We start from the raw sequence: 117,272 nt of genomic DNA, 5'->3' as shown, positions 1-117,272 counted from the left end.
ACAGACGCTAGGAAAAAACAATGGATGACGAGCCACCATAAAGCCACTAAGAAACTAATTAGCAACCAAAGACAGCGCCACCAATCCTAGAAAGTAATGAGGAGGCATAGCCAAATGGTGACTCTGTTGAATCATAAAATGCCTAACATGAATTGAATGTCCTCAGTTTGAATATTAACTTCACTAAGAATGGTCATTACAATATTGTCTTACTTATGCTTTACAACTTAACGGTAACAGTCGTTATTGTCTAGTACTGTTCATATATGCCATATTATCTCTACTTATTTTCCTCATACCTCACTTTCATTTCTTGCTGACCAATAAAGCTTATTTTTATCCAGTTACTATGTTTATTGTGTATAAATTTAATATGCCGCTCTTTATTGTATGGTTCCATTTACATGTGTGGTTTGTTGTTTACTTCCATACATATCAATTCATTTTCATTATCTGCTAACCAATAAAGCTATTTACACTTCAAAATTTGCCATTCATGGCTAGTATTACTGTTTACAAATATGGTTTGCTGTTTACGATTACACAATCATGCGTGATTTTCAAAACATTTTACCCTAGTTCATTGTTCAACAAAAAACATGCACTCCACCAAGTGCTTAGTCTGCGATTACTTCACTACATGTTGCCTTATTATGTCCAATTGAGTGGCATCAACTACAGTGTATTTCACGCACATGCTCCGCTTGTGCCTCGAACGACCAGGCCTTTTCTTTGAGATAGGCAGTCGAATACGAAGCTGGTGAGAGTCATCCAACGGTTTGTCGTGATTTGGTATAGGGAATATTGATTCTTTGTATGTTAACTTGTAGGATTTGATAGTGTAGTATGGCTCAATGAAGCGATGGACATTTGTATCAGTTTGTATAATCGCTGCGCAAGCATGCTTACATGGTATTCTGTACACCTGCCAACGGAGACAAGAGCATGTTCAATTACACAAATTAATAGAATTACTCTAGTAGTCAACAACCTTGAACTGTTCTCCATCTGAACAACCTATAATTAAACACCTACTTTCTTTGACTTTCGCTTCAATCTTCTTGTGTATCACAGGGCAAAGATGAGATTCCCATTTCAAGCAACACTTACGTCGGTTGTACATCATGTTTATCATCTTGAACCTACAATCATGAAGTGAGGTTGTATCAATTGCACGTGGAGCATGCCATTACGTTGGTAAAATATAAAATATAATAGGATTTAGAGGTAATAGTGCAAGTGCAAACTGTAGAACGTATTACCTAATTTCTAAACACCAAGTACCAATACTAAACAAGAACGTGATAAACAAAAGGGAAATATAAAATACAAAACACAAACATATAATACTAAATAGATTAAGTGATATAAGAATAGGAAAGAACAATATTAAAATAAAATGGTTGGAAAGAAATATGAATACAGGAAAGTAAGTAACAAGTTTGCATTCTCTTTGAAGATGTCTGAAATAAATTAAGAGGTTGAATATGGGTACCACCTTATTGCATCTACCATCTTACACACAGGAAGGTGTAGTGCTTGTCTTATCCATGCATTAAAAGATTCTGCGATGTTGGAGTACATTTCACCCCACCGATAGCCTCTAAACAAGTAATTACACCAATGTGACATGTCCGATTTCTGGAACATCTAATAGTGTGATTGTCCTGATGTGGCCAATAGGGAGCCTATAGCTTCATCATATTCGAAAAACGTACTAGCATATGCAATCTTTATAATCAAACTCCAGCACTCATTCTTTAATGACTCTCCTAGTTGGCCATTTGATTTAAGAAAATTTCCATGTAGATATCACAAGCAATAAGCATACAGGGAGGAAGGAAAAACCATCACAATAGCATTCACAAGTCCTTTTGACCGATCGGAGATGAATGTGATGATGTTGGTGTAGTCGTCATAACCGTATATTGCATCACCCAAAGTTTATGTAAACCATGTCCAATTGTTGTCGGTTTCATTATCCACGATAGCAAACGCTAAATGAAAAAAATCCTTCATTGCCATCTTTGACTGTTGCACCTAAAAGGATACCGCCATGTTTACCCAACAAGTGGGTTCCATCTAGAAAAAGCATAGGCCTACAACCCCACTTGAAACCATCAAGAGAAGCACGAAAATAGAAAAACCTACGCTTAAAACGTTCTCCATCAGTGTCGATAATCATGATGCTACCTTGGTTAGTTTCAGAAACTTTGGATGCATACCATATCAACAGATCATAACTTGCTATATCACTACCATGAAGAATTTCCCTTGCCAACTCTTTGCCCATCCAGGCTTGTTTGTACGGCAGACAAACACCGTGGTCACGTAATATATCTCGTTGTATATTCACTGCTTGGTATAGAGGCCGATCCTGTAATTTCATTATTACCTTTCTGCTGACCTATTTCTTTGATGCTCTAGGGTGAAATGGTGTGTTAATACCCCACCGCATGTGTGTTCATGTTGTGATGTTTTGATCCTAAATGTAGGGAGGTTTCCATCTCTTGAGGCATGAACACGCTATTGACAATCTTCAGCAGCAAATGTCACAGTTAGTCTATCTCTATCATTTTTTATGAACCGAAAGTTAAAATTGCATTTGACAGCTAAGTCACACAATGCATCCTTGAAGTCTTTCGCATTTTCAAAATGATGACCAATCATAGTAAACTCAGTTTCTATTACGTATTGTTAAAGGTTCTCCATGTAACACTGGCACTAGCATTGACAATGTTTCCCTGGTATAATGAAAAAAGTAAACTGTTAATTCAATAAATAAATAGAAACGTTTTAAAATTGAATACTTGCTACCAAAATCTTAACAAGAAGCAAAATTCTAATCTGCAAAACTGATAACTAACTACAATCTAAAGTGAATAAATACAAAAACATTTTAATGAGCAAAAAACCAACAGAACGATCACCGTATCACATGCGTACACCATTAACATCAAATAGAAGGACAACAGCTATCGAGTAAGCAAAGATATAAAAAATGAAAAAATAAAAGATATATGATATTTATGATGGTCTTGATGACCTAGAGTTGTCTTTTGTGTTACTATTCATAGTCTCTAACAACATATCAACCACGTTTATTTTGAATAAGCGGTGAATGTTGCACATTGTTTGGAAGTCATCTTCGTAACTAATGGAGGCCATTGTCTTCTGCTCATCTGGAATTATATACTTAACTCTGACCGAAGAAGCTTCAAGATGCCAATATGTACATATTTCTTCCAATAATGATTCGCAGCCAGTCAAGGTAGTTAAATCTAACACACAACCCTCTCCCTTATATTTCACAACAGTATAAAACATGTCCATTAGGGCCCTACAACAACAAAAAAAAAAAAACCTTTAGTCATAAATGGATAACTTGTGAGCATGGTGGTTCATAAAAATAAGATAATATGAACAAAATCTCTAGACGATATCGTTGAAGTACGGTTTGCTCAAGATGAGATTTTTGCAACTGGTGTAACATTGCACTGGAGAGCTTTTTTGGACCGGGGAGACGAAGACAAGGAACGAAGAGAGAAATGGTTCTTCACATACTATGGCAAAGAGGATCAAGAATGGAAATAATATGAAAAAGAACACCAGCTTCTCCACCAAGACACAAGTTAAAAAAGAATGAAACTTCCAAAAGAAGTTTGCAGTACAATTAATGCCCATACCATGATGTGACTTGGCGCCATTATTCTCTCCAAACTTATTCAAGGGTAGTTTTGAGATTAAAAAAAAATATAAAGGAAGGACTTGGCAAGGAGTTTAAAAAATTCCAAGGATTTAAAAATAATTTTTCCAATTTTTAATAATGTTTGAAATATTCTTTGCCCCCAAATGGTCAAGCGTAACATTTATTTCTCACACAAGTGGGAGTAGCGGATTTAATTATGTCTGCTTAATTCCTTCATAACATTAAAGAGAATATTAATTTGACAAATTAATATTCCATCTTAGAAAATTTTCCAACTATTAAACAATAAAATAAATAGCTAATTTTATAATCAATTCGGCGGTTTGTTTTTAGCTATATTAAATCATAAAAATAAAGTATTTTGTAAAAGTGCTATTATAAATACAAGATTTTATATAGATGCCATTAGTAGTATATATATATATAAAGTCCAAGAAAATTTGTAAAGTATGAAATCATAATTTATTTATTTTTTCCAAAATAATCATTTTTATTTATAAATATGTCATTGTACTATCAACAACAATATCATTCAAACATACACATTCATTGAATACACAATGCATAAAGTATCTATGAATATTCATTAACATATTTTTTATATTTTATCATTTTGTTTCCTCACATTGATTGGTCAATTACATTCTTTTAGCAAATTAATCATTAATTATACATACATATATATATATATATATATATGAAAAAAAAATTAAATCTATGGAATTTCACTAGCATATTTATATATTTTTATTATTAGATTTCCTCTCATTTGCTTGGTCAATTATATTCATTTGACATAACATTTATTATTATTTTATATTCCTGACAAATGGTCCTTAGCATTTACGGCCCGTTTGGATACAAGGATTAATCCCCAAAGATTGGGGATCAATCCTTGTGGCATGTGCATGCCCATGTTTGCGCATGCACCAAAGAACATGGGAAGGGATTGAGGGGGGATTGTATGCCTCTCAACCCCTTCATGCTCATCCCCTCATTTTGGGGGGATTGAGAATGGTTGGGTAAGCTAATGACATTTGTACCTTCTGCAAATTACAAAATGACATGCTATATATTTATGAATTCCTCTCTATCACTGACCTTGCTTCTGAACCCTAACTCCACTATATCGTCTTCACCTTATTGCTGCCACTGCCGCCACAATCTCTATCGCTACAGCTGCTGCCACGATCTCTACTACTGTCGCCACAGTCACCAGAGGATCAAGTCGGCTAAATTTTTTTTTTTTTAATTATTTTTTAAGAATTGTGGAGATCTAAAAGGGATAATCACTAGGTTGGATCCTTGGTCAAGAGGATTTTTTCTCAACGATTTAGTTTTATTACTTATTTTGGATAATTGAGAATTATGTTTATTATCTTTTTTTAACATAAAATTCGGTGAAATTCTTTAAAGATATGAATTTTTTTTTACTATTTTATATGCATTCTTTTTAATTTCTTATGAATTGTAGTTATCATTGTTGTAGTCTTAGGACATAAATTTTTGTGAAATTCTTTAAAGATCCTTGACTCAAGCTTTTACATATTTCTATTTTTTTATGAGCACTTAAATCAAATTTTAAATCAAACTTTTTTTTGTATCATTTTTTTAATCCATTCTGTTATATGACTTGTGTGAATTTTAATACACCTTTTTTACTATCACGGGATGATTAAAAGAATGTATTATAATTATGTTTAATAAAATGGCCATTATGCTCAAGGATGAATGACAAACTTTACCTAGCCTTAAAAATGAGGATTCTCAGTTAACAAATAAAAATTATGTTTTAATTTAATTTAAATTCTTATGAAGATTCTCCTGATTAATAGTAATTCAAACATACACACACATATTCTTCAATCTAGTTATATACTTATATTAGGTCTAGTAAATAGTCTAATTAATTTAGTGGTAATCTTTTTTAATAAATTATAAAAATTATATGAAATTAAAAAATATTCATATTTAAAAGTTTCCATAATACTAGTGAAAGTTGGATAATTTAGAATAATTTGCGACACCTCAAACTTATCCAATGTTATCCCCATAGAAGAATAATGCAAACTTTAGGTAAAATGACCAATATATATGAGGTACAAAGAACAAGAAATAACCACAGAACCAAACATCAATCATGCAAAGTTGAACAACTCTATGATTTCCTCCCATTTATTCTGTAATCCTCCAAACAAATACAAATATATGGGAAGTAAATTGGAGTAATTGGATGTAAAATAAAAAATAAGGAAAGAAAATCAATGACTTCTGTAATGGGCTAAAACAATGAGATACTTCTTGCCAGTAAGAGGCAAGTTGTTTCTCATGGATGTAAAATAATATGTATCTTTTGATTTTGATCATGCCTTTAGATCTCATTGTTCATTCTTCAGGACTGTGTAAAATTTAATGCATTGTTTATTCTTGTTTTTCCTATATCATGAATTAGTCATGCTTTTACACAATGTTTATTCTTGCCCAATTTAATGCAATGTATGCACGTGCAATGAAATGGACATCAATGAAATGGACAAGTTGGAAGAGCTTCAACTATATGCAATGTATATGTGCTACTTTTTTGTAGTGAGCGTTATAATCATGGCATGTGCGATAAGGCACCGTGCTATTATAAATGATGTGATTGAACATGCGATTGACTCAACATCTACTAGGCGACATAAACAACTTGACTATCTCCAATGTGTAATTTATGAAAGTGATGTAAAATGCATTGATAAACTACGCATGAATTAATGTTGTTTTCATTGATTATGTCAACTACTAAGTACGACTGGTGGACTACGAGGCACGAAAAATGTCATGGTGGAAGAAATGGTTGCGATGTTTCTGAACATTCTAGCACACCATGTAAAAAAATAGGATAATCAATTTGATTTCATCAAATCTGGTGAGACAGTTAGCAGACATTTTCATGACGTCTTGAAGTCAACCATACTCGGCCATAGTGTCTTGTTAAAAAAACCAGAACCCATCCTAGAAAATTCAACTGATCATACATGGAAATGGTATAAGGTATTTATTGAAGTCCATTATTTTTTAAATAAATAATTATTATTTTTTTAGATGATAACATTTTATTTTTTATTTAATACAGAATTACCTTGGAGCATTGGATGGAACTCATATTAGAGTGAATGTGCCAAAATCCGATCGAGCAAGATATCGATCTAGAAAATCTAAAATAACTACTAATGTACTTGGTGTCTGTAGTCAAGATATGCAATTTATATATGTCTTATCTGGTTGGGAGGGTTCAGCTCATGATGGCCGAGTTCTTAGGGATGCGATAACAAAGAACAATGGATTAAAGGTTCCAAATGGTAAATAAATTATAATTACACTGTTCTTTAGATGCTAATAGTTAGTCCTTAAAACAAATTTCTGATAATAATTATTTGTTTATTAGGATTTTACTATTTGGTGGATTTTGGATATGCAAATTGGCCTGGATTTCTTGCGCTTTTTCAAGGACAATGGTATCATTTGAGTTCTTGGGATGATGGACGGCAGCCACGCACACCTCTTGAGTTCTTTAATATGAAACATGCAAGTGCTAGGAATGTAATTGAGAGGACCTTCGGTCTCTCAAAATTCGCTGGAAAATTCTATCGAGCCCAAGTTTTTATAATATAGCAACCCAGCGACGTATCATTAATGCATGTTGCTTATTGCATAACTTTATTAGAAAAGAGATGACTGAAGATCCTGCAGAAAATGAACTTGAGCTTCTACATTCGGCGGAGGACATGCAAGATGATACTGATAATATTACAGTTGTTGATCCAACAGATGAGTGGACCCAATTTAGAGTTGACATGGCTACAAATATGTTTAATAGTTAGAGATCAAACTAATTAATTAATAGTTTGTTAGGCGTGTGAGTGTTTCTATAACCAAACATTTTAATGTTGGTGTTGTAAACATGTGTTTATCTCAGTTTGTTTTTTGTGGTCCTATTTGAAGGATGATATGTGGAAGCACTTTTCTTATCATATTATGATGTGTGGTGTGTTATTTGATTGCCCTTATGTATATCTGTGTTATTTAAATTTCTGGTGTTATGTGAATTCTCAAAAGTATGTTATATGAATTCTAAATACTAGTTTTGCATCTAAAGTTTATATGTGCTTGCATCCAAAGTTTATATTTTGAAGCTTCTATTGATGTCTAAATGCTATTTTTAGTGATATGATTTTTCTCAAAGAATGTAATCCTTTTGAAATGGTTGCTTTTCTATGTCTTCATTTAAACTTGACTGATGGTTATTTATTTATTTATTTTTTATTTAGTATGGATTCAGATTCACAAGTAAGCCGTATAGTACAAAGCAAACAATATTGGACAACAGATGAAGATAAGGCACTTATTGATACCTCAGTGGAGTGATCAACAAATCCAATGTGGCGGGCAGAGAATGGATTTCACAATGGCTACCTCGTTCAATTAGAAAGAATGATAAAAGAAAAACTTCCACAAAGCATGATAAAAGCTTCACCTAATATCGAGTCTAGGGAGAAGCTATTAAGGAAACAGACTACTGCAATAAGTGATATCTTACAAATTAGTGGGTTCATTTGGAACTATGAAATGTGCACTATTGAGTGTGAGAAAAGCTCATATGATGAATAGGTTAAGGTACGTATCTCTACATTTCGTGGTTAATTGATAATTTAATGGATATATTTTACTTATATCACTCATTTTCTTATTTGATGCAATGTAGAACCATAAAGAAGCAGCTGGTTTTTACAGGAAGTGTTTTTCATTTTTCAATGATCTTGCTCCAGTGTTCACAAAAGACAAATCACAGAGATGATGCAGAACAATATGCTCAGGGAAACATTAGTTTGGATGAGGATATGGGTTTCTCTCAGTTACCAACTGATGAGTTTTTCACGCCTATGCAAGAACCTACATCACATCAATCACTTGTGGCTTCAGAAGGTACTAGTACCTCCATATCCCTCCGAAAACGAAAAAGTATTGGTCAGGACCCTTCCATGGACACACTGAATGAAAATTTCCACAACTTTGTGGAAACAGTTGGACCGGGATTTAGGTCAGTGGCCGATGCAACTGCTAAAAAGGATGCTAATCGTGAAGAGCATGAAGAAAGGAGAAAATTGCTACCTCAAATACTTCCATTTGTTGAAGGTCATTCTATTCATGAAGTGATGTTTATCTTGCAGGTTTTGCCAAAACATGAAGATGAACACAAAACATTTATTGAGTTACCAGGCAACATGAAACTACCATTTTGTCATGTACTTCTAGCAAGATTGGGATATATACCACCTAGTCTATGAATTATGCATAATAATGGTGTTATGTTCCTTGTTTTAATGCTTTATAAATTATATGTAATGGTATTATGTTTCTTGTTTTAATGCTTGGCTATGTAATAGATCCATCATATTATGTCAAACTCAAACTTTGAACTTTCATGTAATATGTCTACTTTCATGTGGATTTTATGTTTTTCTTAATTGGGAGCATTCCTATAATGTGTTTTTTTATTGGTTCATAATATCTCAAAATTTGTTAGGAATGTTCTTGTGATTTTTAAAATGAGGAGAAGCCATGTTGATTTTTTTATTTTATTTTTGAATAATGTTTTGGATGGAAATTAAAAATCTCGTTATGGTTTGTATTTATTTTTGAAATATTAGATTTATTAAAATTTTGGTGAATTAAAAATAATTAAATTTGGACATTTGTTTATTTTAATTAAAAATAATTAAATTATATTTGTCAATTAAAATGCATAAATTTAAAATTTTATTTTAAAAAATAAATACATCAATAACTCATTTAAATATTATTTATAGAAATTAGAGTCATTTAATAATTATTTTTTTTACAATTAAAATACATTATTTAATTAAAATATTCAAGGGTACAAAAGTAATTTCACTAAAATTTTCTCCTATACCCTCTCATATTTCTATCCCCATTCCCTTCAACCAAACATTACTTTATTTCCACCTCCAATCCCCTTTCCCTATTCCCATCCCCATCCCCATCCCCATCCCCATCCCCATATTTTCATTCCACCTAACCATTAATACAAGGAGAATTTAAAATGACTTAGTATATAAATACAAATGTTTTATTAATGTCTTCATTGGATCAACTAATTAGTCAAAAAGAGAAATATATTACAACCTAAGCAGTGTTTTTTGAATTTTCATTTACGTCTCTATTTTGACTTGGAAACCAAACCAAGTCCACTAGTATTAATTGCATGTTGCCATGTTCCACATTAACTTAAGTGAATTAATTGTGAAAATAAGTAAAAATTGCCAATATTTTAAATTATGTGACTTATTTATAAATAATAATTTTTTGTCCCCTTGTTTTGCTATGCAAATTATTTTATTTGAGCATCACTCCCTAACTTTTTTTTATTATACTTTCATAGCTATGGTTTTACTTTTTGTATTTATATTTGTATTTTTTTAATACATTTTCATGATTTATCTATTTTTTTTTTTAAAAGAAATTCATTCTCTTTTGTCATGCATGGCATTTGTTTCTCATACTAGTGGAGGTGGGCATTTAATGATGTTTGATTCATGTATAAAAGTATATAAACATTAGAATTTGATAAATCATATCAACCTAAGTAAATTTCCAACTTCTAAGTAATAAATTACAGAGAAATTGTTTATATCATCCTTAATTTTTTTTTATTTAATTAAAAAATCTTTGGATTATTTTATATCCTCAAATTTTTTTTTTGACACCATCTAATAACTTATTTTTCAGTACTTTGGTCAGAAATACCCCTCAGTGATTTTAAATGGAAACATAAAATAGTAAACAAAAAACTAAAATATTAAAAATCAAAAATTAATTTTAAACAAAAACATTATATTTTAAATGAAACTTATGTAGTTACACGTAAACACACAATGTTAAATAAAAAATATACTTAAAAAACGTGATGTACATTTCATAAGTGGGGCAAAATTTGATTTTTAAATAAAATAAACTGATGCAGAGACTGAAAAATAAATAAACTGAAAAAAGAAGGACTACATAGAAAATTGAATTGTGAGAGAGACTGTAGGAGATATTTGTAAAATTGCAAGGACTAATAAATAATTTTTCTTAAAATAAATAGCTTAATCAATTTGATTGTTTAGGTTTTAATTAGTGCATATCCAAGAATAAAGTGGCTGATGAAAAATTCTATCCCTAATGCCTAATGGTGTGATGATATCAATGATGTTAGCATGCACAGAAGCATCAGGGTGGACTAGGACTACCTTTGGAAATTCCAACTTATATGCATTATTTGAGCAAAATATCTTAGTGGGTGAGGGTGACATGGTGGTTAGACTTCTTATCAACCTAAAAAAAGCAAATTGACTGTAAGGTCTTCTAAGCATTTTAGAAGTCTATAGGGAGAATTACCTAGTGTAGTTGTTACTTTTCAACAATCGTTATAAACTTCTCATCAACCTAAAAAAAAAATATTGACCATAAGGTCTTCTAAGCGCTCTAGAACTTTAGAAAAAAAAAATCTTAGAGGCTTTGGTCAAACTTTCATTCTACATGGAGAATTACCTACTGTAGTTGGTGCTTTTCAACAGCCGTAATTTAATGTAGTAAAATTTTATAAAGATAATGAATGATATATCTAAAATCAAATCTTTGGCTCAATAGTATTATTATATTACTAAATATATACTGTAAAATATTCTGAAAAATACTATAGCAGCACTGCTTATTCAGTGTTTATAGATCTCTTGTAAAATGATGTTGTTTCCCTTCTTTCCAAGTTGCATGGCAAAAGGGATTTATTAACGTAGTTTGGTTTCTAAATATCATTTGGGCATGCATATGGTATCTAATCGTGCCATGTAACATATAATCAAGTTAATAAATTTCTAGAAGGTCGTTAAGCCGCTATAACTAATACACCACTGTACCTGTCTATCTTTGAGACCCTTTGTGAAATGGCACTCGTCATCTTTATTAAAAAAAAAAAAATATTGGGGCTCTTTTTATAGCTTCCTACTTCAAGAAATTAAACTTAATTGTCATGAGAGATTTGTTTTCTTAATTTAGGATGGTATCTTTATGTAAGAAAATTATTTATATCTAAAGTGAATATAAGAACATTAGAATATTTTTCACTATATTAAAAGTAAAATATTAGGTAAAAAAAATATTAATCCTAGAATATTATTAGAGATGAGGCCATATTCAAAGGCGTGAAGGAGAATTTTTTTCCCATCTCCATCATGATCTTATCTTAATTCCACCATTTCATCCTACCACCCCATTGGTTATAACCTAAAAACTGAGTTGATTAAGAACTCCTTGAGGTCTTAGAGGAATTGTATAGGTCAAGATAGTGTCCGTGTAAACGCGCGTAAACCCAAACGCTACGGCAAGCTAATATTCAAGTTTGTGTCCACATCATAATCAAACCTAAAGATTTCAATGTTCTAACTCAATACATCAGAACAGCATCAATTTAGTTGTAACCATCAGTCAAAAAACAAGAGTTAGACCAAATTATATAAACACTTACTCATTGAAAATAGAGAAAATATTTATTGGAACACTTTTCTCTTAAGTCATAATATAAGATTCCGTAGATATTTTTATGAGTTTCATGATAAAAAGTTACATATATTCAAATAACATGAGTGTTTAGAGTAAAATTTATTTAACAAATTAACAAGCTTAGTTGCAAACATCTATCAACTGCAAGAGTTAGTCTTGTTATACAAAGAAAAAAAAAACTTTTCTCATAAATCATAAATATGAGATTTCGTGTATATATATTTTTTTTTTTTTGAGATAAATGTATATATATTTCTACAATTTTTATAGTAGACAATTGCACAAAATTAGATAATATGAGTACAAAGTAAATTTGTTAAATAAATTGATAGGTTTAATTGCAATCATCTAATTTTAGTTGCAACCAATCTATTAAGAGGAAGAGCTAATTCAAATTATTCAATTTACACACTCAATAAGAATAAAAAAAATAATTTTCCCCCCTCTGCGAATATTTTTTTTACTTGTTAGAAATATGAAATTGCTTGCAAAACATATCAATAAGACCTACATGGATTAAAATTTATTCATTTCTTAATGAGTACTGAGAAATTAACTTATCAATACATGTGTAAACTCTTTTTTCCCTTCTAAATTTAATATTAACAAAAATTTACATAAATATTGGTATCATAAATAAAAATCTTCCAAACAAAAAAATATAAGACAATCCACAAAGTTTTATAATAATCTCTATAGGTTTGAAGCACAAAAAAGATTTAAAAGCCAAACAAACGTGGAATTGTCAAATATAAATTAATTTTCATCAACAACAAATGGTGAGTTTAGCTCACTTAACTTAAAAAATTGCAATTTAATTATGTATATATATATATCAAACTAATAAAATTCACAAAGAAGCATAAGTAAAAGGTTGATTTAGTCAATATCAATATAAAATTAATAAAATAAAATCTTAATATAATTAATCACCATATAAAATTAATCTTAACATATAACAAGTCAGCAATTATTTTATTTTTTAATTTTGTATGCTTATCATCTCTTATAATTTTCAAATTGGCTAAGAAACTTTCTAAAGAAAAAATTAATAATTTCTTCCGAGTATAAATTTGCTTTAAGAAGCATAAGTAAAATGAATATTATTTGATTTTTTTATTAATAATTATTTTTTAAATACCAATTAATAACTATATTTATTTTCAATTATTTTATTTGAAATAGTTATTGCTATTATTTCTAAAAAGTAAAATAATCATCCTGATATCACATTCACAAAGAATAAGAATTTTTTTTTTAAAAAAAGAAAAACTATTACTGTTTGTTTTATTTTATGAAATATATAATCCACCAAATCAATTGTTAAACTAATTCATTAATGTTCTTCTAATCAAATAAGCGCAGCTAAGAACCGTTGATTTCTTCAATAAAACACAACCTTAAATTCAATCCTGATGGTTACTTAAATTATATTTTATCATAAACAATATACTTCTCCACCTGATCACATTCAATAAATTAAAGAAAAAAATTATACCTTACTTAATTACAATGACCATTTCTCATAAACATAAATAATACATAAAAATCATTATCAGGCAATACATGGTAAATTTACAATTATATCCTCTTGGTAGTACGGACTAATTGAGCCTATAAAACTTGGCCAATATTGCCTCCTTTCTCTTCACATTCAAAGCAAAGCTATCTCTAATCAACATGGCTTTATCATCATCTTCTTCTTCTTCTTCTTCTCCTCCTTCTTCAAAGTTTCCTAAATGGTCTCCGAGTGGAATGCCGGCGGCACAACGAGAAGCCGGAGAAGAAGAAGAACAACAACAAGAAGAAATAGAAATGCAAAAGATCGGTTCGAGCCACAGATCAAAGTGGAGTCAGCTTCCAGCCTTTCCTTTTAGTAGATCTTTAGTAGGTTCCATAAGGTTGTTCTCATCAGAGAAGGTAGAGGAGATGATGAATACAACAAAGATAGAAATGACGTCGGAGATGATCGAAGTAGAAGGTGGTGCATTGCTCACTTGGAAAGATCTATGGGTGTTTGCTACTGATGGTAAGGGAAAGCAGCTTACTATTCTTGGTGGAGTATCAGGCTATGCTTTGCCAGGAGAAGTTCTTGCTATTATGGGACCATCTGGTTGTGGCAAATCTACACTTCTTGATACCTTAGCAGGTAATTAATTTTTAATTTTAATTTTTACTTATATTCTTGTTTCACTCTTATATATAACACAGTACAAAATCTTGAAATCAAGGAGGTTTAATTAGGATGTGTTGGGTTTTGTAATTATTAGAGTATCAGAGTTTGGTTAATTGATTTATATTAATTAGTTTGTAGAATAGTATAAAGTTTTGATTAGATGAAGTCAATCATGATGATATATAGATGGATGGACTTAAATAAATAAAATTCCTGGGATTGATGGATTAATACTGGTTTTATACTTATTATAAATATATATTCAAATTAAAACATATGAACTATGTATGACGAGCAGGAAGATTACAATCAAATGCAAAGCAGAAAGGCAACATATTAGTCAATGGCCGAAGACAAACCCTTTCATTTGGAACTTCGGTAAGTGAATTTCCTTCTCTAGTCTACCAAATGAATTTAGTTTATATTCATTCTCTTGAATTTCGGTCGATTACAGGCATATGTAACTCAAGATGACACACTCATGACGACGCTCAGTCGCTCACAGTCAGAGAAGCCATACACTACTCAGCACAACTACAATTACCGAACACGATGACGATCACGCAAAAGAAAGAGAGAGCCGAAACAACAATAAAAGAAATGGGATTAAAAGATGCAGCAGACACAAGAATTGGAGGGTGGATGTCTAAGGGAATCAGTGGAGGGCAGAAAAGGAGAGTGAGCATTTGCATGGAAATCTTGACAAGGCCAAAACTTTTGTTTCTTGATGAGCCAACAAGTGGGCTTGATAGTGCAGCTTCATTTCATGTTATGAGTAGGATTGCAGGTCTGGCTCAACGTGAAGGGATCACTGTGCTCACTGCCATTCATCAACCGAGTAGTGAAGTGTTTGCCCTGTTTCATAACCTTTGCCTTCTTTCTGGTGGCAAAACAGTCTATTTCGGCCCCGCCTACATGACTAATGAGGTATCATATTATTCGTTTTTGTATATGTGTTATGTATTTTGGTCTTTTGATTTTTTTTTCATATAGGGGGAGTGTCATATTTGTAGGTGAATTAAATATTTTGGATTAGTTGAATTCATTAAAAAAAAAAATAGTAAAAAATAAGCTATTATGTGACCTTTAATTCTCTTCAAGGGGTAAATCATTTATTTTTTACAGTTTTTTAGGATTACTGTGGTGTCGATTTTTTTTTATTTTTGCATATTATTTGTATTGAATTTTTTCTTGTTTTCAAAGTGAAGGTGATATTAATCATTGAACTAAGTATTTTGGGAGAATTATTGATCCAAAAGAAAGTTAATACTTAAAAAAAAAAATATAAAATGAGCTATAATTTTATTAATTCATGCATTATTTTTTAATAGTTCTTCTATTTATATACTTCTACGAATAATTGTTATTTATTTATATACGGTTGTGAGTAGAATCAACTATAAAAGATTTTTCAAGAGACCAAACTACCATTTTTCTTCTGTTCATTAAGTGGAAAAGTCATCACAATGAAATGGGTAAATGTGTAATTTTATGATCTCTAAATTTATTAGAGTACATCATCCACTTAATTTTATACATGTTTGCTAAATTTTTTAATGATCTTCTTTTGATTTGTAGTTCTTCGAAAGGAGTGGCTTCCCATGCCCATCACAAAGGAACCCTTCTGATCATTTCCTCAGAACAATCAACAAGGACTTTGATGAGGTATATTAATTATTTACTGTTTTAAATAACAAAAAAAAAACCTCTTTACATTTGATAACATCTAATCAATGAATCAATCAGGAAATTCAAGAAGTCCAAGATGATGAAATAACTCAAACAACAACAACAAGTGCTGCCAAAGCAACTGAAATCCTAGTGAAATCATACAACTCATCAAATACATTTCAAGAAGTCACACAAAGGATTGCTCTCATAAATGAGAAGGGAAATGGTGAGCTAATAAAGAGGAGATCACAAGCAAGCTTCTTAACACAATCCTTTGTCTTGATAAGAAGATCATTTGTCAATATGTACCGAGATTTAGGTTATTATTGGTTGCGGTTTGCCATTTATATTGCTCTTTGCCTCTGCGTTGGTACTATTTATCATGATATAGGTCATGATTATGGTTCTATTCAAGCTAGAGGTTCTATGCTCATGTTTGTTGCTGCATTCCTCACCTTCATGGCCATTGGTGGTTTCCCATCCTTTGTTGAAGACATGAAAGTAAGTATTTAGTTTGAATAAAATTTAGTTTTCTCCAAATTGAATTATAGAATTCTTGTTAATGCTTTATATCAAATAAATAGGCATATTAAAGTTAGAGTATTCTATACAATGATATTTTAATTTAAATGATCACACTACTTAGATTTATAACTCACGGAATTATAACTCACGGAAATAAATGTTGAAACTTATTTTTCTAAAGTATTTTTACCATATTATCTTTTTGTACTTCTAAAAAAAGCGTTAGTATGCAGGAATTTGTCATTTATATTTCGCATAATCACTCTTTAAAAATACCTTTTTAATCTTTTTTATACCAAAAAATCTTATATAAAAAATAAAATTATTTATTTTGATAAAATAAACATTTTTGAAAGAAATAAGCATATATATATATATATATATATATGGTGTTTTGTTTAAACAATTTATTTCACAAATTAAACATTCATAGGGAAAAACAAGAACTCTTTCATTTATAAAATAAACATATTTTAATAAAACTTATTTAAAATTTTTTTTACTTAATTATTTATTTTTAAATTAAGTATATTAAACTTTTTTTGGGAAAAAAAAAGGATAAACCACTATTGATACTATTCACCACATGGGAAAGGATTCGAACTCCCGACCTCCAACATATATAGGACTCCCATTGGCTTAATTTTCATTCATATTTTTTAATAAAATAAATTTACATTTTTTCATTGATTTTCTTTTCTGAACAAAAAAATATAATTACTAAATCTGCATTAAGTTTTTTTTTGAATTCTCTTTTTATCTCATAATTCTCTAAACACAGATATTTGGACGAGAAAGACTAAATGGGCACTATGGAGTACTGACCTTTGTCATCGGCAATACAATCTCATCAATCCCATACTTAGCCATAATCTCCATAATTCCGGGACCCATAGCATACTACTTAGTTGGCCTTCAAAATAGCTTTCAACACTTTGCCTACTTTTCCCTAGTCTTATTCACATGCATGATGCTCGTTGAAAGTTTGATGATGATGGTTGCAAGCATAGTTCCGGACTTTTTAATGGGAATAATAACAGGGGCAGGGATTCAAGGTGTAATGATGCTTAATGGAGGCTTCTTCCGTTTGCCTAATGATCTTCCAAAACCCGTTTGGAAATACCCAATGTATTACATTGCATTCCATAAGTATGCAAACCAAGGGTTTTATAAGAATGAGTTCTTGGGGCTTTCTTTCCCAAATGGTAAGGTTGGAGGAGTTATTAGTGGTGATGAGATTTTGAGGGATGTTTGGGAAGTGGAAATGGGGTATTCAAAATGGGTGGATCTTGGGGTGTTGTTTGGGATGGTAGTTCTTTATAGGGTTTTGTTCTTGGCGATTATTAAGTTTGGTGAGAAGGTGAAGCCTAAGGTGAAGATGGTTTTAGCTAGATTTGCTAGTAATTCTACTAGAGTTATTGATCCACCATTATCAAGCTTTTGATCTATTTTACTAATACCCTTAGTTTGAGTTTGAGTTGAGAGAATAATTGAATAAACAACTTGGTGTTGTTTATTTGTTTTATGTGTCTTTGTTTTTATTTGTTTTTGGAGATGTATGTGAATGTAAGTGAACAAATGTGTAAATTTGGAATTGAATGGGTATCTTGTGCTTTATTTAAGGAACACCTTGGTTAAATCAACAATTGGTCCAATATCTCCGCTTTTGTTATAGACACACATCAAACATAGTGTTTATATGATTTTATAGAATTCAGTTATATTTGCATATGAAGAAAAAAAAATTATTATGAAATTTTAATGTGCAATGAAATTAATTAAACAGGGAAAAAAAATATCCAACATACCAAACTATATTATATATTTTAGAGACATCCAATATATATGGCCCAAGTTTTTTTTTCTTTTTTGAAAATGTTGACATACTATTTATATAAAAAGCAAAAGAAGTACAAAATAAATAAAACAACAAAGTACAAGAAAAGAAAGGTCCACTAGCAGTGGAATAGACAAAACAACAAAGACCTTGAAGGACAAAGAATGTTGCTAGGAGTTCCAAGTGCAGAGAACTAGGACTCCCTAAGGATCTCTCATCTGTGGTCAACTAATGCATGCATCTGAGATTGGGTTAGGGAGCTTGCTAGGATCGCTGGGGATATCTAGGCTTCACTTCTCCGAATAATGGTAGTGGCTTCCTCTAGTTTTAGTCTTTCTACTCGGGAATTGCAAACATCCACAGAAGAAATAAATATGCAATTTTGTGAATTATAGAAGTTGGTGGTAGAAATTTAGAGGTGAAAATGAGTGTGTTCCTTTCCAACCAAATGCACAATAAAATAGCCCTAGCAAGAGTATCCCAGATTTTCTTAGTTGGGCCTCTAAGTTGTGAGTGGCAGAGTCGCCATATATCGAGGAGGGAGGTAGGAGCCCGAGTAAGACAAATAGTAGACTAAAATGGGCCTAGATGTGAGAAGTATAAGTGCATTCTATGAACATGTGGTCAACTGTTTTAATAACAGCTATACAAAGAATACAAGGGGTTGCAGCCAATTTGTTGCTATGTCTTGGGCAAGGTTATCCACAGTTAGGATCTTGTTACTCCAGGGTAGCCATGTGAAAGCTTACATTTTTTTGGGACTAAGGTCCTTCCAAATGATAAGGCTCACTTGGCAAAGACTACTGCCATTATTGAGGAATTTGTAAGAGGATTTCACTAATATCTTGCCACTAAGGGTAAGGTTTCATCTCTTGAAGTACTTGGAGGTTGTGTTGTAACTTTTTTGAACTTCTTATTCTCTTCAATTTTAAGGTTGTTCCCGAGGATGAAAGTGATGTGATTTCATTTGTGTTGTTCGTTAGCGACCACATGAAAAAACACATCAAAAAAAAATCTTTTATTGGAATCTCCTTCTTTTAACTTGGTCATGCATGAGCATCACCGCCAATAGCATTTTTTTTATTCAAAGTTTCATTCATAGTCAAATGCAAGTTTGTTCCCTGAGCTAACTCCACAAGAGTGAGACTTTGAGATTCCTTGGAGATATTTAGATTCTCCAATTCGTGGAGGATGGAAAGTTTGTGGAGTTTTAGATAACCAAAGGCAGTTTTATGTCAGTTATTTAAGTTGTCTTTAAGCCATAATACCTTTATGGAAAGGATAAAGGCTTCACAGCATGCTGGAGAGGTATTATTCCACCACTTTCTAATGAGATCACCAAAACCTTCAGCCATACACCAAGAGGTTTCAAATTTGAAAGCACGTGGTTTAGAGGGTGAGACCCAAAGATTAGGCAGATGGAGGCTTGATAAGAGCCAAATCTAAGAAGGAAAGATTGACATACTCTATAGTGAAGAGTTAGCCAGTTCAAATTGACTAGGAAACAATCTAGCCGAACGCATGTAGGGTTACTACGATTGATGGTCCACATAAATTGTCTACCAGAAGTTAGTCGATCTACCTAATTTAAATCTCTGGTGAGCAAATGAGAATTGTAATTGAGCCAAGGAAAGAAGATGGCATTGAAATCTCCACAAATAACCCAGGGAAGTGATCTAGTGCTATCGTTGACACGAATTATCAGACCATAGATTGTATTGTAGAGTCATTTTGAATTGTCATGTGTTGGTTTGGTGGCCAAACTCCGATCCATCCCATTTATTATTAGTAATAAAGACAGGGGGCAAAATGCTAAAGACACCCTAAACATAAACATGTGACTATTGAGAAGACATCAGTAGTGAGAGAAAAAAAAAAAGAAGTGTTGTTTTGTTCTTTGCGTCCATTGGAAGGAGGAAGGTGAAGAAAGCATCTCTTCTTCTATTGAATCCTATTCAAATTGGTAAATTTGTTTGGAGCAATCTTAAGGGTAATTTCTCTAGTTTTTTTCTTAGTGTTATCATTCAAGAAAAGGGTTTTTTCTAGAGATTATTTGTATTTCTCTATTATTGGTGGTGATCTCAAATGTGTATTTGCTTGAGAATTTTTGTACTTGTTGATTTTGATAGTGGATTTGATTCGGAGTTTGGCCCGTGGTTTTTTCCCTCTGAACAGGAGGATTTCCCACGTAAATTTGATGTCTGTTTGATTGATTTTATTTATTGTTCAATTTAGTACCCAAAATTATTTTATTTATATCAAAAAGAATTTGGTGTGATAAACTCAACATCATGAACATATGAGAATTCTATTGCAAGGCAAAAACACACACGTATGAATTAAGCTGCCTTTGAGAATGATACTGTTCCAACCAATAATTAAATCCTAGAGAAACCTTGGGATGGGGAGAAACAGAAAGAGTCTAGACGAGATCCACTTATAGATCTCCAAATTACTTGACCAATATCAAGAAGTTTAAATTCCTGAATGCAGCAAACATCAGTTCTATGGAAATCTAAGAGGTCATTGACAAGAAATCTCTTAGTCTACCTAGACCCCTAACGTTCCATGAAATGATGTTCATGATGTGTGTGGGAAAAGACTAAGTGGACCATTAAGTAATCCCCACTGTACCCTTGGGAGGGGTAACACAATTCTGTTCTTAAAATTGAATTTTGTTAAAGCATTCAAATTTATTTTCATGAGAAAGATCATTTGCACATCCTAAACAGTATTTATCAAATTGAATGTTAGACTATTATAAAATTAAGAGATGGAAAATTAATGTAGCTTCTAGGAGCATATTTGAGGTACCTCTCTTCTTGGATGAGTGAGGTGGGAGTGCGAGATATCCAACTTGCTCATTCCATCTTAAGAATAGTTTCTTCTATCTTTCACTCGTTGCTTTCTTCTATCTTTCACTGCAATGTGAAACTGTTGTGGCTCTAATGCTATTGAACTGAAATTAATAGAGTCCACGCCCCAGAAACTCAGATCACACTGAGAATTTCCATTCAATTCAACAACACACAACAGATTCCAACAATCAACAAGAAAAGTAGAAGTTCTAGGGTTCAATTCATCTCAAAATTCTACTCAAGAAAAACACAGCAAATTCATAGAATCTATCTTAAGAACAACAAGATAACTAGGAATTACTTCCCCAAATCCTGTGCTGATACTGAGGAGGTTCGTCGGAAGATCGCAGGAAGATCACCGGAATTCCCACGCTGCTCCTTAGCTCAGTACCATGCCCAAACTATCTAGAAACATCACATACCCCTTTCGCCTCCTCTCCCCCTTTCTTTTATATCTCCTTTTCCAAGCTAGATCCACCGCCTCTTTCTCTACCTTCCTCTTTCTCATTGGTCCACATCACCCTTTTGTAACAAACCCATCAAGGCGCGAACTTCTCTTTTTCTCTCTCTGACCACGACCACCAATCCTCGCTCCGTTAGCCACGTCACTCCAATCAGAATCAAAATAACACCTTGCTGATGTGGTTGGCATCCTCTCTCTCACGTGCTCGCAGTTTGAAACTTCTCCACCTGGCACCAAGCTATCACCCTTCATAACATTTCCCCCTCCATAAACTCTGACCTTGTCCTCAAGGTCTAGAAATTGAGATATGATCCTATCCCATTCTTCCCATGAATCATCCCGCTTGTGCTGTCCTTCCCATTGAATTAAGGCCTGAGAAACAACCTTACCATTGCGTAATAATTCTCTAAATTTCAGAGCAGCAACTGGTTGTAAAATTGGACCTTCATCAATAGATTTTAATGGCAACGGAAGAGTGATGTCTTGTGAATGAGGATCTCCTTCACACTTCTTCAGTAATGACACATGGAACACCGGATGTATGCGAGCAGCCTCTGGCAACAACAATTTATATGCAACTGTACCAATTTGTTGTAGAACTTGGAAGGGACCAAAATACCTCATACTAAGCTTTTGATTTTTTTTCAAAGCTAAAGAATGCTGTCTGTAAGGCTGTAGCTTGACAAATACCCAGTCTCCAACAGCAAATGTAATCTCAGACCTCTTCTTATCAGCAAACTTTTTCATCCGGACCTGAGCCTTTAATAGATTGCTCTTTAATTGCTGTAATATTCTGTCACGTTGTTGCAGCATCAAAGAGACATCAGAGGGATCATTATCATTAGAAGTATAGGAAATCAATACAGGAGGAGTACGACCATAAACAATCTGAAATGGAGTAAATTCAGCACTGCACTGGTATGTTGTATTATACCAATATTGAGCCCAGGGTAGAAAATCAACTCAAACCTTGGGATTTTAAGAAACAAAGCAACGGAGGTATAATTCCAAACATTTATTCAGAGATTCTGTTTGTCCATCAGATTGTGGATGATATGCAGATGTCCTGGACAATGTTGTTCCCATTGATTGAAACAAATGTCTCCAAAAATGACTGAGAAAAGTTCTGTCACGATCACTAATAATACTCTTAGGAACCCCATGCAATTTGACCACATTATTAATGAAAGCCTCAGCGACAGTAACACTAGAAAATGCAGCCTTCAAGGGTATGAAATACCCGAATTTTGAAAGTCTGTCCACAACCACAAAGATGACAGAATACCCTCTAGATACAGGTAAGCCCACTATAAAGTCCATGGACAACTCTTCCCATATTTGTTGGGGAATAGGCAAGGGTTGAAGTAGGCCATTCGGATGTGTATGATTCGATTTTGCTTGCTGACAAATCATACAATTCTTGACAAAGTCCTTAATGTCTCTGCGCATTCCTTGCCAGTAAAATTGCTGAGACATCCTCACAAATGTGCGCAAGGATCCTGTATGTCCACCAATAGGGGTGGAATGGTATTCATACATCAACCGAGATCGCAACTGAGAAACATCAGGTATAACTAGTTTCCCTTTCTTCCAAAGTAATCCTTGTTGCCATGAAAATTCAGAATCACTGCTGGTATTAGACTGAAGTGCCTGTATTTTGTCTAAACACAACTTATCTTGCTGTTGTAGCTGCTGAATTTCAGATTGTAAGGAACACTGAGGTATAGCAAGTTGCATTTGAAAACATCTTGACAAGGCATCAGCTGCCAAATTCTCCCTCCCTGGCCTATATTGAATAGTAAAGTTGTAACCAAGTAACTTGGGAAGCCAACGCTGTTGCTCTGGAGTATGGATATTCTGCTGACATAGATGACGTAAAGCCTCTTGATCTGTCCTGATGATAAACTAATTACCAAACAAGTAATGTCTGAACTTATTCACTGCCTCAGTAACAGCATAAAATTCCCGAACATAGGCTGACTTATTCTGCATCTGAGGGGATAATTTCTTGGAGAAATAGGCGATTGGATGATGTCCCTGACTTAAAACAGCCCCGATGCCAATCCCAGAAGCATCAGTCTCTAAGATAAACGGTGCAGAAAAATCAGGTAATTTTAATACAGGTGCAGCAGAAATAATTTTTTTCAAGTTTTGAAATGCATCTGTAGCTGCAGAATTCCACTGAAAAGAGTCTTTCTTCAACAAATCTGTTAAGACCTTTGCTTGAGTAGCATATCCTTTAATAAATCGCCTATAATATCCACTAATTCCCAAGAATTCCCTTAACTGTTTGAGATTTGTAGGAACTGGCCACTGTAAAATTGTATCAACCTTAGTCTGATCCATTTGCACTCCTGCAGCATATACTATATGACCAAGGTATTCAATTTGAAGTAATCCAAAGCAACATTTTGAATATTTAGCAAACAACTGATTCTCCCGCAATGTGATAAGGACCTGTTCTAGATGAATTAAGTGACTCTCCAAGTCCTTACTATAGACCAATATGTCATCAAAAAATACAAGAACATATCTCCTCATTGCAAAATGGAAAATGCCATTCATCAAAGCTTGGAATGTGGCTGGTGCATTGGATAATCCAAATGGCATCACTAGCCATTGGAAGTGACCATGATGGGTCCGAAATGTCGTTTTATATCTGTCAGCAGGATGAACCAGAACCTAGTGATAGCCCGATCGTAAGTCTGACTTAGAGAAAATCCGTGCACCATTTAGCTCATCTAACAATTCATCAACCGTAGGTATAGGATAAGCATCCTTAACCGTAAGAGCATTCAATGCTCTATAATCCGTACAAAATCGCCAAGTGCCATCCTTTTTCTTGACCAAAATCACTGGTGAAGAAAAAGGACTACTGTTATGTTCAATCAACCCATCCTGCAACATTTGATTGACCATAATCTCAATTTCATTCTTCTGGCTATGAGGGTACCTATAGGGCCTCACCTTAACTGGTTGAGAATTTGGTTGTAGAATAATTCTGTGATCACAATCCCGTTGAGGTGGTAAGGATGTAGGCACTGAGAAAACTTTGTGATACTTTAACAATAATTGTTGCAACTTCTCAGGCATATCTGAAGGAAATTCCAATGTAGCTGTTGTACCTGTAACAGGTGGAACAACTGTCTTCTTCCCCATGGAATCACAATTCACTGATTTAATTGATAATGAATAACATTCTGCAATAGCTCCAGTTCTGCAAATTCTGTACAACTGATGAATGGAAGCCATGTAAGGGCCTGCAGTTTTATCCCCCTGAATAGTCACAAACTTTCCATCAGCATAAAATTGGATTATAAGATCTTTATAATTCATAATATGGGATCCCAAGGTTGCTAGCCAATCAGCTCCCAAAATTATTTCAGCACCTTCAATTGACAACAAATATACAGGAACTTTCAGCACATGACCCTGAACCTGAATTTGAAAATCGGTAACAATACCCTCCACCTGCAGAGCTGAACCATTTCCCACCAACACTTTAAAAGGAGCACAAGGTTGGACATCCAAATGCAAAAATCTTGCTAATCTAGGTTGAATGAAGCTGTCATCACTACCACCATCCAACAGAATCTGAACCTGCTGGCCATTAACACAGCCTGAAAAACGCATAGTACCAGAAATAGGAGCACTGTTCATAGCATTCAAAGAATGCTTAGTAGAAGCTACCTCAGTAGAAGTAGTTGTTGCTGTATTGTGCAAGGTCTGTAGAGAATGCTATATAGGAGTTTCTTCCAAAGTCATGGAATTATCAACTTCCACAGTAAAATCAGTTTGAGGCACTATCTCCTCAGCAACGTTATCCTCATCCCACTGTAGGAGTAACAGTCTCTTATTTGGGCATCTATGAGAAGGAGAAAACTTCTCGTCACAGTTAAAACATAAGCCCTTGGCACGCCTCAATTGCATCTCATTGAAGGTAATTCTCTTAAATGGATGTGCTGATCCTGAAGATCCAGACATTGATGATTGTGTGATACCATGAGGTTGTTGTTGAGGCACCCATGGCTTATATGGTGATATAGAACTTGAAACAGACTTAGATTGGCCTGAAACAGAATGAATGTCCGGAATAAAATCAGCACGTCTAGTGGACCTCCTTGTCACCACAGGACATTTATCAGAATATTTGTCCTCATACAGTCAAGCCAATTGCATTGCTTAAGGTAACGAATCAGGCTTCAAAGGTATAATATCACGCTGAATTTCTTTCTTTAATCCACTAATGAAACAAGTCAGCAAACTTTGTGAGTCCAAGGACATCCGATTCTAAGTTTTCTTGATTTGTGATAGGAACCAAAGACCACTTAAACAATGGTGAAAGATTAGCTAGTGAAGTGATAGAAGCAAACTAAGGCCTGAAAGTGAGCCCAGGTGTTGTAGAAGTTGGTCCTGTGCTACAATATCCTGAGTTGGGCTAATAATGAACCCTGTGTTGGTCTGTAGTGACAACAGTTTGACCAATGGTGGGCCTAGATATTAAAGATCCACTATGGGCTCTAAAAGATGCTTTGGATACAAGGCCTCGTTGTTTGAGAGGCCAGCTCCTTTGTGAGTTGGGGAGAGGGCTTTGGCCCAATAATGAGTTTAGGGAAAAAGACCCGAGGGTTCGTATTTCTTCAAAAAGGGTTCAGAGGAATCACTTGGAGATGGTTGGGTAAACAGATTGACAATCAAATTTAAAGAAATTTATATATAATTAAAATACACACACACCTGTTTTTAAAAATAAATAAATAAATAAATGATACAATTTATACAACATTATACATTTAAAAACATAAAATAAATTACAATATATTTATATATTTTAACCTATAAAAGAAGCAAGACTGACATACTCTGCCAAAACAAAAAAAGCAAGCACAACTAGGAAAACAATTCTAACCCAAAGTTAGAAAAAAATTATTACCACACAGAAAAGTAAAAGTCCACACTTCACTACAAAACATCCACATTTCTGAGTTTTTTCAATCAAAAGAAAAAAAAAAAACATATTACAAGTAGTAAAATCCTAAACATGGAGGATAGAGAGCATCACAGCAAATCACTCGATTAGCAACAACAACCAGGAAAACAATTCTAGCCAAAAGTTACAGAACATATTACCACACAGAAAAGTAAAGTAAAGCCTCCACATTTGAGTTCTTTCAGTCAAAACTACAAGAAAAAAAAAAACAGGGGAAACAAGTAGTAAAATCCTGAACAAGGAGGGACAGAGAGCATAACAGCAAATCACTCAATCTTGACTTGGTAAACATCTTTGCGTTCCTCCTCCTTAACTTTAGGCACCATGATCTTAAGCACACCATTCTTCATCTCAGCTTTGATCTCATCCATTTTGAAAACCTCATCAGGGAGATCAACACGGCTGCTATACCGACGAGGTGGCTCATCCTCCAACTCACTCTCACACTCACCTTTGATGACCAGAGTGCCCTGTTCGGCCGAGACACGGACGTGCTCTTTGTCCAGCCCGGGCATGTCAATGCGCAGGTGCAGTCCGTTCTCGTCCTCGCGCGCGTCCCACCCTCGATACGCTCTGGTGGCTACGCGAGATGAGCCTGGGAATGAGTTGTCTAGCATTTGGTCCATCACGTTCAGCACTTGGCTCAAACTCCGTGTCGTTCCAAACGGGTCAAGTACATCTAATCAATTATAACACATGATCAGGTATATTTCTTTTTTTCTTTCGTAAAATTAAATCAGTGGCTAGACAGCTTAAAAAAAAAACTAAGAACGTGCACAAATCTCAACGCTGAAACCATCGCACATAATCACTAGTCTCGGTAACAAGTAACTTATTGTCACCGCATGTACTTCTATACTCGGATTCAGGAATTTTAGTTTTCTTTTTATCGATCAAAATACATGGTAATTAGTCATATGCTTGAAATTAATCATTTAGATATACTCGAACAAAATTAAAACTCCACAAATTGCAAAACTTAAATTAATTTCGTAATTTATTTAAAACATACTATAAAATTATTTGTTGGAAATAACGTCTGATTAAGAAAAGGTCATTCTATTTTTCCTTTATCAACTATTTTAATTCAAATTGGTAATTGATATTCAATCACTCTTGCATAAATTAAAACCAAATTATCATCCTTTGTTTAGCTAATTCCAAACTAAAATTATTCGTTAATTAACCGAAATAAATGAGGAAAAAATAACAACAATAATAATAAATGTTATCTTAAAAGCATTATAAACCCTGTAATCTCAGACACAAACCAAGCACGAATCTAAAAGCAAGGAACAAGAAGACGGCTACCTGAGAAGAAGGAGGGGAACTCAGCAGGGCCACGGCGGCCAAAGACCCGATCCTCAGCGCGGCGATCGACATCAAGGCTCCGCTCATCAGCGGCAGCATCACGCATCTGAGCATTGGTATTGAAGAATCGGGTAGCAGGAGCAGCGGAGCGAGCGGCGGGGGAACAGAGGAGCTTCTCCATGAGCTTTGCCCTAGATCGCAACAAGAGAGACGCCATTGTTGAGAAGAAGACGGTGTGGATGATGCTTGGAAACGCTCAACGACGATGATTGCTTCGTTGAAGAGTAGAAGAAGGGAGTGAGGGGTTTTTATAGAGGGGAATGAGTTGCTTGGGGAGCAAGCCAGAGTAGTGTAGAAGGTTCTGGAGGAGTACTGTAGAAGGTTCATGGAGATTTTAGAAGGTTCTGGAGGTTTGTGAGCGAATTAAATATTGGTGACTTTTAAATAATTTATTATAAAAAGTTTTTGAATTTTTAGATTTTTGTTTTATTATTTTGATTATTGTAAATATGTGAAATGCAAAGCATAGATCGTAATTGTTATTCAAGATTTTAATTTTTTTATCTATTTTAATATAATATTATAAAATAAAACTTTAATTTTAGATGTAATATGTTGATGTATGCATTCTATTGTGTCCTATAATTTTATGAATATTTTTTTATATGTTTTTTGATTTTTTTTTAATAGTGTCTTTGGATTGAGTATTGAGGGAGAAAGTAAGTAATGAAAAAAGTTTATTTAGATATTTTTTTATTTAATTTAAGAAATAATTAACTATGACTCTAAAACTTCACTTTCTTATTTTATAATGAAAATATAATGGGTAAATCAAACTATTATATATATATATATAATGTTTTTCATTCTTTCTCTAAAAACTTTTATTTTTTCTTTATTAAAATTTAACTATTCAAATAAAAACTCAACTCATCTTTTCCTCCCCTCTCCTTGCCTTTTGCAGTTTAGAATCACTATAAAAGTTTTCAACTTTAAAAAATATTTATTTATTTATTTATTTATTTATTTATTTTGATATAAATTTTAAATTTACATATTTTTATAAAAAAATAAATTAAAAGAAAAGTAAGAAGGTTGAACTGGTTCCAAAAAAACCCATTGAACAGAATCACTCGAGGAAAATACAAGAACATCAAAACTAGAACATATTGATGTTAGAATTTAATGATCTCAATTATTATGACATCAATTATTATTATAATAATATCATAGCAAGTTATAAAAGATGTTATAATAATATCATAGCAAGTTATAAAAGATGACGAGAGACTTGAAATCTACCCCTAAAGAGACCAAATTCTCTCCTATCGAAGCTAGGTTAGGTATTTATAAAAAAATGATCGATCAGGGACCTGGTACCATTCTATATATAATCTTTTCTAGTAAAAGGATAAGTCCACTTAAAAATTTAAATAAATAATTATTGAAAGTACCAATTAGAATGAACATAGAATTTTATGTAATAAACTTATAAACCACTTTATTAAGTTTAAATTAAAATTAAATTATTATCATCACAAAGTTAATTCAAACTAAATTCATACTGTCAAAGCCATTTGGTTCAAATTGTTAGCGGCACTAAAAATAAATCTCTTATATAACGTGTGGAGTGGTGAGGGTTCGAATTCTTTTTGAAAAAATTAACTCACACGCAGAGACAAGCACTTGTCGCCCTTTATATATATATATATAATTCAAACTAACAATTGAAAAATCTAAGACAAAAGAACAGTATGAACTTCTCTTTTTTTTTTATGTGCATTTCCCTAAGAAAAAAAAATGATTCATTATGGCATAAGTAAATTGTTAGTAGTTAAAACTCTCCCATATCCTTGGGTCTCTAGTGGGTTCGCCCCGCTCCTCTTTCCCCCAAAAAAAAAAAAACTCTCCCATATCCTTACAAAAAAATCATAGTTGAATAAGCATATTTGAAGGTAATTTCCCAGTGATGGATAGTCCGAAGGCAGAGATGGGATCCCCGATTGGCCAAGCTCTCATTGCAAGATATCCTTTAACCGGCTGGCAAGAAGCTTGTAATACTTGCTGCTTCTAGCTTGGCCTTAATGATCCCCTTCTTCTACTCGGCATTTTTTTTTTTGTTATTTGTTAAAATAAGCAGTTAAACCGCTAAAAAAAGCATGGGTACACACAATCTTTTTTTTTCTTTTTCTGCCTTGCTTCCATTGCAGTGTCAAGAGTGTAACTAGCCTCTAGATCTTAAGTGCTTTGCTGTATTTTATTGCATATAAAAGAAACAAATCTATAACTAAAAAATTAGGAGAAAGATTCAGAACTAAACAATATTTTGCCATAGTATAAGCCGATTTAAGACACAATAATGAAGGATCATTTTGAAATTTTTTGAATAGATGTTTCTTTTTTGTCATTTCCAACCGTGTGCAATACACAGATTTCATGGTAAGATAGCTTAATTTATTTTTTTTTTGCAACTACTGAAAAAAGTTAGACAATCTAACTTGATTTAGTGGTGAACAGTTGGCCATATAAATGTTAGCACAGTTGTTGGCGTCATCCTCCTTTGAGAGGTTAAAAAACTTTTTTATCTTAAAAAACTCTTCAAACCTTTCATTCTTGCCAAGAACCGGTTTTAGCGTAAATAGGCCTTGGGCAAAATTATGATATATTTTTTAAAATTATTTTTATTAAACAATAAATTATATTATAAAAATAAATATATAATAATTATTAATAATTATAATAAATAAAATATTAATATAAAAAACCTAGAAATTTGACATCCTTCTTTAATCTTTTGTTTAATAAAATACTATGTAATAGTAAATACAATTTTTATATATAATTTTTAAAAAAAAATGAATTGTGCGACTCTTAGGGATGGCAATTATCCCCAAACCCGACTCGGTCTGACCCGACCCGAGTTTGACGGGGATAACCCAACTTGACCATGTTTTGGGTTGGGTTCAGGATAACTCGACTAATATAAAGTGGGGCGGGGGCGGAGACGGGGATGGGGGCGGGGGCGGGTATGATGATCTTGATACCCGAACCGAACCCAAACCTGAACTCGACCCGAAAGTAAAAATATAAGATTTTGTAAATATAAAAATATATGGTTTTGTGCAAAATGAAGAATATAAGGTCACCCATTTCTAATTCGCCATGTTGGAATCACTGAGTGTCGACGTTGCTGCCTCATCAGTCTTCTCCACCCTCGTTAGGGTTCTCACGAAGGTTGCATCGATCATAGGTGAAAGATGATCTATTTGATGGTCACGTGTATCTTTGATGGTTTCTGGAAGAGGAGTGGGGCGAACCCACTAGAGACCCCAGGGACGTGCACAACCCTCTGTGGAACAAGTGGGAACGAGGCCGCGCTCACGTGGGCGCTGGAACCACTTGTACACAACCACTATTCACAACTTCCAGAAATATGCCCTCAGCCGAGAATCGAACTCTCACCACTCGGTGAGAGCTCTAGCGGCGACCCGTGTACCAATAGACCCGTAGGTCGTTGGCATCTTTGATGGTCTCTTTTACATGGTTTGGTTTCTTAGAAGGATGTTCTCTGGGTTTGTTTCCATGATTTTGGTTTCTTCGAAAGAGAAAACATCATGATCACCTTTCTACCTCTATTAGACCTTTATCAACTCATGACAATGAAGTTCTTCATTTTTTCAGTTCCATTTCTATATACATATATATATATATATATATATTTGTGTGTGTGTGTGTGTATATATATATATGTATATATGTATATGCCGATCAACTTGAGTGTATCTTACTGGATATGGTAAATTGTTATGCCAAAATGTATAGGTGTTGATCTCACTGGACTAGCATTCAAATGTGGTGTTCTCAATATAAGGAAGTAATTTTATGCGGATATAGTGATGGAAGAAATCAATTGATCTGTTTGTGTCAAATATCCCTCTAAAGGAGATATATTTCATTTGTTTGCATCTTCTCACTGTTGCATCTAATTAATTTTTTGGTGGTATCTATTTGTCCATCTCAGACAATCAAGGTTTAGTAGGTGCTAAAAGCTTTGGAGAAAGCCCTCAACTTGATCCTGGTTACTAATTCTTCTAGTGGTTTATTGTGAAAGAAGATGTTCTTTTATCACCTTTTAGCAAGCTTTAGTATGATACAAAACTAAGACTGAATTTATTTCATTTTTTTTTTATTTGGACTACTTTTGTTTTGTATTCTTTTTTAGGAAGTAATGAAAGAAAGTTATTTGTGGATCGTCAAGGGTTAATTGATAAATGGTGTGCTTATTGTTGGGATTTCTATTTCTGAAGAATTTACTTGTTGATATTATCATCTTAATTGGATCTTCTGCTAAAGCTAATCGTTCTTTCCATTTGGAGATTAAATAGGTGAGCACAACTATTAGCCACTTGAAAAGTTTATTGCCTTATTAACACTTCCTCAAAAGCACATCTCTATTTTCTGCAAAGGCTGCATCTATCGGATCCTGGACCACCTTGTGTTGAAAGGTGTAACTCATTTTATCTTCTATTGGATCCGTCTCTTGTTCCTATGGTAAGCACATCTCCATTTCTCAATTTCTTCATTTTTCCTTACCTTCTGAATCATGTTTTGTGATTATGATTACTTTTCCTTTGTGCTTTGTGTTTGTCTATTGGTGCTACTGTGTATTTGTTTGCCAACATTGCTCTGAAATTTTTATACTAAGGTTGGCTTCTTGATGCTCTGTTCTTATAAGGGAAAAATTACCTATGGTTGTATTTTCTTGTTTCGCTTCTCGATATGGAGCTTCAACAATTACTATTAGCTACTAATTAGTAAAAATCATTAGTTTTAACTTGTTTATGTAGTTTGGTGTTTGTTACTAGAATCAGTTTTTTGGAGATATTATTGTAATTATTGTAAGCAAAATGTCTTCGTCTTCAAGGCAATATTCCCACACAAATGCTTTTTCCCCCTTCTTATGGTTTAATGTGAATAATAATGTGAGGCTTTTTGCCCAGCAAATTAGCTAATTGATATTGTGTAGTAGTTTATATATTAGCTCAGCTGATTTTTACATTACTGTATTTACTGTGCAGCTAAATTTTACATTAACATTTCCTTTGATTTCATAAATTTGAATTTTTGTAGATGGGTGATGATATTGGTTCTCATCAATCAATATCACATTCAGTTGGGAATTCAACCCAATCAAATAAAATTGAAAGTTATAATCCTAAAGGCTTTTTCCCAAATAAAATTGCTATTGAAGAGGACGCAAAAGATCATACAGAGTCTACTACATAAACCGGAAGGCTAAAAAGTAATGTGTGGAGTCATTTTAAAAAGGCTCAAGTTAATACAGAGGACAAATCTCAATGTAATTATTGTAAGAAATTGCTTAGTGAGAAATCAAAGAATGGAACCAAGCACTTACACCACGAACATGTGGAATCATGTATCCAACAAAAGATTAGCCTAAGAAGGCAGAAACTTATCACATCTAAGATGATGAAAGGCAAACAATAAATGACATCTACAATTTATGATCCAGAATTTGCAAAGAAGGAGCTAGCTCAAGCAATCATTATGCATAAATATCCACTTTCGATAGTGGATCACCTCGGTTTTAAAAAATATTCATTCGCACTTCAACCACTATTCAAAGTTCCTTCTCGAAACACCATGAAGAAATAAATTTAAAAATTTATGATATTGAAAAATCGGTGGCATTGAAATTGATGGACACAATTGAAGGAAGAGTGGCAATTACAACAAATATGTGGATATTAAGTAATCAAAAGAACGGAGTTAAATGGAGTTACAATAGATAGGTGGGCATTAAGCAATCAAGCTCGATCTTTATTTGGAGGAAGACGTTTTACCAAGAACATTAGATTTTGATATTTTGATGTGGTGAAATTTAAATGGAGTTAAATATCCAACACTATAACACATTGTAAAAGATGTGTTAGCCATTCCAATATCTACTGTAGATTCTGAATCTGCATTCAGTACTAGTGGTCAAATAGTAATCCCGTATCATAATCGACTTCATTGGCATACTTTAGAAGCTTTGATGTGTGCTAGAAATTGGTTATGGAGTGAAGAAAATAAAGGTAAAGTAGTTTTCATACATGTTTTTATGTATTAATATTATAATATGTTATGTTTTATTATCAATAACTCATTAAATTTCATCTGGCTTATTTAGGAATGAGTTATAAAGAAATAGAAGCTATACCAATTTACTTGATGAGATAGATTCTGAAGATGAAGGTAAAAATAAGATTTTACAAATTTAATGATATTTGGTGCAAAATATATAAATTTTATTTTTCAAATCTAAATTTTTTTTGTGATGTAGTTGAATTATTAGCAAGTGGAGCTACTCATGGATTGGAAGATGATTGATCATCTAGTGATGAATGGTGATCATCTAATTAACAAATAAAAGCTCATGAATTGAATTGAATTTTTATTTTATGTATTAATATTATAATACTTATGGTTTCATTATCACTAACTCATTAAATTTTATATGGGTTATATAGGAATGAGTTCTTAAGCAATGAAAGACTATGTCAACTTACTTAATAGGAAAGATTTTGAAGGTGAAGGTAAAAAAAAAATTTGCAAATTTAAAGATATTTGATATAAAATATATAGTTTTCATATTTTTTTTAACTCTAAGATTCATTTTGTTTTATGTAAATGAATTATTAGCAAGTGGAGCTACTCATGGATTGGAACATAATTGATCCCTATGAAGATGATGATGATGATGATGATGATGATGATGAATGAATGATGGCCATTTGAACCAAACAAAAAAAAAAATTATGATTTTGGATTAAAATTTTCAATTGCTACTCTAACATTATTTCGTGTGACTTTGAATGTCAACTTTATTGATTAGGATTGAAATTGTTGATGATTGATCTCCATGAAGATGATGATGAATGGTGTTCATTCAAACAAAAAAAAAACCATGGTTTTGGATTCACTTTTTTAATTTCTACTTGATATTGCTTGTTGTGATTTTGAATTGTGATTGAAATTTTCAATTTTTATTTTAATATTATGGGTGTTTTGTCAAAAAAATAATAATAATAAAAATAAAAACCTACTTGTCATATTTTTATAACAAATTATTGCATTAATTAAATATTTTTATATAAGGGTTGCAGCGGGGATGGGGATTCCCCGTCGGGTGCAGGTGTGAGTTCGGGTTTTGAAAATCCGACGAGTTCGGGGGCAGAGGTAGGTATGGGGGTGGGGTGGGCAAAACCTTCCCCTGACCAGACCCGTTGCTATTCCTAGTGGCTCTATTATAAGACCATATTTATTGCATTTGACATTATCATAAATTAAGTTTTATAATTTAAAAAATACTTAAACTTTTTAAAATTATAATTATGTGATAGGATAATAGTAAATAAAATTTTTAAATATAATTTAAAAAATAATTGGTGGGTTTTAGAAAATTATATGGCTCTATTTTAGGGCCAAATTTTATTGGATATTGATATTATTAAATTTTATAATTTAAAAAAATTTAAATTTTAAAGATTATAATTATTTGGTTAACATAATAGTAAATAAAAATTTTAAATATAATTATTTAAAAAAATAAAACTATGGGCCCCAATATATTGTGGGGTGCTTGGCATAAGTCTTGGTTATCTATGCTAAGGGTTAGCCCTAAGTCTAGGGGTGGCAATGCTCTTCGACCCGCTTGTCCAGTTCTATCTGATCCTGGATAAAACACATTTGGACAAAAGATGTGCTAATGCAAACCCGCCAGCCCAGTTCTGTCGGAGAAAACAGGTTTGGACAAAATATGTGCTAATGAGGGTAGGGTCCTCTTAACATGGCTTAATTGTCCCGATTTATCATGACATGGAAATTCGGACAACCCTTTTACCTCTAAAATTTTAAAAGGCCACAATCTTAAGCCCAATCTTCCAAAAACTTCAAACATGTATTGTTTTTATCTATTAATTGGATTGTTTGACATTGTTTTTTTACATTTAATTGGAATTAAATTATTTTTATATAATTTAATATTTGAGTGAATTTAAATGTAGCTTATAGAATTCAGATAAAATTTGGGCATCCAAGCAATCAAGTTTTAAAAAAAAAATGAGTTCGGATAGGTTAGATTTATCAAGATTTAAAATCTGACCGGGTCCAAACAATAAATTTATCTATTTATAGTAATAGTTGTCAAAACCCGATTTTATTCGTACCCAAAGTTTTGCCACCTCTACTTGAGTGTACCATATCCACGGAAATAGGGAGTGCTTACAAAACCAAAAAGTGAGAAAATAAAAAATAAAAAAAAAAATTATGGATGACAATACAAACTAACTTCAACACGCACACACAATCTGAGCACTCTAAGCACCTCCAGGAAGATGTACTAATCATCAAAAGACTAATGGGCAAAAACAACCACCTCCTTAGATATGAATTATGTCAAACACTGAATTTCCACTTTTGCATGGAAGCCAAAATCACAACTTGGGTTAAACTAGTCTACCAAACAGAAAAATAGGAGTTATATACCTCTGTGGAGCAGTCTGCCTGTCACACCCTCCCATGATTTTAAAGACAATAACCATTGAATTTCTGCAAAAAAAAAAAAATAATAAATAAATAAATATATCACAAAGATATTATCAACAAATCAAGTAGATTATAGTGTATCATAAATATATCTGCATAACTGAAGCATCAAACATTGATGAATCATACCTCATCCAGAGCACCTCCCCACTGACTTCTTGTGAGCTCCTCTTGTCATAAAAATCCCTAACTACACCATAAAAATTATGCATCAATTCATGCATATACCAAAGATCATGATAGGACAAACTACTACTGCTAAATATCATCCATATAATAAATATAGATAAATTATGCATAATCAAATGTCCCCAGTAAAGCAATTGAAAAACCATTCGCTCCAACAATACATTAAGCTCCCTCACATTTGAACCACCATCTTCACTATAAGCTCAAAATTCATTAAGTATTTTCATAAAACATAACAGAAACTTCTCTACATTGTGGTTGCTTGTTAGTATTAAAGCTTTTGACTTTCAGCTTCAGCACTACCAGAATCTAATTCACAAACACGTTAAGAAAACTCTTTTCTTAATATCTCTAATACTAATATAATAAACGATGTTTAACTGATGATCAAAGTCAGAAAAGAATTGTCATTGTAAACTGCCTAGGTTTCATACATACAAGAGAACAAGACAAACTAATTGTCTCTACCTCTCAAAGCAAACCATTGAAATTCATAGAATCAGTCAGAAATCATAACAGTTTTTCAGCATAATTATTTAAATTTTAATTACATCACGAGGTATCAATAAATTATATTTTTCCAACAATAAAAGCACTCTCTAATACTAAAATAGCACTCATCGTTTACCAGAGAACAAACACTACAAGAAAAATCTCAAATTGGCACAGAAAAATTGGCACAAAAAAAAAATCGTGACAAATTTGTAACAACATTTGACATGGAATTAACACACTTTGTCAAATATATAGATTTTTAAATTTTTTTAAATTCCGTGCCATGTACCGTGCGAAAATATACAAATTTAATAATTTAACATGATGGTGCCAAATGTAGTGCCAAACATATTTTTCTTAAAAAACAATTTATTAATATCGTTCCAAATACCGTGCCAAATACCCAAATATTATAATATATTAATACCGTGCTAAATATCGTGCCAAAATACAAATATAATAGTATATTAATACGTGCCAAATACCATGCCAAAAAATAAATATAATAGTATATTTATACCGTGCCGAAAATATAAATATAATACTATATTACTTCCGTGCCAAATAACATGCCAATAATATAAATATAATAATATATAAATATCATGCCAAATGCCATGCCAAAAATACAAAAATATTAATGTATTAATACCGTGCTAAATACAGTACCAAAATACAATTATAATAATATATTAATATCGTGCCAAATACCGTGCAAAAATATAAGTATAATATATAATATATTAATACCGTGCCAAATACCGTGCTAAAAATATAAATATACTAATATATTAATACAGTGTCAAACACAGTACCAAAAATATATATAAAATAATTTATTGATTTATACCATAGCAAAGACCGTGCCAAATATACAAATATAATAATTTATTAATATATTGATAAACTCATGATTTAAGATAATTATATATATAATTGTATATATTATATATATAATTATAATTCCATTCTCCCTTCTCTCGATCTCGCTCTCTCCAGACTCCATTCTCCCTTTTCTCTCGCTCTCTCGAAACTCTAGCACAAGCTTCGCTCCAGGCCACCTCCCACCGATTGTGACGCCAACGACCACCTGGCCACCTCCCTCATCTGCTCCTCATTCGCCTGGATCCGATCGACGATCGCTATCGCACCATTCCGGGGATTTCCCACAATCATCACTAACGCCGCCATTCCGGGGATTTCAGGTATGCCAACGACGCATGATTGTCTAGCTTTGAGTTTTTAGGTTTTTTAGTACTTTATGTGTTGTTTTTTTTATCATTTTTGGGGTTGGGTTTTACGGGATTGTGACGAGAAGGCCATTGGTGCTACAATTGGCGACGGAGGCGGAACAACTAGAGTATGCTGAGATCTTGCATTTTCAGAGAAGGAAGTTCACTGCTTTTGGTATGCTTCATAATTGTGATTGCGAATGTTATAGGTATTGATCAGTAGCTAGGGTTGAAGAATTCTTTGCATTGATTTCTTGTGCAATTGTTTATAAGTTTTGAAATTGAACGAGTGTAAGAAGTGATTTTAGTAAACAAGTTAAATAACTTTAGTATTTTTGGGTTTGTGCTTTTCCACATTGTTTTAAGCCCATTGTTTGGTTTTCTTTCGGAATTAATATGTAGATGTTTGAAAAATTCAAGACGCCACTGATCGATTAACTGGGAAGATGAAGCAAATCTCTCATGTGCCTATTGATCTCATCATTTATTCACCGAATGGTATGACATCCTTTGGTTGTGATCTTAAAATCTAAACTGTTTGGCTAAATTGGTTATTAGTGAATCATTTTGTGACTGGACAGTAATACATGAACATTGCTTCTTCGTTTATAGTTTTAAAATGGGTCAATTATCTTTGTGTAACCTCCTAGTATGGTTGATATGTGTGACTTAAAAACATTATATTAACTAAGAGAAATATTGAGGAAGAATGTTGAATGACATTTTTTAAGAATCTGAACTAGAGGAAAATTTTTTTGAAGAAGTATTGAGAAAATATTAGTCTGGGAATGATGACACCATATCGTTGCGGATGATGATGTTCTGGTGATAATTATAGTTCTGAATTGGCTCATCAGCATCGGCAACCAATTCCAATGATGACTTGAGATCATGAGAGCCAGATTCCTCAATGGTACTAGCACTAGTTCCAAGCATCAGTCTTTTCTTCTCGTGTTCTTTCCCTTGCACTTGTTCTCGCTTTCGCCCAGTTCTCCTTAGCAAGAACTGGATTAAACATGGTTTGTTTAGTTTGTTGAACAACTGACCTTTTGATCTTCTATGGTTTGATCACATTCGCTTCATTAGTCATTGTTGTTGCAGTGAACTTATCTTCGCATTCTGAAGTAGAAGACTAACTACCACTACTAAACGTGAATCCTCCTCCGGGGTTCACAACTGCAATAAGATCTCTGATAGCTGACTTTGGCTTGCTAAGCAACCACTGAACATTTTTGCTTGGTTTATCAAACCTAAGCATATCCTGCAAATCAAAAAATCTCCAAGAAACCTCAAGAGAGAGCCTCATTCTCCGCTTTCTCAACCCCTACGCCGTGTATATCTTATTGTGCTGATCCATTCTCACTAGTCTCTTGCGAGAAGTAAGAATTCTCTTATCTTTTTTTCTTTGCTATCTATAGGTTCTTTGTATTTCTGCCAACTAACTCAAATAGTCTCAATGGTGATACTTGATTGAACTCTTCATATATGAAGCCCAACTCGAAAAATGCTACGTTAGCTTGAACTTTAACTTGCTCTTGACATGCCTAATTTCTTTCTTTACTTTGATAATTAAAGTACAGCTTTTGGACTTAAAATTAGCTGTAGGCTCAGAAATAACAATTCAAGGACTCATAGGTGTTTGGCTGATATCTGAAAATGCTCAACTATAACACAAAGGTTGTTTGTGGTTGGCATGTGGTATGTGGGAACTCACATGTGTTTCTTGTGATGCAGAATATGTAGGCCTATCTCTGTCCTACAGCCTACCAAGTTTCAAATGTCTTCAGTTAAGTCCATAATTAAAGGTGAGCGCCCATATATAATTGCTACGATGCACAAAAAAAAAATCAAAGTTTTGTTAGATAGTCATGACATGGTCACTTAGTTTGAATCTTGTGGACACTTGGGCTAGAGATAAAGTGAAAGCATGGCATACTATTGGACTTCCGGAGCTGTTGCTTCATTCTCACATCATCACGCGATATGTTTAGGGTTTAGATTTGAGAGTATTTTTAAAATGTTTTAAGATTAAAAATATCTGTATTTTCAGGATTTTATACATATATCACTCTTCATTAGAATTATATATTGCTATATAAAATGTTCTGAGATTATCTCTTGCTGAAAGTTTATATATATCACCTTTACAGGTTAAGAACCCATGGCTCAATGTTGATATACTTAGTGGACTATCATTGAACCATTTCGGTTTAAGTGAAGATAGGTGAGAGCTAGCTTCTCATCACTAAGTATATGCATGATCATTTCTAAACCTACTGGCTTTATCTCCTAACCTAACCAAAAAATTTGGTCTATTAAGAGGCTAAAGAGTGTGACCTTGGACTGGCTTGAAAACTACTGCAAGAAATCTGCTTATTGTCTGCAAATGTAGTAAATAATATCTGCAGCTCCCTGATTATCATGATGTGATAATTAGGGAGTTGTTGGTAAGTTTTGAAGGGTGCTATGATCGTGATTTTGTGTTGGTTGTTTTGTTTTTGCAGGTTCCTGTTATCATGATGTGATTGAGCATCCAATGGACTTTTGGACAATAAGGAAGAAGCTTGACTTATGTGATGAGATTGAGGAATTGCTTTATAGTCTTGTAGAAAACTCACTGCACGAGTGAGCACTAAAATTATTATTAATTCATTGGATGTTTTGTTATTCTTTTCATTCAACTTCTACCTATCTTGTTGAGTTTTGTCTTAAAGTTGTTAGTAAATTTGTGATTTTAGTAACATTTTTGTTCATTTTGCCAATAAATCAATAAAAAAATATATTTTAATAAAATTAATTTCATATAAATTATGTTTTTCACAAAATAAACAAAAGCGTGCCTAAAGCCGTAACAAAAAAATCTCATTAAAAATTGTGCCAAATACCATGAAAAAACTATAGCATGTAAAATTGTGTTAAAAACTTGCCAAATACCGAACCAATAAAATTGTGTTAAAAACCGTTCCAAATATTGAACCGATAAACTCTGTACCAAAAAATCAGTAGGAATGTTAGGCACAATACTAAAAAAACCGTGCCAAAAACAGTGACAAAGGTTGGCACGGTATTAAAAAACGGTGCCAAAATATAGGCACGGTTATTTTTTGGTGCCAAATACGGTACCAAACTTATTTTGGCACTGTTTTTAAATTCATTTTCGTGCCAATTTTACCATGCCAATTTGAGATTTTTCTTGTAGTGAAAGTCAGACAAGCATTAACCATAAAAGCAACATATACTAATTTTTCCCTTCTCTCCAAATAATCAAACTCCATGACATTCATGCAAGCAGTTAAAGCATTATAGTTACCTACACTACTCCAACAATTAGAATCCATGAAATTAATAAAAAAAATCCCCATGAATTCTGATCCATAGAAAGTTCTCTCGTCAGAAATAAGCACCAAAAAAAAAAGCGTTCAAATATATCATGCTTACAGCTTTTCATTGCCATCGACTTCTCTTGGCACCCCCAGGTGGTGGGGTTAGCAATGTTCAACACCAAAAAGAATAAAAAAAAATGAAGAAAAACCTAGTTGTTATTGTGTATTTATGTACCATGTCTAAAAGTATTTAAAAAATATGCTACAGATTGTTATTGTTTATTTATGTACCATGTTTAACATTATTTAATAGTATTTAACAAAAATTTGTTATTGTTTATTTATGTACCATGTTTAACATTATTTAACAGTATTTAACAATAGTTAACAGTAACTAACAGTGTCTATCCACACTTATAAAACAAAGACCATTAGGTCATAATTTAACAGTTGCTATTAAATATTTTTTTTATTTTTAAAAAACTAAAACTAAGATTATTCACACACACACAAACAAACACACTGGAAGCTCCATACAATGCAAAATGAGGAATAAATCAAATGAATGCATTTAGAGAGCTGAAGTTCATCACCTCTTGAGAGTATGAGATCGAGACTGCCGTGTGTTGAGATATATGGAGATCAGAGACGCAAAAACAACCACTGGTTCTAAAAATAAATAAATAAATCACTTGTATTAAAAAAAATAAAAAATACAAAGAGGTGGAGGTTTTATCTCACTTTGGAAAGAAAAGGCGGAGACTAAATTGGGTTTTAAATATAATATTTTTTCAATTTTGCATCGATACCCCTCAAAAATTAAAATTCTAAATGAATATTCATGAATTTTTTGTGGTTTTTTTTTGCGGGGGTTAGAAAGTAATCATGAGCTTTTACACAGCCAAAAAAACCCTTCATTTTTTTTTTACAATAATTTAGAAAATATGCAATAAGAGTTTGATCTATTTTTTTAATTCCTATGTTGAATTCCATTTATTTTTACTATCGATATCATCAAATGTTGCATGAGATACATATATAAACTTAGGATTTGTTTTAATGTTTTCATAAAATGTGAATAAAGCATATGTTAAAAATGTGTACAAATATGAAATTAATATCTTAACATATTTATTGATGCAGCGGTATACTTGAAACCATTGATTAGAGAACGAATACCGGATAACAAGCATTCCAACACCTATTGATCAAGGATAACCAAGATTGGGAGAAGAGTAAAATCTTATTACTCAAGATAATAATGATCATAAAACTGATTTTCTCTTGCCCGTAGGCTTATAATAAATAGGCGAATGAAAATAACACTAACAAAGGAGATGATTTGAAAATATACCAAAAATGGTAAATTCTCAAATAACAGCAAGAAATAAAAGGCTTAACAAAATAAAAACATTACCACAAATGGCTCACAAATCAGAGATTTCTAGCATAAGATATAACAAAATCAATTATTACTAAAAACGGCAAAATTAGGGTTTTCGAGGCCTAAACGATGGAATTTGGTCATTTTTAGGTATGACACACGAGCTTGTACAACAAGCTCTTGACTTTTGTTTATTGACCCATTTTCCATCAAGTTAGGCCCATAAAACCCAAAAACTCCACGCCTGAAAAAATGACCAAAATACCCCTCCATTAGGTCGCATCCCATTTCTACATAAATGCACCAGCCGTCCGGATGTGGCTCGGGAGCTGAAGTCGATATGAATTGGGATTGATCTTCTTAATGATCTCGCTGAGCCCAATCTTTTTTTGCTTTAAGATTGTTGTACTTCCCAACTGGAAAACGCTCTTTGGACAACACAGCCCATACAAAGTCTTTAACATCAAACTCAACATGGCGGCGTCGCTAGTCGGCATGTTGCTTGTAACGTGTGTTGGAGGCATTCAAGTTATCGAGAACAGTATTGAGAATGCTCTGTAATCTCGTTACAAAGTAAGCCACTTTCCCGTGGACCCGAGTCTTCGTCGGGAGGGGAATCAAGTCGAGGGGTCCATGAGGAATTGCCAAGTACACCACCTGAAATGAACTGAACCCCGTACTTTCTGTTTGCAGCAAGGTTGTGAGCAAATTCTGCCTGACTCAATCGCACATCCCACCCTTTAAGATGATCCCCCATAAGACAACGAAGCAAGTTACCTAGTGAGCAGTTAACAACTTCAGTTTGTCCATCCATCTAAGGGTGATAGGCACTACTAAGGTTGAGTCGTGTGTTCACCATCTTCCACAAACTTCGTCAAAAGTGGCTAAGAAACAGCGTATCTCAATCGGAGACAATTGAGGATGGTAGGCCGTGGAGACGATAGACATCATGGAAGAATAGTTGGGCCACATTGATAGCAACCGTCGTCTTCTTACAGGGAATGAAGTGCACCATCTTGGAAAAACGGTCTATTACCACAAAGATAGAGTCGTTACTACGTTGAGTACACGGTAGGCCAGCACAAAATCTATACTAATGCCCGTCCATGACTGAGAAAGTACTGGCAATGGCATATAGAGGCCAGCATTGGCTGCGCCTCCTTTGGAGATCTGCATATCCGGCATCGTTGAACAAACTTTTCAACATCCTTACGCATGCCCTGTCAGAAATAGGAAGACTGAATCAACTGGAGTGTTCTGTCCCTTCCCACATAGTCTTCACCGTGCAACTCTCTAATAATTTGCACTCATAAACTGCAATCTAGAACACAGTGTTGGTTTCCCCAGAACAAGAAACCATCCTGAAATCTATCCGCTTTGCAGCCTGTACATTTAGGAGGATCTCCGAGAAATATGGGTCAGTCACAAACAAATCACGAAAAAAGTCAAAACCAGGTACCTCGACTTGTAATGTGACTAGAAGGTTGCTTCGCCTACTGAGTGCGTTCGCAACACGGTTAGAGACCCCTGCTTTATGCTTCACAAAAAAGGTAAACTCATCCAGAAAGTTCACCCATCGGCCATGGCGAGATGACACCTTATCTTGTTAATGTATATACTGTAGGGCAGCATGATCTGTGTACAAGATGAACTCCCGATGAATCAAATAACGCTTCCATCGTTTGCCTGCAGCACAGCATAGAATTCAACGTCGTAGGTGTTGTAGTTCAACTGGACCCCGGACAACTTCTCAATGAAAAATGCAACAGGTCTCCCTTAATGGCTTAGAACAGCTCCAATCCCCACCTTAGAGGTGTCGATGTGTAACTCAAACGTGTGGTTGAAGTCAGGCAGTGCCAGGATAGGGGCAGTGGTCAGCCGCTCTTTCATCAGACGGAATGTGGCCTCGACTTCATTGGTCCAAATGAACTTGTTGCCCTTCATGCACTCCGTGAGTGGTGCCATGATACTGATAAGTGTGTAATAAACCTCCTATAGAAAGAAGCGAGGTCGTGGAAGCTTCTCACCTCAGTGATACTTGTGGGAGTCGATTATTGCTGCACTGACATGATCTTCACTTTATCAACCTGTATCCCGTCTCCTGAAATAACATAACCAAGAAATAATACCTTGGGTGTAAAGAAGACACACTTCTTCTTGGCCGCATAGAATTGTTGAGAACGAAGGGCAGCGAGGACGTCTCGAACATGTACAAGGTGTGTCTTTTGGTCCGCGTTATAAATGAGGATGTCGTCAAAGTACACGATTACGGACTTGGCAATGAAGGATTGCAGGAATTGATTCATGACCCGCATAAATGTGCTGGGAGCGTTAGATAACCCGAATGGCATAACCATCCACTCGTACAGCCCTTCGCGGGTTTTGAATGCGGTCTTCCACTCATCTCCTGGTCGTACAAGTATTTGGTGATACCCGCTCTTAAGATCAAGTCGTGTGAACACCATAGCACCACTGATCTGGTCAAGAAAATCATCCAAACGAGGAATAGGAAACTGGTACCTTATGGTAATTTTGTTGATGACTCGACTATCCACGCACATGCGCCAGGCGCTATCCTTCTTTGGTGTCAATAAGACTGGGACCGCACATGGGCTCATGCTCTCATAAATGTGCCCCCTCGCCAATACCTCTTCTACTTGACCCTCAATTCCTTGTATTCACGAGGGCTCATCCTATAGAGGGGTTGGTGTGGTAGGACAGAGCCCGGCTGCAGGTCCACCTGATGCTGGATGTCCCGGAGGGGTGGAAGGCTATTAGGCAAGTCGTCAAGGAAAACATCCCTGAAACTCGTCTAAGAGAGGAAAAACAACTTCTGGAATTTCTGGACCTTCCACGTTCTCGGTGACCTCCTTCCCGAGCAAGACGAACGTGGTTCCCAAATCCAACAACTCCCTGCCGAATGGTGCATAAGACAACAGGTTGATGTTGGCGGGCGGTGCGTTCTCCACCGGCTTGGTAGGCACCAGCACAATCTTCACTCCCCCAAATGCGAAGCTGTAAGAGTTCAAGCTGCTGTCATTAATAACTCTCTGATCGTACTACCAGGGTCTTTCCAATAGCAGGTGACACGCATCCATGGGAACTACATCACACCATACTTCATCTCTATACTTCATGCCGGTCGATAAAGAAACCAATGCGCGCTTGGCAACGGTCAGTTCACCTCCCTGCTTGAGCCAAGCCAATTTGTACGGTGTTGGATGCCGTTCAATGGTAATTTTGAGCTTTTACACGACCTCCTCAGAGATAATGTTTTCATAGCTACCTGCATCAATCACAAATAGGCATACCTTACCTAAGACGGTGCAGGTGGACTGGAAGATGTTAGTTCTCAACCAGTCATCTTCAGTAACCGTGGTGTCAAACAAGATCTGCGTACAACCAGAACATAATTCTCTTGCCCATCTTCTTACAATCCGCTTGATGATGCCCCTTTTCTCCACAACTAAAACACTGGATAGTGCTGTTGGTTCCCCTCACAATTGTGGTATCTACAGGTCGGTCTGTCATAACCCCTCCTCGAGTTACGCCAGCCGAACTGACACTAATCGGTTGATAGCCGCCTTGTGTCGCCCCTAAGTTTGTAGGGGCCGAGCGCCGTTATTGACATTCAATAATCAAGCTTGCTGGTGGGCGGACGAAATAGAGATCGGGTCAAACAAATTAACGGTCTCCTGAATCTGGACTCGCAACCCTCCGATGTATCCCGCCACCAACTGGGCTGTTGAATCTTGAATCTCGTTCTAAGCCAACAACTAACAGAACTCCGTTGTATACTTTTCCAAGGAGCGCGCGCCTTAACGAAGATTGTGCAAATGGCTGAAAATCAAACGCTGGTAGTTGTGGAGCAAGAAATTTGTGCACATGTGCTTCTTCATCTTCTCCCAAGAATTAATCATGCCCTTGTCCAGTCTACTATGGCTCAATTTCAACTGTTGCCACCATGCAGTTACACAACCACGAAGACTTGTTGCTACCAACGGAACCCTCCTGTCCTCAAGAACCACCTTGAACTCCAAAACTTCCTCAACTGTAGTTAGCCAATCAAGGAATTCTTCCGTTTGCAGGCCACCATGAAATTCCGGAATCTCAATCCGCATGCCAAATTCCCACCGTCTGTCTTTATCACAGGGATTTCTAGCACCTTCCCCACAATTTTTCCCCTCGCGTTGCCGTGCTTGCACGATGTCTGCAACGTAACCGTTATCCTCTTCCAATAAGTCTTCACCCCGACTCTCCGAGGTACGACCTAGATTGGTGCTTCCCATCATATGTGTAAACTTTTTGGTCAATTCCTCCATCATCCGCTCCATTCGAAGGTCCAAAAGGCGACCAACCCGACGTTCAAAACGAGCATCATCATCACGTTCGTAGATCTCCTCCATTTGTTGAGTAGGGCATCCTCGTCCACGCGGTGGCATGATCGATTCGGCTCTGGTACCAAACTGATGCAGCGGTATACTTGAAACCGTTGATTCGAGAATGAATACCCGATAACAAGCCTTCCAACACCTGTTGATCAAGGATAACCATGATTGGGAGAAGAATAAAATCTTATTACTCAAGAAAATAATGATCACAAAACTGATTTTCTCTTGCCCGTAGGCTTACAATAAATTGGCGAATGAAAATAACACCAAGAAAGGAGATGATTTGAAAATATACCAAAAATTATAAATTCTCAAATAAAACCAAGAAATGAAAGGCTTAACAAAATAAAGACTATTGCCACAAACGGCTTACAAATTAGAGATTTCTAGCCTAAGATATAACGAAATCAATTATTACAAAAAACGACAAAATTAGGGTTTTCGAGGTCTAAATGATGGAATTTGGTCATTTTTTGGTATGACTCACAAGCTTGTGCAACAAGCTCATGACTTTTGTTTATTGACCCATTTTCCATCAACTTAGGCCCATAAAACCTAAAAACTTCACCCCAAAAAATGACCAAAAAACCCCTCCATTAGGTCGCATCCCATTTCTGTATGAATGCGCAGGCCAGTTCCTCGATACATCCCGCATCATTTATTTACCATCTTGTTTGAGCTGAAATTCAAATACACCTCTATAAGAGAACATGAATAATCTATCCAAAGCGTTAATTGGCAATAAATCAAAAAGTAGTTGACAACTTTAAAATTATTTTATTAATAAAAGTCTATATGTATATATTTATATATAATTCTTCTCATTACTATAACTTCATATTTTATTTAAGCTAAGATTTTGTTTGATTATTAAGTTAGAGTGCATGTCTCTTGAAAATTTGTAATTGATTTAGCATAAAAATAATTATATATGTTTGCCGCTCCTGGGCACTTGATCCATTGAATTTTAAATCACAATATAAATAAACGTACATGCAAGTAAAAAATACTATATTTTAAATTATAATAATCTCATTTGGTTTTATGTAAATAAATATCTCATTTGGTTTTATATAAATAAAATGATGTGTTTAATTTTTTTATATTTATTTGGTTTATTAGAATTTGGGCTGTGAATCACTTATATAAAGTGAGTTTTACAACCCCGTATCCATCGATTCGTTTTTTAAAATTTTAATTAACAAACATTAATTTTGTTTAGAGAAAATCATATCATTTAAAGAATATATTATTTTTCTATCAACTCTAATTCATCTAATTACTTTAATAAAACTAGCTTAATTACCTCTCCAATAAAAGTATAATAATTTATTTCTATTCTAATTAAAAGGTTGAGAATTCAACTCTCTTTTAAGGTGACGGTTAAAATTCGTAGCTGGTTCACATTTATTAAAAAAATTATATAAAAAGATAAATATCAAACAATACACAAAAGAAAAAGAATGGTGTCCATAATTTGACCTAGATTCTAAATAAACCAAAGAAGATGAATATAAATTGCTTTTTTTATTTTTTTTAATTTGTAATATAAATGAGAAGAAGTGGATGAATATTAATTTTTTGACCTATATAAATCTTAGCATATATATATATATATATAGATAACTAAATACTTTTGTAGGATGGATTTAAGGTCAATTTTGCACTAAATTGAAATACAATTAAAAAAAATACTTTGATATGAGTAACATTAAAATGAGTGGAATATTTACAGTAAAATTAAACAATGACAGTCCATTTTTACATGTAAAACTATCTGCATTATGTCAATTTACTCTAAACCAAAAAAAACTCTTAATTAAAATTACTCAAAATTAAATATTTAATTTTTTTTTTAAAACTATACAAAATATTTACTAATATTGTCAATTTTTTTTAAAAAAAAAAAATATGCATACTACAAATCAAGGCTAACTCACCAACCATATAAGTTCTTTTTTTTTCCAAAAAATATATATATATCTAGTATTTCATATACAATTTAATATTTGATAATATTTAAATAACAATATTTCCATCTTTGTAATTCCACAAATCTCACCCACACATATAGCTATCATGACTTTCCCTCCTTAATGGGTATCAATAATGTCAAACAACATATATTAAAAAGAATGTCCATCAATTTGAAGGCAAGGTGCATTGTCTCTGCTGTCAAAACCAATTTTGACTTACTGTTGTTCAATATTGACATAAAACATGTTACAATTTAATGTGATGCAAATTGTTGCAACTTGTAAGTAGCAAGGTCACACATGAAAGGTATAAAATTAGAAAGAAGACAAAAATGGTTTATCTTGGTTGACTATAAATTTATTGAGTTCTAAATTTATGTATAAATGTTCCATCCCGGTTTCCCTTTTTATCTGGTTTTTTATATTATATTAAAAAAAAATTATATGTTTTTTTTTAATTTATTATTTTTTCTATTTTGAACTCTTTTGAGTTGGAATTATAAAAACCTTAAATATAGTGGAAGAGAGATTAAGAGTAATTGTAAAAAGTTATATATATATATATATATATATTGAGCTTTGGAAACAGCTAGTTTTATTAATTTAAGAGCTTTGGTTAGAACGGACTCAAATTCGATTTCGATTCTGAACCAAGCAATTTTTTTTTTAATTTTAAAACCGAAATCAAATCTTGGTCTTAAAATTTCGTTTCTAGTTTTAGTTCCAAGGCGGTTCCATTTCATGTTTGTTTCCGATTTAATTTTAAAATGTTCGGTTTTAGATTCCATTTCAAAATGTTCGATTTTAGTTAATCAAAATATCAAAAGAAATTTTATTATATGACAATCAAAGGATGGTCCAATGGAAGTCACACGAATGATGAGTGAGAAGTAGTACTATACAAAAATACTATATAAATACATCATTGTGGAGTTACGACCCCTAATATATCATATTGGGTACATTTGACAAGCCAACATTATCTTATGTGATACTCTGTCCCGCATGATAAATCTTTAAAGTTATCGTAATTAGTGCATCATCATAAATGTTTGTCCTTTAAATAATCTTTTGTGAAGTGGCGGTTGTAGTTTTTGTAAATTTTTTTTTATCATATTATATATTATATAATTTTTATTTAAAACTTAAAAAGGATTCGTAATGGTTCCATTTGGTTTGGTATTTCAAATCAAACCAAGGTCTAGATTCAATTATTTAAGACATTTGTATAAGAAAGGAGGGAGTAACTAAAGTTAAGTATCTTATTAAATAATAGAGTCTAACATTAATCTGATCATGAGCTACATAATTGCTTAACAGTCTCAAGACAATGTATATCCTGCATAAACATTTAAATTGATTAATTAATATTAAACTTAAAATATTGACTTTAATTAATGAGATTTAAGAAAAAAATTAAACTTTAAATAAGCAAGAAGAAGATTTTAAAATTCATTATTGATGGCAATAATATGAGAAAAATAAGAACAAATAATCAAATTAATATGAATTCAACTAAAAGTGCATGGAAAATATGTTTCACATGAATAACTTGTTCATAAATAAATTTAATTATTTTTTTTTTATTTCTAGTTGTTATTTAATTTTAACCTTTAAATGGCACCTAATTCACCTGCATAATAATAACTCTTGCAACTGGCTTATATAATATAAGTTTAAATGAAACCAGTGTTCTAAGCCCCTGGTTTTATACAAAGTCACACATCAAATAGGATAGCAACATATAACTCCAAAATTATCAATCTGTGTCATTGACTTTGCCACCTGGAATCACAAAATTAATCAAACAAATAATCTTTCCAATCATTCAAAATTAATAGTTTTCAAGAACATTGAACCTTAAAAGTCAACAAAATGCCATTTTGAATTTGCACCCCAAAAAAAGAATGAGACCAAGAAAATAATAATATATAATTTTTATCTCTCTCTAAAAAAAAAGTCAAATACTTTAGAATTATTGTTTTAATAAATATCTTCAAAATTCTTTTAACAACAAATTTATATTTTCTTCTTGCTTTTATACTTTTTAAAAAACTCATACTTGTTTACAGACCATCCTAATATATTACAAATAAAAATCATCTTTAAAAATTCTATAATAAAAAAATTATCCATAATTTTTCCATCCCTCTTCCTATTAAAAAAAATATACATAGATCGCAGGCCAACGACGTCTTAATTTATTAACATAAAATATTGTTGCTTTTGCTAAAAAAAATAAATAAATAAACCTTAATTCACTCTGCATAAAGATATATATATCTTAAATTATTAACTCCACATCTAAGCATGTCTTTGACATGACTTATCCACTTTGTCAAAATAAAAAAATATAGAAGAAAGTACACAATAATTTATGTTTTTAAATTGAATTTAATCAGAAAAGTATAAAAGCCAAATAATAATATTACATGAATATAAGCAAGACACCTAAAAAAACACCCTGAACTAGAAGAAACCCTAATATGAACATGAAAAAGAGAAAACCAGCACTAGAAGCCCACAGTTTTAGGGAAGTCATGTCATGGCATTTATGCAACGTCAACAGTAACAAAAGAGAAATCACGTAGAGAACAAGCTTATCCATGCATGCATGCATGCATTATTAATACATGAAAAAAGAACAGCTAATAATACAAATGCACACACATTAATATGTATATACATATTTGATTCATTATCAGTTCCCGTGAATGATCACGGTGATCCTGAAAGACGCACACCATTCCATAGTATCTCACCTTTTTGATCATTCAATGTAAGAGAGGTAAAAACTAAAAAGGAAGTCTAACAATTTAGATAATATCTATAGATCTGTTATTTATGGCCATGTATATATAAAGGGGTTGGGTGGTGGGGAGGAGATATTCAACTGAAAGTCATTGTTTGATTCAAGTGTTTTTGTGACCATGCCATTCCGTTTCAATAGAGAAGCAGCTGCAGCTTCTCTTCTTCTACTCAAGGTAATAATAATGTCTATGCACTGCTACAAACTTTCATATAATTAGACACTAGCTACTACCTCTTCTTCTTCTTCTCATGGTCCATTGAAGTTGTGACACTAAATGCTTAAACTTGAATCATCTCTCTGTGTCTATCTTCTTCTTCTTCTTCTTCTTCTTCTTCTCCTCTCTGCACATATATATATATATATGGGAAAACTTTCAACTGAAAGTCATTGTTTGATTCAAGTGTTTCATGCTATACATATATATATAATATGTGTGAAACTCTTTATCTGTTTCTCTGTTTGTAATATGTAACATGCATGAAACCCTATCATGCTATGCATATATGATACCATCTTCTTTCTGTATATACATATAAACCTTTTCTTCTTCTTCTTCTTCTTCTTCTTCTTCTTCTTCTTCTACTTCTTCTATATAAGTGTAACATGCGTGAAGACCCAATTCTTCATCTTCTTCTTTAGGCTAAATGCTTGGAATTTGAATCCATTTCTCTTTCTATATATATATATATAAAAACCTTTTCTTCTTCTTCTCTGTGCATATGTAACATGCGGGAAGACCCTACATATGACACCTTATTCTTCTTCTCTTCTTCATCTTATGCTATCCTTTTATCTCTTCTTTTTCTTCTCTCTGTATATATGTGTACAAAATCCTACCCTACCAGCTCTACAAATATTGCACCCTATTCTTCTCTCTATTCTCTCTTTATATAACATAAGAAACCCTAATCTTCTTCTTCTTCCTCTCATTCTTCTCCTCCACTGCCATCTTCCTCTCAGCTATGTGAAACCTAAAGTTCACTGTCTTCTCCCCTCTATCTCAATATTCCATATCAAACCTATATATATATATATAGGTTTAAATATAAATATAAAAGGATAAACTATTGCTTTACCACTTAAAGGAAAAAAAACTATATATCTTGCTGGAGTATATTTTCTAACTAGATGCTAAATACTGTCTTGTTTTCCATACACAGAAGAAGGAACAAGGGCTACAAGGTGACCTCCAGAATGGTTCAACAGAAACCATTGAGATTTCTCAGTGCATGCAACTGCAGCTAAATGAAATACAAACCATAAACTGCGCATGCTGTGGAATCTCAGAGGATTGTACAATAACATACATAATCCTAGTAAGAGAACAACATTGCGGCGAATGGATTTGCGGTCTATGTTCAGAGGCGACAAAAGAACTAAGAAGAAGAAATTCAGGAATATCTATGCAAGAAGCCATGGAATCTCAGAAGTTTATCTGCAATCAGTTTAATAAGAACATTAGACTCAACCCTGAGCTTTCTTTTGCTGGTACAATGAGGGACATTGCAAGGAGGAGCTTTCAGAGAAGAACTTCGGAGGACCATCTTACTTCTTCTAAAGTCAGTAGGAGTGTTAGTTGTGGTGCTAGATTTCATAATTAGGGCATCCTTATGTGTATACATACATATACATAAATATATATGTCTAAATATATAAAGAAAAGAGTCTTGTTTTAAGACTTACATCTAATGAAGTTGAATAATCAAGGTAATTGTTTCTAGAGAGTGGAAAAATATCATGAAGTTAACTGACCTCAAGAATACGGAAAAAGACACAGACAAATTGATGTTAGAAAAAAAGAAATCACACAAACATTCACACAGAAAACACGAGAACTTGCCTACTTTACAGAGTGATAATTAGAATCTTGCTCCAAGGATACGGAAAAAGACACAATAGTGACAAAATGGTAATTAAACACTTGCAGCAGCATAAAGTTGTTCGTAGTACTCCTAAAATCAGACTCCGTGTCTATCACACTACCTCATTTCTGTGATCGCAACATATAAATTATGATTTTATTAAGTTGTCACATCAGACAATATCTATTTAACCTAAATACTTAAGCTAACAATAATGTGAAATTATTAATTATTCTAATCTATCCCTTAACATGTGCTACTTTTTTCGAACCAAATGCATTGTAAACAAACTAATCATACTAGCTCAGGTTTCACATTAAGTGAGCCCCTATTCAAAATAAGAGCGGAAGCTGATTGATAGTAAGAGGGACCTAGGCTTGTATATTTTAAGCCAAACTTACAAAATTAATTACCGTAAAACTAACATCATGAATCAAAAATGTAGGTTTTTGAGAAGTACGGTACATTACTAGTAAGCAACAAACTAATATCACAGCAACTCGTGCAACTATAATTATGATAACGCAATTAATCACACCCTGAAACTTATTGTTGAATTCAATTAAAAATTTTACAAGGGTATATGTGCAAACAAGGAAAACAAAATGAATCCAGTTAGGAAAAAACACACACACAGGGGAATCCATATAGAATAAAATTTATACAATGAAGCAAAACTAAGGAGGTTAACACATCAAGCACTATTAAAAGAGTATGCTAATATAAAAACTCCATAAGTTAGTTGTACTCTTCTGCTTCTATTAACAAAACTTGTTTAATTTTGTGGTATCCTATAATTTGCACCATTCTAAAAAAAACTACAAAAGATTAAGGAAAAACAACATCTTACGAAATTGAATAATTCAAGTAATCAAGCTTCCAAAATTGGATCAGAACAAAAGAGTAAACCGGGGGAGATATCAAGAAAACTACAGGAAACTGTTTAATTTGACAGGAAAGCAAATTAAAGGACCAAAAAAAGCGCTCGTGAAGCACAAGACCATGACAGGAAGCTGTCTCATATGAAATAACTCATAATACCACCTACAAGCTATATGGCTTCATGTAAAACATGGGATGTTGCAATGAATGTCCAGCCACTATGCTACTTAACCAGGGAAAAGATCTATATAATGATTCATGATGGTGATTAGACAAGTATAAATGTAGTCGATTAAAATTATCACCACCATATAAGATATGAACTATTCTCAATCAGAGAGAAATATAATATTGAAAAATCATTGCTAGAACATGCCTTCTTCAGACACACCCTCTTACATAAGCCATAATAGTTTATTGAGTTTCTCAGGCAAAGAAGTTCTGCACTTGGCAGGACAAAATTAACAAAGTGATCAAAATGTAATACTAATTGAAGTTTGGAAATCTAATTTGCGAAATGATCAATGGTACAACTTGTCAGCTTGCTATATGAACCTTAACCTTCAGTTCCTATTCATTGTCTATTCTGCAAAATTTACAAATCTTCTCATCTAAAAGGTGTTGACCACTTAACATGATGGAAAAGAAAATTGTTGACCCAAGTTACTTCCACATAGAATCAAATCTTATGGAAAAATTCGTTGGTACATGACTTTCAACCTACTGAACATCAAAATAATAAATTAATTGACCGCATTTGCTTACAAGATAGGCATATAGGTGTGACTAGATGTATCCTTGCCCCATCCTAATAAGAAAGGCAATTCCTAATGAAAACTAACTGTCTTCATGCATAGTATTTGGCAACAAGCACATGAATAAAATGAAAAATCATTCAGCAAACACTGACTATGGAACATAATGCAACACTATTCAATCTTCCTTCCTTTCACACATGCAGACAGTAAGCATAAACAACAAAGAACCATGTACATTAAAAGAACATATAATTAACTTTTTACTGTCAAGTTTGAAAACCCACACCAAACACCAAGCATCCTTCCACTTGAACTATAGAGACAGTAGACAATAGGGATGTGCTCATGTGCATAAAAAACCATGCAGGAAAAAGAAAACAAACACGCCACAACTTTCTTTACATCATCCTATAGATAAAAGCAATGTTATTGAACCAGTCCAAACAACGACCCATTCAAGGCTCTAGGTCTCGGGTTAAACGGTTCAACCGTCAAGTCAATCGGGGTCAATGTTGGGTTAATAAAATATATTAAATTTTATTTTTAATATATTTAATACTTTTATTTATACTAAATTCAAAGTACTTCTGTTTTTTTTTTCTATAATATGGAAGGTGAAACCGTAGTAGAAAGAAACTAGTCTAGCTGTCTAGGGTTAGGGCTCTTGCTTTTTCTTTGATTTTTAATATGGAAATACCATAATTAGCCCTCATTCTATATTAAAAAGGCACACCAAAATGGGGCTAAATGTTAATTTATTTAAAAAGGCTTTGACCCGCCTGGGTCCATGAAATCCACCCAAGTCAACAAATTAAAACGGTTTTTTAAGCAAGGTTGAGCGACTTTTACTGGGTCAATGTTTTAAACAGTTTAAAGAGTAAACCGGCCCGGTTTAAGTTACGAGTCACTGGATTGAACGGTCAGACCGCTAGGCTGGCTCGGGTTTAATAACTAAGGATCTAAATTAAGATTGTGAGAAGCGAGAAATTGCTCTACCTCATAAATCAAAAATAATTGTTTAAAGAAAACTGGAATACTGGAATACTAAGTCCTGATTCTCCTAAGGTCATCTCCAATCCACAACCCCAAATTTCTACCACAAATCACAAATTTTGTTCTTCTACAATAAATTATGCTCCAACCACAAACCCTAAATTTTATCCTAAAAAAACATATTCGCAAAATATTCTTTCCACATCTTTTTTTATATTATTATTACTATTAAGTTTTCATAAATTTATCATAAATTAATTTAATTAATAATTTTATTATTAATTAAGTAATTAATTTCACACAAATTAATATTGTAAGTATATAATGACTACTTATAATTACATTAATGAATTATTAACTTTATAATTTTAATACAATAATTATAAAAATAAAAATAAAATGATTAAAAAATTAATATTCATGTGGGACCCCAAATTTGGGGTCATCCTATTCCAAACCCAAATTTGGGATCAAATTTGGGCATGTGCTGAAGCAATCCACACCCAAATTTAATCTCAAATTTGGGATTTGGGTCATGCATTGGAGATGACCTAAGGACAAGAAGAAAGCCTAAGCACAATCACCTCATTGCATAACACTTCCTATCACAAACAAACGGTCTGTAGTGCTTTATAAAAGCTCTATGTCAGGAGCCAAACATGAAGCCATCAACTAAAAGCATGTATGTGTAATATGATATGATAAATTTCAATGTGTCTTGTGCTTTAAAAGAGTTTCTCTACTAAAAGCATGGAAAAAGACTTCACAGATTAGTTGACAAATATTAAAACCGAATAATTTACAACCCATCAAGGCCCGTTACTACACAAGAAACTTCACAACCCACAACACAAAGAGTGAACAAGCTCGAGGAAATCTCAACAAAGAAAATGGCATCAAAGATGAAATCCTAGAACTCTATAAGAACTTTAGATTTACTAAAATTATCGAGTCAACATGAAGTCATGAATCATCTCTGACCTATTAATATTATTAACATCAAGAGAAAACATAAAAAATTGGCCAAAATTAGATCAAAACATCAACATAATTTCTAAGCAAGTTCCCTTGGAAAAAAAAAAAATCTCATCATTTTTAAGGTTTTTATCCAGCATAAAACACATCCCATTCCGAAATCTTTAAACAGAAAGTAGAAACCAATCAAACAACACAAAATTGCAGTCCAACAATTAAATTAAGCAAATCTTTTTTGCCAGCATCCAAGTTCATCATCCAACACAAAATGCCAGAACTAAAAACCAAGAACAAAAAAAATACACAAATATATTTGAGAGGAGATTTATCTAAAAACCTCAAACATTTCTAGGGTTTCTGTCCAGCATCAAAACACATCCCATTTACACCAATCCAATCAACAAAACATCATCACATCATTAACCAATACTTGCAAATCCATATATACATTAAAAGCACATACCTTTTTCTCCAAACCCTAGCAAGCTCCCCAAATCAAAGCTCTCTCCATTGAGGACTAGCCAAAGGGCCAGGCGAGGTCGGGAAAAGCCTAGTCGGCGACAACGCAGCCACAGTCCCCGGCGACGGAAAGCACCCAAACGCCAATGGCGACGCAGGAGGCGGGTCCCCACGAAGCCGCCGCATATAAGCAGTGATCGGCGACTCAACCGCCGCATTCACCGCTGGCAACGGCGGCAGAGGTGACATCGGCGGTCGCACTCCCGGAAAAGACGGCGTCTGTGGCCGTTGGCCCAGCTCAGCCAACGGCGGCGGCCGGATCCGATGAAGCCGCGAAACCGTAGGGCGGTGAGGCGCCGGAGGAGGAGGCGGCGGTGGAGGAGGAGGGGGTGGAGATAAAGAAGGAGAGGGTGAGGATATCAAGGAAGGGGCGGTAAGATTAAACGCCGGTGAACCGGTGAGCTTTTGGACGACTTCCCGGAAGTCATTTTTGTTGATATTGTAAACAGGGGGTTGTGGTTGTTGTTGAGGCGGATTAGGGTTGTTGGAAGTGAAGTTACCAGTGGAAGTGGCGGAGGAAGTGAGGGAAGTGGAGGTGGAAGTGGGGATTTGAGGTTTGGGAATGAATTGTTTGGAGATTTTGTGAGAGGATTTGTTGAGGAGTCTTAGGGAGTTGGGAATGGAAGTGGAGGTGGAGGTGGAAGTGGAAGTGGAACTTGAGGAAGTGGAGTTTTCCATTGTTTTTTTCTTGTTTGAATGGAAGTGTAGGTGGAGGTGAGGTTGGATTGGAAAAGAGGGGAAGTGGAAGGGAGATGGATGGAAAGTTGGGGAGTGTTTTGTGTTAAGATGTTCCTTTGTCTTAAATTTGTTCTTAATGCTACTCTCTCTAATCTTTTTATTTATCCATTTTAAATTTAAAAAAAATTTCAAAATTAAATGGTAATATAAAATTTATAAAAAATACATATTAATTTTTAAAAATTATTTTTATTTAAAATATAATTTAATAAAATATATAAATGAATGTAATTTATTAGAAATTATAAAAGTATAGAGAGTAAATTAAAAAAATAATATTGAATACTTCATAAATTTTCTAAATGAACAACCGAAAAAATCCTCTAAAAATAAATAAGTAAAAAAAACTCTTTAGAGCACGTAAAATAAAATTTAATAAAATATATTAAATATAAAAAATAAATTTGAAAAAATAATATTTAATATTTTATAAATTTTCTACTGGATAAATAAATATGACAAAAAAAATCTCTAGATATAACAAGTAAAAAAATCGAAAGAGTATTTTTCAGTTTATATAATTTTAATTTTTTGGTTTATAAATAGATAAATTATCTAAAGTTTCATTTAGTTGGATTTTTCATATTAAATATATTTATTAAATGCTTCTTTTTGGAGTTACTTGTGGGTACACGATAAGATAGGAGAAGGATGAGGGGACATGGAAGAAACAAGGAGGAAAAGGACAAGAGGACAAAGAAAAAAATTGGACTTGGACCGTCAAACAGTCATTTATAATTTAAATTAATTAATGAATATTGAATAAAATTTAATTAAGTGGGAAATTTACATAAATGTGATATATATATAATTAAATAAAAAAGATGCTGTTTGACTTTATAGGCTTCAGTCTTTGACTGGGTTGGTAAGAGGCCATGAGACTCTTATCTCTTTGAGATTAGTGTTTTCATGATGATCTTTAATTCATAGCCATTGGATTTAGGTTAGAGGAAGGAGAGATGCTCTCTTATTAAATCAGAGCCGTTGGTATTTTATAAAGTTAAGTTATTTTTAGGGTAAACCACACAAATAGTCACTAAACTATAGGGTTATTCCTATTTTAGTCACTGACTTTTAAAAAATTCTATTTGGATCACTAAACTTTAATTTTGCTTCCAATCAAGTCACTATAGAGAACGTCGTTAACGGCGTCCTGACGTGGCAAGCCATGTCACATGTTTTTTTGCCATGTCACTAAACTTTAATTTTTTTCAGGTTTTTGTTATAATTGTAGATACAATTTTTTTTTTGTATAGATGTATTTGTATAATGTATACATTCAGTAAATCAACTATTGAATGTTCAAAAATGACATTCACAAAACACAATTATAGAAGAGATGTAAACTATTAATCATGTATTGAAATGACATTCAACAGTACTTTACATCTCTTCCATGATTAGTAGTTTACATCTTTTCTATGATTGTGTTTTGTGAATGTCATTTTTGAACATACAACAGTTGATTTATTGAATATATATATTATTTCATGCATTTACAAATACATCTTTACAAGAAAAATTGCATCTACAATTACAACAAAAACTTGAAAAAAAATTTAGGGTAAGCCACACAAATAGTCACTAAACTATAGAGTTATTCCTATTTTGGTCACTTAACTTTAATAAATGTCTATTTAGGTCATTAAATTTTAGTGACGTGGCAAAAAAAAAAACATGTGACATGGCTTGCCACGTCAGGACACCGTTAACAGCGTTCTCGCTAGTGATTTGATTGGTAGTAAAATTTAAGTTTAGTGACCCAAATAGAATTTTTTAAAGTTCAATAACCAAAACAGGAATAGCCCTATAGTTTAGTGACTATTTGTGTGGTTTACTCTCTGAATTTTGTTAGGGTTTTTACTTATGAACCAATGGATAATAGTAATATTATTATTTTTAATATCCATTTTTGAAAAAAAATTCTTTAGAACCACCACTTTTAATTTTATTTTTCTTATATTCTTTGAGAGATAATTTTTGATGTTTTGACTTGAGTTGCAATTCTGGTAAATATTTTTTTTTTAAATTTATGAAATAGATATTACTACATTAATCTTTGGCTTTAATACAAAGGGGAGTTTTATTTTTATGAAAGTTAATAATAAATATTAATCAATGATAAACTATTTTTTAATTAGCATTAATTAATTTATTTGGGTTTACTTTAAAATTCCATCCCGAATTAAATTCAAGCTTCAAGAAAAGATAAATATATAATATTTTTTTAATTATTTGTTTCTCATGTTTTATTTTAATTTTTAAGAAAGGATTATCATTTAGACCCTTCAGTTTCAACATTGTCAATTAAATTTGTTTGAAATGTACACTTCTTTTTTTTTTTTTTAACTTCATGTCAATAAAATATTGAGAAAATTAGTTAAAATATTTTTTTATTAAGTAAAAAAAGTCACATTACCAACTTATGTATTCTGATTATTTTTTTTATTTTAGAAAACTAATATTTATAAGGATTTCGAAAGGCATTCTCCCCAATAAGACGGAGACTTCTGATCTTACTTGGACGAAACAAAAAATATTGTTCCTCGTTCAATTCTTTCGAAATAATTGGATCCTTTTTCCAGCTCATCAGCATGGAAAAGTTACATAATTTTTTAAAAAAATAAATATTACAAATAAATATTGAAAGAAGTTTAATTTTAATACATTAGTTGAAAAAAATATGGAACCAATTAGATGCTATTTCAAATTAGTAATTTCAAGTTTAAATATTTGTGTTTGCAAAAAAACAAAGATGTCAATTCTTTTGTAGGGTTTTTAATATTTGACGTGAATTAATTTATAATTTATGATTCCGATAAAATTGTAGGCAATGATAAAAAAAAAAGTACTTTTAATATTTATTTAAAAATATTGGGATATCACATCATGGTGTCCTCTTGTTCAGTTTTGGTACCAAATTCTTTTCCTTGAAACAACATCATCATCCTGAATAAGGTTGCTCTACTTTAGAGTTAAGCATCATCAAAAACCCTAATTAATTCATCCATGTAAGCACACATCATTTCTAGTTATCAAATTCTGTTAGCCTACTTAAGCATTGCAATAATTCTTGACATAATTCAAATTTAAGTTCACCCTATTAGCTTTTCAATTTTGTTTATATTTTCATACAGCTCCCTTAAAAGATTTTTTATTTGCCTATTTTTCAAATCAAACGTTTTTTTTTAACAAATATGAGCCGCTTGTTATGGATATATACATACAAAAAATTGAGTTTTATAACATATGTATCCTTCAATTTGCCTAGTTAGGAGTCAAACCTATCTTCTTAGTCGGACAAGTACTTTTTATAATATATATATATTATGAAACCATTTTGTAAAATAACACCAAATACTACGCACCAAAGAAAAAAAGTTCTTTAGCCAATCTTTAAGTACCATTGATTTAAAAAAAATATAAGATTTTAATTTTTTTTTTTTGAAAAACCTATTTGTTTTTAAAATATTATTATTTTTTAAAATGACAAGCATTCTTGTATATATTTTTTAAACCCCATTTGTATTTTAATTTGCTTTTTAAACATTATTTTTTTTAAAAACCTATTAGGGCATATTTTTTAATTTCTCTTCCTTCTCATAACCATATATTAACATTTTAAATTGAACTAATTATTATTATTTATAAATGCAATAAATAAGGTCATTTTATGGATAACTCAGTTTCATAATTATATAAATCTTTGGAATGTTACCATGTGTTCCATTATAAATAAATAAATAATTTTATTTTATTTTAAATATTTTCTTACTAAAATTAAATTGTTTCTATATTTGTAATTTGAGTTGGTATAAGATTTTTTGCATATTAAGAAAGGTGGATTCCAATCTTAATTATTATAGGTGGAAGGCACATGTGTTATAAAAATCAATCTCTCATATATTCATTCCTGACATGTGATTTGTTCATATTTGTAAAAAAAAAAAATAATAGCAAAGATATCAAAGATTAATATGTAAAAAAAAAATTTTATAAAGACCTCCTCAACCCTTAATAATAAACAAAACAAAATTATCATGTATAAAATAAATTTTATCTTGTTTTCTATTATCATCATGTAAATAAACTGTAGTAAAATAAAAAAAATGTGATACGTGTACTATTTTCATAATTTTGTTATAAAAATAAAAAAAATTATAAAAAAAATTTATGCTATTAGAAATATTTCCATAATCATAAACCCTAAATCTTTAATATTTTAGAAAATAAAATAAAAGATTATATATAGGTAACTAATGTTCGGATATCATGAAAGCGTAACTTCCAAACATACTCTTCCAAAACTTGGGACTTTATTTTTAGTTTTTTTTTCTTTTTTTTTAAAACTTTTTTCACATTTAAATCCCAAAAAAGTAAAATCACTTTCAATAAGGGTGTAAAAGCAAAAAAAAAAATTTGAAAGAGGTAAAATAATAATTAAAACATTTTAAAATGGCTTAAATGAAAAAAATACCAAGATATAATTCATAAATATATCACTATCAAGGACTTAAATGCAAAAAATCCCTTCCCAAACATTTCAACGCCTCACTAACTCTGCAATCATCACCGTCCGTTCATCTCATGATCCCAAATCCAACGGCTGAGATTGCATAACAGTCCTCGAGTGCGCCAAAGACTAGATACAAGAGCCCACGAGCACTCAGTTTTTTACTCCAAAAAAAATAAAAAATGACTTCTTGCAAAACCATTCAATTTGGTTTTCCTTCCAATTTTTCCACAAATTCCCAAATTTTTCAATCCAATTCCAAAAATTAAAATCAAAGAAATCCCTTCTCAAGTAACAATTCTTGATCAATTCCTCTTCTTTTTGTTCCCTGTTGAATTTTAATATCATTATTTTTATTTTTGTTTTTTTTTTTCAAATTTTTTTGTTGCTGATTTCCTCCAATTGTTTTGCAGTTAGGGTTTGAATCATCACTGATTTTTGTTGCAAATTGATTTGCTCTGAAAGTCAAAGGTAATGGAAATTTTTTTTTTGTTTGTTTGTTGTTCATTTCCATGAAATCTGTTTGATTGGTTTTGGATTTTGAATTTTTGTTAGAAATGGCCCAGAAAACATCAGTTATAATCCCTAATTTGAGAAGCTCTCCATCAAAATCAAGCAGAGGAAACCCTAATTCACCTGATTCATCTTCTTCTGATTCAAAGTCTACAAAACCTTTTGATAGGAAACCTTCAATCAAATCTTCTTCTGCTTCTTCTTCATCTTTTTCACTTACTGAGGTATTTATGTTGTTATTGTTATTGTTATTGTCATTGTTATTGTTATCATTTCATTTGATTTGATTCTGTCTATTTTGATTTATGGATGTTTGTGTTTTGATGTGTTATTTATTAGAAAAAAGCAGTTAGGGTTTCAGAAATGCAACAGCAATTGAATTTGCTGCAAGATGAGCTGAAGAAGATGAGGGATGAGAAATCCAGGGTTTTGAAAGAGCTTGCGGAGGCGAAAAAGATGGTTTCGGCACAGAATAGTGGAAATGATGGTTTGAAGTTGTATAAGGATAGAATTGAGTTTTTGGAGTTGGAGGTGGAGAAGACGAAGGATTCGGAAAGAAAGATGCTTGAGTCGATGATCTCACAGACCAAACTTCTTGAGCAGACGAAGATTTCGCTTGAAGAAGCCAAGTTGGAGATTAGATCGCTTAAAGAGAGCTTGAAAAACTCGGAGAGTTTGGTTAATGGCAGTGGCACAGAGGAGAAGGATATCATGATGCTTAGGAATGAGCTCAAGTCGGCAATGGCAGCAGAGGAGAAGAGTAAGAAGGCAATGGATGATTTGGCTATTGCGCTAAAGGAAGTCACGACGGAGATGAATCAAGTGAAGGAGAAACTCTTGATCACGGAGACGGAATTGGATAATGCAAGGGTTGATGCTCACCGGAGTAAGAACCAACTGAAGAGTGTCGAAGAGAAGTATCAAGCGGCCGTGGAGGAATCTGAGAGGTTGAGGTTTGAATTAGAGGAAACCGTGGCCGCTTGGAATGCAAAAGAGGACGGGTTTATAGATTGTATGAAGGTGTCCGAGGAGGAGATATCGAAAGGAAGACAAGAGAATGATAAATTGATTGATTCTCAAAGAGTAGTTAGAGACGAGAACGCCAAGTTGCGGGACATATTGAAGCAAGCCGTGAACGAGGCTTCGGTTGTGAAAGAAACCTTGGAGATTGTCCGGAATGAAAATTCACATCTTAAGGACATGATCGCTGAGAAAGAGAACGTTGTGCAAAAGATCAAGCAAGACTATGATAGCCTTAAGGTCAGCGAAGCCGCGGCACTTGGTAGTGTGAATGAGCTGAAGGGTTTGTTAGCTGCAACGGCTTCCACTGGTTCATTTGAGAGCCGATCATTTAGACAGACGCGAGTTGTAGCGAATGATGATAAGATCAACAAGAGCACAACAAAATTTTTGTCTGATCGATGGAAGGGAGATAATCTGAAAATTCAAAATGGGCGAAGGCATTCAATTGGGGAACCAGGAAAGTTCAAAGGACCTGCATTTGATGCAAGAGAGTCACCAGAGTACGAAAGGGATCGAATGTTTGCATCTATCAGTAATATCTCCGATTGGAAAGTTCCTTCTTCGATTGTCACTGATGACACTGGAACTTTGAGTTTAGATGGTTACGATCATTTAGATGCATCGGATAACCTTAAAGTTATGGAGAATGACAGTCTCACTTCAGCTAATCAGAAAAAGAAGAAGACCATGTTTAGGAAATTCGGCGAAATGATAAGGAGAAGAAGCTTCCATAAATGAGATTTTATACTTGTGAGTGATTGATTCAAGCTTGCTTTAAGTTCCTTTTTGCCGGAATCGATAAGACGACGAATACAAGAAAAACACAGAACAGAATCTACAATACATGACTTTGAGTGGAATCAATGTAAACTTAGCTGTGTTTTGGTTCATAATTTTATTTTGGTCTTTTGTTTTTTGGGATGAAGTTCTATAATAATACCAAACTGATGTATAATATCATCTTGTTACCAAGAAATGCAAACAGGGGTTGATTGTTTGTTGGAATTGATGGATGCTTTAATTTAATTTGAAAGATAAAAGAAATTTTGGACTCTGATTGCTTTTGAATTGTTCTGATTTTTTGAAATTTCTGGTCTTTGTAATATACTTTTGAATTGATTTAGTTTCAATGACTTGAAAGACTCGGTCTATGTTATTGTGTTAAGTAATTCAAACATTTATGAGTATATATTATTTGAGTGTTTGAAAGAATCTGAAGACCAAAATTTCAAGTTCTATGAGCATATAACCCTATAAAATCTTGATATTACATTTTACCCCTATACAAAATCATCCTATTTCTGATGATATTTATATTTAACCCTATGTAAAGTATTTATTTCAGCAAGGCCCTTGAGCACTATCCCATGCACCACCAATAAAATACTATTATTTTTTATGGCTAGAATTTCCCCACAGCTTCTTCTATCCCACTGACTTTTGCCCAAGGGTATAAATGTAAAAATAAACCCTAATTTTAAATGTTGATTTCTATAGCCAAAGGTAATTTCTTGGAAAATTCAGATAGGCCATCAGGTTGATGTTTCTTACAGCATCTTGCTTCTAACTTTGATTTTCATTTTTTTTTTCTTTTTCTAATATATATGACAAATATTGATAGAATTCCTCAGTTGAAAAAAATATTGCAAACTGTCTTCTTTGGTTTTTTTTTTTTTTTATATACAAATTAGGGATAACTAAACCATTCATTGATTGAATCTATCTTTGTCTCCTTTATTTTTTCCATTTTTATTTTTATATTTGAGAGAAAAGTCATAATATTTGCATAAGCTTGATTTTTTTTTTTAATTAATAGCAAATAATGTTTGTGAATATGTTACAATCATCAATAAAATTCCGGGATCAATTAGTGGACCAATTCCGGGAAGTGGGTAACTTCAAGATATTGGGGATTGCATTTCTATTCTAAAACATGTTTGTTTAACTCTGGTAAACATTAGCTTCATGTGTAACTCTAGTGGACATACCTTAGTGGATTGTCACTTGATAGTGGCCGTACAAACGTTAAATTGAAACTTTATACTCACCGTCCTATAACAATATTACTTATCTACTATTTTCAGGTTTTACTAAAAAAATGCTATTTAAAATAGGTATAATCACCAAAATAATTCCTGAATTTTTTTTTTTTTTTTGGTCCCTTTACTCGAAAATACTCCTGATTAGTCTCTCTATTTTTAAAAATATGCCCATTTAATTAGAAATGCTCATAACTAGTATCTCTACTATTAAAAATACACCTACTCATTTTTAAAAATAGAGAAACTAGTTGGGAGTATTTCTAATTAAGTTGGTACATTTTCAAAAATAGAGAGACTAATCAGAAATATTTTTAAGTATAGGAACCAAAAGAAATGAGAGAAAAAGTTAAAGTAACTAATGAAAGTATTATACTTTCAAAATAAGTCTCCACTGGGAGTGAGCTTTATTAATTTTAAAAAATCTTATTACCAACGCCCATTTTACAAAATCCCCTTATATAATATAAAAATTATATAATAGTTTTATTGATTTTAAAAAATCTTTATTACAAACCCCATTTCACATCTTAATTTCAAAAAATCTTTATTACAAACCCCATTTCACATCTTAATTTCAAAAAATCTTTATTACCAACGCCCCACTTTAATAAATCCCCTTATATAATATAAAAATTATATAATAATTTTATTGATTTTAAAAAATCTTTATTACCAACCACCATTTTACAAAATCTCCTTATATAATATAAAAATTATATAATAGTTTTATTGATTTTAAAAAATCTTTATTACCAACCATCATTTTACAAAATCCCCTTATATAATATAAAAATTATAAAAGAAATAAAAAACAATTAAAAAAATGCTTATTTATTTATAATAAAAATCTAAATAAAATGAATAAATAATTTAAAATAAATTAGTATTTCTATTTAGATGCTAATTGGTTTATTTTACAAATTAGTATAGAAAATTTAAAAATATTATAAAATATTTATTCAGATAAAATATATTTATAAAATTTTATTATTTAATCTCTTGACATTCAATAAATTAATTATATAGTAATAAAATTATTGTTCCACAACCTAATTTTCTATAAATTAGTATATACATTATTTAAAAAAAATATATTTTTTAAAATATTTATAAAAATATATTATTTTGTCTCCTTCACTTTTTTACTTGTACTCAATAAATTTTTTTTTCATTTTCTTCTAAAAAAAAAATTTGGCCCCCTATAAAATTTTTCTGGCTCCGCCCCTTTTTTCTGTAAAAAAAATTGTATTTCTTTCCTCTAAAATTGCATAGTACAGAGGACTTATTAGCTTAATGTGATTTATACAAATTTTTTTGATGTACACATAGTAAATTTCTATTGTTTCATATAGCGCTTGACAAGTGATGGGTATGCATGTAATAGACATTTATTGTCTGATATGGGGCTTTATCGCCTATTATCCATATATATATATATATATAGAATCCATCATCTAGGGACGTCCCTAGATTTCAAATCTAGGGATGTCCATAAGTAGCTACGTCGGATGAAAAATCGACCACTCTTATCATTATGAACATGAGAAAACCGCGTTCTACGATGTTGTACGATGATACGTGAAACAGTGAAAAAGCGTGTACAAGATGTTTATATAATCAATCAACCATCGGATGATGATCCAACGGTTTAGATTTAAAACGTCCCTAGATTTGAAATCTAGGGACTTACTTAGATGATGTTTTTCCAACGGTTTAAATTTAAAACGTCCCTAGATTTGAAATCTAGGGACTTACTTAGATGATGTTTTTCCATATATATATATATATATATAGAAAAGGTTCTCTGTGGACGTGCATAGACGTCTACAGAGAGCTACAGTAATACTACCCAGTAGCTACAGTGAGAGATAATTTTAGATTAATGAGTTCATTAGTTTTAATTTTGTTTTTACTGTGCATCCCACTTTTTACTGTGCTACTGTTCATAAACACAGTAATACTGTTCATTGAATAGTGTTCGACCGTTGGATCGAAATCCAACGGTCCAAAGCAACGTTCACAGATTAAAAATCTGTGAACGTGCACAGAGGATCGATCCTCATATATATATATATATATATATATATATTAGTAAGTGGCTCACTTCCAAACATTAAGCTTGCACTCCTACCAAAATTAATTGTATGATCTTTGCGTTCCAATTTTTATCGCTTTGGTAACCTTCGTTTACTATTTAATTTTGCTAATTGAAGTAATAACATGTTACTTGTGAAGACAATTATTTAATTATTTTTACTTAAAATTCATATTTTCAAAACCATGCATTGAATTAAAGGATTGGTCTTGCTTACTAATTAACTATTTAAAATTTTACAACTACCTTAACATGTTACTTGTGAAGACAATTATTTAATTATTTTTACTTAAAATTCATATTTTCAAAACCATGCATTGAATTAAAGGATTGGTCTTGCTTACTAATTAACTATTTAAAATTTTACAACTACCTTTTCTATAAAATAAATAAATAAATAAAAATGAATGAACAACACTTGAATGCAAAAGTACAAAAGTTGAAGAGAAAACATAGAAAAATAAGGAAAAAACATGAGTAAAATCCAACCACCAACAAAGAAGGCTCACTCGAAACATGAGGTAATTAAACAATATCACCAACAATGAAGGTTTACTCGAAATCACCACTTATAGCTAAAGCCATCCGATTTAGGTGGTAATCATGATTGTGAAATTTAAACAGTATTTGATTGTATAGTAGCGTATTTTTCTAAATCTGGGACTATAGAGAATAAAAAACCAACCATGCAATTAATATTAATAATGAGTGAGTTTTGATGGAAGATGATTATAAATTATTTACACTGTTCATCCGGGATTCTTATATTATTCTCATACGGTACATACACTGTACATCCATGTTCCAGTACTGTTTATATTCATATAAAAAGGACGCTTGTCGTCTATTATTTAAAAAAAAAAAAAAAATTGATCCATTGTCAAAATTTCATCATCCTAATGCAAGACAAGACCGTTGAAAATTTTAATTTTTTTGAAGACATACATTTCTAGAAACGGTAACCCAATTTTAAAAAAAAAAACATGATATAGGATGTCCATGTCTTGCAAACTCAAGAATAATTAAAAGAGAAAATGAAAAAGTCACAAAATCTTAGAACACATCAAACCGAATATCCCGAGATGCTCTGTCATTGATCCATTGGTCCTTTTAGAATAAAGGCGAAAAGCTAGTAAGATGAACAAGATATCCATCTACAAAAAAGGATTTTCTCTGCAATGAAATATGAGATATATATAGGTCCTAAATGTTGCTTATTTGACAGTACTTTGACCTTGATTTTGTGTGACCAGAACTAGAGCTTATTTTCCACCACCACTTTCAACCGACGAATTGTTAAATTTCTTAATGTTGATGATCCCTCACCTAGAAATTCAATCTCCATGATGACCTAGATAGGTAATTTGAATATTGATATTAAGTAGGATGTGACAGAGGGAATTTTGGATGTCCAAGTAGTGAACATACTAAGAGTATCATGTGTAAATAATGGTGCTATCAAGAACAATTCTGTGGAGAAATTAAGAGTTTGAGCAAAAGAAGTTAATAAATGCATGTCCCTCTTCTCAACCTTGAAATGTCATTAGATACAGCTTAAAGTCTTTCACTTAAAAGAAGTTTATAACTATTGCAGTGCATGAAAACAAAAGAAATATCACTCAAGAGATTTCTCTATATAAACATGGAATTCTGAAAACAAAGATGTTATTTTCTATAACTGTTGAATTTCTGAAAAATATACAGATTTTTCTTTCTGTAACTATGATATATTTAAGAACGGTAAAATCTCAAGAAGTAAATTTATTTACGCACCTGTATTGCAGCTTTAAAAATGAATATAAGGATATCATCCTCTGGCATTCATTCTCCTACCCATTTTTTGAGGAAGAAAAAGCATAAGATTTCTCAGAAAGTCACAAGAGAATTCAATGAGATTCCAAAAATCATATCAACAGTAATGTATTCTAATCTAAGTACTCTGTCACTCTCCTGGTCTCCTTCCAAAACAACAATACCATCTTTGGTTTCTGAATAAAACCATACTTAGATAGTAATTGTCTTGGATACAACTTCCCACATTTCTTTTGAGTTTGAATTCATCTTCTTTCATCACTCCGCGAATCTTAGTAACATCGACCCACATACCGCCTGCGGCATATATGTTAGATAACATCACATAAGCCCCGGAATTTTGAGGATCCAATTGCACAAGCTTCTCTGCAGCTAATTCCTCAAGTTTTACATTTGAATGCATCAAGCAAGCCCCGAGTAGTGCACCCCAAACAGAACATTCTGCTTTAAATGGCATTTCTTTAATGTACTCATAAGCTTTCTCCAACTGCCCTGCTCTGCTTAATGTATCAACAAGACAAGCATAATGTTCAGGTCTTGGTGCAATTTCGTACTTTGAACTCATTAACTCAATCCAGTACAAACTCTCATTTACTTTTCTTGCTTCAATGCTTCCTCACAGTATCCATTCCATTGTGTGCATAACCTGTAGGAGGGGGCAAAAACAAAGCTAAACATGATGAAAACAATACAGATGATCAAATGTTTAGAGGTTCTGCTGTGCATAGACAAGCAAACATGAATCTACTTGTGGTGAATCTTTAACTATCATGGTATATATGCTAAAGAATGCAAATCAACAACAAAATATGCGCATATTTAGCTATTGACAAATTAATAAGAAAATTCCTCTTCAGGGTATTGTTTTAAAACATAATCCCCATTTTACAAAATCCCCTTATATAATATAAAAACTATATAATAGTTTTATTGATTTTAAAAAATCTTTATTACCAAGCACCATTTTACAAAATCTCCTTATATAATATAAAAATTATATAATAGTTTTATTGATTTTAAAAAATCTTTATTACCTACCCCCATTTTACAAAATCCCCTTATATAATATAAAAATTATAAAACAAATAAAAAAACAATTAAAAAAAAAGCTTATTTATTTATAATAAAAATAAAAAACAATGAATAAATAATTTAAAATAAATAAGTATTGCTATTTAGATGCTAATTGGTTTATTTTACAAATTAGTATAGATAATTTAAAAATATTATAAAAATATTTATTTCAGATAAAATATATTTAGAAAATTTTATTATTTAATCTTTTGACATTCAATAAATTAATTATATAGTAATAAAAAATTATTGTTCCACAACTTAATTTTTTAGAGATGGAAAAAGATTACTTCTTTGAGAACTGAGAAAAAACTTGAGCATGGCATGAGCTTCAACCAAAATGGATTGGGATGAAATGCATGCAAACTCAGTCCATGGCATAAAATAAAAAATATTAAAATTAATTAGTTTGTAATATTTGCTTGTATATCTTTGATTACAAAATTTTATGAAATTTTAAAAAAAATTATGAAAAAAAAACATATTACCTTTTTTTCATGGGAAGATGTGATAAGAAATATATATAAACAAATTGAGATGACATTAACAATAAGCATCTTTTTATTTTTTTATTTTTTTATTTTATTTTTTGTGTTTAAGAGACAAGATAAGAAACAACTAGGTTATGTCTTGATTCCTGAGATATTTTTGTTAGTATTTTAATAATTATGATTTTTATAAGAGTAGTTTTAATGGGGTGTTTCATACCCTTTATTGAATGTTTAAATATTAAATGTCTCATAAAAAGCATTTGTGGTCACCAAGCCTTCAAAACAGTAGTCTTCCAATTACTAAAAGAGTATTTTGTACCGATTAATAAAATATAACATAAGCAATTTTTTTTTACTCACAATTTTCCCCTTATTTCATAAAATCAGAGGTTGAGAATATTGTTTTAGATGAACAACATAAAAAATAAGTAGAAAAATGTGAATAGTGAAGTATGATGGTTATAAAATACTTGGAAGTGTATGGTTTACAATTTCAACTGATAGCATTGTAAGCATGATAGGATAATTTGAAAACGAGACATTGAGTATTTTTATTGAAAATAAAAAATCTACTCTAAGAAGAAAACTTACTAGTAGTAAGCAACAGTGGTTTTGGATCTGATAAAGTTAGCTAAAGGAACTTGCTCATACTCTATATTATTAGAATTATAAAAAAAATATTTATTTGACTAACATATTTAGGTGATGTTGAAAGATGATCCAAGATGGAAAGTTTCCTACAGCATAGCCCCGTTCTAGTGTTGGCGAGGATGCTTTCTGGGGCTCTATGATTCTCGCCACCGACAATGTCGTTGAAGCCTCACCAGATTTTGGTTATCCCTCGATTGATCCTCCTTCTAGTTTGTTTTTGAAACCGTAGTTGATGGACTCGGCTTAGCATTTTTCATGATCTTTTTCCATTCCATCCGGGCAAATCTTTAGCATTTAGGGTTTTTGGGATGATTATTTAACCGCATGATCTTGTTTGGTTGTTGATTTTTGTATTAATGTTGCCTTGGTGATTGGATCGTTGTTTATCTTCTTAGTAGGTTTTGATTCTGGATTTTAAACTATTATGTTTAATTATCCATGGAATTTAAGGTGACATTTTTGCTTTTAAGGTGATTGAATGAGCAGTTACTTGATTTTTTTTCATTCATTGTTAAATGTAAATTGTTTTTATAGTGGATAAGCAAATAGAGGAAAAGTTTCTACTAAATTTTGTATTTTTCTCCTTTGTTTTCACCAAATCAAACACTACATTAAGAACGGATTTGACGGAAATTAAGTTTCAACTTGGATCTATTGAAATCAAGTATATTGAATGACATTTAAATAAATAAAATCTATTAACTTAAATAAATAAAATAGATTTTAAATGAAATATTAAAGAAAATTATAAATATAAAAAATTTTGAAAAAAAAAGGTAATCTCACCACTTATTTTACATGGTGATTTTAACTCACAACTTACATCAAACCAAACACTTGAAAAGTAAATGTAGCATTTTCATTTACAGACAACCAAACGACCATGATGTAAGTTAAAATACAATAATTTTAATTACATGTAATTTGACTTACACCGTAATTTGAAATATGGGAAACCAAACAACCCCTTGGTTATTTAAGTTTTTGGTTATTAGTTGACATTTTTGCTTATTATTTTGAGTTGGTATTTAATCATTTCATCTCTAGGGTATCGCTTTATTGGCTTCGACATGGTTAATTGCTAATCAATTATTTTTTTAATATAATAACATACAATAATACGCTAATAACTATTATTATATGTTATGAAATAAATTTGTGCAAATAGATAAAATAAAAAAAAACAACCATCTGAATCCAATTTAAAATAGATAAAGGATCTCACGGACACGGATTCAACTATGTTAACAGAAAAACTAGAGAAAGTTGATGCCAAGATTGATGCTCTGCTCTGATTGATTATGTTGAAAAATTCTAAATTATCTAAATATATAAATAATTTCTAAAATTTTTTAAAATTTATAAAGAACTTAAAAATAAAAAAAATTTAAATTTCACAAACTTTTCAGACATTTTGGAATTTTTTTTATAAATTTTAGAAAAATATTTTATTTTATTTTATTTCTTTACATAATTTAAATTTAAAAATAAAATCTTTTTTTAATTTTTAAATAAAACCTAAAATTTTATTTTAAAAAGCTATATCCCAATTGAAACAATAACAAGTTATATTATATCAATTAACTAGGATTGATGTGAGTAATAAAAATTTGGATTGATTAAACAAATGATTTTTAATTTAAATTTTAATGTGTGCAAAATGCATATGCTCCAAAAGATTCATCCGAGTGGTATGATATGCTACATACCACATATATGCTAATTAGCACTACAGTAAATTATATTCCCACATTGTTAAAAATTTTCAAAATATGAAATTCATGATCATATTGCTATCTCACTGACATCATCAACATGTAAATTTTAAAGAGCAAAATAAACGTTATTTCTAAATTATAAAGACCAAATTTCATTATAATAATTAAAAAAACATGCAAGCCAAAATTATTAGGAACCTAGAAACAATTAAATGCAATTTCCTTGATATAATAAAAAGAAAAAGGCAAAAAATCAATCAGTTATCACAATAATAATAAAAATAAACAAAACATCATTTCCAAGGTCCTTTTCATTTACCGAGCCACAAAATAAAAGCAAGCTTTTAATTTAATACTTTAATTAAATTTTGTTCAATAATTTCCAAAACCCCAAGTCTTCATCATTGCCGATGTGAAAAAGAAGTGCAGGACGTTGGCACGTGTAAAGAACCTCCTCGTTGTTGATCTCTGGATATAAATAGAGCTCTGATTTTGCTTCCATTTTACTCTGGTTCCACTGCTTGTCTTTTCTCCATAGCCTCTGAGTCTCAAACTAGAGAAATCAGTGCTTCATTCTTCTCTCTTAGACCGGAAGGATGGAGAACCAGTGCTTCCTTCTTCTCTCTCAAACGAGAAGGATGGAGGCCAGGGGCAGGGGGCTGCTGGTTGAGGAGGAGCTTGGTTCCGTCATCCTCATGAAGAGATCGCTCGGGCCGAGGGGAGGGGCTGAAGTCCCCGATAGCCCCCCTTGGTTCCGTCCCTGCTTGCATAGATCCCGACATCATAGAAGCCAAGGTCGTGGTGAGCTCTTGTGGGCATGACGGACCATTCGGTGCCACTGATGTCAAGAGACTGAAGAGCATCGGAATGATTGATCCTGTACCTGGGATGAAAGCTCTTGATGTGAACACGGCCAAGGACACCATTGTTAGGCTCACCAGAGAGATCTTTCCTGGTATGTTTGGTTGGGGTCTTGTTGCCATTGCTTTCATATTAAGCATGTTATATTTTGAATCTCTGATGCATGTTCTTGAGCGTTTGGAAAATGAAATAGTTCATACTTGCTATGAGCTCTTCTCAAGTGGAGTAGAACATGGAACATTGTATCGTTATTTGCTCGAGTTTGTGAGGTTATGTCTATAGTATTGACACGAAGGAATCTCGAATAAACCAGAAGAACTTGAGATGCTTAATTTGGATACTTGCCATCAATGTCATACTCTGGTGTCTCTAATGCTTGTAGTTGAGTGTTTGGTGGGTAAAAGAGAAAATGTTAAGTTGCTTTTAAAAAAAAGCAAAAAAATGAAGGGTAAAAAAAGAAAGAACGAAAAATGAAGGAGAGTATAAAAAAAGAGGGAAAAAATGGAAAAAAAACGAAGGGATCGAGAGTAGGAAAAGATAAAAAAAATGAAGGGTGAGTTTAAAAAAAAAGAAGAAAGGAAAAAAAGGAGGAAAAAATGAAGGGAAAAAAAGGGAGAAGATATGAAAATGAATGATGGATGAATTTATTGAGGATATTTTGGTAATTTTCTTTGCAGGGCCTCCTCTAGAAAAATCCTATGAAATTTCTCTCATTCCACATTGAAGTTTTGATTTTTTTTGGGGCAACGAGAAATGTTCATAAATTTCTCTCATTCCACCTTGAAGTCTTGATTTTTTTGGGGTAACGAGAAATTTTTATAAATTTCTCTCATTCCACCTCAAAATTTTGACTTTCTTGGGGTAACGAGAAATTTTCATAAATTTCTCTTATTCCACCTCGAAGTTTTGACTTTTTTGGGGTAACAAAAAATTTTCATAAGTGTCTCTCATTCCACCTCGAAGTCTTGACTTTCTTGGAGTAACGAGAAATTTTCATCAATTTCTCTCATTTCACCTTGGAGTAACGAGAAATTTTCATCAATTTCTCTCATTTCACCTCGAAGTTTTGACTTTCTTGGGGTAACGAGAAATTTTCATCAATTTCTCTCATTTCACCTCGAAGTCTTGACTTTTTTAGGGTAACGAGAAATTTTCATCAATTTCTCTCATTTCACCTCGAAGTCTTGACTTTTTTGGGGTAACGAGAAATTTTCATGAATTTCTCTCATTCCACCTTGAAGTCTTGACTTTGTTGGAGTAAAGAGAAATTCTTATAAACCTCTCAAACTCCCCCTTGAAGTCTTAACACTCTTGGGGGTAAAAAACAATTTTTTTAAAGGAGCACACTAAAATCCTCTCTGAACTCACATTGAGGTCTTTTGACACTCACTGGGGTGAAAATTAATTTTAAAAAAAATCTCTCTTCAAGCTCACTTGTAGGCCTTTTGACACTCGTTGGAGTGAAAAGAGGTGAAATGAAAAGTGAAAAAAAAAAATCATTTCTTGAAATGAAAGGAAGAGTAAAAAAATGAAAAATTTCACATTAAAGAAAAAGAATGAAAATTTTCACAAAAAAGAAAAAAATGTCTCTCGTCAACACTCATTGAAAAAGTTAAGTTGGCAAAAATTTATCCTGAAGCCCATTATGAGGTCTCTTTCAAAAAAAAAAAAAGTTAGATAACTCAATTAGTGATTGAACTAACGGAAATCAAGTTCATAATTACAGCTTGAGATCCATTTTAAAAGTAAGTCAAAATTATCAAGTTAATGACCTAACCATGTTGAAGGTCACAACTTAAAAATCTGATGGTCAAGGCTCAAAAACATTGAAGAGTCAAGACCTAAACGTCTCATGTAAGCGACAAAATGCAACTCTGAAGTTTTAAGGCATCAAGAAGTCAAAGACTTGAGGAGTTTTCACAAGTCTAGGAGCTGGAGATTTTACAAGCACAAAGGGCCAAAGTCTTCAGCGATAAAAGAAGCAAAAATGACCAAGTAGGCAACTCATGAATGTAGAGTGGCCGCAGCTTGAGAACTAAGCGATGTGTCAAGATTCAAACTCACGTACAAAAAGAAGAAGAAGAAGAAATCGAGGAGGGTTACATTCACAGAGCTAAAAAAGGGTCTTCTGTTATAAAGGAGATAAAAGTGTCAGCCAAGCAAAAAAAGAAAGAAAGTTTAAAGAGCATGATAAAAATAGCTCTCTATTTAAAAAAAAAAAAAAAATTTCTTGTTAAATTTTCTTAGAAAATAGCTCACTTAATACTTGTGTATTCTCGCCTATGATCATGTGTTCATATGCATCTTTGAAATTAACAAAAAAAAAATTGTTATGTTTACTCAGTTATTTCTCGTTCACACTTATTTCTTAATCGGAGGTTCTCATAACATTGTCTGGGGTAATTAATATTAGGGGCTTGCCCCTAATAGGAGTCATGAACCCACAATCATCTGAAATATAAAAAAAAAAAAAAAATTTTATTTGTGATCCATGCTTTTTGACTAGTATAACCCTAATCAAATGCCGGGTGAAAAGAAAAGAGCCCACAATACTAAAAATTGCAATTACTCTCTCAAAATCTCTAAAAAACCATTGCCGATCGCATGGATTGGTGAGTTTTTCTCTTTGATCAATTATTTCTAAGTTTATGTTTCATTTTCATTATAAGGATTTATCATTTTTTCTGTTTGTTTTCTATCTAATACAATTTTTTTTTTAATTTTTGTGTGATTATTTGTTGCGTAAAAATACTTATATTTGTTAAATGATTGTTATATATTTGTTAAATATTTTTTAATTATGAAAATTGCTGTGAAAATAATGGTAGATATTTGTTATAATTAATTGTTATGAAAATTTTAATTATTCATTAGATTATTTTTGAATAATTGTTGTATTTAATAATTTAGTTAGATATAAATTTGTTTAAAGTTGTTTTTTAATTATATTATTTATAAATTTAGTGCATAAATCAAAATTTTAAATGGATATATATTTTATAATTTTAAAATATTGATTATTATAATCTCAAGTTTGAATTAATAGAATTGTTTAATATTTATAAATCTTTTAAAATTTAAATTCAGCATTATTTTTTACTTTTTATTTTTTTTTTCTGGTTCAACCCACTTCTCGTTGCCAGTTGAAGATGCATAGGCTAGACTAGACTTCAATTCTTGAATCAAGGCCCCAAACATCAATAGAATTTTCAACTCTACATACAAGATATAATATATAATAATTAAAAGAAAAGACAAATTAGAGAGAAAAAAAAAGGAGAAAGAAGAACCATAACTCGAAACGATCAGCATTCAATACTAATGAAATGAATTAATATATATCATCAATCACTTGAAAACTATCAACAAGGAAAGGAAGATGAATACAAAAGAGACGGGTTAGTCGAGAGTGACGGTAAAGGAGCATGCAAATTGAATGTTTCCATGTGTGCTATCAAGCATCATTACACCAAAAAAAGTGCTTTTGAGACGGTTTACAAGTCTTATAAAGATAGTTTTTTTCACCCACCTCGTAAATTATAACCCCTTTATAGTTACTAAATTTTCATCACTTGTTAATAGTTTTAGAGGTGGTTACTAACTAATAAATTTTCATTACTCTTATATGTTCATACTTTTAGAGGCGGTTATAACCACCTCTAAATTAAATAAAAAACATAAATCTTTCAATACATTCAAAAATATCCTAAATTTAATTCCATTGACTTTTATTGACAAGTTATGAGCTAAAGTGTAATGTATTTTGATTAATTATGTACTTTCATTACAAAATATTTTGTGGGTTAATTACACAAAGTAAAAAGCTTTTGTGTGTCCTCTTCATCTTCAACCCTCTCAATCTTTAACCATGAATTCTTCAAAATCTCCAAAACATATAAAAAAATTCCAACCTTATTCAATCAAAATCCAATCTTTTATATATATATATATATAATTTACAATAAATATCCCATAATAAGCAAGTAAAATTTCCTCTTAAATAAATAACTGCCACTATGACTAATAAGATGTTTGGGGAAAAAAAATTATAAATGAAACAAGTCAGAGACCATGAATGCATGATTAATTGATTTTTCAAGAGCCATTATTACAAATACTCACTGGCAATCTGAATATTCCGAATATTTTTGTTCAATTTCTAAAGAAAAAATAATTTGAAAAGGATATTTGTGAAGTTCATATTAAAAATCACATAAATCTATTGAAGAAACTATTCCATTAACTAATTTAGATTTTATAGATCAATGTTAAGTAAACCTGCAACATAGTAAAAGCTATCAAAATTTTATTTTTACATTATACTTTCATGTGATAATTATGTAAGCACCATTATGAATCATTAAAAGACATAAACAAGATGAAAACTAACCTCCATATCCAGAAACACTTTTTACTTAGAAGAATCTCAATTGTCTGCCAATGCATCAAAGATCCTTGTTAAAACTTGAAAACAAAACAACTGCATAGCCTTTCAAATGAATTGCAAGATGCCAAGCAAATATAAAACAGTCAACATGATTGCTTTGTTTACCTTTTATAATAAAAAAGAATGAACATGGTTCAATAAGACACTAATTTTCCTTAATTCTTATGAATCTTTATAAGAATTAGGAATGAGCTATATTCTACAAATGCAAAAGACAATATTCTACAAATGGATATTAAGGGCAACAAATGAACTATGTTTAAGAATGGCAATATATGAGAAAAATGATTGCATAAACTAGCTAGTTGGATTAAGTAAACTATGTAAATAATAAAATTGAGCGATATATGATCTAGTAATAGTGAAGGAATTAAGTTTATGATCATATGACACCATCTCAATTGAATTTCATGTGAATGTTGAATGCTACTACAAATTGTATTCAGAGAATGTGCTGATCAGAGAACAAAGTCAGATAATTAAGGCACCCAAATAAATACATGAATATAAATAGAAGACAAATATGGCCATATAGGAAATGAAAAGAAAGCAAGTGCTGTAGCCAACCGGTCTGGAACTTTATAAAATAGGCTGAATTTTGTTTTGATTCTCTTAAAAAGACTAATTTATTTCTTGAAGCTGCAAAAAGGCACCCAAATAGATCTATCTAATTATCTCCCAAATCCAATTTGCAAAAGCATTAACATTTTATAATTTATCATAATGCCAATTAAGAACCATGTGGCTTTCAATTATAAATTGTCATATATTTTTTTTTACTTCCCCATCTCTCCTTTTTAATCACATGCATCCTCAAAATGGCAGCTATTAAGAACCTTTGCATACACAGGAAAATGAAGATATGCAGTTAAGTTATCTTAGAAATAAGCAATTCTTAATATGATCAAGTGAGGACCTGTGAATAGAAACAGATAAATGTTTCCGTGGCTGCAAATCCCTGAGTTTTACATTAAAAGCCACCATGTAAAAAGAGACTATCATGGATAAATAGAGGAACATAATTGAAGAAGCGTGGAGCTCTATGACTCTAGTCACCAATTCAGCGTTCGAACCAAAGCCAAAGCTTAAGGATTAAATGTATCCAGAGTCCTTGATGAATGCATGTGTTAAAAAAAAATACAAGGATTGAAAAGAGGCAGCAAATGACAAGCAGAGCAGGTACTAGTAAGAAATCCAAAATACTGCACTTAATGATCTAATTAAAAATATTTATAAAAAAAAAATATAAATTAGACTTTATTGACAAGTGAATCCATGCAACAAATAGATTTATAATTCTATTATTAAAATTGATAGAGTATAGACTTCGAGTGCACAAGTAAAAACAGTAAGATAAATGAAGGCCAATTTCACTCAAGCATTATATCAAGTACCTTGTGAGCATAACATGTGTGACACAAAACTACCCTGCTTCTTGTTCAGTGAACTATGGTGTAGAAATACAACCATTTTCACCATTGAATTACCCATTACACCACTATGACCATGACTTACCTTACTCCCAGGAACAAACCCATGACTTGCATTACTTTTTGAAATAAGTTCATGACTTTAAGAATCCATAACCAACTTTGGCTAACTCTGATATGGACACATAAATAAAATAAAGGATAAGTCATACGTATATTCTATATTAATCTCTAACAGACTCCCGCTCAAATTCAATGCAAAAATCAAATCACTAACAACTAACAATACTGAATACCATAAGAGCTTAGCCTTTGTGGATATCTTAACATTCTTGGTGGCTTCATAGTGAAGTTTGCCTGGCCTTTGTATGAATCTTGTCACACAGTAAACTCCCAATCACACTTCTGTCAATGTGAATATTTGAACTTTTAATTTGTAACCACTAGGGGTGGACATGGGCCGGGCGACCCATGAGCTGGCTCGACCCAGTATAAAAAGTCAGGCGCAGGTTTAGAAAGTTGACCCAAAAAGCAGGGTTGAGGCTCAGAATGTTTTAGCCGATTGAATTTCAGTGAGTTTGGGTCGGATGATTTTTGACCCGACCCAGACCCGACTCGAATAAATAAATAATATATATCATATATTATTTATAATATATATAATTATATATATAATAGTAATAGAACTGAAAAAGAGTAAGCATTTATAATACTCGTGTTGTATTTTTTTAAAAATGTTTGAAAAAAATTTTTAGGGGTTGTAGTAGTAGTTTTTATTTAGTTATTTCAATTATTTCATAAAAAAATTATTTATTTTTTTGGGTCGGGTTACATTTGGGCGCAGCAAACTAATGATCAAATGGGTCGGGGTTTGGATCAAAAGCAATTTGGTCGAACATGCTACTGCCAGATCGAATATATGGGTTGTATTTTTGAGTCTAGCCCAGCCCAGACCCGACCCAGCCCGGCCCATGTCCACCCCTAGTAACCACTAAAGTATTCACTGGATTACAGTTCTTTTTTTCAATTGGAATTTTTTTACTAAGGTTGTTGACATACTTTTTTATTATATGATACAAATACCTTTAATTGGACTTGGACTGCTTCACTTCCAACCCACAAAAAGAAAAAAATATCAACCATTTCTAATTTATTATTTATACATGGGATGGGGATAACTTTAATAGTAAATATCAAATAGAACCATTGAAAGTGTCATGGCATGTGTTTCAAATGGTTTTGATCCTCCTCCAGAAGAATAAATAAGATAAATTTATTTTCAATCTATACTTTTTTTAAATCTATCAATTGAATATTGATATAAAAATTAATAAAATAAACTACCTTCTAAACATTTAAGTTTAGATTCCTTTTTATCTAAATTTACCATCACTAATCTAAATTGAAATTATTTATTGTTCAAAGAGGATAAGTTTCATTAGGATTTTGAAAATTCGATCATAAGTCTCATTAGATATATATATATATATATTTAATGCTCTTATTTATAAGAGATGTAATTAAAAAAATAAAATAAATGTGAATAAAATTATCTCTAGATGATTTTATTAAATTTAATATTAAAGACATAGCAAATTTTTTATTCATTTACATCTAATCCATAAAATGAGTACAATCTTAACCATTGAACAAAACAAATTGGCAATGAATCACAGGTACAGAGAAATTCAGCCAGAGATGGTCCTCCATTTCAGGTGATTGACTACCTTAAAAATCAAAGAAACATGTCTACAAGCACCTTGCGTGCAATACACTAACACATCCAAAAACAATCAAAGAACAATATCTGTTTCCTTGATCCTTAAAACAGTATTCATATTCATGTGATCATCATTCAAATCCAAATTTTTTCATACATCTTGCACGCAATACACACATGCATGCAAAATTGAAACAAAAACACAACAATCAAATTGAATTACATTGCTAACTATCCAATGATTGTGTGATCCACAGATATCTTTAGATGAAAAATAAAAATTCATGGATCAAAGATAAAGAATTGTAGATCAATTGAGAAGAAAGCTCACAATTTGATCTTTTTCTTCTTCTTCTTCTTTGGAGAACTCACATGAGTATCAAACATCTAACGCTCATTATATCCACAAAAGGAAAAATTATATTTTTTGGCATTTCTAAAATAGCTTGTCATAAACTTTGATAGTATCAAACCAATTCATGCTTCCGAGACTGAAAATTTTGAAAAAGATCACACACACACACATATAAATATATATATATATATATATATCAATATATGTATCAATCAAATTTTGAATGGTCTTAAATAAATCATTTCTGAGAACCAACATAGGGTTGTCTTATCCAAGTTATATAAAATTTTTATTAGATTAAAACTTCATCTAGCTAGAAGAGGTTCATGAGAAAAGCTAGAATCATGATGTCTATCTAGAACCTGCAGTACTTTGAAGGTCATCATCATCATCACCAATGTCATTCTGTTGGAGTTGCTCTTGAAGTGGAAGAGAACATGGAACTTGGTTAGAAACCCAAGTCTGAGTTGGTTGTGATGACAATTGCAGTTTTGAGAATTGTGCTTGCAATTCTTCAAATTGTGCTTGTAGATTCAGAATTTGTTGAGCTTGATTGGAAGTTGAAGTCATGAGACCAGAGAACTGAGGTTGCACTGACATTGGATGCAAGGTTGCTGCCATTCTGTTTAAAGCAAATGTGCTATCACCACTTTCAGTAAGGTTCTTGCCATTCTGTTGGAGTTGTTGTTGAAGAGGAAGAGAACATGGAACTTGGTTAGAAGCCGGAGTCTGAGTTGGTTGCGATGACAATTGCAGTTTTGTGAATTGTGCTTGCAGTTCTGCAAACTGTGCTTGTAGATTCAATATCTGTTGAGCTTGATTGGAAGCCGAAGTGATGTTAGATAACTGAGGTGGCATCGGCATATTCGATGTTATTCTGTTTAAAGCAACACCATTTTCAGCAAGGTTCCTACAATTTTGTTGGAGTGTCTGCTCAAGAGAAAGAGAACATGGAGCTTGGTTAAAAGCCGAAGTCTGAGTTGGCACCGGCATTGGAGGTGGTGGTGGTGGTGGAGGTAACCGCGATGACAATTGCAGTTTTGTGAATTGTGCTCGTAAGTTTGCCAATTGTGCTTGTAAATTCAGCAAATGTTGAGCTTGATTAGAAGCTGAAGTGTAGTAAAACAACCGATTTGTCATCGACATTGAAAGTGATGGATAAGGAAGCTGTGATGGCATTTGTGGTGGAGCTTGGTTGGAAGCGGATGATGTCAGGCCGAATCCAGACAATCGAGATGGCATGGACATTGGAGGTGGTGGTGGCAATGGCGGAAGAGGCAATTGCGATGACAATTGTGGTGTCGATTTGCGGTACGCGGTCTGTGCTTGCAAGTATACAAAATTTGCTTGCAAATACGCTGACTGTGCTTTCTTGTATGCAGATTGTACTTCCTCGTATGCTGATTGTGTTTCCATCGATACTGATTGTTGTGCTTGCAAATGTGGAAACTGTGTAGCAGCTGGTAGATTTGGCATCTGTTGTTTTAGACTTTCTTGATTTTCAGAGGAAACCTTCTGCATTGTGGCAAAGCTGGCATTACCACCTGTGTGTGATCAACTAAATTTCATTAAGAAATGAAGAAAAATGGACAGTATAAAAGAGCAGGTGGGATTTAGGAGCTCATATTTACAGTAAAAAGAGCAAGAAAATTAAAATCAGGCATAACAACAAATGAAGACCATAATATATATAGATGAAGGTTTGTTTTTCACTTATGTCACGAATAAGTTAAATAGAAACAAAAATTCCAAATCAAGCATAAAATTAATCAGAAAGCAAACAACAACAATATCTAGAAAATCTGCAATTAATGACGAGCATTTTTTTATTTTTTGCATTTTCTTTGAGTGGCCTCTCAAAAACAAATAAAATAGAAAACCACTAACTGTCTTAGTTTATGAGAATTTGCATATGTTAACAACATACCTAATTAAGCATTTAATTATAATAATCAAACTTCAAGTATAATATCAAAGACAAAACTGACGAGTTAAATCTCACCACCACAAGGGGAGCATGGGTTGATTTATTACAATCAACTTTAAAGGCAAATTAGTTTAAAAAAAAATTTTAACTAACAAATAATCATACCAAAATGCCAAAAGATGAGAACATATTTAGCACTTGATTCATGTTGCTTTTATAATACACTATATATGCCTATAAAATTCCCCTACTTAAAATAAATCATATTTCAAACCATACTAAAGGGAATCATTAAAACAAAAAGTGCACCATGAAAACAATATTCAAATCATACAAATATTACTTAAAAAAAAAAACAACAAACAAGTGTGCGCATTACATAACCCAAAAAACATAATTAAGTATTTTAGGCAAACAAATACTAGAACAATAAGTTATTGCATTCCACAACTTTAAATCAAAATCTAAAATCATAAACTTATAAATTAAAAAATAAAACACCAAACGCGTTGTATTGAATATCTCCAAAATGATTCTTAAGTTAAAAATATTAACAAATCAACCAAGAAATACCTAAACCATAACCTAATATTATATTACTGTATCCATCAATTCTTGATCTCTATAAAAGAAAAAAAGTTGACCCAAACTTTTGAAACTAATAAATGTTAAAAATCAACCAAGAAATCCAAACAATTGCATTACATATTATTCTTGGTCTCTAAAAATTATAAAGTTTAAACAAACTTTTGAAAACTAATAAATATTAAAAATCAAACAAGAAATCCAAACAATTGCATTACATATTACAAAATCAATCTGAATCTAAAAAGCAATATATATATATATATATATATATATATATATAACCATCAATGAGCCAAAAACAAATCATTTTCATATCTCCATCAAACCTAGATCACCAGGAACAAATAATACAACTACTCCAGGGTAAAAAATCCCACAAATTTTACCAAGAAATATTAAAAATAGTCTTATATTAATGGCATAAAATCTTACCTCCCATAGCAAATAAAATATGAAATTGAAATATGCGCCTTGAAGATACCTATTAAGCTCTTCCAATCTATCCGGATGGCACTGGATATACAAGAAAAGGGACCTTATTTATATATAATCTTTTTATTAGCTTTGCTTTAAATTCAAAGTAGATTATTATTATAATCAAAGTATCAATTAACATAAATGATTATAATGATAAAATGATAAAACATATTATTGATTCAAATAAAAAATTAAATTAATATCATCTAAACTTAATTCAAATAAAATTCAAATTAATAAGGAGACCATCCCCTTCCCCTCAAAAACCTAGAACTAGAGACCATCAACATTCAAATACCATGAAATCATCGTCATTAATCACTAGAAAACAATTAAAAAAAAAAAAGAGACCTTGACTTCCTTTCCTCGATCACTCTCTCTCCGTTGCCGAAGTTTCGAATGAAGCACGGAGATTCTTTTGAACGGCCAAGATTTAGTTTTCAAATTGGTTGAAAAGATAGTGTGTGTATATATGATTTTAAAATAGTTGTTAGTTTTCCATATAATAAACTTGATTTATGAGTTACATGTTAATAAATTGATAGTGTAACGCAAAGAAAGAGAAAAAAATTGAAAAAAAAAAAATTAAAAGGGAGAGAAATTAAAATATAAATGAATAAATAAAATGAAAGATGAAAAAAAACCCTGACGGACACCAATTGGGTGTTTTAATTATTATTTTTTAATAGGTTTTTTTTAGTGATTTTTTTCACGTTATAATTTTTTATAATTGATTTTTTTTACCCTCCTATATTTTTATTTGATTTTCTCTCTCTTTTTTTAATTGTTTTTTTTATTTTTTTTAATTCAAAGTCTATATAAACAAGATCTCTAAGGATTTGATTAGAACTTCTAAAAATTCTTTCAATCTTCTTAATTAGGATAGTTTTTTGAATTATTTTATTTCCTTATTTTGATGTTTATTGTTTAGCATTATAGTTGTATATATATATATATATATATACACACATACAATATTATAAAAATATTAATGTGAAGATTACTGAGCAATACACTATTAATTTATTAATTTATAACTCATTAATTAAGTTTATCATACAATAAACTAACAATTATTTTAAAAATTTTATTGAGTCAATTAGATGAATTTCAAAAAATTTATTTTAATTATTTTAATTTTTTTAATAGGTTTTTTGTGATGATTTTTTTTACGTGATAATTTTTTATAATTGAATTTTTTGGCCCTCCTATATGTTTTATTTGATTTTTTCTTTTTTTTAAATTGATTTTCTTAATTTTTTTAATTCAAAGTTTATATAAACAAGATCTTTAAGGATTTGATTAGATCTTTTAATACTTCTTTCAATATTCTAAATTAGGATAGTTATTTGAATTATTTTATTTCCTTATTTTGATGTTTATTGTTTAGCATTATAGTGTTGTATATATATACAAACACATACAATATTATAAAAATATTAATGTGAAGATTATTGAGCAATACAGTACTTAGTGTTTTTTCCAAGAAAAAAAATTAGTTGATATCCATCAAATCGTGTGACTATAACGTGGTATAACTCAAAATACAAAAATCCTCATAAATGTTTTTTTTTTCTTTAAAAACATTATTAAAATACATAAGTCGGTATTGTGACTTTTTTGTTTAATAAAAAAAATTTTAACGAATTTTCTTAATATTTTATTAACATGAACTTCAAAAAAAAATTTAAAAAAATTTAGTGTACATTACAAACAAATTTAATTGACAAAATTGAAAATGAAGGGTCTAAATGATAATAATTTCTTAAAAATTAAAAAATTAAACATGAGAAACAAATAATTAAAATTTATTATATTGTTTATATAGAAATTTTCATTTCTAATCCCATTAGAAACTTGGTCTTGGTGTCCTACTTTGAATTAAAATCAAACAAAAAAAAAAGATAAATAAAAAAAATGATAATGATAAACCATCTTCTCCTATTTCAAATAGGAGCAAAGAAGAAAAAAAAAATAGGCATTATCCTATTCTAAATAAAAATAGGGAGGTAAATGAAAAAATAATAATGATATAAAAAAAAGAGAAGAGAGAATATATATATATATATATATTTTTGAAGATATATATATTGGTTGAAAATGTCGTTTGACATTTCAAAGATATATATATATTGGTTGAAAATGTCGTTTGACATTTAAAATATATATATATATATATAATTAATAAAATATAATAACAAAAAGAAAGAGGGAAATTAATAAAATAATAAAAAATGAAAAATGTTAATGAAAAAATAATAAAAAATATATAAAAATATATTAAAAAAAGGGAGGAGATTATAGATAAGATAGGAAATTTTGAATTCGAAATTTGAAAAAAAATTTCCGGGAGTTAGAGATTCTTCAGGGGTGTTGAGGATTTCGGGGGAACAAAAAAAACAAGTGGATTTGGAAGAGAAAGAATAGAGAGAAAGAATGAGACGGAAAAAAAATAGACGAAAAGCTTTTTCAAAGGAAGGAAGACCGACGACGGAGAGAAGAGGAGGTCGGAAAAAGAAACAATAGGGCGAAGATGAAGAGAGACTGAAACCATTAAAAAAATGGTATTATGTGTCTTAGACTATATATATGTATGCTCATATGTACATTTGATCATGAATCCATGATCTTGTTATCATGTACATTTAAATTGATAAGATGCATTCATGCCTTCATATGCACTGGGCCCAACTTCCTTCCTTATATTTTACATGCATTCTCTTCAAACCCCATGCATGTGAAGAACTCCATTTTCAATGATGAGCATGTGCCTATCGTTAAGATAAGATGCATGCATGATTTTACATGGGTCCCACCAGCCCATGATTTTTCTTCCAAAATTAATGCATACATGTACGTTGATGTTCTTAATAATTTAAATGCACGTACATGCATCCATGATAAAAAATCAGCATGAATTTCCATTCTTTTCTCCCTCTCATGTTCTCTTTTCTACCCGTGCTCTCTCTCTCTCTCTCTCTCTTCCTCATCTATGAGAACCCGAGCTCTCTTTCCTTTCTTTCTCTTGTTGTGAGCTCCGACCCATGCACGTACATGCTTTTCTCTCTCTCTCTTACCAACTCAAGTGAAGAAGAATAGGCATGGCGTTCTATGCGGCGATGGCAGAGATAATCCATGCCGACGGCCTTCCTCACCATCCTGGCTCTCATGTTCAACGCTTACCGCCTCGTCTCTTCGATGTTTGTCTCGGACGAGCCAGAGCCGCAGCTGGTGCAACTGTCATCGCCGCTGCCACCGCTGATGATGGTTTTTGATCAAATCCTCTCCTGAAGGACTTCGAGTTGACGAGTAAATTCGCGCTTTTGCTGCAGCTTCAATGAGTACTGCTTACCAGAAGAAATGTGATGGGAGATTTAGAGATATATTCCTAGAAGTGTATGAAGCTGAGTGGAAAAACCAAGTTTGAAGCTGCTGGAATATGCATGATTTCTTAGCTCAAGGCTTTGGGTCCCTGGGGTTTGATAACATAAATACTGGTTTGCCCTGATGAAAGAAATAAACTATTAAAACTGAAGCTGCACACTGCACTGTCACTCGGCATTACCGCGTTCACCAGAAGGGTGGTGAAACTAGTACAAACAGCATTGCATCAATCTTTGCTCGGTCACAAGGACTTGCGCACATGGCTAATTTGGATGAGAATGCTAGACTGCTTGATTTCACTGAAAAGCTTGAAGCTGCCTGCGTGGAATCTAAAAAAATGACTAAAGATCCTGACCTCCTCATTTATGGATCCAAGGTGACCAGAGACCAATATTTAAATACCTAGGAGTTCATTGATGCTGTTGCTGCAGAACTGAAAGGAAGACTCCAGCGAAATTCAAAGCTGTTTTTCGATCATATGGTGAAGATGATTGGAAAGTGAAAAAAAAAAAAGAATATTTGGAAGGTTGAACCCTTTTATTGATGTTGGTGATTGGGTAATAAAAAGAACATTTTCATTTTAAAAAAATAGAGAAGGAATTTATTAGTGAGGGGTACTTTTGTAAAAAAATGAAGAAAAAATGAAGGGTGAGTAAAAAGATAGAAGGAAAAAAAGAAAAAAAGAGAGGAAAAAATGATGAAAGGTGAGCAAAAAAAGAGAAAAAAAATGAAAAAAAATGAAAAAATGAATAAAGGGTGAGTAAAAAAAAGGAATAAAAGGGAGAAGAAATAAAAAAATGAAAAAAGAAGAAGGAAAAAAAATGAATGAATAAAGGATGAATTTGAGTCGGGGGTATTTCGGTAATTTTCTTGTAGGAACTCCTCTTAAAAAATTTTATAAATTTCTCTAATTCCACCTTGAGTCTTGACTTTCTTGGGGTAACGAGAAATTTTCATAAATTCTCTAATTTCACCTCGAAATCTTGATTTTCTTGGGGTAACGAGAAATTTTCATAAATTCTCTAATTCCACCTCGAAGTCTTAATTTTCTTTGGGTAATCAGAAATTTTCATAAAATTTTCTCTAATTCAACCTTGAGTCTTGACTTTCTTGGGGTAACAAGAAATTTTTATAAAATTTTCTCTAATTCCCCTTGAGTCTTGACTTTATTGGGGCAACGAGAAACTTTTTATAAGTTTCTCTAATTCCACCTTAAAGTCTTGACTTTCTTGGGTAACGAGAAATTTTCATAAAATTTTCTCTAAATCCACCTTGAGTCTTGACTTTCTTGGGATAACGAGAAATTTTTCATAAGTTTCTCTAATTCCACCTTGAAGTCTTGACTTTCTTGAGGTAATGAGAAATTTTTCATAAATTTCTCTAATTCCACCTTGAAGTCTTGACTTTCTTGGGGTAACGAGAAATTTTTTTTATAAATTCTCCAATTCCACCTTGAAGTCTTGACTTTCTTAGGGTAACGAGAAATTCTCATAAATTCTCTAATTCCACCTCGAAGTCTTAACTTTCTTGGGGTAACGAGAAATTCTTATAAAATATCTCAAACCCCACTTGAAGTCTTAACACTCTTGGGGGGTAAAAAGGAATTTTATTTGAACTCACGTTGAAGTCTTTGACACTCACTGGGGTGAAGATTAAAATTGTTTTTAAAAATATCTCTCTTCAGACTCACTTTGAGATCTTTTGACACGTGTTAGAGTGAGAAAAGGTGAAAAAAAATTTTTCTTGAAATGAAAGGAAGAGTAAAAAAAAAAAGAAAAATTTCACAAAGAAAAATGATGATGAATGAAAGGAAAAAAAATGAATAAAAATTTTCACAAAAAAGACGAAAAATGTCTCTCGTCAACACTCATTGAAAAAGTTGAGTTGGCAAAGATTTTCCTAAAGCCCATTATGAGGTCTCTTTCGAAAAAAATGAGTTTGAGATCCATTTTAAAAGCAAGTCAAAATTATTAAGTTAATGACCTAACCATGTTGAAGGTCACGACTTAAAAAATCCAATGGTCAAGGCTCAAAAGCATTGAAGAGTCAAGACCTAGATGCCTCATGTAAGCGACAAATTCAACTCTGAAGTTTCATGGCACCAAGAAGTCAAAGACTTGAGGAGTTTCACAAGTTAAGGAGCTAGAGATTTTACAAGCACAAAGAGCCAAAGTCTTAAGCGGTAAAAGAAGCAAAAATGACTAAGTAGGCAACTTATGAATGTAGAGTGACCACAGCTTGAACTAAGCGATGTGTCAAGACACAAACCCACATAAAAAAAGAAATCGAGGAGGGCCACATTCAGAAAGATAAAAGGGTCTTCCGACATATTTTTAGTAAAGGAGCTAGGAACGCTAGCCAAGCAAAAGGAAAGTTTGAAGAGCACGATAAAATAGCTCTCTTTTTAAAAAAATTCTCTTGTTAAGCTCTCTTAGAAAATAGCTCTTTTAATGTTTGTGTATTCTCGCCTATGATCATGTGTTCATATGCATTTTTGAAATTAATAAAAAAAAATTGTTATGTTTGCTTAGTTATTTCTTGTTCACACTTGTTTTTTAATCGGAGATTCCCATGACATTGTCTGGGGTAATTAATATTAGGGGCTTCCTAATAGGAGTTATGAACCCGCAATCATCTGAAATATGAAAAAAATTAAAGAAATTTATTTGTGATCCATGCTTTTTAACCAGTCAGTCCCAATTAAAGGCAGGGTGAAAAGAAAGAAGCCCACAAAGTCTGGCACGCCCGGTGGGGCACACTTCTCCTCCCATCTTTGAAACAAAGTGTGAATGAGAAATTAAAAAAGAAAGCAGAATCACCTAGTGTCGTTAACGTGGCATTTCCTTTTCAGGTTTTCGCAATGGCACTAACAAACAACACCAACAATGCAGCTACATCATGCACCATTTTCCTTGGAGAGGGCACCCAAGTAAAGCTTCCCTATGCTTCCGTGTACAAAGGCATTGCTGGAGCTGAGATTAAATTTGGGACTGTCTCAGAGTATGTCAACTTTGTACCAAGTCCACCATCATCACCAACTGGAGTCCATGTCCCACCCTTGCCATCAAGGGAACGACGGCCGAATGTTATACCCCTTACTGAGTTCAAAGAGGATGCCATTGTTGTTAAAGCATTTGTTTTCGACCGACTCACCTTCCCAAAAGAAAGTCATGAATATGAAGGGAGGAAAGAATGAAGAAGAGCCTTCATTTATAATTACGCCTGAAGGAGAAAAGAGCGGCATCTTCAAGAAGCCCAAGGCCACCCCAACAAAATCCTTTATGATGGGGTGCCCAAAACTAACCAAGAGGAAGACACCCTCACCTCAGGAGAAGGCAAGTTTTGTCTCATTCCAAGACTCAGGGAATGATTCTACAAATTCATTTACAAATTCTTTCACACCACTGCGAATGGTGAGGGAGAACTCTACAACCAGTGAGCTTCGATCCTAGCAGAATGATTTGAAGAGAGGGGGAAAGCCACCAAAGTTTCATCAGTCAAAGGGAACTTTTGCCAAGAAGATATATAATAGCTACACCTCTTACAGGAAGCTACAAACTGAAAAGATGACACCGAGGGAGTTTTATCTAAGGAAGAAGAACCTAATCTCAGAGTCATGAGCTTCTGTGTTTGATAGACTTGCACTACCAAAGAAGCAAGCTTATAAGAAGACTATGCACTCGCCCCCTCATTCAAAATTCCAATGGATAAGGAAACAAGATGAGGCAATGAAAGACCTTGAAGTACACACCTTAAGGGTAATTACTGAAGGGTCTAAACACCCGCCTGAGCTTGAGCGTCCCTTTACTAGGCTGAGAAAGAAGACAAAAGTTGGTACAAGTGGCATACAACAAGAAGATTTTGATCAAATATTACAAGAAAGGGCACATGAAAGGGCAAAATCCTTCTCCCAAGCAGCTAGGTTTCAAACTCCTCCTAGGAGGAATAATGATTCAAGTGAAGAAGAAGATGACAACCTTATATTTACATTGAACAAAGATCCAGTATTTGCAAGATTAAAGAAGCAATTGGATCAACGAGAGAAAGATCATATATCTATGATGCAGACTATTGCATATTTGACTGGTGTGATCTCTCATTTAAGTGATCAGGTCCAAAACCTACTCCATGATAATTCAAGGTTCATAGGCAAGCACCATCTGTACAAGTTATTCAAGAGGAAGAAGATGATGAAGAAGAAGTGCTTGGGTTACATGAGCAAGCTGGAACATCGGCAGTGCTTGAGCCAACGATTTCTCCAGAAGAAATACAAAAAATAGTTGCTGCACAATTAAAGCAAGCCAAGGGTGCTACACTAAAAAGTGATGGTGATAAGCCCTACTCAAGCTTTCATGATCAAGTGGCTTATCCTAAGGGATACAATGTTTCTAAGTTCAAGAAGTTTAATGGCTTAGGGAACCCTGATCAACATTTAGCCTATTTCATAATAGCATGCGGAGACACAAGCAACAACCCATCTTTGTTGTTAAGACAATTTGCTGCTAGTCTAACTGGTGTGGCTTTCGAGTGGTATGCAAACTTGCAACCTGAATCTATTCAAAGGTGGTAGCAAATGAAAGACTCCTTTAGAGTCCGATTTGGCGGAGTCAGTGATAAAATCACTATAGCTGATTTGGCCAACACACGATAGAACAAGGATGAGAAGGTCATAGATTATGTGATCAGATGCCGTAACTTGAGCATCAAGTGTGAGCAGCCACTCGATCAGGTGCATGTAGTGGGGCTATTGGTGGGGAATATTAATAATTGGATGGCACCATTTCTCAGCTCATCTGACATTCACACCTTCTAAGATTTGATCTCTCAAGTTAAAAAATTGGAAAGAACAAGTCCAAGGGTAGTATCCACAATGCAGCTCACCAAAGTGGATAAAGAAAAACAAAAAAAACCAGAAGGCGTTAAGCATGTGGCCTTTACAACTGATAAAATAAAAGAGAGCACTACATCAACAAATTATGATAAGCCAAAACCACCATCACTTGGGAGTGGAAATGAACCATCCAAGCCTATAAGTTCTCTTCAAGAGAGGATGAGCAAAAAGTATTCTTTTAGAAGAGACAAAGTGATGAAGATATTCAAAGATGCATTGAAGGTGGGTTTACAGCTGCCGGAGAGTAAGCGACCAGAAGAAGCAGACAAGAAAGATTACCCAAATTGTTATCCATATCACAGAATATTGGGTTATTCGATTGAGAATTGCTATGTATTCAAAGATTAGATCGAGCGGCAGTATCAGGAGGGGAAGATCACTTTATCTTAAAATGTATTGCTCGATCAACCAGCAGTGCATACCAATTATGTGTCAGTCACACTTGAAGAAGAAGCTTTATGGAGGCAAAATGCAGGGGGCATATCAAAAGGCATGCAAGCTGAGGGAGGTTTTCAAATTCTCAAGGAGCTTGCTCCTCTTGGAGTTCTAGAAGGCTTATGGGAAATTTTCATCTCAAAAAAGTCAAGAAAGATGTTGAAGAAGTTGGGAGAGCTCCCTGGTATCAAGTGGCGGAGAGCTCAAGAACTAGACGAGGAGCCTAAGCAAAAAACTAAGAAGAATAAAAAGATTAAGAACAAGAAAAAGAAACAGAAGTAGATAAAGCCAGCTAAATTCCATCGTAAGAAGTCAGTTATTGACGAATATATTGACTCCTTGGAAGATTATCAGCAAAAGGAGAGAGCCCTAATTACATTAGGTGATTATTTCCCTGATGAGGTGAAGGAGCTATTCTCAGACTTAGACGAGTCTGAAGATGAAAAGCCCATGGTTGAGACTTGTCGAGTTATTACCATATATGAAGAAGCATGAGATGATGTTGATGATGAAGATGAACTTGAGCTCTACTACCCATATGAGGATGATTCTGTACCTGAGCAATTATATGATCGACATGGGAGACCATATGTGAGTAAAAAACAGAAAAAGAAACAAGCTTTTAAAGAAAGGGTTCGAATGGCGAATGCGAGGTTGCAGGAAACTTCAACACAATCTTACCAAGCAAACCAGCACTATCCAAAAGAGAAACCAAGAAGGGTACCCAAACACAGAATTCTCATAAAGGTGATGCCATGTGAAGAGATTCCATCTTTCATCCAAGAGGTGACATATGATCTCACTCATCGAAAACCACATGTTCCAGATAATGATGATCCTTGGAATGAGTCTGGAATCATAGAACCTGTGAGAGGCTTCTTTCTGCCAAAAGGAAACACCTCCCCAACATAGTGAAGATAGAAGAGCTGACATGGAGGAAGGAGGAGCATTTCAACTTTTAAGTAATGTAAGAGATGGGAGCTTTTCCATAAGAAGAGATAAAATTCAAGAATTATTTCAGAAGATGGTGGAGAAAAGGGTATTGCTTCTAAAGAAGAGAAGGGATGCTACAATAAATATGAAAAATCATCCTGAGTATTGTCATTTTCATCATTTGATAGGGCATACACTGGAAGATTGTAATGGTTTCAAGAGCTGGTTACATAAAGTACTCAAGGCGGATGCCATAAACCTACCTGAGGAGTGTTTTGAGATGTCAGATACATGCTATGCCTTGACAATCAAAGAAAGACATAATAATGGGTGCACTCACCAAGATGAGGAGGAGGAGCCTCGAATGATTAATAATGTATGAAGGCTTCTCGAGCAAGCACGTGGCACTAAAGATAAAGGGAAGGAGAAGGTGATTGACGTAAATGAAGATATTGTGCAACCACACAAGACTTCTACTTTGAAGACACAAGATTATAATATTACTGCCAACTTGAAGAAAATTCTAGCTCAACTAAGTGTTTTTGACGTGTTAATGATGTCACAGGAGCTCAAAGACACATTGATCCATGTCTTGCAAAACCCAGAAGAGTACCAAGCTTATTTTGTTGAAGCTCATATGACAGAAGCTCTCTACGCATTTGGTTCTCTGGCAATTAATTTCTTAGAGAAGGATTTGTTGTTGGGGACAAAGGAGCACAATAGACCTTATATGTTACTGGGTCTTGTGATGGGACAAGAGTCAATCGAATCCTCATTGATCTAAGCTCATCACTAAATCTGATGATACTAAAGACTTTGCATGCCTTGGCTTTGGAGACATATCACCTATCAGTTGAAAAGATTGTTGTCCAAGGCTTTAACCAGCATAGTCAAAAAGCCCTTGGGTCAATTACTCTCCCTTTCAAGATTGGAAGACTAACATCAGAAGTGAAGTTTCATGTTATCAACACTGATGCTTCCTATAGAGCATTGTTGGGAAGATCATGGCTACATGAAAACTATGTGGTTCCTTCCACTTTACATCAATGTTTGAAGTATATGAAGGATGATGAAGTATACCACATAGATGGAGAGATTCAACCATTTGTGTGCATGAAATCAACTATGAGGATGCACGGTATTTTGTAGATACACCAAAAGGGGGCAAGCTTTCTACAGCCAAAGATGATGCCCTCATGAAGGTCACTAAAACTACCAAGCTCACTCGGAAGAAGGTTTCATTTCTACCTTTGAAACCGCACTTTGGAAGTGACACAGAGTCTTTCGAAAAAGAAAAAGATCATGAAGACATACAAATCGCTCACTCAACTGCTTGTCGTCACAAGAGGAGCTGGCATTTTGGAAGTGATGGTTCTGACGGAGAAAAAGCTTCATTCCTACCAATTAAAAAAGAAGAAGGTGATGATGAAGTTCCGGTTAAAAGCACTCTTCATGTTACAAGAATACTGGAGTGCCTTTACAAAGCTCTTGATGAATTACATGTTAACTCGGTAGAACAACCCATCACCTTCTATGTGCCTTCTCACCATCAAGAGGAGAGGGGGATTCTCTTCTATAAGTCTGATCCCAATAAATCTAAGGATGAAGATATTTTGATGAGCAAAGCAATGCAAGATGAAGAACCTTGGCCATTGAGGGTTCCAGATTATTACCCTCCTAAGCTAAGAAAATTAATAAAGCAAGCCGAAATTAGTTTGAAGCATTCAAAAGATAGGTATATTCTCTTTGAGAGACTCTAGCACCCTTTTAAGATTGCTATGCAAGGTCAAGGCTTAAGCAAAAAGGGGCTTGGGTTTCAAGATGAACAAATATATGAATGTCGCATGGTGTCAGCTATTGAAGGGTCGGATACAAAAGATAAAGATCCACTTGAAGAGACATCAAATGATCATCTCATAAAAGATATAAAGTTGAAAGATGCACCGTCTGAGCTCGAAGACGGAGGGCAAGCGACAATTGATGAGTTGGTGGAAATCAACTTGGGAAGTGAGGATGATCCTAAACCCACTTTCTTAAGTGCACAACTAACTCAAGAAGAGAAAGAAGCCATTTAAAGCAATCTTGCGGATTATATTAACTATTTCACATGGAGCTATAAGGAGATGCCAGGGCTTGATACAGAAGTAGCAGCGTATAAGCTCTACATTGACCCAAATTTTCCACCAGCAAAACAAGCACCAAGAAAGATGAAGTTTGATCTAGAGGAGAGCGTTATTGAAGAAACCAAGAAACTAATTGAAGCTGATTTCATAAGGGAAGAAAAGTATCCTAATTGGATCGCCAGCACAGTACCCATCACGAAGAAGAATGGGCAAATTAGAATATGTGTGAACTTTAGGGACTTAAACAAAGCATGTCCCAAAGATGATTTTCCATTACCTGTTATGGAGATCATGATTGATAACACTTCCTCTTATGAGATGTTTTCTTTCATGGATGGTTTCTCTGGGTACAATCAAATCAAGATGGACCCAGAGGATGAAAAGCATACTACGTTCTAGACACCAATAAACATCTACTGCTACAAAGTTATGCCGTTTGGACTAAAGAATGCAGGGGCAACATATCAAAGAGCCATAACTAAAATCTTTGATGATTTGATTCACCAAGTCATTGAGTGTTATGTAAATGATTTGGTGGTGAAAACACAATCAAGAGATCAACACCTCAATGACTTGAGAATGGGTGTTCGATCGTATAAGAAAATATAACTTGAAGATGAACCCTATGAAATGTGCATTTGGGGTACTATCAGGGAAATTCTTTGGATTCATCATGAGGCACCGAGGAATAGAGATTGATCCCTCCAAAATTAAAGCGATCATAGAAATGCCACCTCCAAAGACATTGAAGCAGCTGAGGTCCTTCCAAGGACGTCTTGCCTATATCCAAAGGTTTATCGCCAATCTTTCGGGCAGGTGTAAGCCGTTCTCAAAGTTGGTGAAAAAGAATGCTCCCTTCAAGTGGGACGATGAATGCCAAATTGCTTTTGAAGAAATCAAGCACTACTTACTGAATTCGCCAGTGTTAGCGGCACCAATTGCAGCAAAGCCACTGATTTTATACACAACAGCCTTGGATGGATCCCTTGGAGCTCTACTAGCCCAAGAGAATGAAGAAGGGAAGAAGAATGCCCTATTATTACCTTTGTAGAATGTTGGTGGTGCTGAAAGCAAATATACACCAATAGAGAAGCATTGTCTCTACTTGGTGTTTGTAGTAAAAAAGCTTCGGCATTATTTGCTCTCACGTAAAGTCATTCATATCTCAAGAATAGACCCACTCAAGTAGTTGATGTCAAGGCCATTACTTACTAGAAGATTAGCAAAATGGGCATTGATACTCATGGAGTTTAACATAACTTATGCTCCACAGAAAGCAATTAAAGGTCAAGCATTGGCAGATTTCCTCACAGCGCATCCTTTGCCCAATGAATCTCCCTTGAGATGTGATCTTCCTGATAAAGAGACTTTGTCAATTGAAGAGGGAAAACAATGCTGGAAGATGTACTTTAATGGAGCTTCTTCAATCCAACCAACTGCTAGACCTAAAATTCCTCGAGTTAGAGCGGGTATTAGACTCATCTTCATTTCTCCTGAATGTGGGATTTCCTTGTTGAAGCCATGCACAAACAATAAAGCAGAATATGGAGCTCTTATTGCTGGATTGGAGCTAGCAGTCAATATGGGGATTCAAAGCTTGCATATATATGGCGATTCACAACTCATTATAAATCAAGTTGAAGGAAGCTTCAAGACTCATAAGCAAGAACTTCTTCAGTATCATCAGAGAGTTATTGAATTATTGGAGCAAATTCCTGATGTTAACCTGGAGAGGGTTTCTAGGTCAATTAATGGAAGAGCAGATAGCTTAGCCAAACTGGCAAAAGAGCTGGCAGATCTAGATCAAGAGGAGATCCAAGTCACCATTCGAAACAAGGGAGTATTGAGTTCATGTTTTGATGAAGAGTTAGAAAACAAGAAGCTCGGAATAGAAGAAGTTCTAACGGTGGCCGAAGATGATTGGAGGGAGCCCATCATTTAATACTTGAAGTATGGCGAACTTCCAGATGAAAAGTCTTGGGCGATGCAGTTAAAGAAAAGGGCGATGAGGTTTCCCCTTGTTAATGATGTTCTCTATCGAAGATCATATGATCAACTCCTGCTAAGATATATCTCGAAGGAGGAGTCTGAAGAAGTCATGTATGAAGTCCATTCTGGTATTTGTGAAGCGCACCAGTCAGGACCAAAGAAGCGGTTGAAGATTAAACATATTGGGTACTATTGGCCAAGCACGATTAACGATTGCCTACAATATGCAAGACGGTGCAAACTGTGCCAACCTCATGCCGATTTCATTCATCAACATCCAAATTCTTTGCACCCTACAATCTCTTCATGGCCTTTCGAAATGTGGGGGACTGATGTGATAGGCCCTATTGAGCCTCCATTATCAAGAGGGCATCGCTTTATATTAGCTGCCACTGACTATTTTTCACGATGGGCAGAAGCCATTCCTTTAAAGGAAGTAAAGGTGGAGAATATCATCAAATTCTTCAAAGACCATGTGCTATATAAATTTAGAACACCTCAAAGGATCATCTCTGACAACGGGCGAGTATTCAAAAGCTTCAAGGTTGGAAGGTTTGCTCAGCATCATAAAATAGATTGGAGGTATCCCTATATCTATAATGCTAAAGCAAATGGTCTTGCGGAAGCATTCAATAAAACATTATCCAAATTGTTGAAGAAAGCAGTTTCAAAAAGTCAAAGGGATTGGCACGAAAGGCTTCTTGAAGTTTTATGGGCATACCGGACAACATATCGAACACCAACTCAATCAACACCATACTCATTGGTTTTTGGTACAGAAGCTATTCTTCCACTTGAAGTACAAATTCCATCTCTGAGAATTGCCTTACAGAATGAACTCACAAACAAAGACAGAGTTCGCTTGCGTTTTTATGAGCTTGATGCTTTAGATGAAAGAAGGCTAGAGGCCCAACAGAATCTTGAAGTCTACAAAGCAAGGATGGTCCGTGCTTACAATAAGATGGCTTGCATTCGAACATTCAAGAAGGGAGAGATGGTGTGGGTGTTAAGAAGACCAATCATCACCAACAATCATGCTGGGGGCAAGTTCAAGTCAAATTGGGAAGGCCCATACATTATGGAGGTCGTCTACGAAGGAGGAGCTTATCAGTTGGTCAATGCCGATGAAAGAAGACCTATGCCACCCATCAATGTGCGTTTTTTGAAAAAATATTATCCATGATGTACATTTAATGCATGATATGAAAAGGCTTAAAAAAAAGAAAAAAGGAAAAAAATAACAAAGAAAAAAGGGCGAAAATAAAACCAAAAAAAAAAAGAGAAAAGAAGAACTTGTGTTTGTCTATGACGGAATGTCCAGTGCTCTTATTTGAGCAAGTTGGTCAAGCGTGATATATGCTTCTCGAGGCAAATTATGAGTTCCATTCTCTTGTTTGTCTTCTCCATTTGAATAAAAGCATGTTGTAAATTAAAAAAGTTCGTGTTTGTCTATGTCAGAATGTCCAGTGCTCTTATTTGAGTAAATTGGTCAAGCATGATATATGCTTCTCGAGGCAAAACACAAATTCTATCATGTTATTTTCTTTATCAAATTGAATAAAGATGTGATTCCATGAATTTTGAAATGATTCTTATAAATTTCACTCTAAGAAATTACATGCAAATCTTATAAGAAACTATAAGATTAAAAAAAAAGAAAATAAAAGAAAAAAGGAAAAGGGAAAAAATTCAAAAGAAAAAATAAGAAAAGGAAAAACAAAGGGAAAAAATAGAGAAAAAAAGAAGAATAATCAAGGAAATGATGAATTTTGAAGGCGAAAGTCTGCAATTTTTCATGAAAATGTTGTGTTGATCAAGTAGCTCATCGGGTATCCAGATCAGCTATGATGGTTATGAAATTTTAACCACATCATAAACACATGACAATAGTTAATATTAACAGTTGAAATTAAATTTGGAGTTTTGATATTTTTTAAATAAATTTAAACTTCAAGCTAAGATTCAGAAAATTTGTGCTCCAAAGATCCGAGTTGATCAAAACTTAATCAGACTATGATACATGCACACTCTTAAATTCTCTTAAATATGGGCACTCTTATTTGTCACATATATTTATTTTGATTAGTAAAAAGGGAATATCTTTGAATAATGGTTAACACCATATTATTTTGATTAGTAACTTTTTTTTCAATGACAACATGATGAGTACAATAATAACCCTATAGTTAAAGACCAAATTGAAATCTAGAGGCAACCTAAACTATAATAAATAAATAAGTAATGATGACTTTAATTTAAAATAAGAATCCTACTTGATATGTAATTTTTATTGCACTTATAAAGGTGTGCTAATAATTTAATTTGATAGATAAACAAATTAAAATGTAACTTATTTTATCCTTTTTGAAATTATTTTGATATTTCTTAAAATTTTTTAAGTTATTATAAATTATTTTAAATTTTTTGTTGTTTGGAATTATATTTAAAAAAAAAAATTTGCAACTTTTTTATATTTATTTATGGTTTATATTTAAACAAGAAAGATATGTAGGTCAATTGGTTAATGTGATAATCCCCATGGTGGTGGTCATTGGTTCGAATCCCATCCATGGCATCATTTTCGAAAGTTTATCAATTTAATTTGTAAATAAAATATTGTAATTTAATAATAAAGTATTATTTAACCTAATAAAAATGGTAAAAACCCACCCGGTCAAATGGGCCTGGCCCGGACCCGGCGGTTTCTGTGATAAGACAGGCTGGGTCCGGTTCATTCTTTGAGTGAACCGGACTCGGTGGTTCTGCCAGGTCAACCCGGCCCGGCGGGCCTTGCCTGTAGCACGGGCCGATTCCTGTAGCACGGTTAACCGGCCCGTGCCCACCTCTACCATGGCCGCATAGAACGCCATGCCTATGTAAACTTTGGTGGAAGCATTCTCACCTCTCACGGAGGCCGCTTAGCTTTGTTATATAGCTGGCAAAACTCAGCGTTGGTTACAGGAAGGTTACGATTGTGAGGAGGATATTGATTCTTATCTATAAACTCCTTCTATCTTTAATACATTGCTATCTATCTATAGATGAGTCTATCTTGAGAAGCATATCTTATCTCTAACATCCATATCTTATCTCTAACATCCCCCCTCAATCATAACTTACATAAGTTAAGATTGTATTTAAACATATCTAACTTCTTGGCACACAGAGCCTTTGTGAATCCATCAGCAACTTGATTATTGATTGAAATGAACCGCACATCTAACAGCTTCTGTGCCACTCTTTCACGGACAAAGTGGTAATCAACTTCAATGTGTTTTGTTTGAGCGTGGAACACCGGGTTTGCAGATAAATAGGTCACGCCTATATTATCGTACCAAAGTTGTTCTGCCGGTGGACTTGAAATCTTCAATTCTTGTAGCAAGGTTTGTATCCAAATCACTTCGGCTGTTGCATTTTCCAGTGACTTATATTCTACTTCTGTACTGGATCTTGATACTGTTGCTTGTTTACGTGCACTCCAGGATATAAGATTACAGCCTAAAAAGACTGCAAACCCACTAGTGGAGCGTAGATCATCAACACTTCCTGCCCAATCAGCATCAGAGAAAGCACTAACAAACATAATGAATTTTTCTTGATCTTTAAACTAGTACCAAGAGTATGTTTGAGATATCTGAGAATTCGTTTTACAGCAATCCAATGAACTATTGTGGGTGAGTGAAGGAACTGACACACCTTGTTCACAGAGAAGGATATATCTGGTCTAGTGAGGGTCAAGTACTGAAGTGCTCCAACCACACTTCTATATCGAGTTGAATCCTTAGCTCCAAGTGCTTCTCCTTGCTACAAAGAAAGCTTTTCTAATGTGCACAATGGTGTGACTACCGGTTTGCAATTTGATATATTAACCTTCTTAAGAAAATCTGAAGTATATTTGTCTTGTGACAATAGAATACCATCCTTCATTTTGGATACCTTGATTCCCAAAAAATAATGTAGATCACCAAGATTCTTAAGTGCAAAATCTGCTGCAAGATCTTTAAGTAAAGTTGTAACTGCACTTTGTGATGAGCTTGTCACAATAATATCATCAACATATACTAATAAAAATATTGTGACTGAATCTTTGCTATAGAAGAATGGTGAGGTATTTGCTTTAGAGGAATTAAACCCAAGTTGCTGCAGTTTCCGACTCAATCTAGCAAACCAAGCTCTAGGAGCTTGTTTAAGACCATAGAGTGCCTTATCCAACTTACATACATAATGTGACCTCTGCTGATCCTCATATCCTGGTGGTTGTCTCATATAGACCTCCTCCTCAAGAACGCCATGAAGAAACGCATTTGGTACATCTAGTTGCCGTAGGCACCATCCTCTGCTTACTGCAATAGACAAAACAGTTCGAATGGTTGCAGCTTTGACTACAGGACTAAAAGTGTCCTCATAGTCTATTCCATACCTTTGTTTAAATCCCTTGTGAATTCAAAGCTAAATTCAAAGCTGTTTTTCGATTATATGGTGAAGATGATTGGAAAGTGAAAAAAAAAAAAGAATATTTGGAAGGTTGAACCCTTTAATTGATGTTGGTGATTGGGTAAGAAAATGAACATTTTCATTAAAAAAAATAGAGAAGGAGTTTATTAGTGAGGGGTACTTTTGTTAAAAAATGAAGAAAAAAATGAAGGGTGAGTAAAAAGAGAAAAGGAAAAAATAAAAAAAAAGAGAGGAAAAAATGATGAAATGTGAGCAAAAAAGAGAAAAAAAAAATGGAAAAAAAATGGAAAAATGAATAAAGGGTGAGTAAAAAAAAGGAGTAAAAGGGAGAAGAAATAAAAAAAAATGAAAAAAGAAGAAGGGGAAAAAATGAATGAATGAAGGATGAATTTGAGTGGGGGAATTTCGGTAATTTTCTTGTAGGAACTCCTCTTAAAAAATTCTATAAATTTCTCTAATTCCACCTTGAGTCTTGACTTTCTTGGGGTAACGAGGAAATTTTTCATAAATTTCTCTAATTCTACCTTGAAGTCTTGACTTTCTTGGGGTAACAAGAAATTTTCATAAATTCTCTAATTCCACCTCGAAGTCTTGATTTTCTTGGGGTAACGAGAAATTTTCATAAAATTTTCTCTAATTCCACCTTGAGTCTTGACTTTCTTGGGGTAACTAGAAATTTTTCATAAGTTTCTCTAATACTACCTTGAAGTCTTGACTTTCTTGGTGTAATGAGAAATTTTTCATAAATTTCTCTAATTCCACCTTGAAGTTTTGACTTACTTGGGGTAACGAGAATTTTTTTTTATAAATTCTCTAATTCCACCTTGAAGTCTTGACTTTTTTGGGGTAATGAGAAATTTTCATAAATTCTCTAATTCTACGTCGAAGTTTTAACTTTCTTAGGGTAACGAGAAATTAAAAAAAAAAAATCTCTCTTCAAGCTCACTTTGAGATTTTTTGACACTCGTTGGAGTGAAAAGAGGTGAAAAACTAAGCGATGTGTCAAGACACAAACTCACATAGAAATCGAGGAGGGCCACATTCACAAAAGCTAAAAAGGGTCTTCCGACATATTTTTATTAAAGGAGCTAGGAACACTAGCCAAGCAAAAAAAAAAAAAGGAAAGTTTGAAAAGCACGATAAAATAGCTCTCTTTTTAAAAAAAATTCTCTTGTCAAGCTCTCTTAGAAAATAGCTCTTTTAATGTTTGTGTATATGATCATGTGTTCATATGCATATTTGAAATTAATAAAAAAAATTGTTATGTTTACTCAATTATTTCTCGTTCACACTTGTTTTTTAATTGGAGGTTCCCATGACATTGTATGGGGTAATTAATATTAGAGGCTTGCCACTAATAGGAGTTATGAACCTGCAATCATCTGAAATATAAAAAAGAAATTAAAAAAATTGATATGTGATCCATGTTTTTTAACCGGTCAATCCCAATTAAAGGCATGGTGAAAAGAAAGGAGCCCACATATATATTTATCTTTTCTTGAAGCTTGAATTTAATTTTGGATGGAATTTTAAAGTAAACCTTAAATAAATTAATGCTAATTAAAATATTTGTTTATCAATGATTAATATTTATTAATAAATGTCCCTTTTTATTAAAGCTAATTATCAATGTAGTAATATATATTTTATAAAATTTTAAAAAAAAATATTTACCTGAATTGTAAATCAAGTCAAAACATAAAAAATTATCTCTCTGAGATAATAAGAAAAATAAAAATAAAAATGGTGGTTCTAAGGAATTTTTTTTAAAAATAAATATTAAAAAAATAATAATATCACTGTTTTCATTGATTGATAAGTAAAAACCCTAACAAAATTCAAGTAACTCGACTTTATAAAATACCAACGGCTCTGATTTAATTAGAAAGCATCTCTCCTTCCTCTAACCTAAATCCAATGGCTATGATTTAAAATTCATCATGTAAACACTAATCTCAAAGAGATAAGAGTCTCATGCCCTCTTACCAACCCGGTCAAACACGCAAGCCTTTTAAGTCAAACAGCATCTTTTTATTTAACTAGGCATTTTCTCCAGCTTCGCATCGTAGATTTTAAAATTTTGTGAGAAGTTTTGAGACAATACTTTGGATTTTAAAAGTCTTATGGGCATTTATTACATAAATAATTATGTGTAATTAATGTTTTTCAATTATTAATATTATAAGCAATATAAATAAAAACTTAAATGTTATTAAAAAAAAATTAAAATTGCTCATTGAAACGCTCTCGGAGTAGATTATACACCTAGTTTAATAGTATGTATAGATTATATATATTCCACATTTAAGTCAATTTCCCACTTAATTAAGTTTTTATTCAATATTAATTAATTTATTTATTTAAATCATAAATGACTGTTTGACGGTCCAAGTCCTATTTTTTCCTTTGTCCTCTTATCCTTTTCTTCCTTGTTTCTTCCATGTCCCCTCATCCTTCTTCTATCTTATCGTGTGCCCACAAGTAACTCCAAAAAGAAGCATTTAATATATATATATATATATATATATATATATATATATAATTTAAAAAATCCAACTAGATGAAACTTTAAATAATTTATTTATATATAAATAGAAAAATTTTAATTATGTAAACTAAAATAACACAATCACAATAAATTACATCCTATATTTTTGTGTCAAAAACAAAAAAAAAAAAAGAAAAAAAAAGAAACTTTTACATAATCAGTAACACGGTATCAATTAACCTCTTTAAAATAGGCACAGTATTAAAACACAGATCAACACGGCCTTCAACGCTCAGTGATACGGCTGCGTCTAAGGGGAAGGAAGTTGAAGACTCGGGCTGGACCTTTGTTCAGTATAGGAAACGGAAGAGTGTCAGCCCTCGGGGGGTGTGTAGTTGGCCTTCATGGCAAGATGGTGGTTAGGGTGAAACGGCCGCGGTCGCCCACCTCCATTGGCAAATGCACGCGCTGTTTTCGATCTTCTCATACTACTGCTAAGTGTCGACATCAGGTGGTCTGCCGACGCTGTGAATGCACCAGTCATGTGGCGATTAACTGCCCGCTTGAACCTAGGAGAAACCCTCGGAGGAAAAGGAACCGGGTGCGCACTAGGAATCAGGCAAATTTGGAGGTGCAGGGGGGCTGGGTGTTGCCGAAGTCCTAGGATTCTTCTTTTTCTTCTTCTTCTTCTTCTTCTTCTTCTTCTTCTTCTTCTGCTTTTGTTGGTCATTCCCTTCCCTCTAAAGTGCAGTTATCTATCTCTATTCCTTTAAAGGTTGCTGGGATCCGGGAGGAGTTAGAATCTATGGGTGTTCTCTCTCTGCAGACGGGGCAAATCAGTGAGAATGTGTTGGAAGATGCCATCCCCTCTATTGTGAACTCCCCGTTGGTTGGGCCTATCACCCCACTTAACGACGATGTTTACTTGCTTCCGATGTCCAGTTTAGAGGAGGTGAAAGCGGTCAGTGCTTTAGGTGTTTTCGAGCTTACTTCGAAGCAAGGACTCTGCTCGATGTCGACATCCCCTTGGTCAGCTTACTTTGGTGCTCTCGGGAAGGTATCTGGTTTTGGCCAATGGATGCTCATCTGGAACGTACCGATGCACGATTGGTGTTGGAGTGTTATCTCTGAGATTATCAGGCCGGTTGGAGAACTCGTGATAGTTTTAAAGACAACCAAACCCAAAAAGAGCTTCATCTCTGCTTTGGTTCGTCGACGGGCCAGAGTTACGTTACCGTTGGAGGTTGATCTCAGCTTCGGCATGAGGCGTTACCTCATCCTGATCACCGAGGGCAAGGGAGAGTTTCCGATATATAGGAGAGACCTTGAAAGATTTGTCTTACCGGCGGTTCCTTTGTCTGTTAACCCTCCGTCCGGAGAGTCCCATGGCTTTCTTGTGAATCGTGGCATTGACAAGGGGAAGGCTCCTTGGATCCCCTCTTTGGTGGAGGACCGGGCTGTGAATCCGCCGACAGCCTCTCTTGGGGCCGATTTATCTTTGGTTGGAGAAGATGGTGGGCTGGGTGACGCCCTCCCGAGAGCTCCTGGTTGCCCTGTCAAACCTCTACGTGCGGTGGAGAGTAACTCCCACGAGGACGATGGTCCCCGATCTCCGGTGACGGTGGCGCTGCCCCTTCTTCTCTCCCTCATGGGCTACATGTCGAGCATTCACCGGGAAAGCAGGGAGGACGTGTCGATCATGCATTGGGCCTGCATGATTTGAATATTCATATTCTAAAACGCAGCTCCCCTGCACGTGTGGTTCATTCTGATATTGGTGAATCGATTCTAAACTCTTCTAAGCCCATGACTGAGGCTAAGGGGTTCCAAACAGGCTCTATGGAGATAGGTAAATCATTGTTGAGCCCTAAGGAGGCTGGGAAATCATCGGGCTCGGATGCTCTCTTGGACTCAGAATCTTTGGCGGTGAACTCGGTGGATGAAATTGGACCGGACTCCGTAGCTATCATTTTTGGGCCCAGTTCCTTGGTTCCGGTTCCGGCCCGTGGGATGCCCGTTACTTAGGTGAAGACTTCATCAGTTAAGAGTGTGGAGGGACAGGGCCATATGGTTTCTTCTTTGGTGCCTTTGGGGGACCTATTCTGTGGGGTCCCTAGGTCTGACTTAGGTATCTCTTCGAAACGTCCTGATGCTGTGCCTCCAAACGGGTTCAAGTGGCAGTTTATCACGGGACTGTGGTCATTAGTCCCGACAGTGGTTCTCTCACAGCCGTCTCCCCCTGTAGAGGAATGCTTGGATTCCTCTGCTCCTGATCCTTCTGCTTCTGTTCCTTCTATTCCTTCTGTTCCAGATTGACCTGACTCTTCTGTTCTAGTTACCAATCTGACCTCAGTTGTAGGTCTTGAGAGTACTGTTGATATCCCCACAGTAGAAGTTGATGTTATTGTTCCTACTGTTGATCTTCCCCAGGGTGATCCGGCTTCTGGTGGGGATCTCCCGGAAGTCGATTACGGCACTGATGAATCTGAATCAGAGTTTGAAAGATCTATCAGATCTCTTTTGCCAGGCCTGCGAACTGAGGACCCCGATAGTCAACAGGCCCAACCCCTAGGGACCAGAAGGAGCGAACGTCAGAAGAAGCCGTCTTCCAGGTGGACCGAAGATGCGGGTTTTATCCCTGAACCGCCCCGGTCGGTGAAGAAGAAATGCTCTCGCAACGAGCCCCGCCAAGCCCGGTCTCCCAGCAGGAAAAGTTTGGGGAGCACATGTCCTCTATTCGCCGCAGCCTGACGTTCTCTGGCCTGCGTGATGATCCAACTGGTGGCGTTGATCCCGGTGATGAGGCTCCTGATCAGGCTCTTGGCTAGTCTTTTTCAGGGTTGTGGTTCCTAGCTGGTTGTCCGGTGATGGGTGTTGGAGTTTTTTTTTTGTTGTTTTTGCTTGTTTCACTGCTAGTGGTTCTTTTGTATCCGGCTGTTGCCCAGTTGTTGGTGCCACTTTTGTAACTTACTTTTATTTAAATGCATGTGATTTATCCATTTTTTTATATATAAAAAAAAGATTGGGAAGATGGAGTAGCATCTCCTTCATCAACAGAAGGTAGTGTCTGGATTTGTAGAAAAAGTACCATAATTTTGATGATAATATTTTCAATAACTTTTTCTTTGTTTTTGTTCCATCAATATTCAGCATGTTGCTTATGTAAATTTATAAAATATTAAATATTTTTTTCCAAGCTTATCTTTTTTTATTTAATGTGTTTTTATAATTTTTAATAAATTATATTTAAAAACATATTTTATCAAATTATATTTGAAATAAAGAAAGTTTAGAAAATTAATCTAATTTTTTTTTATAAATTTTATATAATCAACTAATTTTAACTAATTTATTATTATTATAATCAAAGTATCAATTAACATAAATGATTCTAATGATAAAACGATAAACTATATTATGGATTTGAATCAAAATTTAAATTAATATCATCTGAATTTAATCCAACTAAAATGCAAATTAATAAAAAAATTATCAGAAAAAAAAAGAAACAAAAACTAGAATGAGAGACAAACACCATTCAATACCATGAAATTATTGTCATTAATCACTAGAAAACAATAATTAAAAAAAAAAATAGAGACGTTGACTTCCTTTCCACCGTCAATCTCTCTCTTATGTCGAAGTTTTTTAATATTTCAAAAAAGGGTGTGAAAGGAGAAGAGTTCGGGCTTATTTTTTTATCTCATTTTCAACTATCCAATTTAAATTGCCACTCCGGTCAAGTTGGAAAAATATTGTATGTATATTTGTATATATATATATATATATACATATAAAGTTTTACAATACTTGTTAGTTTAATGTATGATAAACTTAATTTATGAGTTACAAATTAATAAATTAAGCTGTGTTTGATTGCCCTTTTTTTTCCCTGAAAAAATTTTCCACGGGTCATTTTCCAGCTTTTTAGGTTGTTTGTTTGTCAAAATTTTCCGTGGAAAATTTTACACAAACTCTGTCACGTGACCCTATTTTTTCTCAAATCAGTGGAAAATTTTTTCTACCTCCACCGTAGTAAAAGTTTTCCAGAGAAAAAGTAAGGGGCTATTTGAAAAAATAACTTGCGAGCCAAATTAAATTTGGGATAAAGATAAACTTCAATGTTTTTCCTTTTCTAAGAATTTCTTATGCTCTTAACAAGTGGACTTTTGTTATATATATATATACAATTATAAATAGTCTCCCAGTTATTTATTGAATTCGAGTCATTGCCTAAGAAATTATCCGTCATTTTTTTTATCTCCTCATCAATGTTTCTTTCTTTTTATTCAAATAATATTTCTTTTAAATTGCATGTAATTATATATATGTATTTATTCTATAAATTCATCATATGGATTAGTTCTACATTGTCAATATTGATTATTCCTTCATAGTACTTCCTATGTTTTGTCCCACATATTTTAATATTATCTATTATATTTATCTAGAATTTGAATATATAATTATTTGACACTTTTCATTCTTAGCTAAATAATTTTTTTTAATGAATCATTTGATTTATCTACATTCATGAACATACAATTATGAGAAATTCTTTTCATTTTTGGTTAATTTTGTATGTGTGTTAAGAAGAGAAAATAGTTTTCTAACAGCAAAAATCAGAAGTACTTGCAACATCAGAAATCACAAAAAAAAACTGTTTTTATTAATAATAGACAAATTGAAAGAACAGTTTTTTTTTTTTTCTAGGTTTGATAGGCTTTTTGTTTGCACATGTGTTTTTTAGCTATTTATTTTTTAATATACTAATTCAAGCCTTTATTGTTAAATCGTTTAGATTTTCGTTTTTCAAGTTTTTTTTAAGTGAGAGACTGAGAGTCCTCTATAATGGACATCAAAGTTCTTCTTCTATATATAGAGCGTTTCAATTAAAGAATGGGAGGTAATTTGTCAAAAAAGTCTTGGTCAGATGATGTGCCATCTTTCATTATATGAGAGACCAAGATGTCTCTTAAAGTTAAGGAACCAAAGGGGTCTTTAACTGTTTCTTCATGATATACATAAGGGGTTAGATTCTTATTTTCTTAAGATGTGGAAAATGTGGCCCTTTGTGAGGCATTGGATCCCAACCAAACAAAATGTCCTCTTGCACCATGTAGAGGGTCTACAATCCTTTTTTAGTGTAATTGGTTATATGAGGAAAAGATTTGTATGGTTAGTAAGATGATGTATATGGTAATGGTGTAGTCCAAGTTTGTAAACATGCTCAAGTAAAAGAAAAGAAAAAAGAAAAAAACAAGCATACAGATCTTTTTGGCAAATTGAAGTCCCACAAAGTAAAACTTAGCAGCATCCTCTAGCAGGAGACATGGGTCATGTTGCATTTTCAAAACAATAGTTGATCATTAAATTTATTAGTTAAATAGCAAGTTCTTAAAATATATAACTAGTTTTTTTTTTAAAATAAAAAAAAAATTGATTAACCTTTTTCACTAGAGAAGGTTCAAATAGGGGGCCTTTAGGTGGAATGGTTGGGGATGATGGTGGCATCTTCACAAATGTAATCAAATCCGCCACATCCATTTGCAAAGTAAACATCTTACCCTGCAAATGAGCCACATTGTGTTTCAAAGTTGTTATTTGGCCGTGCTGGGTCTCCTTGTGATCTTGCATGTACCCCATCTGGCAATGCAGGGTTCGCATCTCGCCTCGCAGCTTTGAAACTTGGCCTTTTAGATCCAGGGTTTCGTTTTGTAACTTCGACACCTGATCTTTTAGATCCATGTTCTATATACCAGAAGTTTGTAGTTAAAGGTTAAGCAGTTTTTAATCCGATCCATAGTATCAACTATATATTCTGATCCTATTCATTATTCTAAAGTATAAATATTATCATATCAAGTTTGATATGAAAATAGATCAATTGGCACTCTTAAATTCTTAGATTAATTCTTTCTAAGTAGCCATGGGTAAGGCCAGCTTTCAAGTTTCAACCCACTGGAAAATAACTTAATCAGATACACTCCTTAACAAAGCAAAATACCAACAAAAGTGATACATTGACTTCACCAAAGAGAAAACATCCTCATTAACAGAATAAATACTAACAAATTGAAATATTAGAAGTATTAGATTATTTTATTAAAAAATGATTTCAGAGAAGTTTTTGCTGTCAAAGAACTTAATGTTTTCTGCTATATCTTAAAACAATAAAAGGAATTGAATTAATGCTCATGACATTGATAGTCATGGAAATGGACATTGTTTATCAATACAATCATGTTTGGTGGGAGCAAAAGTTGACACAATTTACACCTTTCATTTTTATTTTATTTTATTTTTAATGTTTTTAAATTATTTTTTATTATTAAAAACTCATTTTTTTTTTAAAAAAAAAGTGTATGAACTATATAAATTAATAAAGAAGTAGAGAGTACACAACAAGTGAAAGAAAACTCACAAAATTTGTTGAAGTAGATATATACTATGATAAAATTTAAAAACAAATGACAAAAATTCAATTCACATAATAAGATTAAGCACAAACATTGAAAAACATAGAAAACATAATAAATTAAAAACATTACAAAGCTTCAATTTTCTTAGTAAAACTAATCACAAACATGGATTGGAGATGATAGATAATATGATATAATTAAAAACATGACAAAACTTCAATTCTTAATAAAATAAATCACAAACTTGGACTGGAATCGTAATAAAATTAAAAACATCTTAAAACTTTAGTTTTTCTGTAAAATCAATCACAAATTTGGATTGAGAAGATATATAATAAAACAAAATTAAAAACAAATGAAAGCTTCAATTCTAAAAAAAACCACAAATTTTGATTGAAGAAGATAGATAACATAATAAAATTAAAAACATCATAATACTTTAATTCTCAATAAAAGTAAACACATAGTTGAATCGAAAAGATAGATGACATGATAAAATTAAAAACATAAAAAAAAACTTTAATTATTTTAGTAAAATTAATCACAAACATAAATTGAAGAAGATAGATAACATGATACAATTGAAAACATCACAACATTGCAATTTTCAATAAAATTAATCACAAAATTGAAATTAAAAAATAACATAATTAAATTAATCGCAAAATTGGATTGAAGAAGAAAGATGATAGAAATCACCTCGGTTGAAGTAGATCACTAAATCGTTCTATTTCCAATTTTCAAAGGCAAAATCAAAGTGATAAGATCAAAATCCAACATGATTAAAAGCAAAATGAGATGGAATTTGGATGGGAAAAGAGTTAATATCATTGGCCCTCATCTCGTTGAACCTTTGCTCCTTCAATCCAAGTCTTGGATATCTGTGCTCTTTTAAAGCCGTGATGCCCGGATATGCTTGCAGAGCTTTTGGATTTAAAATTTTCTCGCTAATATTAGTTATTTTGTTACCTTTTAAATCATTTATTTATAAATAAATAATCCAAAAAAAAGATAAGCACGGCTAATTTTTTAATATTCATTTTATAAAATAAAGTTTTTTTTTTTTAAGTTTTGTGCCAACGATTGTTAATTATCTCTTGTATTAACAATAGATTTAATCTTTGTAATAATATGGTTAGAATCTCCAATTCTCCTTATGTATCCTTTCCTATTGTTAAAACTTCTTTATATTTAACTTCTTCTATATTTATTTTTCTATTTTAATTATTTAATTATTTTTTTATATCATATAATTTTAAACCTATCTAAAGGGCAATTATTTTTAATAAAATCAAATCATTACATTCACAAATATATTGCGGATTCAATATCCAAAATATATCTTTATGTTTATTTTACGGCTGCCTAATGTAATAAAATATATCTATCTTACAATCAATATGGGAAAAATCCCATATTGATGCGCCTTTGCTTCTCCCCTGAGGGCCTCCCCTTCTTCACTCCGGTTCTCTCCTCCCCTACTCCAAGCCTTGATGAGGAGGATCCTATTTGGTCTTCTGACATTGAGGAGGAGGAAGATGGTTTGCTGTCAAGATTGTTAGAACCGGACTCTTGGGAATCTTCTTTCTCTTCTTCTTCTTTGGGGTTGACTTTGTCGGATAGTTGCCCGGTGGTGGTGGACAACGGTGGTGATTGCTCGTTGCCGGCAAGTCGGAGAGCCCAGAGGGGTGTGGAGTTGGGATCTTACCTTAGTGGAAGTAGTTCTAGTGCTGTCATGGGGGCGGTAGAGTAGTGCTCCCGCTTGAGTGACAGACGTGGGGAGGACATCGACGAGATTTGCCACTTGGTGGCGAGATCAGCGGCAGTGGAGCTTGGCTCCTGCCATGGCGTCGAAGAGGATGTGATCAGCAGCAACGATGGCGTTTGTGGTGGTCTGGTGGTGGAGGTTTGCTCCTTCCAAGTAGGGCAGTTGGCGGTGGGGATGGTCTCCTGCCATGTAATTAAAGTGAAGGCCAGTGAGGATGCACCAATGAGAAGATTTTGTCCTAGGTGCAGAGGTTCGACTAAGGAGGACGGATGGGGAAGGTCGGCGGAGAAGGTGTTGAACGTGGTTGAGCTTGGCTCCCATTTTGGCCGGGTTGAGCTTTGCTCCCCTAGTGGACAAGGTCTTGATTCTGTTGACCAGAGATTGGTTGAGCTTGGCTCCCAAGATGGCTGGGTTGCATCACCGGCGATGGTTGAGCTTGGCTCCCACGGCGATGGAGAGCTGGTGTGGAAAAAACTCATGCGGGGAAGAACTGAAGGTCAGTCGGTCGACGTCAGGTCTCGGGCGGGTGGCTCGAGGTGTTGTGCTGTCGAACGTTGGAGGCTTTGCATTTCAAACTTTCAAAAGTTATCATCGGATGGCGAGTACTCTCGGTCGGCTTCGAGAAGGTCCGTTTGGAATTTTATCCATTGGCGCAAACCCCGGTTGTGGTGGAGCCTGTCTCCCACGCTAGAGAGGAAGAGGCACAGCCACACTCATGGGCGCCGAGGAGAGGTACCGACGGTCAGATACTGGACTAGTCCGAAGAGAGGAGAACAACGTGAGTGTGCGGCTTGAGATTCCGATGTGTCTCGCGAGTGGCTTATCCGGGATTTACAACACGTCAGTGTAAGGCCATTTGGCGTGTGCGGAGTGGTCACGTGGGAGAGAATCAAGGATGGGTCAAATTGGCATGCATTTGATTGGGACGAGGCTTCTGTTGGTTTTCAAATTGGAATGCATTTGATTGGGGGGGAATCAAGAGCTTTGATTTGTGCTCCATTAACTTGTGTGATTGGGCTGACCTTTGGTGCCGGCCCAAATGAAGAATCAGGGGGCTTTTATCTTCAGGTGATGATCACGTGGTTGGCCATCAGTTGGGCCTAGTTTGTGTCCAAGTTGTTTTCGAAGGAACTGGCGGGGTTGAACTAATCCGTGGGTCGTTTGAGGAGGAATTTGATTGGGTGTCTCTTCTGTTGGTGGTAACTCGCCCAGCAAGAACTTTGCTAGGCACCGATGCTGTTGCTTCTTGCTACATAGTGTCTCGTAAAGCTTTGTTGGCCGAGGTGGCGCAAGATCGGTTGATGGGCTAGTTCTTTCTTGTTTGTGGGGCGTTGAGGAAGCCCATTTGTTCCTCTTTTTTGGGT

General features: G+C 33.2%; 8 protein-coding genes and 1 long non-coding RNA gene across 11 annotated transcripts; 5 read left to right on the top strand and 4 right to left on the bottom strand.

Annotated features, from left to right (window-relative positions):
• Positions 1 to 13,993: 13,993 nt before the first annotated feature.
• On the top strand, positions 13,994 to 18,279 carry LOC120281933 (ABC transporter G family member 1-like). The gene is given in 7 exon segments (XM_039288625.1): positions 13,994 to 14,462; positions 14,788 to 14,867; positions 14,944 to 14,985; positions 14,988 to 15,416; positions 16,068 to 16,154; positions 16,236 to 16,661; positions 17,467 to 18,279. Coding segments are annotated over 7 exon segments (2,196 nt in total). The 3' UTR covers positions 18,130 to 18,279.
• Positions 18,280 to 26,801: 8,522 nt separating this feature from the next.
• On the bottom strand, positions 26,802 to 28,439 carry LOC120281676 (small heat shock protein, chloroplastic). The gene is made up of 2 exons (XM_039288377.1): positions 28,145 to 28,439; positions 26,802 to 27,512 (listed from the first exon to the last, which is right to left on the bottom strand). Exons 1-2 carry the CDS (start codon positions 28,359 to 28,361, stop codon positions 27,100 to 27,102), a joined length of 630 nt encoding a protein of 209 aa, XP_039144311.1. The 5' UTR covers positions 28,362 to 28,439; the 3' UTR covers positions 26,802 to 27,099.
• Positions 28,440 to 38,418: 9,979 nt separating this feature from the next.
• On the top strand, positions 38,419 to 41,424 carry LOC120281789. 3 transcript variants are annotated; one of them, XR_005542799.1, is made up of 7 exons: positions 38,419 to 38,643; positions 38,757 to 38,845; positions 39,073 to 39,168; positions 39,772 to 40,049; positions 40,405 to 40,475; positions 40,821 to 40,894; positions 41,175 to 41,424. It is a non-coding gene; the product is annotated as an uncharacterized LOC120281789 (long non-coding RNA). The 3 variants fall into 3 exon arrangements; XR_005542798.1 differs by having other exon boundaries at positions 39,757 to 40,049; XR_005542797.1 differs by lacking the exon at positions 39,772 to 40,049 and having other exon boundaries at positions 41,175 to 41,418.
• Positions 41,425 to 44,465: 3,041 nt separating this feature from the next.
• On the bottom strand, positions 44,466 to 45,342 carry LOC120282188. The gene is made up of 4 exons (XM_039288946.1): positions 45,184 to 45,342; positions 45,064 to 45,123; positions 44,708 to 44,914; positions 44,466 to 44,597 (listed from the first exon to the last, which is right to left on the bottom strand). The coding sequence occupies exons 1-4, from the start codon at positions 45,340 to 45,342 to the stop codon at positions 44,466 to 44,468; spliced, it is 558 nt and encodes a 185-aa protein (XP_039144880.1).
• A 7,127-nt stretch (positions 45,343 to 52,469) lies between these two features.
• LOC120281836 lies at positions 52,470 to 54,158 on the top strand. Its single transcript, XM_039288529.1, has 2 exons — positions 52,470 to 52,728; positions 53,717 to 54,158. The coding sequence occupies exons 1-2, from the start codon at positions 52,675 to 52,677 to the stop codon at positions 54,155 to 54,157; spliced, it is 495 nt and encodes a 164-aa protein (XP_039144463.1). The 5' UTR covers positions 52,470 to 52,674; the 3' UTR covers position 54,158.
• A 4,325-nt stretch (positions 54,159 to 58,483) lies between these two features.
• Positions 58,484 to 59,311, bottom strand: LOC120281835 (VQ motif-containing protein 9-like). Its single transcript, XM_039288528.1, is given in 3 exon segments — positions 58,484 to 59,025; positions 59,028 to 59,085; positions 59,087 to 59,311. Coding segments are annotated over 3 exon segments (699 nt in total). The 5' UTR covers positions 59,224 to 59,311; the 3' UTR covers positions 58,484 to 58,521.
• Positions 59,312 to 64,035: 4,724 nt separating this feature from the next.
• On the top strand, positions 64,036 to 66,337 carry LOC120282583 (WEB family protein At3g02930, chloroplastic-like). The gene is made up of 4 exons (XM_039289423.1): positions 64,036 to 64,087; positions 64,210 to 64,267; positions 64,352 to 64,533; positions 64,649 to 66,337. The coding sequence occupies exons 3-4, from the start codon at positions 64,354 to 64,356 to the stop codon at positions 66,068 to 66,070; spliced, it is 1,602 nt and encodes a 533-aa protein (XP_039145357.1). The 5' UTR covers positions 64,036 to 64,087; positions 64,210 to 64,267; positions 64,352 to 64,353; the 3' UTR covers positions 66,071 to 66,337.
• A 17,932-nt stretch (positions 66,338 to 84,269) lies between these two features.
• LOC120282692 (mediator of RNA polymerase II transcription subunit 15-like) lies at positions 84,270 to 87,419 on the bottom strand. Its single transcript, XM_039289545.1, has 2 exons — positions 87,372 to 87,419; positions 84,270 to 85,572 (listed from the first exon to the last, which is right to left on the bottom strand). Exon 2 carries the CDS (start codon positions 85,547 to 85,549, stop codon positions 84,380 to 84,382), a length of 1,170 nt encoding a protein of 389 aa, XP_039145479.1. The 5' UTR covers positions 85,550 to 85,572; positions 87,372 to 87,419; the 3' UTR covers positions 84,270 to 84,379.
• A 6,713-nt stretch (positions 87,420 to 94,132) lies between these two features.
• Positions 94,133 to 94,974, top strand: LOC120282187. Its single transcript, XM_039288945.1, has 2 exons — positions 94,133 to 94,492; positions 94,546 to 94,974. Exons 1-2 carry the CDS (start codon positions 94,133 to 94,135, stop codon positions 94,972 to 94,974), a joined length of 789 nt encoding a protein of 262 aa, XP_039144879.1.
• Positions 94,975 to 117,272: the final 22,298 nt, after the last annotated feature.

Source organism: Dioscorea cayenensis, chromosome 18 (assembly GCF_009730915.1).
Source record: "Dioscorea cayenensis subsp. rotundata cultivar TDr96_F1 chromosome 18, TDr96_F1_v2_PseudoChromosome.rev07_lg8_w22 25.fasta, whole genome shotgun sequence".
NCBI classification, from domain to species: domain Eukaryota; kingdom Viridiplantae; phylum Streptophyta; class Magnoliopsida; order Dioscoreales; family Dioscoreaceae; genus Dioscorea; species Dioscorea cayenensis.
The sequence above is the reverse complement of the archived record's forward strand: the minus strand, read 5'-3'. Positions and strand labels throughout refer to the sequence as shown.

Excerpts from the sequence above, each read along its gene's own strand:
- LOC120282583 (XM_039289423.1), top strand. The coding sequence starts at position 64,354 with ATGGCCCAGAAAACATCAGTTATAATCCCTAATTTGAGAAGCTCTCCA. Across the intron at positions 64,534-64,648 it reads CATCTTTTTCACTTACTGAG|AAAAAAGCAGTTAGGGTTTC; the intron begins GTATTTATGTTG and ends GTTATTTATTAG.
- LOC120281676 (XM_039288377.1), bottom strand. The coding sequence starts at position 28,361 with ATGGCGTCTCTCTTGTTGCGATCTAGGGCAAAGCTCATGGAGAAGCTC. Across the intron at positions 27,513-28,144 it reads GTTCCCCTCCTTCTTCTCAG|ATGTACTTGACCCGTTTGGA; the intron begins GTAGCCGTCTTC and ends ATAATTGATTAG.
- LOC120282187 (XM_039288945.1), top strand. The coding sequence starts at position 94,133 with ATGAAAGACCTTGAAGTACACACCTTAAGGGTAATTACTGAAGGGTCT. Across the intron at positions 94,493-94,545 it reads CTATTGCATATTTGACTGGT|GTTCATAGGCAAGCACCATC; the intron begins GTGATCTCTCAT and ends TGATAATTCAAG.
- LOC120282692 (XM_039289545.1), bottom strand. The coding sequence starts at position 85,549 with ATGCAGAAGGTTTCCTCTGAAAATCAAGAAAGTCTAAAACAACAGATG.
- LOC120282188 (XM_039288946.1), bottom strand. The coding sequence starts at position 45,342 with ATGGCACCACTCACGGAGTGCATGAAGGGCAACAAGTTCATTTGGACC. Across the intron at positions 45,124-45,183 it reads TACACATCGACACCTCTAAG|TTGTCCGGGGTCCAGTTGAA; the intron begins GTGGGGATTGGA and ends TTCATTGAGAAG. Across the intron at positions 44,915-45,063 it reads AATTCTATGCTGTGCTGCAG|CATAAAGCAGGGGTCTCTAA; the intron begins GCAAACGATGGA and ends TTTTTTGTGAAG.
- LOC120281836 (XM_039288529.1), top strand. The coding sequence starts at position 52,675 with ATGCCATTCCGTTTCAATAGAGAAGCAGCTGCAGCTTCTCTTCTTCTA. Across the intron at positions 52,729-53,716 it reads CTTCTCTTCTTCTACTCAAG|AAGAAGGAACAAGGGCTACA; the intron begins GTAATAATAATG and ends TTCCATACACAG.